Source organism: Mauremys mutica, chromosome 5 (genome assembly GCF_020497125.1).
Source record: "Mauremys mutica isolate MM-2020 ecotype Southern chromosome 5, ASM2049712v1, whole genome shotgun sequence".
Lineage (NCBI taxonomy): Eukaryota > Metazoa > Chordata > Testudines > Geoemydidae > Mauremys > Mauremys mutica.
This window is the reverse complement of record NC_059076.1, coordinates 77,171,877-77,316,055: the sequence shown is the minus strand read 5'-3', so window position 1 is coordinate 77,316,055 and position 144,179 is coordinate 77,171,877. Positions and strand designations below refer to the sequence as shown.

The 144,179-nt window shown below is 43.3% G+C and overlaps 2 long non-coding RNA genes across 3 annotated transcripts; one reads left to right on the top strand and one right to left on the bottom strand.

Annotated features, from left to right (window-relative positions):
- Window positions 1–29,563: 29,563 nt before the first annotated feature.
- Window positions 29,564–64,375, bottom strand: LOC123370790. The gene is made up of 4 exons (XR_006579550.1): window positions 64,349–64,375; window positions 43,872–43,990; window positions 39,630–39,741; window positions 29,564–29,706 (listed from the first exon to the last, which is right to left on the bottom strand). It is a non-coding gene; the product is annotated as an uncharacterized LOC123370790 (long non-coding RNA).
- On the top strand, window positions 40,529–132,735 carry LOC123370791. 2 transcript variants are annotated; one of them, XR_006579551.1, is made up of 4 exons: window positions 40,529–40,641; window positions 41,306–41,376; window positions 131,031–131,201; window positions 132,319–132,735. It is a non-coding gene; the product is annotated as an uncharacterized LOC123370791 (long non-coding RNA). The 2 variants fall into 2 exon arrangements; XR_006579552.1 differs by having other exon boundaries at window positions 40,536–40,674.
- The last annotated feature ends 11,444 nt before the right edge of the window (window positions 132,736–144,179 follow it).

Here is a 144,179-nt window from a genome sequence, read left to right as displayed (position 1 = left end):
AAATGCCTCTTGCAAGGTCAAATTTAGTAATTCCAATTTTCTTATTATAATTTCTTTCCTCTTTCTCTTTCTCAGAAATATAGTCCCCTCGGATGCTCACTTGGAAATAAGTTCATTGTCCACAGTATACTTTCTTTGGCTACACAGTAAGAGTGATTACCCATGAGACCTATTCAAACTAGGATGAACTAATACAGTGATCTGACAGAGAGCCAGTTTTTGGCCAGTGACTGTCCAGAAGTGCCTTTTTTATAAATTGCTATTTAATTTCGTACTCTGCAAATACTTTTAAAACAAAATTCAGAACCTTTAAGGAGAATCATAAGTTACTAGCAAATGAGAGTTTAATGTTAATATGAGAGTGATTGACCAGGACCTGCAGGAGCATGAAACACACATGCAGGAAGGCAGAAGGCTGCCAGTGACAATCAGCTGTCTCTTGCCCCTCATAGCTCAGCCACTGTCAACAAGGCGAGGCTAAGAAATCCATCCCCATGCATTCTGGGGAAAGGGGAGGCTCTGGAGCAATTGTTTATCCCTTGCTGGTCTAATCACATGTTCCCTCCAGTTGAGATGGGGAGCTGGAGGCATTGTGCTAATACATGTGTTAAGCTTCTGAGCATGCTCAATCTGAGTTAGTTGTTTCTAGAAGCCTGATCAGATTGAGACTTAAGTGGGTGCTCATGCAGTTAATGAAGATGGGCATGTTTCTCGCTGGCCATCATAACTCCTAAATCCTCACTAAATATTTAGAGCCTACCCCAAAACTGGAAATATTCTTCTCATCCTTCTGCTAAATAATTGTAACAGAAGTACCCGCCATGACTAGATATAGCAGATAGACTAACCTAGTAAGTGGATCAGAGAAGAGATTTGACCTCAAGCAAGCTGGACTCTCAACTGTTAAAATATATATTCTGCACATAAAACAAACAAGTTGACTGCAATTTTAAACTGATCAACAGTCAGTCTGGGGGTTGCAAGGAAAATATGATGATTTAGGTATGTCTCCAAGAGTGATACAGTAGCTAAGAACAGATATCTATAATAGAAAAAATAACATTATTTTTTTTGCAATTTCCCACAGAAACATGCTTCAGTTAAATCTTTTCTCTTATCAAGAAAGTTCATTTGTATGGCAAAACACTACATTTTAAATCAAAGACTTTGTTTTAGGTGCTCTAATAATTGTGGATGCATGCAAATTGGATGGTTATAGGCACAATTGTTCAAACGGCATACAAAATAAATCCCTATCAGATAACCATTTGGAAATTAATTGCCCATTGTACAATTTTTCACACACAAATTTAGAGGCCAATTTTGAAAATGTGTCCCTCATTTGAAGTCTAATTAAGATTAAATACATGTAATATACTCAAGGCAGCTATAACAAAATAGTTGCTTGTGATGTCCAAGAACTCCCTGGATTAGCCGTATAGCACTGTGTGTATTAATTACACTTCTAAAAGCAGAACAAAGTCAGAAAATTAATCTAGTATAAATTTCCCCATATATTCCTATTTTGGTCTCTTAGCTGGTTTGGATTTAAATGCACTAAGTCTCATGATTTCTCAGTATAACATAGATAATACAAATGTTATATTACTATGGCACTGCCTGAGGCTCTAAACCCTTTTCCTCTATGGATTTCACAGTATCTGGTATTGTAATCTATGGTTATACTGCTCATCAATTCCCAGAAAGCTGATTTTATTTTCTTCCCAATTAATTTTACACTCCAGTTAATTATACTAGTTTCCTGGTGTTCCGCAGCCAGAGAGTAGCAAACAGGGACTTTTCTTGTGTAATTGTTCTTAGAGACTTACAAACAAGTGTAAATTCTGAAATTAGAACAGTGAGCTTTGTATTTAAATGACATGTTACTTGCTGAAAGCAAAATTCTGGTTGTAATTTGTTTTTAAGTGTTTCAAATGTTAATGCTGTTGGGAGTTCAGCTTGGGGACTGAGCGAGCATCTAGGGGGTTAAGAGTACAAGTGAAGAAGTAGAACCATGTCAGGAAATGAACAGTATAAAGAGCATCCCTGTAGGAATGCATGAAGGAGAGAAAGTGGGGAGCATAAGAATATGAATATATAATTGGTGGCAATAAAAGCTGGAAAAAAACTGGAGCAAAACTTGCCTGTGGGACTTTGCCATAAGTACAACAGTGATAAGGAAAGTGGCATTCATCAGAAGAGCATAATATCAGACAAGATAATTTACAAACCTGGAATCTCAAAATTCCAGCTGCCTTGCATGAAGGGAATGCCTTTTAAAAAATACATTAAATCAATGTTAATGAATGGATTTCACTCTGTAGGGCAGAAAATCCCTGCAGATCAGGGAGAAAAAGACTGTAACTATGGAAGAGTTGCTATAGTCACAAACAGATGCAAGAACTAATGAAAAAATAGACTAAATTGACTGATTGCCTACTAGGCACCTCATCACATACAAAAAGGAGAAACTGTGCTGAGAAGGAAGATATGAGAAATAACTTTGTCAGTGAATTACTGGAAATCCAGCATGTGGCTGGCTAAACCTCGGATAGGGCAAAGGATTTGGGACTTCTCTGATAAAAGCAGACTTGAAGAGCAATGGATTAACTCCTCATCACAATATTCTTTATATGATGAAATTTCAGAAGTTTGCCTTTTCATTTCATTGTTGTCAGACAATTGCTTGTAGCTCTATTGATTTTCTTCTTCATGAAACTGTGTAGAAATGTAAGTTTTCACTAGAATTCGTGAATTTGTTCAAAAAGTACAGTTTCTGCTATTGATCCCAGACTTTTTATTTAAAGCATATGCTATAATTATACCTGAGAGCAAATTTTGTCCATTGCATGTGCAAAATTATTTTAAAGAATAATGTATATTTGAGGTAAAACATAACTATAAGCTAACTATTTTCAGTGGTTATTTATGACACCAAAAAACCTCCTTGTTTTTCATACTAGTTTTAACACTTTAGTGAAAGATTATGGAATTCTCCAATGTGATTATACTAAAAATAATATCCTTTGTATTTGGATTTAATCACAACATTTGTGATTGTACATGATATTCCTGAAAATATTTCAGAAGCATTAGTTTAAAAATAAAACTCAGGCACGGGAGGAACACAGAGAATGATTTGAATAATTTTGTCCTGAAAGCTATTACATAAAAATATGTAAGAGCAGTATGTGGTGTTTTGTGGACAGCATAAAAGTACTTTTAAATTCAGCATAATTTCAAGAGATTGCTCATTTTGAGGACTTTTATATAGCCTCTGGAACAGTGAGGAAAATTTGTGGTTTCTAAACTGAAATTTAGTAGAGGAGATTGTGACCTTTTCACACTTTCTTGATTTTTGACATTGTCTTCAATAATTTTTCTGTTAGAGCAGATGTAAAAATTAGATGGTAATTCTTATATTGGGGAACAAGAGGTAAAGAAAAAGACCAAAGATAAGAGTGTAAAGAGAAGTTATTGTTCCGTATATTTATTTTTAATAATTCTCACTTACTCCAATTTAATTTAATTTTACAACAACTTTACTCTGATATAGCAATGTATTTTCTGTGGCATTACATACATTATTACATTTTCTCTTCTGCAAATTTTCTAACTTCCTTATTGCTGTATTTTGAATAAATACTATTAGAGTCAGGAGCTGAAGTAGAAAAATAAGAGTCTTATTAGGAGTTATATTCAACTGTTGTATACAAGAAAGCTGGGTGAGAGATAATATCAGACCAGTGTTCAGATAATATCAGACCAGCTCCACATAAGAATATAAGAATGGCCATTCTGGGTCAGACCAATTGTTCATCTAGCCCAGTATCCTGTCTTCTGACAGTGGCCGTTGCCCAATGTTTCACACAGAATGAACAGAACAGGGCAATTTATTAAGTAATCGATCCTGCGCCATCCAGTCCCAACTGTTGGTAGGCAAAGATTTAGGGACATCCAGAGCATGGGGTTGTGTCCCTGTCCAACTGAGCAACCTATTCACCATGAACTTTTCTATTTCTTTTTTGGACCTAGTTATACTTTTGGCCTTCACAACACCGTCTGGCAATGAGTTCCACAGCTTTACTGTGCATTGTGTGAAGTACTCCATTGTGTTTCTTTTAAACCTGCTGCCTATTAAGTTCATTTGGTGACCCTGGTTCTTGTGTTATTTGATGGGGTAAATAACACTTCCTTATTCACTTTTTCCATACCATGCATGATTTTATAGATCTCTATCATATACCCCTTTAGTCTCTTTTCTAAGCTGAACAGACCCAGTCTTTTTAATCTCTCCTCATAGGGAAGCTATTCCATACCCTTAATAGTTTTCATTGCCCTTTTCTATACCCTTTCCAATTCTAATATATCTTTTTTTAAATAGGTCAACCAGAAGAGCACGCAGTATTCAAGGTGTGGGCATATCATGGATTTCTATAGTGGCATTATGCTATTTTCTGTCTTATCCTCTATACCTTTCCTAATGGTTCCTAACATTCTGTTAGCCTTTTTGACTGTTGCTCCCCATTGAGCAGATGTTTTCAGCGAACTATCCATAATGACTCCAAGATCTTTGTCTTGAGTGGTAACAGCTAATTTAGATCTCATCATTTTGTATGTATAGTAGTTGGGATTATGTTTTCCAATGTGCATTATTTTACACTTATCACCATTGAATTTTGTGTGCCATTTTGTTGCCCAGTCACCCAGTTTTGTGAGATCCCCGTGTACGTCTTCACAGTCTGTTTGGGACTTAACTATCTTGAGTAGTTTTGTATTGTCTGAAAACTTTGCCATCTCACTGTTTACCTCTTTTTCCAGATCATTTATGAATAGGTTGCACAGCACTGGTCCCAGTATAGATCCTTGGGGGAGCCTGCTATTTACCTCTCTCCACTGTGAAAACTTACTATTTATTTCTACACTTGGTTTCCTGTCTTTTAACCGTTTACTGATCCATGAGAGGACCTTCCCTCTTATCCCAGGACTGTCTACTTTTCATAAGAGCTTTTGGTGAGGGATCTTGTCAAAGGCTTTCTGAAAGTTCAAGTACACTGTATTGACCGGATCACCCATGTCCATATGCTTGTTAACAGCCTCATAGAATTGTCATAGAATGGTGAGGCATGATTCCCCTTTACAAAAGCTGGGTTAACTCTAAACCCAACATATTGTGTCCATCTATGTGCCTGATAATTTTGTTCTTTACTATAATTTGCTTGGTTCTGAAGTTAGGCATACAGGCCTGTAATTTCCAGGATTGCCTCTGGCGCATTTAAAAAATATCAGTATTAAATTAGCTATCCCCAGTCACCTGATACAGAGGCTGATTTAAGTCATAGGTTACATATCACAGTTAGTAGTTTTTCAATTTGAGTTCCTTCAGAACTCCTGAGTGAATACCATCTGGTCCTAGTGACTTATTACTGTTTAATTTATCAATTTGTTCCAAAACCTCCTCTAATGACACCTCAATCTGGGACAGCTCCTCAGATTTGTCACCTAAAAAGAATGGCTCAGTGATGGGAATATCCCTCATATCCTCTACAGTGAAGTCTGATGCAAATAATTCATTTAGTTTCTCTGCAAAGGCCTTGTCTTTCTTGAGTGCTCCTTTATCACCTTGATTGTCTAGTGGCCCCACTAAGTGTCCTACTTTTGATGTAATTAAAAAAATGCTATTAGTTTTTGTGTCTTTTGCTAGTTCTTTTTTGGCCTGCCTAATTATACTTTTTCACCTGACTTGCCAGACTTGTTCCTTTCTATTTTCCTCCACCCACACAGCTCTCTCAGCAGAGTGGCAACACATAACCAATGAAACACAAAATGGAAGGGTTATATCAACAGAACAAATTCCCATTGACTGACCATACCATAAAGACAGAATAATTACCTAACAACTGTTGAAAGCTTATTAAACTTTTTAGGTGTTAAAAAATACTGTGTATGTATCTTAGAGGGACAAGGTGAATGAGGTAATATCTTTTATTGGACCAACTTCTGTTGTTGAAAGATGCATGTTTTCGAGCTTCATGGTGCTCTTCTTGACTTTCTACAGATACTGAGGTTTTGGCATGAATTTATAGCCATCTTATTGCTTCCCATCCCTTTTCTGTTAAATATTCTATCTCTTCTCCTTTTATTGTGTTTGCCTGTCTCTCCCTGAATTCCTCCATCTATCAGAACTTAGTTCACATAAACTAATTTGGCTGTGTAACTTACTCACCTGACCCAATGTTTAAGCAGACAGTGAATTTATTTCTTGAAGGTCTCTGACAAGCTAAAAGCTGGGGAAACCTGCAGGTAGAAAAGGCACTCAGAGCTATAGTGTAGTGAAGCAAAGAAAGAAACCAGTGTAGAGATGTTTGAAGTGGGAAGAGGAATTTGTAAATGTCCAGAAAAAATGATTTTTCTATATAGTATGAAGATAAACTGCAAAGATAATAAGAAAACTCCATCAGCAATATGCTTTGAATGCTCCCACTCACCATGATAACTGGGCATTCAACAGCTAATGCAAAAATTTATTTTTTAAAGCAGAGGTGGCAAACCTGTGGCTCTGGAGCCACATGCGGCTCTTCAGAAGTTAATATGCGACTTCTTGTATAGGGACCGACTCCGGGACTGGAGCCAATGTGCTTACAGGTGCTCACTGCTCAGCCTCTGGCTCTGCCACAGGCCCTGCCCCCACACCACCCTTTCCCATGCCCTCCCCTGAGCCTGCCGTGCCCTCGCTCCTCCCCCCGCACAAACCTCCCGCACGTCACAAAACAGCTGATCGGGAGGTGCAGGGATGGAGGGGGAGGTGCTGACCGGTGGGGCTGCCAGTGGTTGGGAGGTGCTGGGAGCTGATGGGGGGCTGTTGACATATTACTGTGGCTCTTTGGCAATGTACATCCGTAAATTCTGGCTCCTTCTCAGGCTCAGGTTGTCCATCCCTGTTTTAAAGGAACTCTCTCACCTCACCTCTGGCATGGATTTGATTTCACCTCTCTGTTTCTCAGCTGTGCATATTTATGAAGAAATATTTTGGAGAGGTACTGCAGGAAGAATAATTTTACATCAGACCCATGAGTTTCCTTTAACTTTCAAATAGTAGATCCTGCCCATTTGAATGTTTATGAAAATATTCTGTTTCCATATTTCTTTTTCTCCATCAACTTCGTTGAATCAACTCTATAATGGAAGTTGCAACCTTAACTATGCCTTTCCACAGTACCTATATATGGTTTTCAATTTACAAGTTATAACCCCACATGCAGATTATGAATGTTTTAGAATATGCTAGTTTGAGCTAGTGTGCAGGTTGCACATGAGTTAGTCCAGTCATGAGAGAGGAAACTAATTAGACAGGCAGCAGGACAGGAGGTTTTGGAAGTCCGTTAGCTCTTTGGGAATATCTGTGCTGTTCTTCAGTACTTGCTATACATGTGACTAGTTCTAGGCAACTTGTTCTTAAGGTAACTTCAAGTAAACATCAGAAGGCCTGATCTTTGGGGAAATTATTTTAAAGAGCTGAAAAAAGCTGCAAGATAAAGTCAATTTCATAGTCAATGCCTTTAGCTTCCTTCAAAAATATGACATACACTCCCTTTTTTCCTGTTTCTTGCCTTTATGCTCTGTTAAATCACATTACATCCGAGGTGATTTTTCTGTAGTAGAAATTTGCTCTTTACACTCACTCACTATACTTATGGAGCAATAATTGTCAAAGAGGTAGTCTAGAAAGGGCCATTCACTTTAAAATGGAGTCCCTATACCAGAACCAAAAAAGCCTCCACTGTGGACAGGAGGGGAGCCTACACACTGTCTTGTATTTTATTACCTTTCACACTTTCCTTGTATTTTATTTTGGGAGGGTTGGTAAGATGGAGAGATTTCCAAGAAACTCACCCACTTCTCTTGACATTTCAATAGCAGCAGACATAGCAATAGATATATAAGAAAAAATGTATAGAAAATCTTGTAGTAAACAAACCATAGTCCACATTTATAAATAGGGTATTTCAGAGTGAAGGATCCCAAAAGTGCTTCAAAATTACAAGAGTGATGGTTAAAGTTAGGAAATAATGGGTGAGGGGCTCTGGTGATTACCTTGTTAGTGGGCTTTATTAACTTTTTGGTTGAATATATTGCTACTGGTGTACAGTATTATCTGGAAATATTTGCTAGAGTCTGTATATTTTATTATATGTACTGTTCCAAGGATGCCCAGAGCTTGGCATGTGCCTTACAATATAAAACTAAATAAACAAAGGAAAGCACAGATAGAGTTCAGCACACCTGATAGGCAGCAAGCTCTGGGGTGTGTGACAGCAACCCCACACTGGGCCAGGGCCGCCCAGAGGATTCCAGGGGCCCGGGGTCTTCGGCGGCAGGGGGCCCTTCCGTTCCGGGACCCACCGCCGAAGTGCCCCGAAAACCCGCGGCGGGGGCCCCCCGCCGCCGAATTACCGCCAAAGCGGGACCCGCCGCCAAAGTGCTGCGGGGGGGGGGTCCCCGCCGCGGGTCTTCGGGGCACTTCGGCGGCCCCGCCGAAGACCGGGCTGCGCTTCGGCGGCGGGTCCTGCTTCCCCCCGGCCCCGGCCCCAGCCTCTTACCCCCGGCTCCCTCCTCGCCCGGAGTCTCAGCGCCTCGCCGGAACAGCGGCAGCGTGTCCCCGGCGGAGTCTGAGCTCCGTCCCGCTCAGAGCCGCGTGGTGAGGGGGCGGGGCTGGGAGCTCCACGCCGAGCGGAGGGAGCCGAGCTCCCAGCCCCGCCCCCTTACCACGCGGCTCTGAGCAGGGCGGGGCTCAGGGGCTCCGCCGGAGACATCAAGCGCTGAGGCTCCAGGAGAGGGACGGAGGTGGGAGCCTCCGCTGTTCTCTTGGGGGCCCCTGCGGAGCCCGGGGCCCGGGTCAAATTGCCCCCTTTGCCCCCCCCTCTGGGCGGCCCTGCACTGGGCTGGAATAGGTTAATGTGAGCCTTTGGACTCAATCAGCCTGACCCTACTACACCTGCAATAGGTGTCAAACCTGGAGGGAGGAGTTAAAAGGCTGAACTCAGCAAGAGAAGCCTGGCCGGCATCAGGTTGCTGAGCTGTACTGCTGGCAGACAGAGCATCTCTAATGGTAGGCAGGCCTGCAACAGGGAGCCCAAGGCAATTAGGCAGTAAAGCAGGGGGAATGAGTCCCCCACCAGGATTCTCTGTGCTGCTGGAGGGAGCTGCAGGGAGCAGGAAGACTCCTATGCGGTCAGGGAATTTCCTTGCTAGGTGAGTGGAGAAAACTCTCCTGAGCAGAACCAGCTTGGTGGCAGAATGTGCTAAGAAGGTCTGCAATGAGCCTGGGAAAAAAAGCTTAATAGAGAGAGGAACTGATATATTGTGAGCCTGGGAAGAGGTTGTGTGAAAGGTCCAAGGCAGGAAGTGAGCCAGGATGGCAGCAAGGGTTTGTGTAGGCAGGTTTTCACTACATATTAAAGGGTGCCTGGACTGGAACACATTGGAGATAGAGGGCCTGGGTTTCCCTACTAAGGAAAGTGTAGTGGAAACCCCCTGACAAGGAGTAAGGACTATTGCAACCCCCTGATAACAGGGACAAGGAATAGTGAGCCCTGATTTGGTCCCAAGGCTCAATGTAAGGTTGATGGACTAGGGGTTTACCATGTGACCAGGCCAGAAGGCCAAGTTGCAAGAAGAAGCAGATCACCTCAGAGCTGGAGTGGCTGTTAGCATGGGGGCTGAGATGAGGACACCCAGTCACAAGGGGGAGCATTAAGAGTCACACTTGTATACCTACCCACATGGGTTAACTGCATAAAACTTAATGTATCCATTTTGGATGAATTAGATAATGAGTCAAATTTTGCTAGGATATGAATCTGTGTGTTTCATTAGCCACAAGTAGGCAGTGTTGTAGGAAAGTTATGTTGCAAGCAGGCAGTGATGTAGCAAAGCAAATTTTATTAAGAATGCAAAAAAGCCAGAGTCAACAAGCTGTGAGCTCTATATTTTTTTCTGGTAGCAATCTGGCCCCAGCTTGCATTCTAGAACCTCTGATGTCATACCAAACTAGATCCCTTCTCAGACCTGACCTTCTTTCTGAAGGTCCTTATCTTCCTACAGTTGTGGTTTTGGGGAATATAGATATTTCACACCAGAAACACAGCAGTATTAACTATCACATCTGCTTCACAGCGTACTACATGAATTCTGCATTGCACTGAATAATTATTAAACTTTTAATAGGATTCTGAATAACCTATGGGGAAATATTTTGACTACAAAAAGCTTGCATCTCTAGACTTCGTTGTTTCTGGCCTACAGAGAAATTCATCTTATGGCATTGCCTCAGGCCTTTTGATTTCTTTGCCTAACTTCCCCAGATTACTTACACTTATTTTTACTTCATAATTAATAGGCCTATTTTTGCTGTAGGTCAGCATCCCAACCTACTGTTTTTCCCCCTAAGCTCAGTGAATTTCTTTACTCATAACCTTTGGAGAAAGCAATTTTCCAACAGATCGTTAAATGCAAATTGAATGAAACACTGGCAGGCTTCTACCTGTAAAGCTATTTTTAAAGAAAATTCTTATTCTTCCTAACAAAAATTGTACAAAGTGTAGTTAGTTTTATTATTGTATCTATCAATATTTTCATATTTGGAGTATCTTCAATATTTCATTGCACTCACTATAAATGGTGAATAATTTTGTGCTGTGCAACTGAACCACAACTAAGAATAACAAAACCATAAGAAAACAACAAACTCTTATAATACTACTTTGACCCAAGTGGTTAGCCAAAATTCAGAGTCTTGTGGGTAGCTTCCATTGGAAGGAAAAATTGATCATGGGTCAGGGTTTTTTTTTATGCAATCCTGTTTATTTATAAAGAATGAGCATAATGTTCTGTATCCTTAAACACAGTAGGAATCAAACAACAGGAGAGAATTTCTTTGCTCACAGTTCCTGTTAGCACTCTCTAAATGGTCTCTTTTAGCTTTTTCTTAGGATCATGTTACCTCTCCTTCTCTGGCTATCTCTGGGGCTTCCTTGCTGCTTTCTCTGTCTGCTTCTGTGGTGTTTTCACACACAGACACACAATTCGCCATCCCAGTATTTTGTCATCAGACACCTGGTAAATCCCTTGCATTGCATGGTCCAGCCACTGCCCAGGCTTGCATGAAATTTAGACCTCGGTTAGTGTCCTTCCATTGTTTCAGCTATCACTAAACAAAGGCTATGTCTACACTTATGGCAGCATGTAGAGTACAGAAACTGCATGCCCACATAGAATGGGTATAAATAGCAGTGTAGACAATGAGGCACTCCTTAGGTGAATAGAGTACAGACATGCGAGAACCATAGGGTATATATCCTGCTTAGCTCCCTACATGCCCGAACAGTGCCTCCCAGATCTACTGCTATTTTAAGCAGTGTACTGTCCCAAGGCCTGCCTGCTGCTGCAGCCTTTCCTCATTGCAGTGAAAGGCTCTGGCAGCGGGGAACTGCTAGACCAGTGGTGGGCAACCTGTGGCCAGCAGGCAGCATGTGGCCCATCAGGGTAATCCGCTGGCAGGCCGCTGGACAGTTTGTTTACATTTGCACGGCCGCCTGCAGCTCCCAGTGGTCGTGGTTCTCTGTTCCCAGCCAATGGGAGCTGCGGGAAGTGGCTCAGGCTGCAGGGATGTGCTGGCTGCCACTTCCCGCAGCTCCCATTGGCCGGGAATGGTGAATTGCGGCCACTGGGAGCTGCGGGCAGCCCTGCATATGTAAACAAACTGTCTGGCAGCCCGCCAGCGGATTACCCTGGTGGGCTGCATGTCTATACTAGACATTTTCTCCATTGCCTTCCCTCTGCTGGACCATTTCATTCATGGGTAGGTATGCACAGAAGAGTGGCTGCAGCCTTTTTTTCACTACATCATGTAGCTATACCTATCCTACACACTGCCACAAATGTCAACAAGGCCAAAGAGACATTTAACTATTCCCTCATTTAGCCTGAATGAAAGTCAGCTCTTGCACTCAACAGCTTCAGTGTGGTGATGTAATTGCTCAACTGTCCACATAACTATATATATAGATTCTCTCTCTCTCTCTCTCTCTCTCATACACATGCACACAAACACAAATAAAGCATAGGGTTCTATTTGAAATGGGACTGAGAATGAAAAGGGGGTGAAAATATAAGACCCACAGTTGTCACTTGTGTTTCTATGTATCTATGGATGGCTAGATAAAAAGAAAAAGGGTGTATAGCTATATATAGATAAATATCAGTGCAAACTATGTTAGCGGTATGGTTTAAAGCTGTACTTCTATCAAGGGCTTTAGGTGACAACAAAACCAATCACTGTGTGAAACTAGGGTTTTGTGTGAGCATGTCACAAGAACCCAATTAAAAAATAACTTGAAATGTGTAGAGTTGAGTATCTTTATGTTTTGTAGTAAGTGTTTGCGGGACCAGACTCCAAGTTATGTTCTAAGGAAGTACTTTCATCCTACAGCCTCAACTATAAACTATTTTGTGCACATGGGATGCAGAATCCTGCCCTAAGCCTAGTTTGAAGTGTGCTCTATTTAAAAAACAACAACAACTTTTTGGGCTGATGTTTCTCTTGTTAATCTCAGTTCAGAGATGATTTTATTTGCAAGTTTGATAAAATTCTGATTGGTCTTTTGAGACATCTGCACATGAGTGGGACTTTCAGCCTTTACACAAGATGTACTCAGTAAAAATTCGCATTGAATTACTAAAGTTTGCAGCTCTGGACCTTTAAGTGATTATATATACTGGTCCAAATCATACAAACACCTTATGCATATGTGTAAGTATTTGCAGGATCAGGCCCTAAAATATATTTTCCAAGGCCAGTTATTAAGATTCAGTTTATTCAAATGGGTACTTTTTAAAACTTCCAGCTTGCCGTAAACCTGATGCTCAGTGAATGTCAAATAGAAATGTTTGAAAATGTATTGCTTAGAAGAGGTAAACTTACAAAAATGTCTCAAAATAGACAAAATCTCAATGTGTTTTTATCTGGAGAATTATATATTGAAATACAATTAAAAAAAAACAGCCTAGGTATCCTGGCCAGCCATCATTCCCAACCTGGGTGGGATTAATGCATAGCAACTATAGGCAAGTGCCTAAAGCCCTAGTTCCTGGTGTCACAACATGAGGCAGAATATCAGCTTTCAAAAAAAATATATATATAAACTTTTAGCCCTCATGACTGAGCAGAAAAGCTTGAAGGTGTGACCTGAATGTAAGCAATACTGAGATGTCTGCCTGAGTTTGCAGTCACTCTGAAATGCCAGCTCTGAGAATAGGAAATGCCCCATACAAATCAATGGGGTGTTAACCCTAAGATTCACTGCTTTGTGTGTGAGAGGAGGGGACTCATCCACTCAGGCAGGAAAAAGTATTAGAGAGCAGGGTTCAGTATTGTAGAGCCCCTTCATGCTACACCCTTCTGGGAGGAAGGGGTGATCCTTGCCACCACTCCTGAGCGATCAGGGCTGCATGGTGCTGCCTCTGCACCTCAGAGGGAAGGGCCACACCACTACTACTCTGCATGGGGGTGGGGCCACAAAACAGAAACGAGTCCATGATGATGGAGCCATGGGGCCCCCATAGTGCTTACCCCAACAGTCCGTGAGTATCTGCTCGGGTAGGTGCGGTGGGCCAGTTGTGATCTTTGCTCACCATACCCAAAATCTTCTGCTTTGTGTCATGGGTTCCAGACTGCCCGACTCTGGCTTTGCTCCCAACCATATTTGTATGGCTATATGATCATTTGGCTGTGTAAATTTAAAAACAAAAATCTCCTGCAAAACTGGTAGTATGGGAACCAAACGGATCTCCAGAGGAATTCCACTTGTACGTTACTTTAATTGTGTCAACTCATAATAGGGATCCAGGTGACACTGTGGATAGCTCAATGGAAGATGTTTGTTTCATGTGCAGCTGCAAAAAAGCAAACAACGTTAGGATGGAAAATAATAAAGAATATCATAATGGCATTGTGTAAATCAACAGTGTGGTCTCATCTGGAATAGCAGGTGCAGTACTGGTCACTCCATCTAAAAAGAATTTACAGAATGAGAGGAGCTTCAGAGAAAGGTGATGACAATGAGTAGGGGCATGGAAAAACCCTCATACAAAGAGAGATGTAAAAGACTGGGTGTAGGGAGGCAGTGTGGTTTCCCCCGCCTCCCCGGAGAGGAACAAGCCCCTCCGGACACCAAAGTGGGTGGACCCAGCGAGTCCCGCGTCCTCCCCCCAGAAGTCAAGGCACAGATTGGGAAGTATAAAAGCCCAACCCCAGAGCTTGCCAGAGGATCAGCCACCGGAGAGGCCAGACGCCTGCAGCCTAGTTCCCAGTTGGGAGACCCCAGCAACCGGCGGATGACCCGAAGACTGGCCCACCTGACCAATGCCTGATGCTGACCAGAGCTCGGAGGAGCTGCCAATCCTACCCCTCACCGGTTACTCTGAAGAACTCATGGTGCTGGACCCCCCAGAGGACACCGCCAGACCCAGGTACCTCCAGAGGGGGAGTTTGGAAGTAGCCCGGGGGCAGCTGACCCTAGTCTGGTTGCAGCACTGCCAGAGCCTATGTCAGTGTATTGTGGCCAGGAGCCTGCTGCTGAGTCAGTGGGCATATCTGCCACTACTAGGACCCCAGGCTGGGATGCAGTGGAGTGGGTACATCCCCCGTCACCCAACTTGTGGGTGGCAGTCTCCCCCTCTCCCAGGCCCCTCTAAGCCAAGAGCCTGGGCTTGTTGTTTACCTGCCTTTCCTCAGTCCCTGCCTGAGGGCCTAAGCCATTGACTTTCTGCTGTCCCGCCCTGACCCAGGGCCTGGGCCTGCTAATTATAACTGTTTGCTCAACCCCTGCCTGAGGACCTGAGCACTGGACTCACTACTGCCTGCTGACTATGGGCCAGGCATAAATAACTGTCTGTTTGCCTCTACTGCTGCTGAGGCAAGAGACTCCTGCAGCTAGGCTAATTCTTTGTCAACAACTGGAAGGAAGTACTGAGGTGGTGTGGTCCCCCACCGCCCTGGAGAGGGATGAGCCCTGGCCAAATGTGTCTACACTGGGATTGTGTTTAGGACAAGACTTTAGCAAGGTTGAAAGAGGCAGTGGATTTTTGTATAGATTACAAGAATACTCAGCATTATATTTGTCAGCATAACCAACATTCTGGAAGGGATATAAATCTTCATGCTTCAGGGTTTAAGCGTATCTCTAACTTTTAGGAATTAGTATGAGACCTTCCTGGGGGAGCAGATTATCCCACATCAGTTTACTGTGTGGTTTCTTGCACTTTCTTCTGAAGCATCTCACGCTGTGCACTCGTGGATACAGGATCCTAGATTAGAAGGATCATGGCTCTGATCCAGACTGGCAAATTCTGTGTTGCAGCAGGACACTAACAAATCTAGGTTAATGTGCTGGTTTTGGATTTGAAAGCACTGGGCTTTTTCTTTCTCCACATTTATAGTGAGATAGCACTGTGGCTAGAAGGATAGATAAGGGTTTCAAAAGTACACAGTTCTTTAAGATGGGGAACTGTCTAGAAAAGAATTCATTGTGATAGGTATATAGAATCCAGTTCTCCACTGCTTTGCTTCTGTGTGGTCATTTACACCTGAGGACAGTGACTTGCATTTTATATCCACTTTACATAGCTGTAAGTGATTGCACAAGGTGTAAAGTAGTGGAGTTTATGGAAGCGGGAGCTGAGGGATGATCAGAACCTATAGGTCATGTTCTGTTCATTAACTGCCAGGACTCAGCCTGTGATATCACTAAAGATTTCACACATTTTCATTTGTGAGGAAATAATGCTCAGTATTTCTGCCCTGTGATTTTTAAATTTTTTTTTTGATAGAATAATCAGTAAAGTTGTAATAAATTGTGTGCAGTTACATATGCATATTTATTCCAACACATAGGTACTTCAGTCTTGCAAATGTGACACAGGTCATATTACAGTTGTAAGCAGTTACACACCTGATTTTATGTAGGGGAACTGTAGAATGAAATATTAATGAAAGCATGAATGCCACCAATGATGGATGTAGGCCTTGCTGGAGTCTCCAATGGATACCCACAAGCAACATGTACCCTAACTTCATCAAACTTGCACTCTAACACAAAACCTTAATGTCAACAAGGAACCTTGGGTGAGTTAATTAATATTTTTTAAGATCTTTCATCTGAGGATCCTAGTTGTGGCGGAAAAACAATGTAGTAGCAATATATTTTAAATTACATTGCCGTTTTAATTTTGAAACTGCATTGAGAAAGTTTCTTATATTTATTGTCCCCTTTTAACAACCTTTCCACCCCTCTTTCTCCTATCCTGCATGGATCTATCTGCATGATGATATTTCTACAAAAGGAGAATACCATTTGAGTTACACAAATTACGTGAGAAATTAATGCATTGTCCATTTCACCTGTCCCCCAAAGTCTCTGATGTAGTATACAAGTGAAGATAGACGACTTCCAAAACACTGCAAAGATTTGTCATTAGGAAATGTGACTGGATAGCAATATTACTTTCTTTGGCGTGTTACTTGGCAGTCTAAAATTAATAATATTCTAATTATTCTTCCTAATACAATATTCTTCCCACTGAGATCAGCTGTAATAAAAATATTGGCTGAAGCCATTTTTGACAAAAAGAAGGATGGCAACGGAATAAGCCTTCATATTGAGGCGCCTGAGTACTCCTATATCTTACAGTTTTTCTTTAATTGTTCTGAGGTATAAAATCTTGGAATTATGTTTTCTGTTTTGTTTGTTTCTTCCACCTCATTATTTATGGGGAGTTTCTGGGACTAGTATGAATTTATCTTGACACTAGTCTGATTCATTGGGCTATTGGAGAAAGAGGTTGCCACAGTCGACACACTGTAACAAATTGCTGCTGCAGAAAACTGTTCAAACAGGACTGGAATGATCTCTGTGCAATAATAGACTGTAAATGAGCATGTGGGGCTGCAGTTTGCTTGCAGTGAGACAGAGCCTCAAGTCTTGACTACATCGCTCTTAGAATTCTCAGAACTTAGATGTTGATCACTTATAGCTTTCTGAGAATTACGTATTCATAAAGGTTATTAAGAAAATAGCAAAGAAAGAAAATTAGTTAGCCATATCTGCAGCAGTGTACTATTGGGTTATCCGGGAGAGGGGGCGGGCGGAAGCCCGCCCCATGCTAACGGATCCCCCCCCCAGCCTAAGGGGAGGATCCACAGGGCCACGGAAACCCACTAAATGCGGGGGACAACTAATAAAAGAACAGGGACAGGAGTGAGGTCAAAGGGTCATAAGGAGGGAGCCTGATGGGGACACCGAGCAGAGAGCCCCGGACAGCGCCCACTGCTCCTCGAAGGCGTCAAGGGAGCCAGCGGACGCCGCCCAGAGGAACTCCGCCCGGAGACGTGAGCGGACGAGGGACCGGAAACAAGCCCCACAGTCGCAGGAGTCTCCGTCGGCCAACCTCCTCTCCCTGGTCGCGTGGATGGCCTTTTTAGCCAGGGCGAGGAGGAGGTTGACCAAGAGGTCCCGCGACTTTGTGGGGCCACGGATAGGGAGTGCAAGGATAAGGAGGTGAGGGGAAAAGTGCAGCCAGAAACGTAACAGAATGTCGGTGAGGAGCCGGTATAGGGGCTGCAACCTGGCGCACTCTAGGTAAACATGCGCCAGGGTCTCCCTCACGCCGCAGAAGGGGCAGGTGTCCGGGACAGGGGTGAACCGCGCCAAGTACACGCCCGTGCTCACGGCCCCGTGAAGGAGCCGCCAGCTGATATCCCCGGCGGGCCTCGGGACCAGGGTGGAGTAGAGGCTGGCCCACCGGGGCTCCTCACCCTCCACAGGTGGCAAGAGGTCCCGCCACTTGGTGTCGGGGCGGGACACGAGGGTGAGGAAGTGAACGGTATGGAGCACGAGCGCGTAGAGATGTTTCCTTGGCGCGGTTTGGAAATGGACCGGCTGCAGATCGTGCAGCCGGCTAGCGGAGAAGGGGCGGGGGGGTCGGTCGGGTCCACGGGGCAGGGGCCCGATGAAGAGGTCCGGAGGGCTCGGGGTGGGGGGTGGGCGGGGCGTGCCCTCGCGCAGGACCCGGTCGAGGTAAACCCGAGCAGCGGGCGGCAAAGCGGCCTTCACCTCCTGTAGTACGCGCCGGGGAGTACAAGGTCTGGAGAGCCCCATCCGCCGAGCGAGCGTCAGGGGATCCAGCCAGTCTCCCCGGTCGTAGTCCAGGAGGTCTCCGACCCTGGTGGCTTCTGCCAGGACCAACCTCTGGCGCACCGCGGGGGACTCCGCCACCTGCACACGAAGCTGTGGGTTGTGTAGCAGGGGCTCCGCGAGAAGGTCTGCCCCCTCGGTGGCCGCCACAGACCTGGTCGCAGAGAACAGCTTCCAGGTCCGGAGGAGGTCCTGGTAGAAGACCGGCAGCCCGGAGAGGTCTCGCGGAAGGCCCCTCGGGTCGAGATAAAGGAGCTGCCGGTCGTATCGGAGCCCTCGGAAGCGGCGCAGGAAGGCGTGCGCCAGGGCTCTCCATGCCGGACTACCCGCACCATAAAGGAGCCTCTGCAGTGCCTGGAGGCGGAAGACGTGGACCTGAGTGCGGAGGCACTTCAGGCCCTGCCCTCCCTCCTCCAGGGGCAGGTGGAGTACCCCTGCAGGGACCCAGTGCAGTCCTGGCCAAAAGAACTCCAGCACCACCCGCCGGAGGTCGGTCAGGAACACCGGGGCCGGGACCAGGGTGTTGAGCCGGTACCAGAGCATGGACAGGACCAGTTGATTGAGCACCAGTGCCCTCCCTCGGAGGGAAAGGCACCGGAGGAGTCCCGTCCATTTCCGGAGCCGCTCCGCCACCCTGCCCTGCAAACCTTGCCAGTTCTCCGGCGGAGAGGGATGCGTGGCAGAAAGGTAAACGCCGAGATAGAGCAGCGGACCCGCGCTCCACCGGATGGCCTGAAGCGCGGGTGGGAGGGAGCTCGCCTGCCACCCGTCCCCGACCACCAGGCCAGAGCTCTTGACCCAGTTGACCCGGGCGGAGGAGGCCGCCGAGTACACGGCTTGGCAGGCCTCCACCCGCGCCAAGTCGCCCGGGTCCTGGACCACGAGGAGCACATCGTCGGCGTACGCCGACAGGACCAGCCGCAGCTCCGGCTCCCGAAGCACCAACCCCGTCAACCTCCTGCGGAGGAGACAGAGGAAGGGCTCGATCGCCAGGGCGTACAGCTGGCCCGAGAGGGGGCACCCCTGCCGCACTCCCCGCCCGAAGCTGACCGGCTCGGTCAGGGTCCAGTTGAGCCTGACCAGACACTCTGCGGAAGCGTACAGCACCTGGAGAAAACCCACAAACTGGGATCCGAAGCCTAACGCCTGCAGAGTGCCCAGGAGATACCCGTGGTCCACCCTGTCGAACGCCTTCTCCTGATCCAGGGACAGGAGGGCGAACGACAGACCATCCCTGCACCCAAGCTCCAAGAGATCCCGGACCAGATACAGGTTATCGAAGATGGTACGGCCCGGGACGGTGTAGGTCTGGTCTGGGTGGATCACGTCCTCCAGCACGGACCCCAGCCGAATCGAAATGGCCTTCGCGACAATTTTATAGTCCGTACTGAGGAGCGAGATGGGACGCCAATTCCGTAAATCGCGGAGGTCCCCCCTCTTCGGCAATAAAGCGAGCACGGCTCGCCTGCACGAGAGAGGGAGGACCCCGCTCCGCAAGGACTCGGCCCAGACGGTGACTAGGTCTGGGCCGAGGACGTCCCAGAACACGCGGTAGAACTCCACGGTCAGCCCGTCCATGCCCGGGGATTTATTGGTGGGCATGCGACGGAGGGCTTCCGAGAACTCGGCCAGAGTGAGAGGCAGCTCTAGCCGGTCCCGGTCGCCCGCGCTGACCGTCGGGAGTCCGTCCCAGAGCACTTTGCAAGCGGCAGGATCGGTCGGATCCGGGGAGAAAAGGCGCGTGTAGAAGGTCCGGGCCCTCTCGCACATCTCCGCCGGATCCGTGAGGGGGGAGCCGTCCTCCGCCAGGAGGCAGGTGACGTGCTTCTTGGCCCCCCTCCGTTTCTCCAGGGCGTAGAAGAAGCGGGAGCCGCGATCCATCTCCCGAAGGAGGCGGATGCGGGATCGAACAAAGGCGCCCCGGGCCCGATGGTCTTCGAGGACCCGGAGCTCCTCCCGCTTCTCCCGGCACGCTCCGCAAAGGGATGGATCCTCGGGGCAGGCGGCCAGACGCCTCTCCAGCTCTAAGACCTCCCGCTCCAACTGCCCTATCGCCGCATCCCTCCGTCGGCTGGCGCCCCGGGTGTAGTCACGGCAGAAGAGCCGGGCGCGCACCTTCCCCACATCCCACCACCGCCGCGCCGAGGGAAAGGCGCGCCGCTGCCCTCGCCAGGCCAGCCAGAACTCCCGGAAGGACGCCACGAAGCCCCCATCCTCCAGCAAGCTGTTGTTGAAGTGCCAATAGGCCGGCCCCGGCCTCTCCGCGCAGAGAGAGGCCGTCACGGTGACGAGGTGGTGGTCCGAAAAAGGGGCCGGCCGGATGCTGGAGGACTGGGCCCGTGAGAGATGGAACCGGGACAGATAGATGCGGTCCAACCGGGAGTGGCACGACCGATGGGCTTCCACCCGGACATAGGTGTACGTGGAGGCGTCGTCCGGGTGGTGGTCGCGCCAGACGTCCACCAGGGAGTGATGGGCGACGATCTCCCTGAGGACGTCCGCGGCGGCCGGGCTCTGCTCGGTTCCCGAGCGGTCCTGCTCCTCGAGGACGGTGTTAAAGTCCCCGCCCAGGACCAGGCACTCGCGAGGATCCAGGGAGCCGAGGAAGGCGGACGCCTGCTGATAGAACAGCAGCCGTTCCGGGGCAAATGCCGGGGCATAGATGTTGATGAGGTTGACCACAAGCCCCGCAATGCGGACCCGGAGGTGCAGCAGGCGGCCCGGCACAGCCTCGGCGACCCCCAGCACCTCTGGCCGTAGGTCGGGGGAGAACAGGGTAGCCACTCCAGCCTGATGGGTGGTGAGATGGCTGAAGTAGACCCCGTCCCCCCACTCCAGCCGCCAGTTAGCTTCGGCGGCCGGATCCGTGTGGGTCTCCTGCAGGAAAACCACGGAGTACCCCCCCTCCCGAAGGAAGGAGAGCACCTGGCTCCTGCGGAAACCCACTCTACAGCTCCGGGTGTTTAGTGTGGCAAAGGTGATGACTGCCATGAGGAGGGCTGGGGGGGATCCACGTCAGCAGGGGCGCTCACGGCCCCCATTGGGCCGCGCAGCAGACTGTGGCCCACCCCGAAGGCGAGCAGGGAGTCACGGAAGCCGCGCGCCCGGTGGTAAGCCGCGACATTCTGCTTCCCGGTCCCCTTGCCCTCCCCTATGAGGGCTCGTGTGGCCAGGAGGATCTGGTGGAAGTCCCCCCAGCGCTGGAGAGCAAGCACGACCTTGTTGCGGGAGCCCCGGACATCCTCCAAGAACTCCCGCAATTCCTCTCGCAGCGTATGGGGGGGCGGGGTCACTGGCCTCCGGGGGTCCACCGGTGGGGCCTCTGGCGCAGCCCTGTGGCCCGCTGGGATGGGTAAACAAGGGGCGGACCCGCGACGTGGCGCCCGATGGACCGGCGCCACCTGGTCCGCCCCGGACCTTGGCTCAATGGGGGGGGGGCGGAGGGAAGAGCGCAGCCCCTAGTGGGTCGGGACTGTGGAAACCAAAGGCCGCTCCCTGGGAGTCATCCTCCGGGAAAGGGAAGGAGACAGCCCCAGGGGCGGCAACAACAGTACAGGAGGTGGAGGGGGCAGGGCTGGGGTCAGGAGCAGTGTTGGGGGGAGGGACAGAGATGGGACCCTGGGCCGCAGGACCATCGGTAAGTGGCTCCTCGCGGCCAGGCACGGGGGTTTGAGGAGTAGGGAGGGGGTCCCCAGTGACACCGGGCTCGGGCTCAATGGCAGGCAGAGCAGCCTCGGCACGGGGAGATGTGGAACCCTCAGGGGGGCCCCCACCCGGGAAGGGACTCGATTGCTCCGCACCACCGAGGGACACCTCCGGTAGCCCATCTCCCTGCCATGAGGCACCGGCCGTCGCCTCAACAGGCTCGGCGGCCAGCAGCAGGGTGCCATCCGCAGCCGGGCAGGTCGAGGAGGCCAGGGGACCCGCAGAGGCGGGAGCGGACGTAGCAGGAGGGATGGTGGAGCAAGGGGAGGGGGGAGCTGGGGTGAGGTCGGCCAGGTCGAGGCCCGTTGGCAGAGGGTCGTCTTCCCCCGGGGTGACCGGGGTCAGACCCAGGGCCTCGATCTCCGCGAAGATGGAGGGGAGCTCACCTTCCACCACCCCGGGGTCCTCCCCACTCGCGCCCGAGGCGACGCTCACCTCGGGTATTGCGGGGGGCGCAGGTGGCAAGGGAACAGGAGGGGCTGCATCGGGGGCCTCCGCAGGGAGGGACTGCGGAGGAGGGATGGTGGTACCCTCCGGCGCTGCTACGTCTTCCCTAGCCGTCATCGGCAGATGGGTTGTCCCCTTGGGCATGGCGGAAGGCCCGGTGCCTGCGGCCCCCCGTCTGGTCTTACGGGGGGCTTCCGCCTCAGGTGGCACGGGCGGAGCCCGAGCCTTCCGCTTACCCCGCTTACCCTCCACCCGGGTCCAGCCCTCCATGGCATCGCCTGCGGGCTGGTCAATAAGGATTGGGTCAGGGGGCAGAGAGGACAGGTCGGGGGCTGGGAGAGGCACTGGTGGAACAACAGGAGGAAGGGATGAATCCCCCTGGGGAGAGCCCTCTCCCACGCCCGGCAGTATCCCTGCCGCACCCTCCTCCACAGGCCCCGCCAGAGTGCAGGCAGCGGAGGCGGGGCTCTCCCGCCCATCTGGGCGCCCCGGAGAACGTACCCCTGAGGCCCGAGCGGGAGCAGCGATGGACCGAGGGGGAGGAGGGGCGGCTCCGGGTACCGGGCGGTTAGGGGCACCGGCGATGGCGGGGCCGGCGCCCTGCCGGGGCTCGGGGGTCCCGAGAGCTCCTCCGAGCCGGGCCATGGGGCAGTCCCTCCGGACGTGCCCCGTCGCCCGGCAGAGGTAGCACCGGGCCTCCCCCGTGGAGTAGTGCACCCGGTACTGGGCCCCCTGATAGGGGACCAGGAAAGACCCCTCGAGCGCCTCTCCGCCACGCGCCGCCGGCGGCAGTTGAAGCTGCACCTGCCGGCGGAACGAGAGGACGTGACGGAGGGCGGGGTCTTTGCAGCCCAAGGGGAGAGGGCTCACCACGGAGATGGGCTTCCCCAAAGTAGAGAGGGCGGGCAACAGGGCGACATTGGGCAGTAAGGGAGGGACGGAGGTCAGGACCACTCGGACACCCAGGTCCTCCAGCGGTTCCAGGGGGACGAACACGCCCCCCACCGCCAGGCCCTTCTCCACCGCCTCCTGGGCGGCGGCCTCTGAGGCAAGGAAGAAGACCGCCTTGCCGTACATTTTGGAGGCCGCCACGATGGCCGTGGGCCCCACCACCCTCGCCAACGCCCGCACGTAGGTCTCCACGTGGGGCGAGGCGGGCACCAGGAGGCAACGGACGCCGTGCTTCCGGGTCAAGGTGGGGAAGGGGCCCCGGCCACTGTAGATGGTAGCGGAGGCGGCGGTCGGGGGAGATGACGTAGCGGCGGGCGGGGGGGCCGCCGCCACTTGGGCGTACGCTCTGGGGGCCGAGGGAGGGACGCCCGCAGAGCTGGTGGAGGGAACAGTGGGGAGGGGCGCCGTGGCCGGTGGCGGGGCCACAGCAGCAGCGGCAGGCTCCGCCATGGAGGGCTTAGTCTTTCTAGCGGGGCCCTTTCCCTTCTTTTTGCCCTGGCCCTTTCCGCCGGCTGGGGGGGCTCCCCCAGAGGCGGAAGGGGCCAGGGACGTGGCAGCAGCAGAGGGCACCCCGTCGGTCGCCGCTGCCGGCGCCTCAGCGGGAGCGGTGGCAGGTGGTCCGGCAGCGGCGGGTGAGGTCGAGACCGGGAGGCGTTTGGGGGGAGCAGGCGAGGGAGGGGGGACAGACGTCGTCCCGGGAATCCCACCCGCCGCCCCTCCCGCCATGCTGAACGGGGAGGGAGGGTAAACACCGGAGAAAGGGGGTGGGGGTAAGGGACAGGTCACCTACTCCTCCCTGCTAGGCTGTGGGCAGGGAGGATGGTGCCAACAATAGGGGGGGGGCAGATACGGGGACTATCGAGGACTTCGGGGGGGGGGTCAGTCACCGACAGAGGATTGAAATCCGGCTCCTCTAGCTGCACTAGGGGAGGGAGGGGAGGGGAAACAAGAGCAATGGGGGGTGCAGTGCAAGAGGGGCAACTTAAACAGGGGAGAGGCACAAGCGCACTGATGGAGCTATGGGTGCACGAAGGGAGGGGCTAATCAGGGCAAGGGGCCGCGGAGGGAGGGGAGCAACCAGGCTGGGAGTGGGGCGGAGGGACCAAGGGGCTGGCGTCAGGGCCGGGGCAGGACAAACAAAGCTGCAAAGGGAGATGGGCGGGGCAGGCAAACAAACTGAAGCTGGGTGCCGGGGGAGGGGGGGGCCACAAGGGGCGAACGGGGCAGGCAACAAGGGGCAAAGCTAGGGGGCCTGTTGCAGAGGGAAAGGGGTCAGTCCGGGGAAAGGGGGGGTGCGTGCACCCACAAGCACTTGTGCAAAGTCAATGGCTGGCTGGCTGCTGCTGGAAGCCCAAATGGTGGCAATAGGGCGTGGCAAGCCAGGCGAGCAGCTGGGTCCCAGAGGCAGGAGCAGAGGCAGATGGTAAGCAGCCTGCGGGGGTGGTGGAGGGGGCAGCGGTGGTGGTGGGGGTAGGGGGGGGACACAGATGGACCAGGGGGCAGGCTCCACACCACACCCCCTGTGTCCCCACAAACACAGTCTAAACCCCCACCACTAGAGCACAGTCAAAAAGTTACTCAGTTTTTAAGGCCCCCTCCACAGAGGTCTTCAGATTCCTGTGCACTTCCCAGCAGCCGGTGGTCTTCTCAGTCCTCCTCTAGGCTCCAGCAGCTCCCCGGGACGAACACAGCTCCAGCAGCAGCAGCCTCTCCTCCTCCAGCAGCCCTGGTGGCCAGGCAGGAAGGACCCCCCCAGGTGGTAGCTGCAGTGGTGGTGGTGGGGTCCTGGCTTCTCCCTCCAGAGGTGGGGGAGTGGGGGCTGGCCAGCAAGGCCCCCCCCACCCCTCACTCACCCACTCAGCAGCAGTTGTAGCAGCAGCAGTCCTGGGAAGAAGCACTCCAGCCAGCAGCAGCAGCCCAGGAAAGGAAGAAGGAGCTCCAGCCAGCAAGGCAGCCAGAGAAGGGGGGGCACTCCAGCCAGCAGGGCAGCCCAAGCAGGCAGAGCGCTCCCTGTAGCAGGGTGGCCCCTGCTCCTGCCCTGAGGGGCTTGAAAAGCTGCCTGCCAGGGCTTGAGAGCTGCTGCTTTAGGCTGGGCTGATTGAGGGAGTGGCTGCAGGTGAGGCCATGCCCCAAACTGAGCAACAGCTGGCCCCTATAAAAGGCCAGGGAAGCCAGAAGCACAGACAGTCTTCCTCTGCCTGAAGAGGAAGAAGGGCCTAGCTGTAGGGAGCTTGAGACCAGATACCTGAGTGAAGCAGGGCTGGGGAAAGGCTGAGGAGCTGGGGAGCTCCAGCCTAGAAAGCCCCAGGCTGCGGCCTAGCGAAGGGCCAACAGGTACTGGGGGTTGCAGAGGGCAGCCCAGGGGTAGGCCAAAGCAGCAGGTCCAAACCCCTTTGCCTGTGATGAATAGGCTGATACTGCAGTCTGTCCCAGAGTGTGGGGCTAGACAATGACTGGCAGTAGCCATATACTGAGGCAAGGTGGGGATAGAGGGTGGGGGTTCCCTGAGGAGGGGAGACCCAGAGAGAAAGGGGTTACTGCCAGGGGACAGCACCCCATGTAAAAGGGCACCGGGTCCAGGGAGGGACACGGGGGCCTGAGGACAGGTGGATCACCAGCCTGCAGAGGGTGCTCTGTGCTGGAACAGAGCTAATTCCCAGAGTCACCAGCAGGAGGCGCCGCGGGGGTGAGTCCGACCCGTTACAAGCAGATTATCAATACAAAGCCACAATTTGGGAATGTAACTAACTGTGCTCTCCACACCAAACCTGGAATACCCACACTGCAGGAACCTAGTTTTTCAGTGACATTCAAATGAACAGTCTGGTCTCACACTTTTCACCATGTACAGTAACACATTATAGATATAAGGAATGCATTTTAATCTAGATGAGGTCAGATTTGACATTATATGTTTGTGTGTCACTTGAAATGATTAGGCATGTGCATAGTGATTATGTCCTAGAACAGAGAAGGAACTGTGGAGCAGAAGTGTCTGTGAACATTATAATGTCCGAGTGGTAAAGCAGGTGACTTGCAGCTGATATTAATGTTAATATTGTTCCAACTAGTGATTTCCTTGATTACTTTGATACAAAATGTACTTGAACAACCTTAATTCTAAATTAATGATCAGTGTGTGTGTGTGTGTATGCGTATATAGATATATAAAAAAACATTTTAACAGAACACAGAATATTTGAATTTTTAGTTTGCCTGTTAGTGAATTTAAATAATAAATCCTATTGATGATACCAGAAACTTTCATTATTGATGAGATTTTACATGATAATTAATCCTCCTGTGCAGAAATGAGAGAAGATTTTGAGAGAGATCACAAGAGTCAATCCTTTGGTGCCCTTTGCTTCTAAGAATGTATTTGTCTTCAAAATTACTTAGATTTCTTAAAAATAAAGCAATAACATGGAGCTAAATTAATCCCTGGTGTAACTCCAAGTCTTTTGCAGGATTATATTAGAGATAAATTTACCCTTCAGTGTAACTTTTAAAAGGAATAGAAAGATTACTGTATTACCTAGAATATAAAATGAGATATTTTAATATGTTGTGGTTTGTCAGTATCTAAAATATGTTAATCCAAGTTTTAAATTCCATGGGATAAAACTACACAGCAGCAACAAGGGTTCTTCTTCCAGTAGTGTCCCTGTGAGTGCTCCACTCTTGGTGTGCTTGAGCCTCCTGCGCCTTTGATAGGAGACTTCTCATGGCCATGTCCATTCGTCCCGTACATGAACGTTACTCAATCTCATGCTCCATGCCATTGTTACGTAGCACTGTGTAGGTGAACCACCCTCAGTTTCTTCTCAACTGCCTCAGTCTGAGACAGAGCCTTAGCAGCTTCCCTCATTGAGTTTTACATCAACTGTGTCCCTTTAGCTCTTTTAGTAGTTAGCTTATTGTAATTGTTGTCAGTAGTTAATACTTAATAGCAGTTTGAGCTGTAGTAGTAATAAAAAAATCAAACAACTTTCCTCTCTATATATGTATATAGCTTTTAGATAGATAATTTCTCCCCTCCTGGGAGTTCTTACTTTACTGGAGGGCAAGCCCAGTTCTCCCAGTTTTAAACATTGCCTGTCATGCTGGGAAGCAATCCTTGTGAGTGACATACACTCCCGGTCCATTTGTCACCTTGGGAGATCTCACATTTCCCAAAAGTGCAGCTTCTGTCTGATATTAAAGTTTAGAGCCAGAAAAGACAGGGAGATCAAGCTCTGACTCCTCATGATTAGGGCTGTGAGTTTGTCATGGAAGTCATGGATTCTGTGACTTTGTGACGTCTGTGACTTCTGCAGCGGCCAGTGTGCCTGGTTCAGGGGCAGCTCAGGCAGCCCCTGTGCCAGGCACACCAGCCGCTGCTTGGGCAGTTTCAGGCCATGCTCTGCCACCCCACCCAAGCAGCTGGGCTGCCCTCTCCAAGTACGTGAGGGGCCCCCGGGCAGGTACCCCCAAGTTTTATTCACTGGTATTTTTAGTAAAAGTCATGGACATGTCATGGGCCATGAATTTATGTTTACTGCCCATGACCTGTCTGTGACTTTTACTAAAAATACTAAAAAGTAGCCTTACTCACTGTGCCTGGCCTCTGACCTTGGACTGGGGACCCATCCCCATACACTGGGCTCCAAGTAACTCCACTACCTCCAGTGTCTCTGAAATGCACTCCTCAAGGACATCTAAGAGGCAGACCAAGATTCCTTTCATAAGACTCCCAAAGAATATCCCTTGGGTTATCCAGGTAGGGAACCTACTTCAAAGAAGTCATGGTCTCCGATGCCTCCAGCCACTTCGGCACTCACTGGTCTCCAACCTACATGAGGTTGCAGGTTCCTCAGACACTGAGGCCACTGCTAAACCTAAAGACTGTAAAGATCCAGGCTCCAAGAGCTCATCTGACCATTAACAGAGCAAGGTGGCAAGAAATGCGTTACCTCTTCTCACCCAGTTTTGAAGGAGTTTACTTGGGGTCCAGCTGGACTCTCCTTGGTGTAGCAAGATTCACGGTGACATCAGCTCCCTCATCCATTATCACTTCAGTGTAGGCCCTGGACGTGATACTGACAACACACTGTACCACAGGAGTTTTGTTTTCCCCCAAGACTTTGTTGTGTCCAAGATGCTTGACTCACCATTGCTCAGCTCCAGTATACTCTTGGAATCAAGGACTTCTAGGTCTCTGGACAATCACCCAGTACCAATGATTTCACCTCATGTTTCTTCCAGTGCACCACTGCTACAGAGTAATTTGGAAGAGGAGGATTCTGATGATGAATCAGTCTCCCAAATATCAGTGCAAGGCTCTCTTCTCCATTCCTATAGAGGCTATTTTCCAGAAGGCTCAAAGGAGATTGGTGTCACTCATGAGAGATGACCACAAACACCATCTCACTAGTATGAAAAACCATGGTTGCCTCCACCCATACCATATGCACCACCTCCTTTGACACACTGGGACCCTTGGGTGGCATGTCACCAGCAATTCTCTAGGGCTTCGAGCACCACCAATCACAGAGATAGACAGCCTTCATCACCATTCCTTTGTAGAATACCAGAACATCAGGAAAAAACCTTTGAGGAACAAGAAACTAGGTTCTGATGAAGACATCTCTCCATCAGCCAACATCTTTTCCTCATCCCTGGATGACACAGTTATGATTGATGATGGTTTCAAGCAGTTTCAGGACCTTGGCAAGAGAATTCTAGATTTACAGATCCCTCTTGAAGCAGTCAAAGAATCGCATCATAATCTGCTAGACATCCTTCATAGAGTTTCATCTGTCTGTATTAACTTGTGTGTTAATGAGGGCCCACTGGATCTTGCAAAGATTATCTGACATACTCTGGCCACAATTCCACCTACATGCAAGCGAGCATATAAGAAATATTATGTGCCATCTAAGGATTCTGAATTTTTATTCTCTTCGCCTCCTTCTAATTCCTTGGTGGTTGATGTGGTTAACAAATGACCATGCTAAATCCACACCCTGCGACAAGGATCATAAGAGCCTTGACCTGTTTGGTAGAAAATTGTATGAATCTGCTACTGTATAATTCAGAATCACCATTTACTAGGCTTTAGTGGTGAAATACATTCATACAAATTATACCAAGCTGAACTTATTTATTGAGCATCTATAAGCAGAACATAGTCAGCAATTCCAGGCAAGTTTTGTAGAAGGCCAGCTGCTCACCAGAATATCTTTCCAGGCCTCCCTTGATGCTACTGATATTGCCACCCATTCAATTTCTACAGCGGTAGTTATGAGGAGGGCCTCCAGCTCCCAGGATTTCCAAAGGAGGCCAGCTGCCATTCAATATTTTCATCATTGATCTGGAAGTAAATATAAAATCACTGCTGATAACATTTTGCAAATGACAAACATTAGTGAAGTAATGATGGTCAGAGGACAGTCACTCACCACAATTTGGATTGCTTGATAAAATGGGCCCATTCAAATAGAATATGTTTTAATACAGTCAAATGCAAACTCTTACATCTAGGAAGAAGGAATGCAGGTCATACCTACACAGTGGAGGATTGTAGCTTGGAAAGCAGTGTCTTTGAAGAGGATTTAGGAGTCATAGTAGACAAACTCAACATGAGTTCCTAGTGCAATGCTGTGACAAAAAAGACTTAACTTCTCTTTGGATGTATAAATAGGGAAGTGGGAGCAGAAATAAGAGGGTAATTTTACCTCTCTATATGGGAATGGTGAGACCAATACTAGAATACTGTGTCCAGTTCTGCTCTCCACAGTTTTAAAGGGATGTTGAATAATTGGAGAGGGTGCAGGAAAAACAAACAAACCCAAAATTATTTAAGGGCTGGAGAAGATACCTTAGAGTGAGAGACTTGAAATAAAAAGATTGAAAAGTGACTTGATTAGTGTATAAATGCCTTCCCTGGGAGGAAATAGCAGGTACTAAAGGGCTCTTTAATTTAACAGAGTAAGCCATAACAAGACCTAGTGGCTGAAAGCTGAAACCAGACAAATTTAAATTAGAAATTAGGCACAAATATTGAAGGTGGAACAAACTACCAAGGGAAGTGGTTGATTCTCCATCTCTGAATATTTTCAGATTAAGAAGATATGCTTTAGCTAAACATATGCTATTGGGCTCAATACCGGGGTCTCTGGGTGAAATTTAATGGCTTACAATATTCAGGAGGCCAGACTAGATAATCTAATGGTGTCTCCTGGCCTTAAACTCTATGGATCGACTTCATGTTTTCCCTTATAGTCTGCATAAATATTCTCTTCCATCTATTTTCTCTCATTGTTCCAAGTTATAGATGCTTTTGTTATGCTAAATAGTTGATCTCCCCCTATGCTGTTTACTAGAGTGTGTTACAGTTTTTGATCTAAATGGTTTCTAGATAGAAACTGCCTTTTTTGACTAAATGGAAATTTTCAAGAAAAATTTCATCAAAAGTCTGTCAAAAAACCAAAATGCTGAAAACATATATTTTCAGTTTTGGGGGCAACTATTTTTTCAGTTTAAAACAGGGAAAAACAATTTATTTTTTTCAGTGAAAATCTAAAACTTTCAAATAAAAATAATTTCCTGACTAGATCTATTGTTTATATCCTTATAGACTATTGCCACATATCTTAGTTGCTGCTTATCTAAACTATACATATCCAGTGTTGCCAACTCCTGTGATTTTTATCATGAGTCTTGCCATACTATGTATTTTTTCTTAAAGTGAATAACTCAAAATCTCAACTTTCATTAAAAAGTAACTTTTCTGCTTTCTTGGTTATGGAGAAAATGTGAACTGAGTTTACCCTAAATGCCCAGAAATGGCAAAAGTCATGTTGTATTCCAAAACTATATAGGCCTTTTATGCTACCATATCCCTTTGCAAACTGATGTCCAATTTGCTGTCCATATCACTACTAAATCCCTGGTGACATTCCAAGCACGGAGAGCAGCATAAGCAAAAGCTTGGGAGTATTTCTAGAAGACTACAAAGAGAATGTGGTGGAGAGCCAGGCCAAATTTGTAAGTGGTTAGAAATAAGGTAAAAGGTGAGGCAGGGACAGAGTTGTTGTGCAGAGTCTTCAAAGGGAGGATGAACAGTTTGAATTTGACATAGAAACAGAAGTGAAGTCAGCAAAGTGACTCAAGACAGGATGTGCATTTGGAATATATAGGCCAAAATCTTGTCTGCAACATAAAGCCTGAGAAACCTCAATTCTCAGTATTAAACAATCAACCTCTGCTCCATAAAGTGAGACTTGGAGCTTGTTTTTGGCTTTTAAAAACCAAATTCTAGATATAATTTTATTAAATTTATATTTTATTGATTGCCCTCCCCCTCCAAAAAAATAAGGGAACAAAAAAAAGAGGGTGTGTGTGAAGAAATGGAAAGGGAGGGGAAAGGAGAGCAAGGTCCCAGTTTCCATCTGCTAAAATTAATCAAATATTTCTAAGTTAGATCAAATCTTTTCAGATTTGTCTGAGGTCCCCCTTCTCCGAATTGTTACATGCTTTTTAGCTGCCAGGACATCCAAGTCACTGTGCCACAATAGAAATATTTTACATTAATGTCCGCGTTAGTGTTGGAGAAGATCAAGGCAATAAGTAAGAGCTTACAGTACAGACAAAGTGCATACTTAAAAAAAATGAATAGGGCTTGCTGGATAGAGAATAAATCTAAGAGGAAGTATAGTACTAGAATACAGAGCAGACATGTTATTCCAATAGCCTGCATACAAATCACTTGCATATTATGGAGTTATATAGTTAATTACATTAGCATTTGCTAGCAGCACTCGAAGCAGTGGCAGCAACAGGGATAAATTACTTCATAATCCAACTAAGGTAAAATCTAATCAGCTATCTACATGATTGCATGTCATTGCTGAGGTTATGTTAAGGTTAGCTTTATACGTTTTCCAAAGTGTTGGTAGGCAGAATACCAGCTGAAAGGTCAGGATCAGGAATGACATAATAATGTCTTTAAATATTCACGAAAGAACCAAATCCACTACCAGTTCTCACAATGATTTTAATAGCATCCACACATTCCACATCTGTTGCTCTTGTGTTCAGAGAAATTTGGAGGCTGCTTTTTCATTGACTCATGACTGTACTTCAGAAAGGCTCCCCAGCCTTCCATCTATTTTACTGTTGATTAGAATTCTGTCAAGACATTCCTCCACCCATCAGAACTCCTCAGCTCACCACTTCAAATTTAGTATATCACTCTCATACTGGCTTGGTGTGGCTGAATAGGACTAGGCATATAAAACAAATGACCCTGCTGGGATCATTGACAGAGTAATTGCTTCAGATTATGTACTGGATAAGGAGAAACTATCCTTTGCCCTAAAACATGAACTGCATGCAATAATTCCTTGTAGTGAGCCGAGAAGAACCAAAAGGCAACAATTACTCATTAATAGCAAATGGAGGCTGATTTATGTAATACTCATTTTTTTGGCCTTACATTTGATGCTCTGTTAGCATAGACTAAATAGAATTCACACTAAAGAAGACAGAATTTCAGCTTTATTTTTTTTCAAATATCATCTTTAAATATCATCTTAGCATTTTGTTAATGTATTACCAGAAATAAAGCATATGCCTGCAATTTAAAATACGCATAGTATTTGCTAGCACTGAGTCCAGAAAAATATATGGGCTATTATCAGGCCCTTATAGACTCATAGACTTTAAGGTCAGAAGGGACAATTATGATCTTCCTGTCTGATCTCCTGCACAATGAAGGCCACAGAATCTCACCCACCCACTCCTGTAATAAACTCTTGACCTATGTCTGAGCTATTGAAATCGTCAACTTGTGGTTTAAAGTCTTCAAGGTGCAGAGAATCCTCCAGCAAGTGACCCGTGCCCCATACTATTGAGGAAGGCGAAACCCCCCCAGGGCATCTGCCAATCTGCCCTGGAGGAAAATTCCTTCCCGACCTCAAATATGGTGATCAGCTAAACCCTAAGCATGTGGGCAAGACTCACCAGCCAGACACCCAGAAAGAATTCTCTGTAGTAACTCAGATCCCACCATATCTAGTGTCCCATCACAGATCATTAGGCATATTTACCACTAATAGTCAAAGATCAATTAATTGCCAAAATTAGGCTATCCCATCATACCATCCCTTCCATAAACTTATCAAGCTTAGTCTTAAAGCCAGATATGTCTTTTGCCTCCACTGTTGCCCTTGGAAGGCTATTCCAGAACTTCACTCTTCTGATGGTTAGAAACCTTCATCTTATTTATTTATCCTTACAAAAGAGAAGATGCTAATCCACTGGTAACGTTCTCATTTTCCATGAGCAACATGAGGTGAATTCTCAGAGCAGGCAGGCTAAGGGTATGTCTGCACTTGCGGGTAAATTGGCACTGCTGCAATCGATTTGTGTACTCCACCTCCCCGAGAAGCGTAAGGGAAGTTGATGGGAGAAGCTCTCTCATCGACACAGTGCAGTGTAGCCACCACAGTAAGTGGTCCAACAATGTCAAGTTGCATAAGTTAGATTGATTTACTGCGGTAGTGTAGACCAGCCTTAAGAAAGTCAGTAGTTTCAAACTCACTTCTCCCCCTCCCCCATCCGCTTGGGTTGTGCCTACATTCAGCCTCACTGTGATACCTGGTGCCTGCTGTATTGGAATACCAAACATGAGCTGGTTATGTCACAGCGGCCAACTCCCATTGGATCTAAGAACCACCACAAAACTCACCATTTTCCAATCCCAGTGCACTTCTTTAACTTTGCTTTAATTAATAACATACTGTAAACATACATTACAAAATAAATAGTAATAATCCATACACAATTTTCCTCCTGAGGAGAGGAAGAAGTCTCATGTGACAGATTCTCATGATGCTTATTGCACTGTTGGAAGGCACTCAGATATCACAGTGATGGCCATGGTATGAGAACCTGAACAGAGCAGAATTTCATGGAACCCTGCACTTGTCTGGCCTACGTGGGATAGATGGTAAACCAGGGGTCGGCAACCTACGGCACGCATGCCAAACATGGCACGCATGCCGATTTTGAGTGGCATGCTGCTGCCTGCCGTGGTTCCGGCCCCCAGCCCCACTCAGCCCTCCCACCCACTGCTCTCCCTTGTGGGGGCAGGAAGCAGAAGCTTGGTCCTCCAGCAGCCAGGCTTCCCCCCCTCCCCTGCTTCTTCCCCCAGCGTGCTGCTTTCCTGCCCCTCCTTCTCTCTTTCCCTGCACCGATCAGCTGGTGGCCCTTGCGATGGGGAGGGGGAAAAGTGGCAGCATGCTCGCTGCTCCATAGAGGAGGCAGAGAAGAGGTAGTGATGGGGACTTGGGGAAGGGGGTGGAACAAGGCATATCCCTTCCAGCCCCCTGCCATGAGCTGCTTAGGGCATGGGAGCACCCCTACGAGCCAAGCACCCCAGCTCTCTGCCCTGACCCCTGAACCCCCCCAAATACCCAGGCTTCTGCCCTGCACCCCCACATACCCTCTGCCCTGACCCCTGAACCCCCCTACACCCAGCCTTCTGCCCTGACCCCTGAACCCCCCCACACCCAGCCTTCTGTCCTGCACCCCCACAGCCCTCTGCCCTGACCCTTGAGCCCCCCACACACCCAGCCTTCTGCCCTGAACCCCCCCACACACCCTCAGCCCTCTGCCCTGACCACCCCCCAGGTCTGGGGTCCCAGCTGCCGGCCCCTTGCCAGCCGGCGTCCTGGCCACAGGCCCCGCTCAGCCCACTGCCAGCCTAGGTGAACAGAACCCCAGGCTGGCAGCGAGCTGAGCAGGCTGGCGGCGTAAGATCAGCATTTTAATTTAATTTTAAATGAAGCTTCTTAAACATTTTGAAAAACTTGTTTACTTTACATACAACAATAGTTTAGTTATATAATATAGACTTATAGAAAGAGACCTAAAAATGTTAAAATGTATTACTGACATGCAAAACCTTAAATTAGAGTGAATAAATGAAGACTCGGCACACCACTTCTGAAAGGTTGCCGACCCCTGTGGTAAACTATTAGGAGCTGACTTCATCTTTGTGCATATTATCTGTGCTAAACAAGTAATAGCTTACAAGGTTGGTAACATTTTTAAACTGTATCAAACAAATGCATTAGATCATATCTGAAAGGATTCATTATCTTAAAACTTTGCAAAATTATACAATGCACTTGGGTGCTAGAACAACTTTTAGAGTGGGGATTTTGAAGGACATTGAACAAAACTGTAAACTCTGTATATGTTGAAAGCCAGGCATTTAGTTGCTATTAGTACTTTACTCCAGGGGGTGCTGCCGCACCCCAAAACCCATAGGTCCAGTGCTCCTGAATATATTGTAAAGAAAGCATCTCCTAACTGACACGTCCACAAATACACACGCTCCAATTGGCTTTTGAGAGAGTTATATGACTTAACCAATTAGTATGTGCTGCGACATCATACCTCAAAACAAGAGCCAGTGATCTAAGTGGACATCCGATAGTATGGTGACAATCACCACCACCTGTACAAATCCCTAGGGCCCTGATCATGCAAAGACTTGCTAATGTGCTTAACTTTAACTTTTGTGATTACAGTGCATAAAGTTAGGCACACAAGTAAGTCTTTGAAGGATCAAGACCTAAGGGTTTGTCTACATGGAGAAAAAGTCTGGGATAGCTGGTGCAGAATGGTTATTGAGCTTTTGGAAGTGGAGTAACCTAAAACCACAAAAAGCTACTCATCACATAAAATAAGAATGTCCTTATGGGGAGTTAATGTAGAATAGCTATTGAGCTTCAAATTGACACCCTAACTATTCTGCACTAGCGTTCCTCATTAATTCTTTTTGTAGGGAAGTACTTAGGTAATGAGATAGGTGCTGATTGAAAATTTTCCCTATAGAACACAGAAGTGATCAGGAGAGGGAAAAATACATCAAATTTTTCTTTGTTTTTCTTTTTTATTGAAATGTTTTGACCAGCTCTATGCAGAGGAGCTCTCATCCCTCAGGCTGGCTCTTGTATATATTGATGACATTTTTATGAATTACATGAACAAACTAAAATAGCTAATCACTACTAATAAATTAAATAGCAACGTGAAAACCTACAAATTAAATATCAGCAAGTCATCAAGACCCAGTGGCATTCATCCAAGATTTGTGAAGGAATCAAAGAATGAAGTGCCTAGGATGTCAACAAAAATATAACCCCATTAAAATCAGTTACTATACTAGAAGGCAGCAAATGTTTAACCTATTTTTTTTAAAGGTTTGCTAATGCTGGGGTTGGGGATGAGGGGTTTGGAGTGCAGGAGGAGGTTCTGAGCTGGGGCAGAGGGTTGGGGCACAGGAGGAGGTGCAGGCTCTGGAAGGGAGTATGGGTGTGGGAGGGGGCTCTGCATGCTGCCTTCACCCACAGGTGCCGTCCCCGCAGCTCCCATTGGCCATGGTTCCCGTCCAATGGGAACTATGCGGCTGGTGCTCAGGGTGGTGGCAGCCCATGGTCCCATGGCCATTCCTCCACCTAAGAGCCAAGGGGCATGTTGCTGCTTCCAGGGAGCCGCACAGAGCCAGGTAGGGAGCCTGCCAGCCCTGCACCAACCAGATTTTTAATGGCCCTTTTCAGCCAGGCATTCTGGTTGAAAACTGGACACCTGACAACCCTAAGCAATACAGAGGCACAACTGCAGTGTTGCAGCTACATAATTGCTACAGCTATGGAAGGGTTTTTTCTATCTGAAGTAAATCTATGCCCTCAAGAGGTGATAGCTAGGTTGTTGGACGAATTCTTCCATTGACCTAGCAGTGTCTATACTAGGGCTTAGGTCAGCTTAACCATGTCTGTCAAGGGTGTGACTTTTTCATGTTCCTGAGTGACTTAGTTACTTTGACCTATGTTTTAGAGCTAGGCTTATGTAGTCACAATGTGAAAGGTCAAGTAGTGTTATGGTTTCTCTACTGCCCTCACTTTTGGTCAACATAACCCAGTTGAGCCTTTCCCCTTTTAGAGTCACAGACTTTTAAAATGTTGAGCCTAAATAGGCTCAGCTGTACCCAATTAGCTTCCAGCTGGGCATACTTCCCTGAACTTCCTCTGAAATTAACCCTGAAATTTTAGGCCATGATCTGACTCAGTGAAGTTTTTTCCTAAGGGAACAACTAGAGTAGGGTGGGGTGTAGTAGGACTTTGGGGTTCCCATCCAAAGGGTGCAGAAAGACCTGAATGCCTATCAAATACATTATTTCCTGCCACTTACAGTTGTGCCCCACTTTTATCATGGGTAATTTGCATTCAGGTGCTGCTTCCCTTAGACAATATAGCTTAGAATATTGCTTCGCAATAAAGACCTGAAAGTTTTGGGACTGCATGGCTCCTGGACCAAGGTTGGACTGGTCTGAAATGTGGAGGTTTAGATATTTAGACATACTTAAGGTTACATGTTTTACTGAAGCAGCAATTTGAAGGAGACAGAACCCCTATCTTCTTCTGAACAAAACAATAAATGATATTAAGGCACATAAAGTTGCGTATTGCTATATAATCCTGGCCTCTTTTACATTAAAATTTCATTTCTCTTTCTTCATCCTATGTTAGTGATTGACAAGAGCAAGTAAATAAATTCACATTTCTCTGGCCTTCCCAAAAACTCCAAGCTATTGGACTTACTATATTAGACCTGAGACTTGGGTAAATGAAAAGGGCAGAGGAGTTTAATTTTTTTAAATTGTTTGCCACTGAACTCTGGTAAAAACCCTTAGATACCACAAATGTTCCTTACTGGCCCAGTTTTTCCACCATATGGTCTAGACAAGCAAATGAGAACCTCAAGTGACCTCGTTTACGCTCCTAAAATTCAATTTGGATTGAGCCAGGCTTAGACTGTGTAGGAACTTCTTCCCTGAGACTGTCTGTCCTCACAGCTCTTTTTAAAGTGCATTGTAAGTTTTTTGTGTTGGGCTAATTTTATCCATGATCCTTTAATTACCCAGTAGCCTTCTGTACAGATGTATGCTTGGGGGTGTGCAGCTGAGCCACTGGGCCTGGTTCATGATTTTTAAATTACTGAATTATTTTATCTACAGCCCAAAGGTGCCTTTTTGGAAATGGGGGATGGGGCTCAGTAAAGTAGGAGACTAAACGAAAGCCATTCGAGCAGAATTGTCAAGATTTGAATGTTCTTTTCTAGTGTATGCTTCATTAATGATGAGAAACATCAGAACTGACATTTAGATTGTCACAAATGGAACTGGACAGCATAGGAACAGGATATTCCTCTGCTTAGAATTGCTCAGATTGTGATGCTGTTTGCAGTGGGAAGAGAAAGGGCTACTTCTCTGCTATTCTCCACTGTGAGCAAATGGCCAGGGAGGAGAGTGGGGAGAGCCTTGGCTATGTCCTTCCTACTTGCCTGCCAGAGAAGCTGTCTGTATGGGTGTACCGGGTGGTGCAAAAAGGAGCGAAGTAACTTAGGGTATGTCTACATTGGAACAAAAGACCTGCAGCATGGCCACAGCGGGCCCAGGTCAGTTGGCTCAGGCAGCGAGGGTAAAAATTGCTCTGTAGACATTCAGGCCTGGGATCCTCCCTGCTTGCGGAGTCCCAGAGTTTGGGCTAATGTCTGGGCTAGAACACCTACACAGCAATTTTACAGTCTTGCAGCAGGAGTGCTGGAACAGTGTGTATAGTGGGGTTGCTGAAAGCCATTGAACAAAACTGTAAAACCTGTATATGATGGAAACCACTTCAAGCCATAGGGTATGGCAGCACCCCCCATTCCAGCACCTATGCTCTGCATCCTGAGCCCCACAAGCACAAGTCAGCTGACCCAGGCCAGCCCCTACAATTGCTGTGTAAAGAAACCCTTATTCCCCACTACATGAAATAATTTGAAGTACATTTCCAAGGCAAGTTGGAAATAACTAGTTCCACTTTTTCTCATTTACACCACTTTATTTTGGTCATTAATTAATTACCACAATAACTCCCCTAAAGCAGCTACACTCAGTCTGCCTGCCTTGCAACTGGAAATGCTAACAAACTTCTCTCAGGTACCAAAAAAAGGAGTATGTACTGAAGAAGACTGAGAAAGTCTTGCATCTGCAATATTCCGAATTTCAGGTGACCCAAAGAACCTTGGACAGGCACCTGAATCTTGACCTTCCACCACATTCATTCGGCCATTAGTAAAATATGCCAAGACAAAGTGTTCTTGGACAATGGTAGAGGAAGTGGTGTTGCTGCTGCTATTGCAAGTACCCCAGAGCAGTTATAGTAAAATACCAAATACCTGAATATCATTGGTTGCTTTTTCTCCAGATTAGTGTCAGTTTCTGCTTTTCCTCCTAATGACTGAAATATTTCCAGCAGCTGTAGTCTGCCCTTCCCCTCTTATACCTTTACTAGAATAAAAATGAGAAAGGACCAACATCAATGAATGGGACCTGTTCAAAGTGTTAATCTGTGGATCATGGATCAACATGGTAACTATTTGATTGTGTGGTCAAGCCTTTAGTGTGACATTTGCTGGAAAACTAGGTTATAATAATCTGAGAAGGAAGAGCTCCAGCACCTGCTTGAAAATGTGATTTTCTTGAAATTAGCATCTTCACAGCCAAGCTCTTTCCACACAGTCAGTCACATCTGTGTCATTACTGTGCATTAAAAACACAACAGTCCCCCCTCCGCATATATTGAGCCTTATGACTACATCAAAGACATTGATGGGTAATGTGGAATTGTAGTAATGTAGGTAGACAATATTATGAATCCATGGTGTGACAATTTGTTGAATCTATGCACATCTTATGAAATTGTGTTTTGGTGGGGGAGGGAAGAGCTCTTTCCATGCATCTGTCAGACTGCAGCCTCATGTTGAATATAGTGTTTGTTTGCCTTGTCTGTTGTCCTTTTACCTCCATGTTGGACTGGAATTCCAAGGGGTAGCAGCATAGGGCTAATGATAAAGTGTTGTTAACTTACCTGCTCTCCCACTAATGAAACCACGCTATACAATAGGCTGGCTCCTACTTAGAAGTAGTAGTCTGTTCATCTGGGCTGGTAACTAAACAACAGATCACCTGGTAGATGATTTTGATCACCTGATGAGGCTGACCAGGTGGTCACCTGATAAAGGAGGCTGAAGGTTATAAAAGAGCCATCTCTCAGCAGCCATTTTAGAGAGAAGGGAAGAAAAACAATTCCATGTTTTGGCTAAGAAGCCATGTGCAGGAGGGCAAGAGGAGAGGAAGTATCCTGGATTTCTCAGATGACTCTGATCTAAGCCTGAGAACTCAAGAGTGGTGAAAAAACTCAGGCAGGGAAAATGTGTATAGGTGTGTTTATTATTTTGTGTAGATCTGTGTATCACAAGCTAAGTTAAGAGCAAAGGGGATTAGAATCCTGTATTGGCTGTCTGTGTGTTTGTTGGTTTTCATTGTCTTGTGCCACTGAAGAGGTAAAATCGTTGGTGGGATTTTGGAGAACGTGCAAAAGCTGCTGGGGAGGCTTGGGGATGGCCATACTAGTTTCAGGCTCTAGGCAATTGGACCATGTGGGGTCCTTGCTGCTGGGAGGTGCCTCAGACCTGAGGGCTCCACCTGAAAGGCATGCCTAAAAACCCAAAGCTAGGGCACTGCATAAACTGCCCAGCCTCAGCAAGGTGAGAGCACGTTGGAATCAGCATTTGGATTCTGTGGTGTTCAACAATCACTCCATGCTTGAAAGAGTTTTGCTCTATTCTGTGTCCATTTCTAGCTGTCTGGGCATAATAAGAAGAGCTTCTCAGTGCCTTATCCAGACTCTCCATCTGGGAAGCTCAGACTTTAAAGGCAGTGTCCCCAATACCACATCTTCCCTTCCAAGCCAAAGCTTAATAACAAAAACACCTAAAAAGCTAACGTTAATATGCCACCCAATTACAAAAACTTATAACCAATCTAACTAAACTTACTATGTTTTTTTTAGTCTCTGCAGTGCATTGTGACTTGGAACTGTGTGCTCCCTTGGAACATCAAATCTATTGCTGCGAGGAGATGGTAAGTCCACTGGTTTTGGTTGTTCCAGATCCTGGGGCTTCATTGTCTGAAACCTCAAACAGAATAGCAGACTTAGTGCCCTTTATCTTCTTCCCTTCTGGGATCTGGAGACGGTGTTGCCTATTTTTTTGGACTGTGTCTCTGCGGTGACTACCTCATATGATAGGGGCTGCTACTTGTGACTCCACTGCTGTTTGCGACCATGGTTTCACATTCCATAGAGCCACACAGCATCATTTTCATGAAATGGTATAAGCTCTTGTGATCCCAAATCATACTGAGTCTTTTGTTTTACCATATCTGTTTCTTTAAATATCTGCAAGTTCTCAGTGACTAACAAATGAGGCGTTCTTGTTTTCTGGTGTGATTATTTCTCTTGTGATATGAATTAGAGGCAGAAATGAGTAACTCTAGCTGTAGCTTTAGTTTGTTCAGGCTCTCTGAACTATACCGGAAAGGGCTGCCCTGAGTATTATGTACTAGGAATAAATGTAAATGTGTTTAATAAATCCAATTACATCTTATCAATGTAAGGGGCACAGTAACACCATTAAAGCAGCAAATCAGCTGTTGGTAACAGAATGCATTCGTTAGTACGGCTTCATTATTTATGGGTTGGTTTTTAAAAAAACAAACAAACAACAATTACTGCTCTTTTATGACACCAAAAATTTTTGTATGAAAATCATTTTTTTGCTTACAATTTCTATGCAATCTAAAAGTAATCAGTTAAAAGAGTTTTTATGGAAAATTTTCCACTGGCTCTATATGTAATCTTTTCACTATGAAAAATGCCCCTATGATTTGAGAAAATAGGGGGAAAAAAATTAAATACAGTTTCTCTTTTGTGTTTCAAATTGCTGGAGCATGGGCGGGGTCTGAGCTAATTTTTTCATTCTCCTCCCGCCCCACTCCCCTGACATACCCCTTAAACTCCTGGTACCTCTTCTATATGTACCCACCTCCCCATCAGATGGAGCTTTGAGGATAGGATGTCTCAGAAACTTGGCTATTGCATTTACTATTTTTATTCAAGATAAGTAGCAGCTATGTACATATCAGCTGTGATTGGAAGCCTATTCAAGTTAATGTGAATCTTTTCATTAACGTGGAGTGGGTTTTGCATCAGGCCTGTTGTGAGTTAAATGAGGTAAGAACTAGATAAGAACATACCCAGTCTTTTCAGAATACACATCTCTATTAGGAATGAACTGTTGTATTAATTTAGATGGAATAAATGGGTCCAGAGTCAAAGGTGTTAACATGATCCTGAAACTGTCCAATATTAAACAGTTTTAAACAAGGTTTGTTATAGAGACCTCAACCTATGTATCATGGCAAAAACATTAAATCTTTTAACATTTTATTAAAAGATACAGAAAAGAAAAGGCAAAACAGCTAAAGCATTTGAAATGTGAAGTATTAAATGAAATAAAAACCTTAACTTTCCTTGTTCCCTTTCCCTTTAGCTGGAGAGAGCTTTTAAGAGAAAACAGCCCCTATTGACAATCTTTTAGCTGATATTAAAGATGGTTAACTGTCCTTTTGGGAAAAAGATAAAAAGTTAGTTGAACTGGGCTGGAACTGTTGTTTCTGTTGTTAAAGTGTGATCCCATTTCTGTCAAGACAAAATAAAACGAGATGGGAATAAAAACCCCACAGATAGAAATTTCAGCCTCTCTGGTGTTGACTCACTTGCAGTCTCACTAATGGAAAAAACACAGGCACAACACGTGTCTTGTATTTATTAACCACTCTGAGATATGGCAAACTTGTACCAGTATTTAGCTATTAAGGGCATTGCTATTTCCTGCCTCTCTGGTAACAGGCTTACAGCAGTGTGCAAAATACATAGTCTTGGCTGGCTAAGCCAAACTCCTATTAGACAGAAAGAAAAAAGAGAAATGGGAATGAAGACGTGTGTGTGTGTGTGTGTGTGTGTGTGTGTGTGTGTGTGTGGGGGGGTGGGTGGTGGTTGGGACACTTTCAGATTAGAGCAATAACAGCTCAGCAGTATTACAGTGGATCCCAGGAGACCATTGGAATGGCACCTAGGATGGCAAAGTTTGCTTCTTCCTTTTCTTTTAGTCAGTAATTGTTGTGTTCAAGTCCTCTGCCAATTTTTCTCAGTTTCCTTTCTTTTAAGGACCCCAAAAGTGAGTGATGGGTGGAATAGTTCATCTCATTATTTTGTTCACCAGTTTTGGTCCATTAATTTCTAGTTCCACACATGTCTCTTGTTTACCAGGCATAATTTTAACACAGTCCTTGACTTACATCAGTAGGCTTGTTTGGACTAATTCAATTTTTTGTCTCCCTTTTGCACCTTTTCCCATCAGTGTTTGTTGTCATAGGTGGTTATAACATTTCATAAACTTCTATCCACTTACCCACAGTTAGTGAGGTAGGCTTGCCCAGCTCCAAATAGCACTACAGAATTCATCATAGAATGTTCAAAGTCTGCTATGACCATTTCAAGCTGGGACAATACCAACCGGTTGACAATGTAGGATTCAGTTCCATGTTGTTGTAAACTTTCATTGAAGTGCTAGCACAAAATATTTTCAGTGTAAAGCTCCACCATAATCCTGATCAGAACATCCCCTCCTCACATCTGTAAAGTAAAAAGAAAATGGATTTTGTATGATGTTGTAGTGCCATTTCCCCTTTTTTTAAAAGACACACTAGAAAATCTCCTGAGAGTTAATGTTTATTATGAAAGGATGAATCCCATCCAAGATCATGACTCTACGTCTGGAAAACAGGTTCCAGGAGCAACATATTGAATCAATGGCATTGCAGAGAAAGGACTATGATAATAGCACATCTGTCATTCACTGAGCATTTAATAGCAGGACTGACTCAGGAGCCATAAGAGTATATTGATCACCATAAAATGCCATCGGCTTTAATTATGCTGAAGGTTCAATGGCTGTATTTATATTCCCATCAGCTGAGATTGAAAGTCTGAGGGGATGTCTCCTAACAATTGACATTTCCCTCAATATTTTGTCTACTGAAGTTTTCTCTTTTTCATTCTTGCTACTAGTCCTGGGCAAATAACTGATTTGTCACCTTGCTGTAAGTTCCACAAAAATCAGAACAAAAAATTCAGTTTGGGTCAACCTGAAAATGACTTTTTTCTGAATCAAAAAGTTTGGGAAAAATTATTTTAGATTAAACAATATTTTCTTCAATCTAAAATGAAATGTCAGAATGCCCAGCAAGTAAACATTTGACAAATCATATGGAAAAATCATTTGTTTTTGCATATTTTCTTCAGCTGTGGTAATTTACATATGTATAACGTGGCATTTGATCCGCTAAATAAAGCGATAAATGCTTTCTTTCTCCTCTGATTTACACTTACAAATAGAAGATATGAATTCAAGAATCAGTGATTAGCAAGTAGAGCTGGGTGAAGATTTTTGGATGAACAGTTTATTCCCCCAAAATAGGTTTGGGTTGGGCTTTGTCTCCTTTCTTTAGTAGATAAGGACTACCAATGTTGGATCAAGCTTTGACATGCTTTAGGTTTCTTGAAGAAAGACAGGAATGAAGAATACATGGATGTTGAACCTTGCTGGTCTTGGAGAAGACCAAAATTTTACTACAGCATTATGTGCCAACTGTAGCCAAAATGAGTGTCAGTATAAAGGAAACAGTTTCATATTACTGAGATTAAAAACCATCACTGCAACATTTTTATATATATAAAAGTGTGGAATCATAATGAGAAGCACAAGTGTTTTCTTTAGTGCCAAATTTATTGCCAAAAATCAATTTCATGATAAAGTAAATGATGCAGAAGGACCAGAACTCCAGATCTGAACCCAGATATCTGGACTTGGGTAAATTCCATTCCAGACCCAAACTCTGTATCTGAGGCTTATCTTTGCAGTAAATTGAAACTGGAACCCAGATCTGAACCCCTTGAATGTGGTGACTTGGAGTTCGGTCCCATTATTTATATTATTTACTAGAGAAGGCAAAAATATCCTAGGGGCCCACCAGCAATAAATATTGGCACAATCTTTGTTCTGAAAGCTCACAAGCCATCAAACCATGGGTAGGTGCTGGGATTGAAGGGTCATAATAAAAATATAGTCAGGAGCAGCCCTATACGTTTGTAGGCCAGGATGGAAAATGTTTGGTGTTCTGCCCCCACTCCCCCAAACAGCTGACCCCCCCCCCACGAAAGAGAGACCAGCCCAATGGGAAGCAGAGCACACAAAAAATGCCAAGTGGCAAAGCTGTTTGACTCCTCCTGGAAGTTGGCAGCACCCTCCTCGCCCACCACTAGAACTAGCCCTGAAGATAGTGTGGGTACTCATGAGTAAAACTATTGTTCATTTTGATGACTGCATTTTTAAAAATACTTTAATCATCCTCACTTGTAGTAAACTTGGTGGCAAGCATTAGCTTTGAGGGAGCATATGAACAAGATGTGGGAGATAACTAAAGTTTTGTCTATACTACACACCACTGGCAGCAGCATGTAGCATAGGTGTAGCTAAATACTGCAGTGAAAAGCACACCATGTCCACACTGCTGCAGGTGTCAGTAAAAGGCACTGGCAGACTGGGAGCTCTTGCTGAGCCTTTCCCGTCAAAACAGGAAAGGCTCCAGCTACAGGGAATGGATGAAGCCTTTTTCCACTGCTGGAGTTTTTCTGTGGCACGGAGTGGTTCCAGAAGTGAGAAGGCAGCAGGAACCACATTGCTAAAAATAATAGTGTAGGCAGGGCTTGGGGTGGGGGGGTCACTTAAGGTACATATTCAAGTATGTACCTATACCCTTCAGGTGTGTCGTTACTCACCTAAGCCATAGCTCACCAGCCATCTATACTACTATTTATACCTGGGGAGGGCGGGGGGGCTACACAGTTATATATGCTACACACCACTAAAAGAATCATGCAGTGTAGATGCACCCTTATTGAACTAATTTGAGGATGGTGTTTCAGTAGTGAGGGAAAGCGTGGCAAAAGGAGCAGAGATCCCTCTGGGAGGAAATGAAGGCTATATTGAGGTTAGCATTGCTGGCAGAGCATAGCAGTTGGGTGTAACATGACAGAGGACATTGTGAAGGCCAAGACTATAACAGGGTTCAAAAAAGAACTAGACAAATTCATGGAGGATAGGTCCATCAATGGCTATTAGCCAGGATAGGAAGGATTGGATCCCTAGCCTCTGTTTGCCAGAAGCTGGGAATGGATCACTTGATTACCTATTCTGTTCATTCCCTCTGAGGCACCTACCATTGGCCACTTTTGGAAGACAGGATACTGGGCTAGATGGACCTTTGGTGTGACCCTGTATGGCTGTTCTTATGAAAGGCTACCAAGTCAAGAGATGCAAGTAGCTTTGCATGGCATAGGGCCTTGAAGGCAAAGACAAGAAGTCTGAACTTGATATACAGCGCAATAGGGATCCAATGAGTGACTCAGAGGGGAAAGCGTCGAGGCTTTCTGGTGTTCTGCATATGAACATAGTCAAAGCAATAGGTGATAAAAATGATTTTGGCAGTACCATAAAAGGAGGCTAGTATCAACAATACTTGCAAGGAAGCAGTTGCAGTTGTGGCAGCAGATTAGATATGGACTAGCTATTTGGCTATAAAGTGCACTAAGAAAGGGGAAAACTTTATGGGTGATGAGTATAAAGTGGCAGGATTTTGCCAACGTCTTGGTGAGGAAAGCATTGAAGATCACCGTCTAGATTAAGAGTCTGTTAAAAATTAGGTGCTTTAAATCACATTGGTGATATAAATCATAATGGAGACCAGAGTAAGAGGAGTCAACCACTGTGCTGCTTAATGTAGTAATATATTGTCTTAATCAGTATGTGTGCTGTATCACAACTAATTTTTCACTCTGAATTATGGTTCACTGCTTGTAGGTATTTAGATACAGAATAGTGTTAAGCTGCACTATGATACATGCTGATGTTTTATTCCTTCATGCTTTTCACACACATTACCAGTAAATTGTAAATACTTTTCAAAAAATTGCAGTGAAAGAACCACACAGTACGGTTACAATTATCTTTCTTCTGCAGGACTCTGAGAAACTTCATTGTGCTAATGTTTATTGTCCACTTCCTGCATGTAAGAGTAGACCATGTCCCATAGATAATCCCATTGACTGCAGTGGGGCTATTTTGGGGAATAACTGTTTAGCACTATGAGTAAAGGGTTCACTGTCTAGCCCAATGAGACTACTTGTGAAGTTCAGTACTAAGCATGAATAAGAATGGCAGAATCTGACACATACACAGAGAGAGAGAGAGAGCTCACATGCAAGGTAAGGCTGTAAAGAAGCATATCAATTCTTCAAAAAACCTTGAGATTTGGAAATCACATTTAATATCAAAAAGGAAAAATATTTTCACAAATTCAGGTGTAATTGGAAATAGCAGCCTTGTTCACCCTGGACCAGTGTCAGGGCTTTGCTGACTAGCTGTAGATTTCCTTCCAGAGGAGTTTGCAAGCACTTTGCATTGCTCTTTCTCAGATAGTTCCCAGCAGCAGACTGTCTCCACAATCTATGCAGGTGAACGCAAATGCAGATCCTGGAGTCAGGGTTAACTGAAGTATGTTTTCCTCATAAATACATAATTAGTATGACTACATAAATGCCTGTGGTTTAAAAAAATCATTGTAATACATCAAAGAAATAAGTATTTATCTAAGCATTCTGTTTTTAGAGCACCTAAACCTGAGCTAAAATCATCACAGTGGTTTCTTTGATCCTCTTTTACAGTTTCCTCCCTTTTGTTAAGAGAATTCAGTGGTGTAGAATGGTTGTGGGAATTAAGGTTTTTAAAAAAAAAAAATGCAAGGAAAATATTAAATTAAGTAAGCCTGAAGAGTAAAGCACAAAAAATCTGTTTACAACACAAAATGCTACCAAAGTATTCAGATGAAAACCCCTTACAGATTTATTAATCCTCATTTACTACAGTCTGGGTTCTTATGCCAGAAAAAGCACAGGGAGAGAAGTGTGACTGGACTGTTTATATCATCTCAGAATTTGCAGAGGGAATAGGAAAGTGTTGTACTTCAGGTACAATAGTTAGCTGCTTGTGACAGATGTGACTTCCTGGCTTTTCACCAGGACAAAATTGTTTCTAGCTGAAATGATCAACCACACAGAACTTAATCCATCTTGAGAGTCGGCTCTGACAGTCAGCTAGAAACTATAGGATTATACATTGGGGAAAAATCTCAAGTAGAAGAAACCAACAAGGCAAGACATGTGCCAACGGGAACGTCCTTGCAAAATACTAGCTACATATTGGACCACAGTAACTTTTTGTTCATCTGGCAAGTAACATTTTGGTATCAGTCATCATGATTAAGGACAAGCACGTAGATTTTGTACCTAGTTTGGTATTTTTGTGACAATTTTGCAAGATTATAGAATCAAGTGTGGGACGCTTTTTAAGTGAAGGAGAGGAGAAAATGAATTGAAGGGCTCAGCAGTGGGGAAGGAATTTGTCAGCTGGGTGGCAGTCTTCAGTCATATCAGTCTATCCTCATTGCTGGAACTCCAGAGCCTGCTTGGGGCTCTCATTTTCATTTTGATTCCCGTAACCTGTGCCAGAGTGGGGAGCAGCCAGAGTGAAAATGGGGACCACAAGCTACCACTGGATGCCAAGAATGAGGAAAAAATAGCTGTGATTGAAAACTGCATATGGCACTAGTCACATAGTAACATGTCTACAAGGAGGAGCTTTTCCTTGGTTCTCTGATCATCCAGTGTCCTCTATAATTTCTCCTGTTCACTGAAGTATGGTACAAATGCCCAATGATGACTCAAAAAAGTTTGGCTTTCTTGACTATTCAGCATGATAATTTTTATTCACATGTTACATTCTACTTATATAAAGTGCTTCTTCATCAGGAGATTAAGTTAATCATGACATCTCCAGGGAATCCATCTAAGCCTAATTATATAAATGCCTGACAAACAAATTATCGCCTTTTAAATTTGGATGCTAGCGGGTTATTTAATGGTACTTAGGTTTTCAGCATGTCAGTCTTAGGGCTTGGCTACACTTACATGTTAGAGCGCATTAAAGCAGCCCACTGTGGTCTAACTCACGATGCGTCCACATTGGCAAGGCACGTAGAGAACCTGTGTTGGCACTCACCAGCTGTAACAATTCCTATAAATAATGGTTTGGTAATTACCGATCAGGGAAAGCATTGTTTTTTCCAGGCCTTAATATTATGACAGGATACCTTAAATTTTAAGCACAAAGTTCAGAAACATTAATCTTGTCACTGACAGAGCACCTGCATGAAAACAGTGCATCTAGACACTATGGCTTCATCCACAATATACAGTGTACACAGTCTTCCAGCATGGGTAAGAGATAAAACCACGTAGAGAGCTCCTGGTACTCCACCTCGGCAAGTGGAATAACGTTTGCACCCCCATTGGAGCACCGCAGCGCCAGTGTGGATGCCCTGGTCTGTTGTTGCGCTCTGATTGGCCTCCAGAAAAGTGTCCCACAATGCCTGTTCTAGCCACTATGGTCATCACTTTGAACTCTACTGCCCTGCTCTCAGGTGACCAACCACCAGACCTGCCCTTTAAATTCTCTGGGAATTTTGAAAATCCCCTTCCTGTTTGCTCAGCCAGGTGTGGAGTGCTCTCTGTGAATCTTTCCATGCCTCCACACGCCAGGCGATCCCCAGTGCTGGACCTCATCAGTGTTTGCGGGAGGAAGCTGTCTAGTCCCAGCTGCGCTCCAGCCATAGGAATTACAATACCTTCGGGCAGATATCAAGGGACATGATGGAAAGGGGCCATGATTGGGATGCACTGCAGTACAGGGTTAATGTATGAATTGCTTCACTGTTCTGAGTTCCTGTGTTACTATGGAGTACCCTTTCCCAAATGCACACCAAGTATTTGAGAAACTGTATGGGCAAAAAATACATAAATGAAACAACCCAATAGCCATGCTTATTTGGGCATATGATGAGCAATGCTATTTTCCTTGGAAGTGAGTGATAGTCAAATAAAAAGATTTTTTTTCCCATTCCCTTGCTTTTGATAATGGCTAAATGTCCATTAACTGTTTGTTTTCTATTTTCATACAAATGGGGAGTTACCCATGTGTCTCCATAGAAGACTAATGTCATTGTCATATCAGAGATTTTTTAAAGAATTGTAATAGAATAATATTTCAAGACAGAAAAGATATGGTTATAACAAACTACCCGTTTCATGCCCCAAAAAGTAAAAGGTGTCTATATAAATCAGTTTTATTCTAGAGAGTACTCCATTAAGATAAACTACTATTAAAGATACTGCTGTTTGAGATTTTCCTTATGGTGCAGCATGTTTATTACCTTTTACTCTAACTTAATGCCTATATTTTTAAAATACACAGGAGACTAATATTCATGTCAAGTTTAAACTGTATTCTGCCAGTTTATTAATGCCTGTTAATCTTTATACAGTGAAGTATAGTGCACAAGCACAAGGTTTCTGAGCCTCCCTTGCTGACTGAAAAGTTACGACTAATTTTGTCCAAAGTTTTATTTGGAAGATGTAGGTTTCACCTTCTCTGTAGTTATTCAAAAATTTATATGCTTCCACAATGTTGCAGAATTTCTACTACCTTGCTTTTTTAATGTTATTCCTCAGTGTTCAGGAAAGATACTGTAGGAAGTGAGCCGAAGGGAAATCTTAATACTTATATACAAGAGGAAACTAAAGGTGTCTAAAAACATTTAAAGAAATAGGAAAAGGATGAGTGGGTTCTCTTTCCACAATAATTTTGTAGTGACTCAAGAGTAGGGTGAGTTACAGCATATGGGGCATTCTGCCTTTAGTTTGAATCCCATCCAGATTGATAGTGACTGAAACATATAATGGTCTTTGAGTGGTCTAAACAAAATGATTTGGACTCTGTCCAGGTCTTCCTATTGGGAGGAAAAATACAACCCTAGTTGGCACCTCTGATAGGCTCAATAAAACCCAAGGATTGTGAATAGAAAGGTTTCCAAGGCTCTTAATGGGATTTCTTTCAGAAAGCAGAAATGGAACAGCACAGCAGATTTAATTTTATGTACTAATGCAGGGGTCAGCAACCTTTCAGAAGTGGTGTGCTAAGTCTTCATTTATTCACTTTAATTTAAGATTTCACGTGCCAATAATATGTTAACCTTTTTAGAAGATTTCTTTCTATAAGTCTATAATATATAACTAAACTGTTGTTGTATGTAAAATAAATAAGGTTTCAGAATGTTTAAGAAGCTTCATTTAAAATTAAATTAAAATGCAGAGCCCCTTGGACCGGTGGCCAGGACCCGGACAGTGTGAGTGCCTCTGAAATTCAGCTCGTGTGCCACCTTCGGCATCCTTGCCATAGGTTGCCTACCCATGTACTAATGCAAACTGGAAATGTTCTAAAACAAGAAGTGGTGTTTGGTTTGACAAAAAGTCAGTTATTCACAGAGAGCAGACACTTTCCCCAAAAAATATGTAGTCAAAACCCCAATTTTCCATTAAAACACTTTCAGTGGGCATCTTTCAAAAAGCCCTAGTTACATTCCTACTGATATTTATTCAAATGATTGACTGCACAATTTAGTAGTCCAACAACTCTGGCCTACCTAGCTCCAAAGGAAGTATCATCAGCTAAATGAAGCATTGCCTACTTGCTATTATTATTGGAGAGATTTTCATGTACTCTCTGGTCCCTTTATCAGGTAAAAGGGGTGGAGTGGTGTAAAGGGGATCTAAAAACCCTGGTTTCAGCCAGGGGGCAAATCTCTGGTGCATGAACTGAGAAAGATGGCCACAGGCTGACTTCTGAGTACTCCTCTCAAGCCCTAGCAGGCATGTTGGGGGCTTGCCCATAGCTTATGCCTGATAGTGCCTTATGCTGCTGGTGGGTAAGTAGTATAAATTAGAGCATAGGTTAGAACTAATTTATTTAGGCTGTCAGGAACAGTATCCCTGATGATGCCACAGCACAACTGGTTGCTGAGCTCTGTGCCTTTATCCTCAGACACAACTATTTCAAATTTGATGACAATATATATCTCCAGATCAGTGGCACCGCTATGGGCACCCGCATGGCCCCACAATATGCCAATATTTTTATGGCTGACCTGGAACAACGCTTCCTCAGCTCCCGTCCACTCACGCCCCTTCTCTACCTACGCTACATTAATGACATCTTCATCATCTGGACCCATGGGAAGGAGACTCTGGAAAAATTCCACCATGATTTCAACAGCTTCCACCCCACCATCAACCTCAGCCTGGACCAATCTACACGGGAGGTCCACTTCCTAGACACTACGGTGCAAATAAGTGGTGGTCACATTAACACCACCCTATACCGAAAACCTACCGACCGCTATGCCTACCTTCATGCCTCCAGCTTCCATCCCGGGCACACCACAAGATCCATTGTCTACAGCCAAGCACTGAGGTACAACCGCATCTGCTCTAACCCCACAGACAGAGACCAACACCTACAAAATCTCCACCAAGCATTCTCAAAACTACAGTACCCGCCCGAGGAAATAAGGAGACAGATCAACAGAGCCAGACGTGTACCCAGAAGCCTCCTACTGCAAGACAAACCCAAGAAAGAAACCAACAGGACTCCACTGGCCATCACATACAGTCCCCAGCTAAAACCCCTCCAGCGCATCATCAGGGATCTACAACCCATCCTGGACAATGATCCCACACTTTCACAGGCCTTGGGTGGCAGGCCAGTCCTCGCCCACAGACAACCTGCCAACCTGAAGCATATTCTCACCAGTAACTGCACACCGCACCATAGTAACTCTAGCTCAGGAACCAATCCATGCAACAAACCTCGATGCCAACTCTGCCCACATATCTACACCAGCGACACCATCACAGGACCTAACCAGATCAGCCACACCATCACCGGTTCATTCACCTGCACGTCCACCAATGTAATATATACCATCATATGCCAGCAATGCCCCTCTGCTATGTACATCGGCCAAACTGGACAGTCTCTAAGGAAAAGGATAAATGGACACAATCAGATATTAGGAATGGCAATATACAAAAACCTGTAGGAGAACACTTCAACCTCCCTGGCCACACAATAGCAGATCTTAAGGTGGCCATCCTGCAGCAAAAAAACTTCAGGACCAGACTTCAAAGAGAAACTGCTGAGCTCCAGTTCATCTGCAAATTTGACACCATCAGCTCAGGATTAAACAAAGACTGTGAATGGCTTGCCAACTACAGAACCAGTTTCTCCTCTCTTGGTTTTCACTCAACTGCTAGAACAGGGCCTCATCCTCCCTGACTGAACTAACCTCGTTATCTCTAGCTTGCTTCTTGCTTGCATATATAAACCTGCCCCTGGAAATTTCCACCACTTGCATCTGAAGAAGTGGGTATTCACCCACGAAAGCTCATGCTGCAAAACGTCTGTTAGTCTATAAGGTGCCACAGGATTCTTTGCTGCATTATGATGACAGGATACCTTAAATTTTAAACACAAAGTTCAGAAACATTAATCTTGTCACTGACAGAGCACCTGCATGAAAACAGTGTATCTAGATATTATGGCTTCATCCACAATATACAATGTACACAGTGGTGAAAACAGTCTTCCAGCATGGGCAGTAGAAAAACCATGTGCATACAGTATAATATTTTTGGGAATCTCATCTTCATGGCTTTCTAGACATCACATACATAATGTTTTGGTATATTTGGGACTAGTGCATTTGATCTCCATAATTATTGGAAAAAAATAAGGAACAAAATTCAGATATTTATATTTCTACAGCTACACCAAGCAAAACCCCAAGAGCCAATCAGACTACGAAATCATTTCAATCTGTACATTTTATGAGAATATAGAAAAAGCACTTTGACTGAAAACTGCTTTGGGATCTATGGATGAATGATGCTATATGAATAAATTTGTGGTTCCATTCTATGCATCTGAAGAAGTGAGCTGTAGGTCACGAAAGCTCATGCTGAAATAAATGTTAGTCTCTAAGGTGCCACTAGTACTCCTGTTCTTTTTGCGGATACAGACTAACACGGCTGCTACTCTGAAAATAATAATTTTACAACTTATGATCTGGAGCTGCACAAAATTTAATGAGGCTGAGAGTACACAGTGTGTAGAGTTAAATCTGGGTAAGTGCAGGACTAGGGCCTTAAATTACAAGTTTTTGGGGGCAGAGGTTCTGTTTATCGTGTGTGTGTGTCAGGGCCACCCAGAGGATTCAGGGGGCCTGGGGTAAAGCAATTTTGGGGGCCCCTTCCATAAAAAAAATGCAATACTATATTCTCGTGGGGGCCCGGTGCAAATTGCCCCACTTGCTCCGCCCATGGGCGGCCCTGGGAAAAATAAACCTTCTGCATCTCAGCACAAACCTAGTTTTGAGAAAACTTCTTTACAAGATATCACTGGTTCTCAGCATCAGCTAGTGCTAAAAGGCACTAAAGCTCATTAAAAGGGTTGGACATATTTTCCATCAAAACTTTTTTTGGATCTAAACCTAGGGGTTTTTAAAAAGCAAAAAAAAATAATAATAATAATCATGGACAATGTCTGCTTTCCTTCAAAATTTTGTTGTATTTAAATTGGAAAGATGAAATTAGTCTGCCAAAACCTGAATATGGTTTGGGGTTTCAGAAATGTGTGGCCAAATATTTGCTGCTTGCTGTGTTTGATTGTTTAAAGAAACAAAAATTCTGCTTAAAAAAAAATCCAAAACTTTTGAACCACCTCAGCTTGTGACCAAATGCCTGAGCCCATCCAGTCAGAGATTTTTCCAGGTTTCTGATACTCTGCTGGCTTCCTTGACTCATATCTGTCTCCATAACTTTGGGTTCATTTAGGTTAGAACATAAGAACAGCCATACTGGGTCAAACCAGAGGTCCATCCAGCCCAGTATCCTGTCTACCGACAATGGCCAATGCCAAGTGCCTCAGAGGGAGTGAACCTAACAGGTAATGATCAAGTGATCTCTCCCCTGTCATCCATCTCCACCCTCTGACAAACAGAGGCTAGGGACACCATTCCTTACCCATCCTGGCTAATAGCCATTAATGGACTTAACCTCCATGCATTTATCTGTTTCCTAGAGACTGGCTCCATGGGGTCCGTCACACGGTTACTGTGGGTTTGTCTTTAGTATAGGCTATGTACCTACTCCACGAACTGAGCATTTGAGCTGGTTCCAGAATCTGGGATAAGCCTATGTTGTGAAAACTGAAATGCTCAAAATAGCACATGCATGTGAATGGACACAGGGTGCTAAAATTAAATTAACCCAGGGGTTCTCAAACTGGGGGTCGGGACCCCTCAGGGGGTCACGAGGTTATTACTGGGGGTCGCAAGCTGTCAGCCTCCACCTCAACCCTGCTTTGCCTCCAGCATTTATTATAATGTTAAATATATAAAAAAAGTGTTTTTAATTTATAAGGGGGAGTCACACTCAGAGGTTTGCTATGTGAAAGGGGTCACCAGTACAAAAGTTTGAGAACCACTGAATTAACCCCTCTGAAGCCTCAGGGAATGCAGGGGAAGGTGAGGGGGGCTCTCCCTTGGTAAGATTGGGAAGGATATTTTAAATGAAGCTACCCTCACCTGACATGAATCTCCCTATGGCACTGAAATAAATATAGACTATAAATTTGCATTTGAGAAGTGAAAGGAATGGTAGCCCTAATGGAAAAGCTAACAGCTTGGCTCTTCTGCAAGCCTCAAACTGCTGAATGACCTTTCATAGAATCTCAGGGTTGGAAGGGACAGGTCCTGGGGCAAATTGCTCCATTTGCCCCCCACTATGGGCGGCCCTGGTGTGTGTAGTGCCTATCACAAATCTCTGTAATTTAAATGTTAAGCAGAAGCCACGCAGACCTCTTGATGATGTTACTAAGTTGAAACTCAGGTCAGTTTTGTCAAAAGGGTTTAAAATGAAAGACTGAACTTTTTAACCACATGTGGTTTGACTTCTGGTATGGCATGGAACCTATGAGAATGTCTTAATGCAAGACCAGGTGAAATTTAGCACACTCCTTTAAAAGATTCTCCAAGAGATCCAAGAAACTGGCAACAATGACCAGGGTTGTCAATCTACTATGTTTTTTTTTGAGCAGTAAGTTTTCTTGAATAGAAAAATATGATTAAAGCTCTCTAAAATAGAATTGCAATGTCACCAGTGCAGAAGGTAAGGTTGGTTTGAAACAAAGCACATTTGCCCATTCAGTGAACAAACACTCATCTTTTCTGTCACTTCAGAAATATGGACCTCTTAACGGGAAATTAAATTTGATTCTTGATTCTTTAGTTGAAACAATATAATGTGCAGAAAATGGGTTATATCCTTTAACAGAACAATGTTGTCCACTTTAAAGACTCATTCACTTCAGATTATTCTACTGTGCTAGGTAAAAGGTTGAAATGAATAACTTCATGATAAAATGAAATTAATGTAATTGCTCTGACTTTTTCAAAGTAGAATGTCATTTCTTTTAAAAAATGATTTGGCTTTTAAAGTTTGTTTTCCTTCTTTTGACTTTTGAGCACTGTGCTGAATATTAATAATGTCAGACTGAATGCTACACAAAATGATTACAAGGCTGAAGTTTATATTAATAAAAAATATTTTGTGCTCTATGCCAAAGAGAGGTAAGACTTCTTTGACTGATATTTTTCTTATTGAAAATCCTTTACTTCTCACGCTGTCCTTGCCCACCCCCACAAAATCAAGTATTAATCATTCAAAATTGATTTCAAATGACCTTATCATTAAATTGAATAAATATCTTTGCTCCTGTGTTCTTACATCTTGACACAATCTCATCTTAAGGTGGCAACTGCAATTAATACAAGTCAATACATTATTACTATGTGTTTAATTGGTGTTCTACAAATTTAAGCTGGCTTGAATAACTGAAAGTGCTTTCCTGAAACACACAATCAGATTTTATCCTATTTTGGTAAGGATAAGAAAATAATATTCAGAAATCTTATCTTTCCTTGGTATGTCAACACTGAGGCATTGAAAGGACTTTTTATGGGGACAGGGGTGGAAATAAGTACATACATTCCGCCAAATAGATCATAGTGGGCACTTCAAGCAAATTTAACAAGTAGAGTAAATATGGTTTCATATCATGAATGTTGTATGAGACTGTGGGGCCTTACATCTTTACTCATAAATGTTTAAATGCTTGCAATTTTCCACTCCAGTAATTTAAAAAGAAAAATATTTTACCTTTATGGAAATTTGTTTGAATGCACAAATTCATTCATTGTCTGAATGGAGAAATGTTGTCTGAGACAAGAAATAGTAGGGTTTACTATGGAAAATTCTTCCTGTTCTTACACAATATGCTCCTACTTTAAACACTTTTGAAAATACTACCCTTTGTCCAAATTGGCCAGAAAACATTATGGTACTGATCCTGAAAATGCTTTAACTTTAAGCATGTGAATAATCACATCAATATCATGTGTTTTCAAGATCTTGGCTTTCATTGGCAAGCTATTTTAAATGGGACAGAACTGGCATTCTCCAAAAAGTTTCATTCCACTTCTACATCAAAGTATTGATCCTGCAAACAGTTTGCAATGAGACTGCATAAAGTTAATCATGTGCTTAATTTTTTACAAGATTGCTGCCCAAGGTGCTGGGGGAGGGAGGGTGTACAAATGGTGAAGCGTGGATGTACCAAGCAAAAGTCTCACTAAGCTTATCTTGCAGAGCTCAATCAGATAAAAAGTAGCTGATAGGAGATGGTAAATTAAAATATCATCCACTCGACCACTTTAGCTATACTCACACCATAGCAGACAATATCAAAGTGGCCAATAGCATATACAGGAACCACCTAATGTAAAATGGAACTCTGAACTTGTCTGTGGGCACAATATAGAAATGATATGAATCAGACCTATATTTTGACAAATAGATGTTACATATCTTTTCCTTTTCTTGATAATATCTAATACAAGTATAATACATATTAGTATAAATTTTACATCATTTCATTTGTTTATGGGAAATAGATTATACTACAAAATGTTTCAAAAGAAATTATTACATGCCTCTGATATCTAATACATGTAAGCCTCTTGATGCCATAGTTTCAAGTGGCTCTGAATGTAATATAGAATCTTGTTTGCAGTATAAGAAATTTTGTTTTACAGTAAATCCATTCTAGAACCCCCATTTTGCAGATACTATACAGTCATTTTTTTCTGTGCAGATTAAAGCCTCAGGTCAAGCTTGTTACCAATGAAGTCAGAATTGAATAGCAAAGAGTCCAGTAAGAGGAAATTACTGCCATGGAACAGGTTGTCCAAAAAAATCCACTGGTTTTATTGATGGCTTAAGACATATTGCTAAAAACTGTGTAGCTCCTTTTGCATGAGAAACAGAAAGCTAAATCATTAGTGCTGCACTTGTACTATCTCTTGAGTGTACATGTAATGATCTAAAATGTGAATTTCTTCAGCTTTTCATCATGATGACACAAACAATGGCTTGCTTTCTCTCAGAAGACCAGCATTTGTGTGAAACACATGGAAAATGGTTAGTTTACAGCATAATTAAAATAAAAAGTGAAAGGTGTAGAAAAGAGGGCTGTACATACACTGCAACAGAATTGAATAAACTTGGCCTCAGGTTAAGGATTGAGAGCTGTACTTGGATGTCTAAAATACAAAATAACCAGGTCTTTTTATACATGAAACTGGGTTTGGCTAGGAGGTTCAGAAGCACAGTCTAACAGGTGCATGCTGTTCTAAACTCTACCAGAAAATCTTTTAAGATTTTTCCCTTGGTGAATAAGGACATTGCAAATCTTGAAGAAAGTATGCTTGCTTCCCTGTGGAGAAGTCTGAAGTTTAATTGCAGGCCTGTAGATCCAATTTCTTAAAATAAGAAATTGGGGAAGGGATCAATAGTGAAAATGCACATTTTCTGTAACCAGAACATCCACCAGATAGCATGAAGTTGGCACTAGCAAAAGGAGACGTATTTTTCCCCTAAACATCTCCAACAATGGGATTTACACTCTGCAAGTCTCTCATAGTCATAGATAAGAAAAGCTGCCTAAGTTTGTGTCCTTTAGAACAATGAAATATAATACAATACAGGTCCAGTGCTAAATCAAAGGTGAGCTTTGTTTTTGAATGGATGATGAAAAGGTGTGTCCTAGACTTAGCTGCTGCTTGCTTTAAATATTTTAATTTGGGGGTGTTCAGAATAAATGTGGATCATGTTTTGCTGGAATAAAATTGAAAAACCAATGGAATGTACTGTAGGTAGCAGAGTAGCAAGGTTACAACTTGTTAATGGAACACAACACCTCTCTCTCCCTCCCCCCATAGCTGTGTTGTCACAAGCTGGCATTTTACCAAAACATTTTCTAAGCACACACACTGTTTATGCAGGAGATCAGTTGTCAGAGAAATACTAACTTAAGGAATCTTTATTTTAATTTCTACTTTTCCCTTGCAATATTGCAAACTGAGAAATGTGGTGATTTTTTTTGAAAGCCCCAACTCTTGTCATTCTGGATATTTATCATCTGAAATCTTTTTCTGCAAGACATGAAATTCCTTAGTAAGTGTTTTTAAGAAAGTTGTCCAAATACTCTTGTAAAAAAATCAGTCTTTGCAAAGCATTGGGATTTTGTGTGTCACATCAAGTTCAAAATGTCCAAGGTTTAATGACCTAGCAGAATAAACTGTTCATGCTGCCAAATATGCACTTAGGACAATCAACCTCATATACCTGTGGTTGCATGCAGACATAGACCCCAAGAAAGCAGCAATCAGCCATTCTGTCAGTGATAGGTAAATGCCTGAATAGAGTACCAGTGCAACTACTTTTACTTTGAATAAGCTGAAAATTTGTGTAAAAAAAAAAATGCAGAAAAGATTATATGACAAGACAACAAAACCACTAGTTAATGGATAATGTTCTCTATATTTTTCTGGGGGTGATGTAATAAGGCCTTAGATTACTTATCTATGAGAAAGTTGTGCCGATTTTAGTTAAATTGGTGTATCCCAGGGGTAGGCAACCTATGGCACATGTGTCGAAGGCAGCACAGTAGCTGATTTTCAGTGGCACTCACACTGCCTGGGTCCTGGGCACTGGTCTGGGGGGGCTCTGCATTTTAATGTAATTTAATTTTAAATGAAGTTTCTTAAACATTTTAAAAACCTTATTTACTTTACATAAAACAATAGTTTAGTTATATATTTTAGACATAGAAAGAGACCTTCTAAAAAGGTTAAAATGTATTACTGGCACGCAAAACCTCAAATTAGAGTGAATAAATGAAGACTCGGCACACCACTTCTGAAAGGTTGTCGACTCCTGGTATAAAGAAAACAGTTTCATATTACTGAGATTAAAAACCATCACTGCAACATTTATATATATATATAAAAAAGTGTGGAATCATAATGAGGAGCACACATTATTTCTGTAGTGCCGACTCCTGGTGTATCCCCTTTTACAGACATATTTTGTTTATGAAGTTAGCTTAAACTATTTAAACTAAGTTCTTTCCCATTGTTTCCTTAGGTAAATCACTCCCTCAACTGATAATGTTATTGGTTGTATAACTCACAGACAGTGTAATTTGATTCCCCCCCGCCCCAACATTTAGCATACATATCTCCTTGACAAAACTGGCCTGCAAGGAGGCTCCAAAGAAGCTCTTCCTGCAAAATATGGAGGGCAGTTCCTTCTTTCATCAAAACAGGATGTATGTGATGGGTGGGGAGGGGCAGCTCTTCCTCTACTAAAAGAATATTCACTCTTATGGCAGCTTAGGATGGAGCAGGGCCGCCCAGAGGATTCAGGGGGCCTGGGACAAAGCCCGGGAGCTGCGGTGCTTGTACTCATCCGGCGGCAGTCTGGGTCTTTGGCGGCATTTCGGCGGCGGGGGGGGGGGGGGCTTTCAGTGCTGCCGAAGACCCGGAGTAACTGAAGGGCCCCCCACCGCTGAAATGCCGCTGAAGACCCGGAACGACTGAAGGGCCCCCCGCCGCCAAAATGCCAGACAAAGACCCAGCCTGCCGCCGGGCCAGGGCTCGCGGGACCCCTACAGGGCTGGGGCAAATTGCCCCACTTGCCTCCCCCGCCTCGGTGGCCATGGGATGGAGACACAGCGTGCTTTATCTAGCTATTTAACACTGGCTGATCAGAGTTACCTGCCTTGACAGGAATGGTGTGCATTCAATCAGTGTGGTCATCCTAACCTTCCTGTCTAGTCTGGATACCTAGTGATGCCCCTTAAGCTTGAAACTCCATTTCTGAACTGATCAATAAGGTCATTCCCCACTTTCTTCAAATCTCTCTTCAGGACTTACCCTTGCTGCGATGTTTATAAAATGGCTAGTTTAAAAGCCCAGCATAAGAATAGTTGGCACATTATTTTTGATATGCTTTGATTTTGCAAGTGTATATAGGAGCTGTGCATGTTTGATAGTAACTTTCCTTGTGCCCTTCATGCTAATCTCACTGGGGCTAGGATCATGGTTTCATATATGTATGTACAGCACCTACAACAATGGGCCCACAATCCTGAATTGGGCTTCTGACTGCTATTGTAATGCAAATATAAAAGCTACATGCTGCCATCTAAGAATCAATTAATTCTTCATAAACTGTTGAATGTTGCAAAAGGGATTCAGTAACAGCCTGATCTTTTAGTATTACTGGGGTAAACATCAGCCTAAGGAAAGTTATTGCACAGGCCGTAGTAAAAGTACTTCCAAAAATGTTAGACACACCCAAGCAATAACATGTTCTTATCAAGATACTGTAACTTGTCTGCCAGTTTTGCATTGTTGAGGTACAGTGAAATTTCACTCCACCTGTATCATGCAGTAAAAAATTATTCACAAATATGCAACTTTCCTAATAATGCTGTTTATAAGATTGAAGATAAAGATAAAGGCATCACTACTGAACAAAGACAGCTGTGATTAAAATAACAAAATAACATTAACAAGAGTTTGCACAAAGTAAATGAATGTGCAGCATGCACTTGCAATGATAGCCACATCTGTTCAAAGGGTGAACTGCTACCAGCTTTAAATACTAATGCATTGCACTTAATTGTGTAAAAGATTTCAAGGCACTTCAAAAAAGTGTAAGAAATTTAAATTGAGTCTAGATTTATTTGCACCCATAAAATTCCACCTGCAAATTATAGGCCCCCTTTCTTCTGAAGAAAGACACACATTTTATCACCTGGAATTAGCAGAAAAGACAGTTCTTATTCTTTAGCAGAAGCTTTCAGAGAGTCCACCTCTTTTCATTAGCTGGTTGTCCTGTACTTAAATACTTGTCAGTGAATCTGACAATCTAATTGAAGGCACATATTAATCCTATATTGACTACTACTGCAGTCAATCAACCAATAGAATTGATAGAATAGCAGCTCATCAGAATCTTCATTGGTAATTGCCAAATACTGACCTACCTTAGAATTTTCTTTAGCACTGATCATGCTCCTAATGAAGTCAATGACAAAATAATTAATTTCTATAGGTGCAGAATTGGGCCTTTTAAATAAAAATGGGAGTTTGCAGCACACTGAAAATTTAACTCTACTAGATATATTTAACTATTCCTTTACAACTTACTTTATCATAATAGCAGGAATATTTAATTAGCACTTTAAGTTGAGCACAGTTTCAAGGAAAAGGGATAGATAATAAAACAGAATAATAATGCCACTATATAAATCCATGGTACTCCCACACCTTGAATACTGTAGTAGTGCTGGTTGCCTTATCTAAAAAGAAAGCTGAAATTGGAAAAAGTGCAGAGAAGGGCAGCAAAAATGATTATAGGTATGGAAGAGCTTCCATATGAAAAGAAATTAAAGAGACAGATTGGTCATCTTAGAAAAGAAAGAACTAAGGGAGGGAATATAATAGAAGTCTATAAAATCATGAATGGTATGGCAAAAGTGAGTAGGGAAGTGTTATTTACCCTTTCATACAACACAAGAGCTAAGGAGAATCCTATTAAATTAATAGGCAGCAGATTTAAAAACAATGTACTACATACAACACAGTCAACCTGTGGAACTCATTGTAGCGGGATATTATGAAAGCCAAACATATGATTGGTTTAAAAAAGGATTAGATAAATTCATGGAGGATGGGTTCATCAATGGCTATTAGCCAAAAGGGTCAGGGACATAAACCTATGTACCAGGTGTCCCTAAGCTTCCAACTGCCAGAAGCTAAGACTGAATGACAGGAGATGGCTCACTAGAAATTGCCCTGTTCTGTTCGTTCCCTCTGATGTATATGGCATTGGCCACTGTCAGACACAGGATACTAGACTAGATGGACGAGATGATCCAGTATGGCCATTCTTATGTTCTGGGGACAAGTTGCTACAATAAAGTAATATTTCTTCCCTTTAGTGGGCCTTAGATACCCTATTCTCTAAAAACATATAATGCCAATGAATGTGGTATGAAGTGCCAAAGTAATCACAATAGCTGGTGTAAGTATGCTTACTGAGGAAAATACAATCTAGTTTTACCTTTGCAGCTGACCTAGATAATTGATAATGAAGGGCTTCATCATAAACAGATTACAGCATCCCTGAAGCATTAAATTTATTTCAGAACTATCTTCCAGGATCCACAGAGAGGTAATTTGTGATTATAAAAAGTTAACTCTGCTGTTTACTTATTAATGAATACTGAAAAAAAATATTATGGTGTATTTCATATGATTGGATATTTTAAAAGTCAATGGCATGAGCTGTGGGGCATTCTTGCTGAGTTTGAAAGGTAAATTAAGAGTCATATTTGCACAGTATTATATCTGTGTTGGTTTCAAAGGTCAAACAACAATGATATAAAAAAATGTAAAGTAGAGAATATTGTTAGACTTTATTAGACTTCTGTATCCATGGGCTACTTCCTACCTTATCTTCTCTTGCTGTTTTTCCTCACTGCAACCACTTTCTGCTCTCAGCTGATGGGCTTTATACAGGTCCCTCCTGTTCCTCTCCAGCTGATCCTCATCTCTAATTAGTCCTTGCTCACTGGGTGCTCCTCCAGGTGCAACCTAGGCAGTTAATAGGTCCCCCTAGCCACCTTAACTCCTCCAGGCCTTGTGTGGGACAGACACCCCATTGTGTGTGTGCGCGTATGAGAGAGAGAGATCATTATTGCTCTCTCTATTAGTACTATCATATAAGTGCATGCTAAGGTGCTACAATTTAACTCATGTACTACTAGATGAAACAGTATAGCCAAAATTCTTAAAAAAGAATAATTTGATTTAGACATTAAAAGATTTTCAATTATGGCACCAGAGCTGAAAAGTGAGCAGAAGTTAATATTACCAAATGTTATTCCTTGCACATATCTGCTTCTTCATTCATTTAAAAATGTTAAAGAAAGGCGGAAGATGCTACTGGGCCCAGTTAAAATTAACTATATTTAATATAGTTTGTGACATTAAGGGATCATACTATTAAGCATTCAGAATACAGAAAATGTAACAGTTAAAATTGCACATAAAACTTATTTTTGTCTTCTTGTGGCCTATGTATTAAAATGTATTAAAATATACTTTTCAATTATACTATCACTTATTGCTCAAATAATTCAATATAACGTTTACAAATTTATTGCAAACCTTATTCACACATCAGTCTTTTATAGAAAAATGCATTGTTACAATAGTACAATGTATTTTTATAGGTTTAGACACTTTATGTAACATCTCTACTCTCTAAGCCACATACTATACATTTTATTTTTCACTAAACAGCAGGGCATTCCTTTAGATGGAATTTAGGGTTGGGGACAATTAATTACAAAGCTAATTTAGTGGGCCATGATCCTGAAAACCCTTAAAGAGGTGCTTAGTTTTAAGCATGTGCGTAGCCTCAATGAAATTAATGGAACTACTCATGTGCCTAAAGACAAGGGTTTGCAGGACCAGGGCCTTATTGTGTAGTGTTGCACAAATGTGTACTTTCCCTGTAAATTACTTTCCTGGACTCTCTGGCACACAGTGCAGTACACAGTAGTATTGAGATTGAAGGGGAAAACGTATGTAATTTTCACAGAGCTATAGTCGTATTTTCCCTTATGTATCTCACTCAAGACAGTTCCTCCAGCAGCACAATGCCCTTTGTTTCCACTCTGAGGCACTGCAACAGTGATGACTCAGAGAACATTGATACCTGCTGATGATTCACCAGCTTTGGTGGTGTTTAGAGATCTTCCTCTACAGTTATTTGATACAGCCAGGGCCGGCTTTAGGCCGATTCCCCCGATTCCCTGGAATCGGGCCCCGCACCTAAGAGGGCATCACGCCAGGGCCCTGCACCTTAGGTGCCTTTTTAATTTTTTTTTTTACTCACCCAGCAGCAGTCTGCTCCAGGGGTCTTCGGCGGCATTTAGGCGGCGGGGGATCCACTCCAGGGGGTCTTCAGTGGCATTTCGGCGGTGGGGGCGGTCCTTCAGTGCCACGGAAGACCCGGAGCGGACTCCCCACCGCCGAAGAGCCGCCGAAGCCCTGGACCACCACCAGGTATTCAAATCGGGCCCCGCAGTTCATAAAGCTGGCCCTGGATACAGCCTGGTCCTTGTTTTTTACATGAAATTTGACAATAATGTAGCATTTTGTTCATATTGCAGGAAAACACCAGAATAGCTTTCCCAGTCAATAGGTTTGGAACCTGTGACATTAGGCCTCTAGAGAGGATCCCACTTCTTTGGTTCCAAAATTGTTCTCAGGTGATCCTTGAAACTATTAAGGCTTTTTGAGTCAATTCATCAACAAGTCATTTTATGTTCTCCCCCCAGTTGAACTCTCCTGCATCTCACTGAAATCCCCGAAACGAACTGAAGCTTTGTTTTTCTGTTCAAATAAAATTTAAAGACTATTCCAGAACTGTCAGGCTACAAGGCCATAAAATGACTTATCTCCACTGGAAATCAATTTGATCAAATGAAGCCTTTATGCCATTTGACAGTTTTGTACAGTAGTTACTATTCCCTCATAATAGTCTTGTTGCTAATTTCACCCTCTCGAGTGCCAAACAGTAGTGGTCCCTTGTCCACAGAGCAGCTCACAATTCAGTATAAGGGGATGGATGCAGGCTGTGATTCTGTCAAACTTACATGTTAAATAAAAAGATGAGCCAAATCAACTACAGGCATAAGTTTCACTGGGGCCAGTACCCACAACTCCCAATGAATTCAACAGAAGCATCCATCTTTTCTGAAAACCAGACCTTGTGGTACCACCATCTGAGGCGGGTGGCTGGGAGATGTCTGTTAGAAAAATGAGTGATAGATGAATATTTTTCCAGGAGAGATTGAGAAATGTAGCAAGTGGGCTGTCCTGTGCTTTATTATTCATAGATGACAAGTATGTAACAGTTATTACATTTTTTTCTTACAAGGGAAGTTTCAGATTAACAGCTGTAAACATTTATAAAATCCACTCACCTGACCCAAAAGCTATTTAAATCAATGGGAGTCCCTCTAGTGAATACAGCAGGCTTTGGCTCCAGCCACTTATGCAAACCAGCCTGTCATAAAGAGTAAAGGTATGACAATACCAATTAACTAAATGTAGGCAGTGGTTTTTCTTCTGGCATTGGTGTGATAAGGTGGATAGGAGAATGTTGGATTGTTTTATGGACATTTGGTGAGCTTGAATTTTTGTTTGTAATTGTTTTAATGATGATTTTGTTAATGAACGTGATCGAACACAGCCTCTGACATTTAACATATTCAGCAGTACTCTGTGGCCATCCTCTTCTATCAACAAAGCAGTGCTCTAATACAGTTTAAAGGAAGAATTAATGGGAATGAAAATAATTCTAACCAAGTAATTAACATTTAGAGCTGTTCAAACTGTAACATTTTCTGGGTCACACAGTGACCAGCATTCTCTAGGGGCTATCAGATTTCTTGCTAATGGACCAGAGTACAAAGTTAATTAATCACTTATAGAATTAAGCCAACTCTGGGACTAATGATGGCATTTCCATATAAATAAATAAATAAACGAATAAATACATTGCCATTAAGCAAACAAATGCAGCATTTTAGAACTTGTTTTACTTCACCCAACCAGAATTGCATTCTTCCCAAAGATGACAAACCTCACTTTCTAATTCTTCAAGCCAAATCTTAACATCTTGATTGACAGGCCAGATTGTGTCTTGCAAAAAAACAAACAAACCAAAGAAACCCCTGACCAAACAAAAAAAACACACCCTGTCAGGATGGAGAACTTTGTGAAGATCACTAACACGATGCCCTTCCCCACACTCTACCGAACAGAACAAGTTCAGACTTCAAATTCAGTGGATCTCTCAGTACTGCTAAAGACAGAGGTGTCTGCATTGAAATCATGCTGGTAACATCTCCAACCTATGGCTGTCCCTGGAATCACACATTTAGGGGGTTCTTATACCATAGAACTCCAGTGGAAGAGAAACCTTGCAAAGCAAAACCAATGAGTTTTGAATAGTTCCAAGTACATATAAAAGCCATGATTCTTGTCTCAGTTACACCAGTTTATATCAGGAGTAAGTCTACAGAAGTCAATGGAGAAAAACCAGTGTAAAACTAACGGGAGTGAAAAGATAATCAGGCTCATTGGTTCATTCATAGTTAGAAAAATATAGCTCAGCTTGGGTCACCAATTTTCAAAGTTTAGATCTACAATAACAGTTATCTCTGGGATGAGATTTAGGTTGAGAAATTATATACCAAGATTTTGTTTTAAATACAGGAAAACATTGAATAAAGGCTTTGGAGAACACTCGTTGCTATTTCAGGTAAAAAAACCTGACTTTTAAAACATTAAGTAATTGAGAGTCAGTCTAACATGGGACTGTTCTGATTTTATTAAAAAAAACACAAATTAATTATTTGGTCTTAAAGAGTGACTCTATTACTATTATTTGTTGTATTGAGGTATTACCTCGTGCACAAATTGAGGGCTGAGGTGCCACTGTGCTAGGCACTGTACAAATACAGTCTTTGCTGCAAAAACGTCATCTAGAGCTAAAAATCTGGAGAGGATTTAAACTTGAACCTACCTGATTGTGCTCAGAAATCAGGCACACATCTGAAGCCAATCATTAATACCCCAAATTCACTGTGTCCTGAATTTTATACCCACAGATAATTGTTGGTGCAAAACTAGATGTTGGATTGACAGCCTGTTAATATATTAATTTTATACAAGACTGATTAATTAGGGCCAATTTTTGTTCGGTTACACCAGTGGAAATCCAGACTGACTTCAGGGGACTTTCTTCAGATTTATATCAGTGTAAATGAGAGCAGAAATCAACAGAATTTTTTATTGTCCAACCAGAATGGTAAATTTTCCGGAATAATGTGTGATCTGTTTTATCAGTTCTCTCAGCCTGTGTTGGGATATCTCTGTCCTCTCTCTGAACCAAAACCTGACATTCTTGTGAGATTATTACTTATAGAAAATTGGGGGATCTGGTTATTCCGCAAAGAACCACTTGTTGAGCACATCCTGAAGATGGCACAGGCAGATTTCCCTCTTTCACCATAGAGGGGGGAGTTGAAGGGAGTAAGATCACAATGGAGGCAGGGCCATAGGGATATCTGTTGTTCTTACCCTCAAACCATATGGAACTACAGTAACTCCTCACTTAAAGTCATCCTGGGTAACGTTGTTTCGTTGTTACATTGCTGATCAATTAGGGAACATGCTCATTTAAAGTTGTGCAATGCTCCCTTCTAACATCATTTGGCAGCTGCCTGCTTTGTCCACTGCTTGCAGGAAGAGCAGCCTGTTGCAGCTAGCTGGTGGAGGCTTGGAACCAGGGTGGACCGGCAGCCCCACTATCAGCTCCCTGCTCCCCTAAGTTCTCTGTGCAGCAGCTGCCCAGTTGCTTGCAATTCAGCTGTCCCTCCCCACACTGCCATGTGCTGCTCCTGCCCTCTGCCTCGGAGCTACTCCGCGAGACTCCTGCTTGCTGTGCGGGGGGAAGAGGAGGAATAGGGGGGCTGTCAGGGTGTCCCCTTCCCCCCTGATCCTGCACCCCGCTTACCCCATCTTCCATAGAGCAGGGGACATACACGACAGGGCTCAGGATGGAGGGAGCTTCCTGGCAGCAGCTGCGGTCTCAGCAAGCTGATCTAATTAACAAGGCAGTGTACTTAAGAGTAGGGTCAGCGTATTTAAATGGGAAATGCACATCTCTCTCTCTCACACACATGGTGGGTGTCTCTGTCTGCAATGCTGTCTCCCCTCCCTCCATTCCTGCTGCCTTGTAGAGTGTGAGAGTTAACCCTTGAGGGCTCAGCCAATTGCTAGTTCATCATTTAGCAGTAAGGCATTTCCTGGGAAATATCCCACCCTCTGACTCCTCCACCTCAACCAAGCTTCACAGTCATAATCACTGTGTACCAGTATTAATTTTTTTATTTAAAAAACTTATACTGCGTGTGTGTGTGTGTATGTGTATATATATATAAAAATATAGTCTTTTTTGTCTGGTGAAAAAAATTTCCCTTGAACCTAACCCCCTCATTTACATTAATTCATATGGGGAAATTGGATTTGCTTAATATCGTTTCACTTAAAGTCACATTTTTCAGGAACATAACTACAACATTAAGTGAGGAGTTACTGTAATTAGGTAAATTATTAATACAGGTTATGTCCACCTGCTGTGCACCCAGGGGCAGGGAAAGAGGAAGCACAACTGCTGGACCTGTTTATAAAGTGGAGATATGAACTTCACTGCTCACAAGGGTCCTGCATGTGTTGATTCTGTTGTGGATCATCAGTGGTTTCAGTAGCCGAGTTGGTGCCTTCACAAGGCCCGCTTATTATGCTCCCCAAGCCTGCCTTCTCCAACCACCTCAGGTTCAGGGAGGAAGCCAGAGCAATGGGTAGGCTTCTTTGTGGATTTGAGGCAGGAGCTTCCCTGCCTCTGGGAATCCTGGCTCCATCCACCTTTCAGTGGATCACGGGAGACAGAACAGTTTTGAAGGGAATCGGTGGGTCACCACAGTCTGTTCATTAACCTGGAGGGAGAACCTCCAGTCCCCCCTTAGTGAATATGGATTAATGGAGGCGAGTGAGCGGAGAACAGAGATGCCCCCATCCAGGAAATACCACCCAATAACACTCTCAGTAGAAACTGGAAACCTTACTTAAAAGACTCCCCAAAAATTGACAGAAAGTATTAAATAATTTGGTTTTGATTTTTTTCCAAAATAAGTATATAAGCTGTAAAGGTCTCATCACAGGAAATAAAAATAAAAAAAATCACAACCTGACCTACGGACCCACTAATGCATCTCCTTAGTAATCCATTTTCCTGGCAGACAATTTTAAGAAACATGGCATGATTTTTCCTCAATAACTGTAGAAAGTTGAATGTGCCTAATTAAAAAGTCTTAAGCATTACTGAGAAATTTGACTCTAGACTTGCAGGAGAACAATATGGAGAAATCAACCTGAAGAGGCAAAATTTCCTGTTTGGAAAGTAAAAACTCATGCAGGTGAAACTGTGTGGCAAGACACTGCAGGGAATTAAAATGAGCTGGTCCTCAGTGATTTTAATTCTATCTTGCATATATAAATTTAAAACCTAGTCACAGTCCAGAGGAAATAGTGTCCCAGGGAAAAATACTCCATTTTTGTTAGCACTTCCAACATTTAACACTGAATAGAAATGCACAGTGCTGTTAACCATGAGAATTAAGGATTAAGTCACTCAAAGAAGATAGTGTATCTGGAAGAAAATAAGCCTGAGATACTAATGACTAATTCTCTTTGGTCAAATCAAAGATTCTTACCGTATATATTTGAAAGTAACTTGGGAATCAATCACAACATGATTATAGAAGAGCAAAATTCTCAAATTATTATTTAATAAGATGTTCTAGGTTTGTATTCTCCCTGATGAGTATTGTGTTGGTTAAAGTTTGAGTTAGAGTCTGCAGAGAGTTTAATCTCTCTTCCTGTATTTCACATTTCTTACTAAAAGCATCAACAAAGTCTGCCTGTTTTCAAACAAAATACCACTTTATTAAGTGAGGTTTATAAATTGCCTAATTTCCTTAAAGGAGTATGAGCCATGCACTGCACTACATGAAATCCTCTTTTTCCACCAATAAATCTGCAGACTCAATTACATTCAAAACTACATTAAAAGAATCACAATAATTGTGCAACCTTAATTCAGCCTGCTTGTGCATCTGCATTATGATAATCTTTAGTCACACAATGTTTTTTCCACAGGGCCATACTGCGTATCAGGCACCTTTGCAACATTGGCAGCTGGTGCCCAAAATAAGGGGTAGATCTGGGGCTCACAATTAGATAACGGCAACCAGCAAATGATTTGTGGGATGGGGAAGTCAGAAATAATTTCTGATCTCCCAAATAAAATCAGACAACTAAATAGTGTGGGGTCTTTCTCCTCCCTCAACAAATACGTTCTCCTCTCCCAAATTAGCTCTTTGGCTAACTTCCACCGTAGTTCACCTGCTCTTCCTGAAACTGATCTAGCAGCTCTCCTCTGCTCCCTGTCTTCTTCCCCTCACCAGGTCATAGGTCCTTTTGGCTTCCCCTCATATGGTCACAGGGCTCAACATGCAACAAATGTTTGGGGACAGTCTTTAGACATATGTTAATTCCCTCAAATTAACTGGTAATAAATGAACTTCAGTAAAAACTCTAGTGTAGACAATCCCCATGGCCTTGTCTTCACAAGGAAAAAAAGTGCATTTTAAATATGTTTTGAGCAAACCTGTAAAAATTAGCTCATGTTCAAGTCCTACTAAAGATGAGGCTGCTGTAGTTTTAACCCATGTTAGCTGTTTGAGGTAAACGCTAGGGGAGAACAACATGCAATCATAGTTTGAGTATCTGCACTATCTATCATGAGCGGTGTCTCATTTTCAGAGCTCACATGGTCAAAGGTTATTTTATGAGTAGAGTTTGGGAGAGTTGCATCACCTTTGCCCCCAAGTCCCCTGTCCCATCTGACAATTGTTTAGAAGGTAAGAAAATGACCTTTGCTTAAAAAACCCACTAGTTTTAATAGCCTTTTCAACCAGTCTTTCAAATCATGTGAAAAATTAAACAGATCTGTTGACACAGGAGGGAACAAAGTCTCTCTCAGTACTGAAGTCCCTCTGGAGAAGGTACGGAGTTCTGTAGGAGATACACGAGCTACATCAGAAAGATAACTAGCTGGGAGTTCAAACTAACCTTGATGCCTCTGGCTGCCATTGTCTAAGTTCCTGTGGTGGGATGGAAATGTTCTCCCTTCAGCTGAAAGAGGAGGGAGAGAATGAAAAGAATGTCTGAGCTGTAGAATGCGCCCCAAATTCTGCATTACATGCAGGTCTTGTATGGTGTGCAATAAATAAGGCCTGGGAGCCACACTTTCAAGTCTACTCAGTTTCTATCTGTGCTATGTGAAACATGAGGATAAAAAGTAATATTGAACAGATGCCTCATTTACTGACCACCCTCCATCCTGTGCACTGACAGAGGCAGGGTATTGTGGAGGAAAACTGTTATCAAGATTATTTGGGACCCTCCTGTATCTCTGACATACTTCATCACAGGAGATGACACAATAAGGCTATGACGTCAGTAGCTTACGTCCAGTTGCTGCTTGGCAGTCCTATAACATTCTCATCTCCAAGAGCAGCATAAGCATATAAAGCTGTTGAAATTTCATTCAAGAACTGGATCGGGGTCATCAGACAAAGTTATGGAAAAAGGAAAGGGACCCAGATGAACAGCAGAGAAAGAAGCATCATGGGAGAAGAAAAAAGGTAATTGCCACAGAGAATCATGTAGGGGAAAGAGGAACCACAAGGGATTGCATGCAGAAGGAACCATGAGAAATTGTGAACTGGAGGATATAGGAGGACCCTGAGGGATTGGGTGCCAGAGCATGAAGATGAGGGACACTGAGGGATCATGCGCCAGAGCTGGAGGAAGAGGAACTTGGATGAATAGCATGAGAAAGGAGGAGGAAGACAAGACACCAACAGATCGCATGCCAGATCAAGAGGAGTAGGGATCATGATGGATCACATGCTTGTGGAGGATGCAGAGGATGGACTGTGTGGGATCATGCACCAGAAGGAGAGGGATTCACACACGAAAGGAGGAGGGTCTGCAAGGGATCATGTGCCAGAAGAGAGAGGACCATGAGGAATCATGTGCCTGAGGAGGATGTACTGAGCAGGACTGCAAGAGATTGTACACTGGAGAAGGAGGAGGGAACATGAGGGATCGTACATCAGGACAGGAGCAGGGGCGGCTCCAGACCCCAGCACGCCAAGCGCGTGCTTTGGGTGGCATGCCGCGGGGGGCACTCTGCCGGTCACCGGGAGGGCAGCAGGCGGCTCTGGTGGACCTCCCGCAGGCATGCCTGCGGAGGGTCCGGTGGAGCCGCAGGACCAGCGGACCCTCCGCAGGCACGCCTGCGGGAGGTCCACCAGAGCCGCGGGACTGGCGACCGGCAGAGCACCCCCCGTGGCATGCCGCACTGCTTGGGGCGGCGAAATGTCTAGAGCCACCCCTGGACAGGAGGACAAGGAATGACTGTGTAGGATCATGTGCCGCAGGAGGAGGACAGATCATGTACCATAGAGGGAGGACAGATTGCACATCAGGAGGAGGGTCAGCAAAGGACTGTGTTCTAGTGGAGGAAGGACAAATTTCCAGTGCTCTAAGGATGGGGCAGGGAGAGGGAATGGGGTGCTAGTGAAAATTGGATCCTATAATGGGAAGTGTTGGGGAAACTTATAATGGGAGGTGTCAATAACAGCTCTGCTTTTAGTATATGGAATTAAGAACAGCTGAGATACTAAATGCCACATGTGCCTCAACCTGTGATCAGTCATAGGATCTTAGGGAGTCCTCTCTGGCCAAGAGAGGCTAAAGGATCTCTGAAGAGGAGGAGCATATTGATGGTTGTTCCTCTGTTTTAAAACATTAGCATCTCATGCTTTGGCTTGAAGCAAATTGAAGACTCCGTGGATGAGATTTTTTTTAAAGGAATTCTATTACGATTTAAGTAGAACACTGAGGTTTGGCACTCTTCTAGCCAATCAAATTGGAGGACATACAAGAGGCAGTTTTCAATTGAGACACAAGTAATACATCTCCTGGGTTAGCCACAGATGGTTCCTTTTTGGGGAGGAGGGAGGCATGGCATCACTGTGGTTGTGTGCAGCATTTGCACACTGTCACTTGGTTGTTCACTCTTACATCTGGCTGTGAGTGAGCAGACAGAATACAAGATAATCTAATACGTTTAGTTTAATTGCCATTTCATTTGCTTCATGTGAAGATAAATATATTGACTGGGGAAAGTATTTGATTGCCACTAAGCAAATCTATAGATGTAATGAAATGATATAAGATAATCACGCAGGAATTGGGGACACTCAGGTTTTCTTTTAGTCCTAGAGTCCTCTGAGGTACAATTAGTTCATAAAAACTTTATCCTTTATTACTTAATTAATTCAACCACTCCACTCTTATTGACCTGAGGGACTGGTACTTAAGCCTTCCCGGAAGGACACAATGAATTTGCATGGGGAAGATAACCAAACCCTGTTAGTGGATTATTGGTTTTTACACTTATTGTTAGTAATAGCCTTTTAAAAGAATTTGAAATTAGAAGCAAATATATTTTAAATAGTTTAATTATGTAACTTTTAGTGTATAGAATTTTAGTGGTTTTAATTATTTTTATTAAGGCTTCTAAATATGTTTGACATAATATTATAATAGCTATAGTTTTTAACTACTAATACATTAATACCTAAAGAAATTCCATTTCATCAGGAGAAAATACCGAGACTAAGTTAGCAAGGCTTGAGAATTAACTAGTATGATGCAATACTTTTCTGTATATTTCATACTTGTTTAACTTGAACAAATAGGCTTGGATATGGAGTTATTAAAAACATGTTTCCATTGAGAACTTTGCTATTGACTTCCATTGGAGCTGGATCAGGCTCTAGTCTATGAACATATGGTAACTGTTTTATTAACTCAAGATTAAAGGCAAGATTCTGCACTGTAAAGTGGAGAGGCCACACTGTGGCTGAATTCCCTCCCAACTTCCTGGAAGGAATTCAGGTGGTGTCACTCAAAAATCCTTTTGGGGGCTTCCAGATACCTGATGTTTAGGAAGTACAGGATCAAGGCCCTGTTCTCAGCACAACCCTTTTCAGACAGGTAACAGGGGTGGAGATGGAGCAGATATTGAGGAATGCACTGTCATTCTACACAGCTTCTTCAAGAGAGCTGTCGGGTGGGAGAAAAGTTCCTTTTGCCCTAATCTTTCTGCCCCCATGCAGCGTCTTCCCAGAATATGGTCCTAAAAGCATATTTTCAGAACAAAGTACCTGCACCATTTGTTTACGGTCTTCAGTAGTTGGTTCAGCATAAAGTGACATTTCACAAACCTTTTAAGTGGATATTTGGTTTAACCCAATTGTATTAGATTACTGCACAGACCTCCCAGAGTATTTAACTGTAGTAAGTGCATGTGACAGGTCACACATACATATTAATATATGTATATTATTAATGTACTTTAATAGGAGCTTGAAAGGTGTCCACAAAGTGAACGGGAATATTGCCTGAATAAGAATTGTGTAGTGGGGCCCTGCATATAATCATAACTTCACCTCAGTGGGCACTTACAAAGCACTCTATCCCACTTAAGGGTGGTGTGGAGAGATCATTGCTGCGGGTGGGGACCTCTTTGGAGGCAGGAGGCCATAATGATACAGTCCTGTGGCATGGCTGAGTTCTACCCAGATGCTTAGGTGCCTGCACAAAGGTGCTCTAGTCAGCTTTTTTTGGTGGAAGTGAGGGTGAATTTTATCCAACGTATTCAAGCAGTATCTACTACCATTATTTCTCATGAAAATAAATCTTGGTAAGTGGTTACAATATCTGTTGGAGCTAGAGTAAAATTAATTGACCTTTGAAGTTAAAATTAGTTGAAGGAACAAGTGTCTTAAGCAAACTATCATTTTGAAATATAGCACACGTTTTTTTGATATGAAAATGGCTAGTCCTGTCACTTTCTTTCCATTATGCATGTTGTTCCCTCCCAAAGAAGTGTATTGGAATGTCTACCAAGTATCCTTTCACCAATTTCTGTATCTTTAGGAAACAAAATGCATCTATTAAATAATACAGTTCCAAATATTGTACACTGTGTCTAATTCTGTAATTTTCCCACATGGAGACCAGTTGGTGGGTTTTGAATTAGTCAATGGCTATGAAACATATTGGGAACTATGCTATTGGCCAGATCCGGCCATCCTTACTCATGATGAGTAATGCCTTACTTCACCAGTAATCCCATTGATTTAAATGGGGTACTCATGGAGTAAGGCAATAGGCACCATGAGTAGGCATGGCAGAATCCAGCCTAAAGTAAGGACTTCACTTAAAATAAATTAGGTGGCATGTAAGTAATTTAAAATCTTTTAAAATTCTCCATTAGCTGATTTCAAACATAAGTAGGGGAAGTGACAACTCTTGCTCATATGTGGTAGGCCACTCTCCCCCTTTTTACTTTAGCTACATGCATATATTAGGGCCTCTTTTAAAAAGCCTCGCTCCAGCCACCCTAATATCTTGTGCTTTCTGAGCTCTTTCCTAAAGTGCAGGGACTTCTCAAAAATTCTGCTGCTATAGGTCCTCCTACAGGAATGTGCACTACAAGCCTGGTGCATTAGAGCAGCTACTCTGTCTAGGATTTTATATTGCACTCAAACACATGGTATCTGAATGTCCTGCCTGTATATTTCATATGGAAGATTGATTGCCATTCTAAGTGGGTGACAGTGACGAGGTGTAGCCTCCCTCAGAGATAGATCAGGAGGGATGGCCATGCATGCCTACAACATGAAAGCACATTTTTTCTAACTTTGATTTCATTTTTCTGAATGAGGCCGTACCCCAGTGCTGTCAGTTGGTGTGCATGTATGTGCTCTCTGTGTGCTGTCCCAGCTCTGCACACTAACACATGTACGCCCATTACAATAGACCAGTCAGTCAGCGACGGGACTCTCCACTGCCCCCGAGGCTGGACAAAGGGTTAAGACAAGGTACTTCAACATTTATAGATTGAGACAAACAACTTACGTACCACCTAATGTGTTTCAGTCATGACATCTGCTTGTTACCTCCCCTTGTACCTTGCTCCAGCTCTCTTAGGCAAAACATCCCTATTTATCACTCCTTTCAAACCCTCTTATCTGGTGTTATGTCAGGATGTACCTGGGCTAATCTTCTGGAATGTGTACACACATACCCAGTAACAGTTGCATCTTATGAGTGCCTGTGTTTTAGCAACACTAACAGTACCTTTGCCAAAGTCATATGTTGGACAGTGAACTTGCAAGCATCTGCTCTAATACACGGCCTTCAGGGCTCACATCAGTCCTTGTGCTCCAGGCTCTCTCTCTCTACTATACCCAAGTCCTCCAGTGATATAGCAACCACTGACAAACACAGCAATTGAACAAGAAATGTAGGAAATATCCACTCAAAAAGAAGCTGCCAGCCAGACGTGCTTTGGGAGGGGGAGGTGGAAAGAAAGAATCTGAAGTGTAATATTGCATGCAGTTTATATGCTGCTGTACAACCAGATTTAAGGTTGCCATAGTTACTGGACTGCTGTTACAGCAGCTGCTATGATTCACTAGATTTATATTGTCACAACTACATTGGGATATGGCAGGCAGGATTTTCTAAGCTACTGTGCCCAGTAACAGCATTTTTTTAGTACAACAAACAAAAGCAGTTCTATGTTAACTCATAGTCTTAGTAGCCAAGCAGTCCTATTTCCATAGTACAGGCAAAGACAGATTAATCTGTTTTGTTGCCCTCAGCAGAGACTAAAACTATTACCCTTGGCTTTGTGTAAAGCAGGCAGCTAGCAGTTCTCCCCTCCCATCTACCCACTCACTTGATTCTGTTGCTGCTTCTGGTTCTGGCATGAAATTAAACTTAAACTGGAGAAATAGCAAAGTGATCAGAGACCTTTGGAACCTAACCAATTCCACAACTGAGTCAAATCATTTTGAAAATATAAATATTTCCCTCCACCCCTCATTTACTTTTATTGCACGGCTAGAGCCTGTAGAAGCCGTGAGATACATACAGTTAATCATAGGAGAATTCATTCATTCATTCATGAGACTCACATTCTTACATTTCATGACTTCACTATGTACATAAAGCCAAGTCCCCTGGTATAAAGAGCAAACTACACAGTCTAATTCACTTTGAGCACTGATGTTTGGGTTTTCCCCACTGACCGTGGCTTGCATCACGCATCTTACTCTTGGTCAATGATTTCACTGAGTATCCTGTCCTTATGCTATCGATTGCTCATGTGAAGCGGGGGAGGGGGAGGAGGGGTTGTCTCAGACAGCCATAGCCCTTCTAAGCAGGAACCAAACCACCTCTTCAGCAGGTCAGCATTGTCTTTCTGCTCCACTGATCCATTGCTTATGAAGTGTTCCTTTTAAGCAGTTACCAGAGATCTTTCCAGACTCATTTGTCATCTTGTTCTACAGGTTTTAGGGAAAGTTACAATAAAAGTCCAACCTCGCAAATGGATTTCATAAGGAATTGTGCAAGCGTCAGCTATGAGTGGCTGCCATAGAAGAGCAGGTTATATAAGCAACACATGCTGAATGCTGACTTTTGCCCTTGAGATTTCAGATAATGTTTATATTTCCCAACAGTGAGTAATGGTTCTGCAGTGCTGCTTGAATCTGTATTTTTTTTGCAGTCTTTGGCCCCACTATATACAGTATACAGTGTGCAAGCACAGAGTCACAGATGGGTATCAAGTTTGGTGATTTGTAGAGTGCTCATAATTTTTGACGTGACCCGTTTGTTACTTTTTGAATGTTTATTCAATTTACCTTGTTCTAGTAATCAGAACTGGAAATCAAAAGAATAGGTTTATTATTCACATTTCATTGTATGCTATGCCATGATTCTAGCCAGGTCAGAAATGCCAAGAATTGTAGTTCTTTTGCCTCTGGCACTGGCTGAAACCGTGCAGTGCAGAGAACATTTAAAAAAAAAAAAAACAGAAAAGCAAACAAAACAACCACAAAAAATCTTTTCCAAACTAGTTCAAACCACCCATGGTCAGGTTTCTCTCTTATTTTATCCCAACTCTTCTGCACATTCTAATCATAATATCAACAATTTTCTAAGAGCAGATTTTACTCCAAAGGGGCTAAATCCTCTCAAGAACATAAGAATGGCAATAATGGGTGTCATGGGGTCTACTCACCACTAGGGGCACCTCCTCCTAGCTGCTCTAGGGATTAGGTCCTTCCAGATCTGGGGATGCCATCTGCCACTCACTACCATCCCTGCTGCCACTCTCCTCTCCGTGACTCCAGATGCTCTTTCTTCATGACTTAGCCCTCTAGCCAGGTCACTATATGTGTTTTCCAGTTCTGGGGTATCAAAGTCTTTCTTTACTAGCAATCTCTGGCAGTATTAACATTCACTGCTCCATAGTGCCATTTCCTCAGCAAGTGGCAAGGTAACTTTGGCCCATCCTCTACTCTGGGTTCCAACTCAGGATCCTTCTAATCATCAGCCAAAGATTGTTTCCTCCTGGACCTTACCGCCTATCCATGAGCTCTTTCCTTGTCTTCTGGCTCTCCCACTCGTTGGGTTTGCCAGCCTCAGAACTCCCTAGGGAGTAACTGTGGGCTATTTGTCTCCGTAGCCCCAAACACTGCTTTCCTACAGCCCCCTCTGCTATGAGCTTCCTACCTCTATAAATCCAGCCCAGATCGTTCCCCCTCAGCTGGGCTCCCTCATTCAGTCAGGGGATACCCTAAACCACCTGATTCCCCTCAGAGATGGCCTATCAGATTACTTGGCCCCCTTCTTAGCCTACATTAACCCTTTCAGGATTAGTGTGGGATGAAAACACCCCATCACATTGGGTCAGACCAATGGTCCATCTAGCCCAGTATCCTGTCTTCTCTCAATAACAGATACTTCAAAGGGAATGAACATTTTACCCTCTGTTGTCCAGTCCCAGTATCTGGCAGTCAGCTTTAGGAACACCCAGAGAATGTGGTTGCATCCCTGACCATCTTGGATAATAGCCACTGATGGACCTGTCCTCCATATCCTATCCTCTTCATTGGGTAATAAGCTCTTCATAAATGCCTTTCCCAGGAGGGTTAGAAATATATTTGTACATGCTAATTAAACCTCATATAGTAAGAATATAATAGTTATGTAAACAAATTGCACTAATAGAATTGCAACTTTGAACTCAATGAGAGTCATCCTGCTAATTGAAGTAACACTTTTCAATTTCCCTTTGCAATTGGCATGGCTAAAGTAATTTCCTGTTGTGCTTTATGCTGAATGTTTTACAGCTCAATTAAACTCTCTCCCAGAAAAATGAACAGCTGAGACATAAATCCAGTTGCCAAAGTGGTCTCAAATCATAATAATTTCAATAGGAAAGGTAAAACAAAAACCATTTTTTTCATGCCATTTCACTATGGCATGTCCACTAAGGTAAGTAACTGCACTCTTGGGAAACATTGTCAATATTACAGTATTATTGTTTGTTTGCTATTTTGCAAACCTTGTTTTTAACATAAACAATAGCAAGAGTAAAAAGTGAGGCTGGTGTATATACATTTGATCCTCTTAACTCCTCATAGTAACCCCTTTAAATTGTGTTTATACTGAAAAGTTACTATGAAAATGGCACCTGAGGGCTCCATGTTTTTTGTTTCTGTATGGTTCTCATATCATATTTGCTTAGTTTATGAGTAAAATGATAGCTTTCCTAACTACCAACCCTGAAAACTCAGCCTGGGATCTGAAAGTCAACATACATTTGTTTCTGGCTCCCACGTTACCACAAGTAACATTTTTTTGCAACTGGAACTTAGTTAAAAATTCCTGGTCAAAACCTTTGTTAAGGTGACACCTAGGTTAAGAGTTCATACTGTATCAACAACAAAAATCTAAAGTTCCTTACAAGAAAGCTATACTGAGTAGTAGTAACAGCCATTAAAAAGCTAAAAAAATTAGTTTCAGCTTAAAGAAACCAAATCATTAGACAGTATGGACATTCACAGCTAATCCAAATTACCTTAAATTTTCTTCTAGTCCCCATCTTCTTTGTGAGTGAACTATCAAAAACATACCTAGGAGAGCATTAGTTACATTCATACTAAAGCTGATGCTTTTCTCACTACTCTAAGCTTTGCTCTTGTCTCATAACAGTTATAATTTCATGATCTGGGCTTAGAACATTTGTATGTGGGAGACAAACTACCTCAATGTCTAATTACATGTGGATAACTAGCTGGCCTTTGGAATCTTAGTCCTTGATCCTGAAAGTCACTGAGCTTCTCCAGTATTTCACAAGACTGGGCTATTAGGCTTCTATCCTGCAAAAAGCTTTTTATGGAGCTGCCATCTTGAGGGCTGCAGGAAGGGTGCATATCCCCTAAGAATCACAGGGAGGGGGCCTCAAGAAGCACAGGGAATGAAATTCCTGTCCGGAGGCAAGTTATAAAAATTTCAGAGGGATCATGGGGGTGTGCAGCACATCTTGAGCCTTCCCTTTGCTCCCTTCTGGTGGATCTCCTGAGATTCAAGTGAGGAAACCTACTTCCCCAGTTGTCTGGAGATGCACAGAAGCAGGGCTCCATCAGGGTAACTTAAGTCTCTCAAAGAATAATTGTGGCCGTTGGCAGCACCTCCAACTCCCATGGTCATTAGGAGACTCTTTAGTTCTGACATAGCCCCCATGCCTTGCAAGCTTTCATGGTTGGAGGGTCCAATACTCATCCACCAGTGAACCTTAAGATAATCTTCATGGCCCAACTAAAATACACCACTTCTTTCCTCCTGCAGACCATAGAAAATGTATTTATTATCCACAGTAGGCTAAAACTGGGTCATTGGTCACTTAACAAGTCTCAACAGGAACATCAGTCTCCTAGTCAGGATCTGCTAAGTGTAGAAAAGCTTCCAGTGAATGGGGTGATTATAAGGAACTCCAATGAGACTGTTGGTTTTGTGGACAGTGGGGGTCCTACGGAGTCTAGTGCAGGGTTTCTCAAACAGGGGGCCCGCCAGGGGCTTTCCCTACACAAGCGGCGATCCCTGTTTGAGAAACTCTGGCATAGTGAGGCTTGCATGGGGTAAAGGCAATAAGCATCCAAAGGCTTGCAGTGTAATATACATGTTGGGTGACCAGTGAGCCTCTTAAGGTCTGCAGGAGGGGTCGAATGCGCCATTTTCCCCCTGACCCCCATATTTCCCTTCTTCAGTGATCCCCATTTTGCTTCCTCTTCCCCACTGCAACCCCTCTTTGCCCCAGCTATGGTGGCATCTCCCAAGAACACTCGCTGCTACCATGCCAAACTCTATGTTCTTCCCAGTCCAGCTACACCACACCTCCTAACACCCACAACAAGTGAGTTCCACAAGACAGAGGGGTTAAGAGCCTACCAAGTGACTTCAGGGATTAGGACCACAGAAATCCTTCTCTTCACCCATCCCCATAGAATAGATGAACTTAATAAATATAACTGTGATTGTGTCCCCACTATACTCTTAATTCTCAAGCTAGTATCTGGCAAAAAAATTCTAGACAAAAATTGCATTACTGGTGATCACTTTTTAGACGTTTTCAATATAATAATGGTTTATGTGCTTAACTTCAGTTTTGGTGGGAAAATCTCCTTCTCCACTGAGAAGTCTCTCTAGCTATGAGTTGATACTAAGAAGTCTCCCTGTTTGGAAAAGGGCTACAGATTTACAGTTTTTAATGAAAGTTTATGCCTCCATCAACTTTTGGCACTGTGGTGAACACCTCTGTTTCTATGTAGTCATAATTCAGGGATCCCTTTGATAAGCCACTTTAGACCTGTAGAAAAATTTGAGTTTGACCCTTGACTTAGAGTATGTCTACACTGCAATTAGACACCTGCAGTTAGCCTGTGCCAGCTGGCTTGGGTTTGTGGGGCTCAGGCTAAGGGGCTGTTTAATTATGGTATAAACATTTGGGCTCAGGCTGCAGCCTGTGCTCTGGGACCCTCCGACCTTGCAGGATGTCTACGCTGCAATTAAACAGCCCCTTAGGCCAAGCACAACGAGCATGGGGCTGTGATGGATTTTTAATTTCAGTATATACATACTCTTAATGCCAACATTCCTTTGTGTAAGGCTTTTAGAAATGGAACCAAAATCAGGCTCAAAATGGAAACTCACTTGCACCCTTAACAAGGTAGATTCTGATGGTGATGCATAAGTGAGAAAAGAACATGGATCCCTCACCGTACCTGGTTGGGCTCTGAACTGATGGGTGTAAAAAATTGTGAAAGCTTATTTTTAAGTAATCAGATATGACTCAGACTATATACAGAGATCATAACTATTGCATGAGAGGGTGTTATTTTTACATGGCCATAAACCACACATTAGATAGTTCAAGAAGCTATGACAATACAGGATTGATTGCTTCATTACAAAATTTAAGATGAAAATATCCAGAAGCATTTCTAGTCAAATTCTTCTCTCATTGCCTTTGTAGTATAGGGAAGCATCAAAATCTTATATTGAATATTAATGTGTGCATCTAAAGTATTAAATAAAACAAATTACCTGCTTTATTCAATAAAAATCTTATATTGAATATTAAGGTGTGCATCTAAAGTATTAAATAAAACAAATTACCTGCTTTATTCAATAAAAATCTTTAGCCAGGAGTATTTTATAAAACATGGAATTCACTAATAACACAATAGCGCTAAATATAACAATTTTCAAAAGGGATAGATTCACCAAGGAACTTCGGTGTGAGGATGCTGACACTCAGCGCCTGCTTGCTGGATTGGATGCTGCCAGTGAGTTAGGTGGAGGAATGTCTATCTTCTCCCTGTCTGTGCATCGCTTAGGTATCCAGACACTTGAAGTGAGGCTGCAGTGCACATGAGCAAACACAGAAACATAGACACAGAGGGACCTTTTACAGTGAAAATGTAGGCCCTGAGCAAGTTTAGGAGCCTATCGGGTTCAGCAGCAGCTGATCTGGGGTTTTGTGAATCCTAGGGGGCTGATTATGGAATTTAAGTGCCAAAAGTGGCAGTTAGTTGCTTAAGTCCTTTTTGTGAGTCTAGCCCTTAGTCTTCTGGAAATACACAGGAAAGTTCTCAAGAATCTCCAATGATAAACAGGGTCCTCCAGTCATCCTTTGGCTCAATGGTATGGTGGTTTTCACAGGTGTCATACAGCTATTGAAGGGAGTTTACCAGATACAACCCTCCTTTGCTGAGCAGGTCTCCCATATAGCGACCACAGATAGGAAGAGAGATGGTTACACAGTAGAAGGAAATGTGATGTGTAGCAACCAATCTGCTCTGCACAACTCCCTGATCCCAGTATCTCTTTTGTGGCACAAGGGCTGTTCTTCTTTCCATGTTGTGCAGGTGGATGGAACATATGATTCACACTGTTTCATACGGCTGTATTTAGTCTGGTTGAAGTGTTACTTTTTTATTTCAAATATGGTCTTTTTTTCTAAGCAAAAAAAATATTTTTTTTAATTTTCCATTTCTGGGATGAAACCAGAAAATGAAAAATTGAGTGTGTCTTCAGTTGTTAGTTTCCTGCTCCCCCTTTTTCACTGGCAAAGTAGAAAAAGGGGGACTAAAGAAAAAAAAGAGGTAAAAAGGGGAAAAGTGTGTGTGTGGGGGGGAAATGTAAAAATGAAGACTTTAAACAAAAATTTTCAAATAAAATTTGGAGGGCTGTAAAACGGTTTCTTTTCAGAACCTATAGAAGGGCATAATGGAAATTTTCATGATTTCTCCCCAATCCACTTCCTTTTTTTGACCAGCTCTAGTCATATCACTAACTAAAAATGTTGTTGTGGAATAAAATTTCATATTGCAGGAATAGTGTGACTTTTCATAAGCTGAAAATATTGTTCAGGCATATATTTCAAAAAGGATAATTATAACTTCACTGGTTTAGATATTATTGTACTTTTATAATAGATATTGTAACATTTTAGAAGAAGCATTGTGAAATGAAAATGCATGCATGCCATATAATGCAGTCTTGATCAGCATGTATCTTAATGTTCCTCAAAAAATGAGGATTTAAAAGTCAAAATGAAATACCTAAAATTAAATATAGTTTGAGCTTTAAAGGAATTGACTGTGATTTTCAAAAATGGGTTCCTGGAGTGGGATCTTATGGCTATAGTTAGGCATTTAAATAAATAGCCTTATTTTCAAAAGTTCTGGACACTGGACAGTTCCTATTGACTACTGTGAGCTGTCAGGGGCTCAGCACTTTTGAAAGTCAGGCCACTTAATTAGTAGCCTAAATAAGAATTTAGGAACTGAAGTTTATGCAAACATTTTTGAAAATCTTGGCTGTCAACTGAAGGATTTCCAAGTAGCTACAAAATCTTTACATTTTTTAATAACTTTAAGCCAGCATGAATATCACAATAGCTCCATGCCACAGACTGACATAAAGGCTCTTTTTAGAGATGTTATTGTGTCAGACTTTCTTGTGGTAGGTCCTTCTAAAAATATACATTAAACTGATAAAAGTATATTTAAAGAACATTAATATTATGACCAACAGACAAAAGTAAAAAGGTATCATTTTTTTTAAACTGGGATTTGCAACATTAGGGCCAGTCTGTTAAATGTATTTAGGTGTCTAACAATGAATATAGGCATCTAGTGGGATCTTCAAAAGCACTTAGGTGTTTTACTCCCACTGATTTCAACGGAAGACAACTTCCTTAGGCTCCTTTGTAAATCATAGCCTTACTTCTCAAACTGAGCCTCCTCTTCCAAGGAAGTGAGAAGTGCAGATTTGCCCATGCAAAGGTATCCGGTAAGTGCTTACATGCTACAGTGATGGGCACTACAGAAAGTTGTTAACTAAACAGATAGACAGATTTCCTTACAGGGATTTATGAAAAGATTTCCAGACTTGCAAATAATAAACATGCTGGTAAAAGAAATGATTAGGCTAGCTGACTCAAACATAATCCATTATGTACTATTCTGAGAGCTACTGTTATAGCCTAAGGTGAAACATACCTGTAGACATTCTTTTTACGTGGTTTAGAAAAACTGCCTCTAGCAAGGCATAAAGAAAACAATGGACCAAATTCATCCCTGTTCCAACTCCATTGATGTCAATAGAGTTTGTATAGGAATGAATTTGGCTCAATGTCACAAGTAATTTTAAATTGTTTTGCCTTGCTTTATTCTATTAGTAATTAAATGTCATACTTATTCCTAGTTGCTCTTTGTACTGTGAGGAATATACTTGTTGTAAAATGAGCAGGGATTATTTGCAAATACATATTTCTGAGAATATCGTGGAAATGCATGCTTACAGAAGCACATTTGTGGGAAATTGTAGCTCCAAGTGGACTGGATTATGATCTACAGGGTGAAAGAAGGAATATTCTCTATCCATCTCAGATGTCAGGGTGATTGAAGTTCCCCATGAGAACCAGGGCCTGTGATCTGAAAACTTCTGTTAGTTGTCCGAAGAAAGCCTCATCTACCTCATCCTCCTGGTCTGGTATTCTATAGCAGACGCCCACCACGACATCACCCTTGTTGCTCTCACCTCTAAACTTAACCCAAAGAATCTCAACAAGCTTTTCTCCAGTTTCATACTGGAGCTCTGAGCAATCATACTACTCTCTTACATACAGTGCAACTCCTCCATCTTTTCTTCCCTGCCTGGCCTTGCGGAACAGTTTATACCCATCCATGACAGTGCTCCAGTCATCTGAGTTACCCCACCAAGTCTTTGATATTCCAATCACATCATAGTTTCTTGACTGTGCCAGGACTTCAAATTCTTCCTGCTTGTTTCCCAAGCTTTTTGCATTCATGTACAGGCACCTAAGATAACTAGCCGATTGCCCTACTTTCTCAGTATGAATCAGGAGGCCTCCCATGTTGAACCCTCCTCCTTGTGTTTCCTCCCAGTATCCCACTTCCCTCAGGGCTTAGGTCTCCATCCCCCAGCGAACCTAGTTTAAAGCCCTCCTCACTAGGTTAGAAAGCCTGCCTGAGAAGATGCGTTTCCCTCTCTTTGTTAGGTAGATCCCATCTCTTCGTAGCAATCCTCCTTCCCAGAATAACATCCCATGGTTGAAGAATCTAAAGCCCTCTCTCCGACACCACCCGCACAACCATGCATTTACTTCCACAATGCAATGGTCCTTACCTTGGCCTTTTCCTTCAACAGCGAGGATGGATGAGAACATGACTTGTGCCTTTTGTATTCTTGGATGGAGATTATCTGGACCCCCCCGATTTAGTCCCATTAAGCTGTTTGAGTTTGACTTCCACCTGAGAAATTGTAATTTCTACTTCCATATTGTCATTGTCATACAGTGCCACTACCTCTAAGCTCTTCAGTAGCCAAACGGAGGCAAAGTATTTATTTAGATGTTGGGCCATGCCTAAATAATCTTTAATGTCTACCTCATCCTCAGTGGTTAGTTGTCCAACTTCTTGTTTCCTTGTTTTCTTATTTATATGGCTATAGAACCTTTTAAGATTGATTTTAATTTACTTTGCAGTCCAGCTCTTCTTGGCTTTTGGCAGTTCTCACTTTATCCCTACACTTTCTGATCTCCAAGAACTAGTTGCTGAACCAACAAGAGGGGATGCCATTTTAGATTTGGTTTTGGTGAGTAGTGAAGACCTCATAGAAGAAATGGTTGTAGGGGACAACTTTGATTCAAGTGATCATGAGCTAATTCAGTTCAAACTAAATGGAAGGATAAACAAAAATAGATCTGTGACTAGGGTTTTTTATTTCAAAAGGGCTAACTTTAGAAAATTAAGGAAATTAGTTAGGGAAGTGGATTGGACTGAAGAACTTGTGGATCTAAAGGTGGAGGAGGTCTGGAATTACTTCAAGTCAAAGTTGCAGAAACTATCAGAAGCCTGCATCCCAAGAAAGGGGAAAAATTCATAGGCAGGAGTTGTAGACCAAGCTGGATAAGAAAGCATCTCAGAGAATCATAGAATGTCAGGGTTAGAAGGGACTTCAGGAGGTCATCTAGTCCAACCCCCAGACAGATTTTTTCCCCAGATCCCTAAATGACTCCCTCAAGGATTAAACTTACAACCCTGGGTTTAGCAGGCTAATGCTTAAACCACTGAGCTATCCCTCCCCCAGTGTTTAAGAAAGAGCAGAAAGCCTACAAGGAGTGGAAGATGGAAGGGATCAGCAAGGAAAGCTACCTTATTGAGGTCAGAACAAGTAGGGATAAAGTGAGAAAGGCAAAAAGCTATGTAGAGTTGGACCTTGCAAAGGGAATTAAAACCAATAGTAAAAGGTTCTATAGCCATATAAATAAGAAAACAAAGAAAGAAGTGGGACTGCTAATCACTGAGGATGGAGTGGAGGTTAAGGATAATTTAGGCGTGGCCCAATATCTAAACAAATACGTTGCCTCAGTCTTTAATGAGACTAATGAGGAGCTTAGGGATAATGGCAGGATGGCAAATGGGAATGAGGATATGGAGGTAGATTATTACCACATCCGAGGTTAAAGCCAAACTCGAATAGCTTAATGGGACTAAATCCAAGGGCCCAGATAATCTTCATCCAAGAATATTAAAGGAACTGGCACATGAAATTGCAAGCCCATTAGCAAGAATTTATAATGAATCTGTAAACTCAGGGGTTGTACTGTATGGCTGGAGAATTGCTAACATAGTTCCTATTTTTAAGAAAGGAAAAAAAGGTGATCCGGGTAAGTACAGGCCTGTTATTTTGACATCTGTAGTATGCAAGGTCTTAGAAAATTTTTTGAAGGAGAAAGTAGTTAAGGATATTGAGGTCAATGGTAATTGGGACAAAATACAACATGGTTTTACAAAAGGTAGATCATGCCAAACCAACTTGAACTCCTTCTTTGAGAAGGTAACAGATTTTTTAGACAAAGGAAATGTAATGGATCTAATTTACCTTGATTTCAGTAAGGCATTTGATACAGTTCCACATGGGGAATTATTAGTTAAATTGGAAAAGATGGGGATCAATATGAAAACTGAAAGGTGGATAAGAAACTGGTTAAAGGAGACACTACAATGGGTCATACTGAAAGGTGAACTGCCAGGGTGGAGGCAGGTTACTAGTGGAGTTTTCCTCAGGGATTGGTTTTGGGACCAAACTTATTTAATTGTTTTATTACTGACCTTGGCACAAAAAGTGGGTGTGTGCTAATAAAGTTTGTGGATGACATGAAGCTGGGCGGTATCGCCAATACAGAGAAGGACCGGGATATCCTACAGGAAGATCTGGATAAGCTTGTAATCTGGAGTAATAGTAATAAGATGAAATTTAATAGTGAAAAGTGCAAGGTCATGCATTTAGGGATTAAGAACAAGAATTTTTGTTATAGCTGGGGATGCATCAGTTGGAAGTAACAGAGGAGAAGAAGGACCTCAGAGTATTGGTTGATCACAGGATGACTATGAGCTGCCAATGTTGTATGGCTGTGAAAAAAGCTAATGCGGTCTTGGGATGCATCAGGCGAGGTATTTCCAGTAAAGATAAGGAGGTGTTAGTACTGTTATACAAGGCACTGGTGAGACCTCATCTGGAATACTGTGTGCAGTTCTGGTCTCCCATGTTTAAGAAGGATGAATTCAAACTGGAACAGGTTCAGAGAAGGCTACCAGGATGATCTGAGGAATGGAAAACCTGTCTTATGAAAGGAGACTCAAAGAGCTTGGCTTGTTTAACTGAAAGAAGGCTGAGGGGAGATATGATTGCTCTCTATAAATATATCAGAGGGATACATACCAGGGAAGGAGAGGAATTATTTAAGCTCAGTACCAATGTGGACACAAGAACAAATGGATATAAACTGGCCATCAGGAAGTTTAGACTTGAAATTAGATGAAGGTTTCTAACCATCAGAGGAGTGAAGTTCTGGAACAGCCTTCCAAGGGGAATAGTGGGGGCAAAAGACATATCTGGCTTCAAGACTAGTTTCTAGTTTAAAGATTTTTAAATCAGTTGTGCCAGCCTCCATCCCAGAAGTCTTTTTCCCTCAGTACTCAGGTGAAGTCCATCCCATGAGAATGTCTTCTGTCCATGAATGAGTGCCTCCTAGTGGTCAAAGATCCCAAAGGCCTCCTTATAGCACCACTGCCTGAGCCCTCTGTTGATCATCAAAATCTTGTCTTGCCCTCATTTGCCTCTTCTAGGGATAGGTAGAAGCCCACTGAAGATCACCTGGGCCTCCATTTCCTTAAGCGTCTAGTTGCATCATTTGTTCCCACATGAAGGGCAATCAGTGGATTCTTTCCTGCTTCCATTAGGATTCTCTTCAGCCTCAGTCCACATCCCCTATCTTAGCTTCTGGCAGACAGCACACCTTTCTGTTCTCCAGATCAGCTCTGGTGACAGGCCTGTCTGTTTTTCTTAGTAGGGAGTCCCCAATCACATAGACCTGCCTTTTCCTGGTGATGGTGATTCTCTGGCCTTCCTCCTGTTCTTTCTAGCTGCAAGTCCTTTTGTCTTTTATTCTCCCTAAACAGCCAAAACTGGTTTACAACTCACCCTACTATACATGTTTAATATAAAAATGGTCTCAAGGCTAGATCATCTTGTTCTACAGTTACCACCCTTTGTCTACCAAAAGAAAAGAAAATGGACAGTGCCATCTTTCTAAATCCATCCCTCTGATGTTTCAGCTCTCCACCTACATCACAAGAACTATACATGCTGTCAGTGTCTTTGCATTGACATAGGTTCTCAGATACCAGAATGATGGATGGGCTACAAGAAACTGAACAGAATAGATTGCAGTCACATTTCTATTTCATTACATGCTACTAAGGAAAGCATCAATTGGTATAACTGGCAGAAGAAAAGTATATCTTAAAAGACATTTTAAAAGACCCAAAATATATGGTGGGTTATTATTGCACTGTGAATGACCCCATTTTGGGCGATTCCAAAATGATACAGCATCTGCCAAGAGTGAAGGGTAGCTGTTTATGAATGCCAATGTTAGGGCTGAAATATGTTGTTGTTTGAGGACAGATGGGAGTTATTCAGACAAGTGGTGCTGAGTTCCTCTCTTTCTCATAAGGTTTCATTCAGTCTAAACCACTTATGATTTTTTAGATAGAAGTTGAAGGACACTTTTTGCAGAGGGATAAGTTTTTCTCTTAATATGGAGTGCATTTTCTCCATTAGCAGCAGACAATAATGCTATTCTTTCTATTTAAATGACCACTTTAGGCATGATTAATTGCTGTTATGCACCATCTAAGGATTTTCTAAAGGACGATACTACTGACATTTATGCACAGTGACACAGACAGATTTATGGGCAGGCCCTGTGCTGTTCTATTCAACAAGACTGACTCATAAATAAAATCCAGCTAAAAGCAGATCAAGAGTTTAGAAAATTAAATCTATTTAAAATGGTACTGTGATAGACCCAGGCCAGTTGGGAACAGCAGACTAGTAGAAGGGAGATATACTGGCCACTGGAGAAGCAGTTTTCTGTTCCCTGAGTGACCAGAGCAGGGGCTGCTCCAGGCTAATGAGAACACCTGACTCCAATTAACCTGCTAAGAGTCAGGTGAGGCTGTTAAGCACCTGACTCTAATTAAGGCCCCTCTGATGCTATAAAAGGGCTCACTCCAGTCAGGCCAAAAGGAGCAAGGGAGCCAGAGGAGAGGAAGTGTGTGCATGCATGCCAGGAACTGGGAGCAAGAGGTGTGCAAGAAGCTGAAAGTGAGTAGACATACTGCTGGAGGACTGAGACGTACAAGCATTATCAGACACCGGAGAAAGGTCTGATGGTGAGGACAAAGAAGGTGTTAGGAGAAGGCCATGGGGAAGTAGCCCAGGGAGTTGTAGCTGTCGTGCAACTGTACCAGAAGGCACCCTAGACAGCTGCAATCCACAGGGCCCTGGGCTGAAACCCGGAGTAGAGGGTGAGCCCGGGTTCTCCCCAAACCTCCCAACTCCTGATCAAACACAGGAGGAATTGACCTGGACTGTGGCTTCTACCAGAGGAGAAGGTCTCTGGGCTGTTTCCCAACCCACAGGGTGAATCTTTGAGGTGAGCAAATCCGCCAATAAGCACAGGACCCACCAAGGTAGAGGAGGAACTTTATCACAGTACTTAGAATTATGAAGCCAATTCCCAGGAAGGCACTGAAAAGGCTCAGCATTTTAAATGCCTGCAAAACACCCAATGCCCATGCATATGCCAGAGTTGCCCATCTGCAAAAAGTATAGTCATGTTCTGACTGCTAAATATTTTAACCCAAATTCAGATCTTAGAGTTGCTTTTTTCAAATAAACAAAAAAAACCAGAGCATGGTTAAAATCTGTTTGGAAAAGCTGTGGGGACTAAATACATTTATAATCTAATCTTTACATTACTAGAGACAAATAATTAAATGGATACCGTTTTACACAACTTACATATAATGTTTTCCCTACCCCATTATCAATGGCTTTCCAGGTTCTTTTGCTGGTTCTCAAAAGAAAGAAGCTTAGCTGTGTGAGTAAGGCTGGGTACAGGCTGATACTCTTGAATAAAAATAGCCATCTTCTTTTGAGTTCTATACAAAACACAAACAAAAATGAAAATCACTTCTCATCAAATGGAGAATGTCAAAAATCAGTAGGGGAGAGAATATTTTCTAGCCCCTTATAAAAATCAAATGAAGAAAAATGGAGTAACCTGTCAGAACATGTTTGGAGAAGGATGAAACACAAGTCACAAAGATGCAACCACAGTCTTTTTGCAGGTACTTAGAAGTGACACAATAAAAGCAGATGTTGATTTTTATATCTAAAAGAGCTTAATGTAAACTATCACACTAGAAAGTCATTTTATCTGGAGGCTTTAATGAACTAAAATTCTTTGGGCTCAAGCCTACTCCCATGATCCACAATTTCTCATTGGCAAACAAATAATTTTAGCACAGTGTTATACTGCACTTTAAGTACAGAAGGATCATGGAATTGCTATGGTGTTGGCATACGTCTAATTAAAATCATAACAGTTCTGATTTTGTGTTGTGCTGTACTAATGAAAGGATAGTAACCCCTTTATAGTAAAAGTGCAATTATAAATAGCTGATGGTAGTTACCAACTGATTAACTGATTTACCATTTATTAAAACATCTATAATTACAGATTGTTATAGTGTTCAACAGGTAAATATGTAGCGTATTGCTATGTTTTATAACCATCTATAACATGTTTTATGGATGTGCATAACAGTGGGTGAGTGCTATCCTTGAGAAGTGCCAGAAGACAAGTACTGGAAGTGCCAGAAGACAGCATTCTGGCTCCTAAAAAAAGTACCAGAAAGGCATGCTGGAGTATTGCGGTGGAAATCAAGCACCGCTTATAACCATTTATCACACATACTACTCACATCTTTATAACATCCATTAATCATTAACCCTTAATAAGCCATTTACAAATATACTCAATGTAGAATAAGCAGAGGAAATAGTTCCTTCATGGAATAGTTGGAATATGGTGGAATTCAATATAGCATATAGTACATCTTTCTGAATTATTCATACACAGAGCAAACAGATACTATTCTGTCAGAATGACCTTTATTTTAGATATAGAGAACAAGAAAAGTAAATGCTCCAAGACAGAGCACAGAAGTACCTGTCTCACTTCTGACAGCACTAAACTGAATTAAAAATAGTTGCCTCTCTCTACAATCGTGAGAATCCTTAGAGATTTAAAAGAGCAGTGTGGAGAAAACAAAGGTATAACAGTTACACAGCTAAATATATCCTCTTGGATGTTGCCTAATTAAAGATATGTGTGGTATGAGACCCTCTCCTCTTGCTCTGGAGTACCCTTTATCCCAACAGATCTACAATACGAATTTTTAATTTTCTCAGGAGAAGGTAAGCAAATAGGCTTTATTCATGGGGAAACAATATGTAAGTTCTAGGCACTGTTGGTTCACCCTTGTCATCTGGGAAATGTTAGGAAAAAATCATTTAGTCTGGAGCATTACAGCTGGATAAATGTGCTCAGCTGATGGAGCTTTTGAAATCCAGAAACAGCAAAAAACAATACTACTCATTGATTATTATTGATTTGTATTGCGATAATACCTAGGATCTCCAATCACAACCTATGATCCCATTGTACTAGGCACTATTCAGACACAGAACAAAAAAGACAATCCTATCATCATCCAAATCAAAAGAATAATGATGCCTAAATATTTCAGTTAAATGTGATCATATTTAAGAACTTCTAAAGTAATTTCATAAATGCATTTGTATCTGCCTATAACACTGAAATGTTTCTTTCTTTCCTATTTATCTGGGATTATTTTAATTTTAACTATATATTTATACAAAATGGCAGTGTATGACAATAGTTGGAGATGTGAAGAATTCTAGTCTATATTACAATAAAATTAAAGAGAAAATCAAAATACTTTTAGAAGCTATTGTTAAATTTCAAAAATAAATGTGACACATTTGTAAGTACAAAAAAAATCATGCAAGACACTGAAGTAAAAATTCACCATAATCTATTCCCTTTATTTTCTGTAGTTTTCATAGATATTTGTTTGATCCTGCAAACACACATGAATGTGAGTTGTATAGTCCCACTGAACACAGTGGAACTACTAGCACGAGTGAGTTATTTAATACAATTTTCACTGGGATTTTGTATGTGTTTCAGTGATGAGGTCCCTGCTGCCCACTACTAGGAATTTGTTCACAGCTGTAATCTGTAAACTAATCACCAAGGGCAAAACCCAGCCAACCAACCAGAATGAGGCTTTGAACAAATCAGAAATTAAAGATGGAAAAGATATTTTAAGATCTTATTATTCTTACTAGAACGGTGGGTTTGTTACATCATATTCTTGAGTAGTTTGGCCAATCTAATTTTAAATGCTGCAGTATTTAGAGGTAGTTAAATTTCTCACCTTGATTAGTCTATCTCTAGTGTTTGGCTTGATGCCAAACTTAACGTTGTTAGGTCTCTCTCTCATTTTTTATTTTAAACATAGAAACATTTTAGAAGTTATAGGGATCAATGTAGCAGCTGGCAACTGTTATGGTTTTAAAATTATGAACATAATTTATTTGGTGACCTGCCTGTGATGGAAGCAAAACACCATCAGCAGGGCTCCTACTGGAAGGCAAAAATGTTGGAACTTTCACCAACAGCAGCATGTAGCATCACACACACTGGGATTTTTAACTGTAGACCAAAGCACCCTAATCTGATGACATGGAAAGTATTTGAAAACAGTTAGTTACATTTTAAAATTATGAACTTGTTTGGAATTTATTTGTAATTTTCAGTAAAAAAAACATCCGTGTAGTGTTGTGATTGTATCTAGTTATGTTGCAAATGTGATGTAACCATGGTAACAGTATTTTGTTCAAAACCCCTGTACAGTAGGTAAATAAAGGAAACTTACTCAAATCAGCTGCTGAAGAATAGACATTCATTTCTGAACAAAAAAAGAAAATGTACAAAAAGACAAACACCTGATCAAAAAGAGTACTGTAGTTTACAAATTTTAAATTATTAAAATATAAACCATAGATGCTTATATGAGGAACACCGTTACCCATTCAAAATAAATAATGAATAGCTTCCTCATTTACTGCACACCTGTCCAAATTGCACCCCGAATGAAGCAGAAGTTATACACAAAAAATATCATAATGTAATCAAAGATTGTATCACAATGTATATGTATGGAGGATAGAGTTAAGGAAACCTTAACTTTAGCATTTCCAGACCTTTTAGTATTTCATTGTACAAATCTGGCAATCTAACGTCACTTTGTATGAAATATCTTCTGTTGTATTATTTTCTCTGTATAGCCCTGATTCAGCAAGTTTCCTAGCATACGTCTAACTAATCATGAGTAGTCCCCTTGACCTCCACAAGATTACTCATGGGCCTAATGCAAAGCCCATTTAATCTAATGGAATCTTTCAACTCCCTTCAGCTGGCTTTGGATGAGGCCATTAAATACCGTACTTTACTATTTCTGTAAAATTGCCAGTACTATTTTCTTTTGATTAAGACTACCTGAACTGGAAACAGTCTGCTGCAGCAGTTACTGATGGGACAGATGAGACAGAGAGAACAACTTCTGACATGAAGAGATGCAGAGTCAGAAATAGATAATAGATTGAGTACAAGGACTCAGATGTAGATTGCTTTGGTCTTCTCCATTTTGTTCTATTACATCTGAAAAGGGCTATTCTGGCCCTGAGAAGAGTCATATCTTCTAAAAGGTATAAGCAGGGCTTATATTCTACTGGTACATGGGGGTATGGTGTAACAGCATCTCTTTCACACCAACTTCTTGTTCTCTAGAAAATAAGCTTTCGTTAAAATGGTAACTCCCTAGTAGTTACAGTTGCTGAGAGAGCCTTGAAAACAAGAACTGAATGTAACTATTATAGTAATGCCTGCTGGAATTTGCAGAATCTTAAACAATAGTTCTGAAAGGTCTGAGAAGACCCATTTATTTCAGTGGAGGCTAATTCAGATACTCTATGCTAATACTTCAAATGACAAAATTATTAACAGTTTCATTGCCCTTGAAAGTACAGCTGAAAGGAGAGGGAAGATCAAATTATAAAGATCTGCACAATCTACTGTGAACAAAAGCTCATTTTGACATGAATGATGGGATTTAGGAAAGTACTGTCACTTTTTTATCATCCCCAATCAAGAAGGAGCCAAGCACCAGGAATCTAGGAAAGCTGAGTGCGGAATTTGAGCCCTTCCGCACCAAGGAGGAGCTAAGTTCAAGAAGCCCCGTAGGGCATGCAAGCCTCATTAGGTGAAACCAAGCACAAGGAACCCAGCACAGCCTGAGAGTGTATTTGGATTCTATTGAATTGGAGCTGAGACTGTGGAGGCTAGAAAGCGTGTGTGATCCTATTTTGAAACATCTGCAGAAACTATGGAAAGTGGCATCTCATATGGGCAGTGTGACCCAATAATCTCTTACTGCCAACTTGCAAAGGGGTTACAGGAATATTCTGATTCTGGTGAGTACATTCTAGCTCGCCAAAGAATGTCATGTAAGGTGTCTAATGAAAGCCAGTGCCACACTGGTCCTTAATAACATTGTGAAATGTGTGTACAGGTATTAGTAAAGAATTTGGTAGTTATACATAAAATGTTTTTTAAAGTCTGTATCAAGGCAGAGGTAAACGGGCTTTTCTCCAGACAGGATGTAAGAAATGTCTCTCTGGCAGAATGTAAATTAAACATTGTAAGCTAACATGATAGAATCTCATTTACCTACAAAGTCAAATGTTAATGAAGAGATGTGAAGTCAACAGGAAGTGGCACACAGAAAAAACAATCCAGCTGTGGTTATCCTGCCTGAGTATGACAAATTTGGGAGGTATATCTAGCAGCAAAGAAGTCCTAATTGTTCATCTATGATGTAAATGGACAGCATGTTTGAAAATGCTGAAAACAATTTTGGATGAGATAAACTTCAAACAGGAGTTTAGCCTGACAGTTAAGTTTAGTCTCTAGAAAGTGTGTTATGATTTTGTTTGATATGTTTGTTTCCAGTTATCAAAGATTCAAGTGACCGTGAATATAAGAATACAATTATTCTTGTTTTCACTGTAAATATAGCTCAGTGCTGTAGTTTTAAGCAAAGTGCTGTCCCTGAGTTGAATCTTACGCTGTCCCTTTGGGGACAGCAGACCTGGTATTTCTGTGAGTAGCCAGTTTCAGGGGCTGGATGTCACTGGGCAACACTTCAGTGGGACTCAGGGACTGGGGTGCAGCTATTGTCAACCTGCACGGCAAAGATAGAGCTAGTATAGCCCAGAGGAGAGTGCTTGAGATAGCTGAGAGTCTGATGGTGCTAGGGAGTTGACACCCAGCTAAGCACATGTAAGACTCCCTCACACTGGTGGTGGGGGTAACAAGGTGACTCTCAGCTCCAGGTACACGGAGAACCATTAGAGACAGAACTTGTATTTTTGGATAGAAGTAGGAAAAATACCACTACTCCCTCTTCCCCCAAATACACATACCTGTCTAACTTCTGGGTACATAGAATGGTTTCAAAAGCCTCAAGTTTTGTGTACCACTCCATTTATTTCTGTGATATAGCCATCCCTGTTTCAAATGATGGGCATTTCCAGGAACTGAGCAAATAATTTCCAATGAGCGGTTCATTTAATAAATGTCACCTTTGTTTCATTTGCAGAGTGAAGGCAGAGATTGTAAACTTTTCAAATGCCTTCCCTGTTCAAAGATATTCACTAATTTCTTCAAGTACTTCTTGCCCTTTAAATCGTTGGAATTATGATTATCAAAAGTAAATGTATAATTTGCATTTAACGGTGTAACTTGCGTTAGCCACCCAGACAACTTAGGTTACAAATATTACAGTCAGGTACGCAATTTGCAGTGTGTGTGTTTTAAATTTAAATTGGTATTCAAGGATTTTTCCCACTGTTATTCACTCAGCTCTAAGTGTTTTCTTAATCCTGTCAATGAGTCAATTGAAGAGAAATCTTTTGTGTCCAGTACAGTTCTTCCTGTGAATTGAGGTCTTATGCGGTGACAGACAGAAGTTAACCTACACCAGGGCCCTCTCGTGAGTCCCAATCCTGGAAAGACATCATGAGAGAGTCTCTCTGTTGGACTCATGAGGCTCTTAGGAAGGGCTACAGAACACCAATGAGATAAGTTTTCAGGCTCCAATAGACAATCAAGACTATGGCACGTGTATTAGTGCTGCCAAGTCACAGAAAACAATTAGCAGGTAAATAAATTAGTTTTATTTGTTCTACTTTGGATTAAAATGGTACGTCTACACTACGGGACTATTCCGAATTTGCATAAACCGGTTTTGTAAAACAGATTTTATAAAATCGAGTGCGCGCGGCCACACTAAACACATTAAATCGGTGGTGTGCGTCCATGGTCCGAGGCTAGCGTCGATTTCTGGAGCGTTGCACTGTGGGTAGCTATCCCGTAGCTATCCCATAGTTCCCGCAGCCTCCCCCGCCCCTTGGCATTTCCGGGTTGAGATCCCAGTGCCTGATGGGGCAAAAATCATTGTCGCGGGTGGTTCTGGGTACAGCCTCACCCCTCCCTCCCTGAGCAGCAGACAACCGTTTCGCGCCTTTTTTGCTTGGTGAACTGTGCAGACGCCATAGCACAGCAAGCATGGACCCTGCTCAGCTCAATACCGCAATTGTGAATGTTTTAAACACCTCGCGCACTCTCGTGCAGTCTATGGTGAACCAGGACCTTCAATCCGAGGCGAGGAGGAGGCGGATACGGCAGCACGGCGATGACAGTGATGAGGACGTAGACACAGAATTCTCTCAAACCGCGGGCCCCTGCGCTTTGGAGATCCTGATGGTAATGGGGCAGATTCTATCCATTGAACGCCGATTTTGGGCCCGGGAAACAAGCACTGACTGGTGGGACCGCATTGTGTTGCAGGTGTGGGACGATTCCCAGTAGCTGCGAAACTTTCGCATGCGTAAGGGCACTTTCATGGAACTTTGTGACTTGCTTGCCCCTGCCCTGAAATGCCATAATACCAAGATGAGAGCAGCCCTCACAGTAGAGAAGCGAGTGGCGATAGCCCTGTGGAAGCTTGCAACGCCAGACAGCTACCGGTCAGTCGGGAATCAATTTGGAGTTGGAAAATCTACTGTGGGGGCTGCTGTGATGCAAGTAGCCAAAGCAATCACTAAGCTGCTGCTACGAAAGGTTGTGACTCTGGGAAACGTGCAGGCCATAGTGGATGGCTTTGCTGCACTGGGATTCCCTAACTGTGGGGGGGCGATAGATGGAACCCATATCCCTATCTTGGCACCGCAGCGCCAGGGCACCCAGTACGAAAACCGGAAGGGGTACTTTTCAATGGTGCTGCAAGCACTGGTGGATCACAAGGGACATTTCACAAACATCCACGTGGGATGGCCAGGGAGGGTTCATGACGCTCGCGTATTCAGAAGCACTATTCTGTTTAAACGGCTGCAGCAAGGGAATTACTTCCCAGACCAGAAAATAACAGTTGGGGATGTTGAAATGCCTGTCGTTATCCTGGGGGACCCAGCCTACCCCTTGATGCCATGGCTCATGAAGCCATACACAGGCAGCCTGGACAGTGGTCAGGATCTGTTCAATTACAGGCTGAGCAAGTGCAGAATGGTGGTGGAATGTGCATTTGGCCGTTTAAAGGCGCGCTGGCGCACATTACTGACTCGCTCAGACCTCAGCCAAACCAATGTCCCCTATGTTAGTACTGCTTGCTGTATTCTCCACAATCTCTGTGAGAGTAAGGGGGAGACCTTTATGGCGGGGTGGGAGGCTGAGGCAAATCACCTGGCCGCTGATTACGCGCAGCCAGACACCAGGGAGATTAGAAGAGCACACCAGGAAGCGGTGCGCATCAGAGAAGCTTTGAAAACGAGCTTCATCAATGGCCAGGGTACAGTGTGACTGCTGTGTTTGTTGATGAACACCCAACCCCCTTGATTGACTCATTCCCTGTAAGCAACTCCCCCTCCCCCTTCGAGTACAGCTTACTTATGCAAATAAAGTCACTCATTTAAAAAGCATGAATTCTTTATTGATTCATTATAAAAAGAGGGAGAGAAGTAAGGGTGTGGTTTGGGAGGAGGATAGGAGGGATGGAGAAGGCCATTAAAAAAAATTCACAGTAACAACATCCTTCTGGTTGGGCTGTCCACGGGGGTGGAGTGGGCGGGTGCACGGAGCCTCCCCCCACGCGTTCTTACACGTCTGGGTGAGGAGGATGTGGAACATGGTGAGGGTTGAGGGTGGTTATACAGGGGCTGCAGCGGCACTCTGTGATCCTGCTGCCGTTCCTGAAGCTCCACAAGACGCCGGAGCATGTCAGCTTGATCACGCAGCAGCCCCAGAGTTGCATCCCGCCACCGCTGATCTTCCTGCCGCCACCGCTGATTTTCCTGCCGGTCTTCCTGCCGCCACCTCTCATCTCGGTTGTCCCTCCTGTCCTCACGTTCATCCCTCCTGTCCTCACGTTCACTGGCCTCTTTCCTGTAATTTGATACCACGTCCTTCCACTCATTCAGATGAGCTCTTTCATTGCGTGTAACTTCCATAATATCCGAGAACATCTCATCTCGCGTCTTCTTTTTCCTCTGCCTTATCTGTGCTAGCCTTTGGGATGGAGGAGGGATGGTTGAAAAATTTGCAGCTGCATGAGGGAGCTAAATATTTAGAAAGATACATTTTACAGAACAATGGTTATACTCTTTCACAGTGAACAGCACTATTCACCTAGCACATGTGATTTCCCTACAAGGTCGCATTTTTCATCTTAATAGTGAGTGCTTGCAGCTCTGGAGTTACAGATCTCACAGACACAGGTCCAGGCATCAGAATTCAGCTTGCATGCGGCCATGGTAAGCCACTGTCTTTCAGCTTCTGTAGTGATTTACTCCCTCCCCCCCAACGCATGGCTAATACCACGCTAGCTCCCTGCTAATCAACAACCTTCCCACCCCCCCACCCGCTGCGTGGCTGGTAGCTTGGGGAAGATCGCCGGTGACCAAACACAGAAAAGATCATCGGCATTTCACTCCTCCCCTCCCCCCGCTTCGCTACGTGCAGGAAAGGTTTTTTTTTAAGCTGATGCAGTCCACGAACCCAGTAGAAAAATGGCCACCCCCCTTACTTAAATTCCTGATTTTTAACCAGGTTATCCTGAACGATATCACTTTGCTGAGGATAACACAGCAAGATAAAGAACGGATGCTTCTTGAATGCCAGCAGTCACCGGGACCATACGCTGCTATGCTTTGCCACGCAATGATACCTGATTACTTGCTACACGCATGGCGTGGTAAAGTGTCCTACCATGGTGGGCGGAACAAGGCTGCCTTGCCCAGAAACCTTCTGCAAAGGCTTCTGGAGTACCTACAGGAGCTCTTCATCGAGATGTCCCTGGAGGATTTCCTCTCAATCCCCGGACATGTTAACAAACTTTTCTAAGTAACTATACTGTCTGCGAATGCATCCCAAGTCCTCAGGGCAAATCAATCATTAAAAAAGGCTTGCTTAAAAAACAATGTTTGCTATTTGCAAAGGTACACTCACCAGAGCTCCCTTCCATGGCGTCATTGTCTGGGATAGTGGCTTGTGAGGGCTGGGAGGACGGTAATTCCGTCAGGGTGATAAAAAGCTCCTGGCTGCTGGGGCTCACGGAGTGCTGTGTGCTCTCTGCTAGGTCTTCCTCCTCTTCTTCATCTTCCCCGTCTGCATAATCCTCAGCCATGGCAGAGATTACAACCCCCACCTTGGAATCCACGATCAGGGGTCGGGTACTTGTGGCGCAGCCCCCTAAAATTGCATGCAGCTCAGCACTGAAGCGGCATGTTTTTCTACCTGCCCCAGACCTTCCGTTTGCTTCTTTGGTTTTCTGGTAGGCTTGTCTGAGCTCCTTAACTTTCACTCTGCACTGCACTGAGTCCCTGCTGTGGCCTTTATCCGTCATAGCCTTAGAAATTCTTTCAAATACTTTTTCATTTCATCTTTTGGAATGCAGTTCTGTTAGCACTGAATCCTCTCCCCAGATAGCGATCAGATCCAGTATCTCCCGTGCAGTCCATGCTGGGGCTCTTTTACGATTCTCAGGAGACTGCATTGTTAACTGTGCTGATGAGCTGTGTGTGGTCACCTGTGCTGATGAGCTCTCCACGCTGGGGAAGCAGGAAATGAATTTCAAAACTTCGCGGGGCTTTTCCTGTCTACCTGGCCAGTGCATCCGAGTTCAGAATGCTGTCCAGAGCGGTCACTGGTGCACTGTGGGATACCGCCCGGAGGCCAATACCGTCGATCAGCGGCCACACTAACCCTAATCCGATATGGTAATACCGATACTAGTGTTACTCCTCTCGTTAGGGAGGAGTACAGAAACCGGTTTAAAGAGCCATTAAAATCGATATAAGGTGCCTCCTAGTGTGGACGGTTGTGGCGTTAAATCGGTTTTACGCTCCTAAAACCGATTTAAACGCCTAGTGTAGACCAGGCTTTAGTAGCACAGTCTCTTCTGGCCTTAATATCTAGGAATCTGAAGGTAGAAGGTGCTGCAGTTGTTATTTTTAAGTCTAGGAGACTTTTGTGGCTAACAATGGCTGACCTGTCAATTTCTTGCCTCATGTTAGCATAGATCTGGACCTTGATTACTCCCTTTTATCAGCCCATTTTACAAAATCATATATATTGCATGGATAGTGTCACTGCATTAAAAATGGTAATGTTTCTCTTAGGGTTTGGCAAACAATTTCCCTGTCATCATTCCCATATGTTGGAAGTCTATCACAAAGTATTCCAAGGAAGAGATAAGCTTTTAGAATAGGGTACAGTCTTCATGGCTGCAGAGAGGTAACTTTTTGCTAAACAGATCCCTAGTTCTAAAAGCCAGGTTTCTTCTTTCCCACATAGATCATCATTTAGAAAATTACTTTTGTCTGAAAGTTTCCATTAGCATAACTAGACTTTAGAGTTAAAAAAAAATTGCTAATGTTCCTACTCTGTTGTGTATGTAAAAGAAATAAGCAAAACACAGTCATTATGGTAGCACCCAGGGACAGACTGAGAATGGCATTCCCAGTGTGCTAGGTACTGTATAAATACAGAGTATTCATAATCATAGAATTGTAAAAATGTACGGCTGGAAGGGACCTTGGAAGGTCATATAGGCCATTCCCCAGACACTGAGGCACGAATAAGTAAACATAAACAATCCCTGACTGGTGTTCATCTAACCTGTTCTTAAAAACCTCCAATGATAGGGATTCCACAAGCTCCTTTGGTAATCTCTTCCAGTATTTAACTATCCTTACAGTTAGAAAATGTTTCCTAATATCTAATTTAATCTCCTTTGCTGCAGATTAAGCCAATTACTTCTTGTTCTACCTTCCCTGGACATAGACAACAATTGATCACTGTCCTCTTTATAATAGCCTTTAGCATATTTGAATGCAGTTATCAGGTCCTCCCTCAATCTTTTTTTCCTTGGGAATAAACATGTCCAGCTTTTTTTAAGCTTTCCTCATAGGTCAGGTTTTCTATACCTTTTATCATTTTTGTTGCTCTTCCCTAAAAACTCTTTAGTATGTCAACATCTTTCTTGAAGGGCGGTGTCCAAAACTGGACCATTGTGCATTTGATTTTTTTTTCTTCCTAAGTGAAGTATTTTGCACTTGTGTTTATTGAATTTCATCTTGTTGATTTCAAAGAAATTCCCCAGTTTATCAAGGACATTTTGAATTCTAATCACGTCCTCCAAAGTGCTTGCAAGCCCTCCCACCTCAGTGTCATCTGCAAATTTTATAAGCATACTCTCCACTCCATTAGCCAAGTCATTAATAAAAATACTGAATAGTAAGGGATCTAAGACTGAACCCTGTGGGACCCTATGAGATGCACCCTCCCAGTTTGAGAGCAAACTGCTAACATATTATTACCATTAATATTATTTGTATTGACACAGTGACTAGGAGCCCTAGTAATGGACACCACTGTGCTAAGTTCTGTACAGACTCCAGAACAAAGAAAGTCTCTGCCCTAAACAGTTTACAATTTAAACAGATGAGACAGACACAGGGTAGGGGAAAGGCCTATAACAAGCAAAGAGAACAGAATGATAGTTTGAAAATGTCATATAAGTGCCATGATACTTTTTAAAAAAAATAGTTGAATGGGATTTTGTTGGGAGAAGGTTCTGTAGTTAGAGAGACAAAGGAGAAGGAGAGGGACCCTGATGTAAGGCGGGGGAAGAGTGAAGGAGAAGGAAAGGGGAGAGGGGAACGGAAGTGAGATGGGGAGAGGTTGTACGTTTACCTTTTCTTCATGCTACATTAAAATTCATTATAGACACAATGCAAAACACTAAAAGTGGTACATTCCTCATCCCCTGCCACTCCCTTGTACTTTGTCTAAAATAGGAAAATATTCATTGCTTTGTCCTTTCTGTCACCAAAGTCTCATGTTAGTAACATTCTATAGCTGTGTGTGATCTCTCAGGAAATCCAACTGATCATCAATTCAAGATTACAAAAAGCTGCTTGTTTTCAGCAATTATTCCATCACTATTTCTTTTGTAAGGTGTGTGTGTATATATCTGGTGCATATACCTGTTAGCTGTCTGCTTAAGCTGCCTCTGGGTAGCTCAGCACATTTTATCTGGCAGTGATTTCTTGAAGAACCACAAAATCATTTCATACCTTGTCTACTGCATGATATCATCCTCTCTCTCATCTCAAAATAGAACGATCAAATATACCCTCTGTGATCTATGCTATATGATATGTCACACTTTTTCTTTGCTCCCAGTTTTAGATTGTTAAATGACTCTAGCACCAAATCCTTACTGAGGGGGAAAAAAATCCCTTTTTGACACTTTTTGAACTCCATTTTTCTAGCTTGTCCAATGTGAAGTTTAAATAATATGACCGTCCTTAAGAACCTTTGTTCATTATCAAAAGCATATAACACTTACCTGAATTCTCCGCACTTTCAATGGGGAAACTATATTCTTCATTTTCTGGCCTAAACTACTGTGTAGCATTTAGTAATGAGCAAACTATGTGTAGCAAAACATTTATTCCATGAACTTAGCCCCTTTTTATGAATGTGAATTAGCTGTGAACAATCATCAGTTTTTACAAGTATGTAATTCTAATTTATCCGATAATTTGCGCACATGTATCAGACTATAGGTTGCTCACACACTATTAGTTGTGACTACTGATTCGATTAGTCTCTGTTTGTAATTTTTTCAATTGTTTGCCTAAATTACATAGTATTGTTTCTGTCCCCTGACTGGCTGACTCCCAAGTTGACAAAGATTTCAGGATAGCCACACGATCACTTCTGCAAACAAACATTCACATGAGTATCCATGTGCAAATATTTACACAAATATTGTTTCTTCCCAGAAATATTTTTGCAAACAATTTTCATGGAAAGCAAATGTGTTTTATATCTGAAGGCATATCTGAATATTGAAGTATTCACCTAGCTCTAGTAGAACTTTGTTAATTTTCACGAGTTCAATCAACACAAGACATTTCTCCTCCCCATGTATTTTTAATAGTATAAATATATCAAATTGCAAATTATCCATACACAGAATCACCAGAAAAGCTCAGCTTTGAAAGGCATTTCTATGTGAACAGAACTGTAGTTTGATAGGTAATTTAGTCCTTTTATTAAAACCAATTATGAATTCTGAATATTTAGAAAGATATATTTGGCTATGGTGTACAGTACATTTCTAGAATTTAGGGAAGGTGATGATTCATAGTCAACTTTATTCATAATTACTTAATTGTAAGTTAAAGAACCATCTTGCTCTATTCAAAACAAATATGGTATTAGTCTTTCCATCAGACAGCAAGTAATCTTTTAGAGCAACAATTAAATATAAACACTCTTTCAGGAATTAATGGGAAAAAGGAAAAACCTGTGATGTAATCTAGTTTTTAAGATGAAAACTATATATATATAAAATCACACATATACACTCTGTATCTGTATTTGAAATGATGTCGTGCCACATAGAATTTTCCTTTGTGAAATCAAGCACTTTACTAAGTTAGGTCTTGATCTGATCATAAATATCAGATATTAAATATCAATTAATTTGCCACTGTTGCTCCTTATTATATTTTAGCAATAGGTCAGGGGTTCTCAAACTGAGGGTCGGGACCCCTCAGGGGGTCACGAGGTTATTACATGGGAGGTCGTGAGCTGTCAACCTCCACCCTAAACCCCACTTTGTCTCCAGCTTTATAATTTTATAAATATATAAAAAAGTGTTTTTAATTTATAAGAGGAGGTCGCACTCAGAGGCTTGCTATGTGAAAGGGGTCACCAGTACAGAAGTTTGAGAACCACTGCAATAGATGGACATTAATACTCACATTATCCATGTAGCCACAAACCTGCTGCACTTTGATTTAATTGCTTGGGTTATAGTCTGCAGGAAGTGGTATCTCTAGCTATAACACCACACTATTTGCTCTTCAGTTAGCACTCCAGTACATATTCTGGAAGAGGATATTCTAAGAACAGCTTAAAGCAGATGGAGTGAGATTTTATGAATAAAGTTGTTGTGAGCTGGTATCCAAATATCTGAAACACAAGTGGTCTTCATGCCTTTGTGTAAGTACCTGTGGCCAGGGGCGGCTCTAGGCATTTTGCCGCCCCAAGCACGGCAGGCAGGCTGCCTTTGGCGGCTTGCCTACAGAGGGTCTGCTGATCCTGCGGCTTTGGCACCTGTGGGAGGTCGGTCAAAGCCGCGGGACCAGCGGACCCTCTGCAGGCATACCTGCGGGAGGTCCCCGAAGCCGCGGGACCAGCGGACCCTCCCAAGGCAAGCCGCCGAAGGCAGCATGCCTGCCACCCTCACGGCGACTGGCAGAGTGCCCCCCGCGGCTTGCCACCCCAAGCACGCGCTTGGCATGCTGGGGCCTGGAGCCGCCCCTGCCTGTGGCATCTTTCCTTTCTGGTTTTATCACACATTAAATATATTCCCCCTGTAGTGGTTTGGCTGTTTAGATTTTTGATGTCCATTCTTGTCCTTAGAGAGCACTGACATTTTAAAGACTGCCAGCCAAATGAATGCTTAGAAGGATATGTATTGGGGGGGAGGACGGACGGGGGGACTTCTGTTTCTGAAAATCTGCATCCACACAGATTAAATTCAAGATCAAGTTAATGGGGCCATGTTTCTATGTTTAAGGTTAATAAATCATTCATTAGCATCTTAGAAGCTCTAATAAGATATGTGCATGTGCATAAAAGGGACATGTATTACTGAATTAATTTATCTTGGAAATATTTCTCTGTCATTATTGGAAACCTTGCAAACATATTCTTATTGAAGTTTGATGTTAATATGTCCCAAGCGAAGTGTGGCTAATTTTCTTATAATCTCTAATCCTGTTTATCTGCTATCTCTCTATGAACTTTTATCAATAGCTGCATCTGAACTGGTAAAAATCAGATCCATAAATTCTCCATTGCAGGAAGATGTAATATCATGTTATCTAACTCTACTCTATGTAGAATTATTCAACAATACTGGCAAAAAGTACCTGATCACTGGCTACCCTGGTGTTTTCAGGCTGTTCCTGCCAGTACTGAATGAGGTCTAGTTTTTCCTAGAATAGACAAGGCCTCTTCAGTCCAAAACCACAAAGAAACCTGTTGAGTGTTGTGATGCCTAACTTTTAGGCACCTAAGAAACCAATGAAATGACACTGGGATCCACAAAATCTGAATTAGTCACCGAGGCTCCATATACAAATAATGGGGAGAGACAGGCACCTAAGAATGGAGTCCACAAAAGCTAGCACACTAGGCGGGGAGCTGCCCAACCTAGCCAATAGGAGACACTGATGAGAGGTGTCTCTCTCAAGCCCCATTCCTCTCACAGAGTTGAGTGCTGAGTCTGGGCTGGATAGGGAGGAGCCTATCTCTGCTTGCAATCCACAGTAGAGAACACCTCAACGAGAGTCGGAAGCCTGAGGCCTGGTCTACACTAGGCGTTTAAACCGGTTTTAGGAGCATAAAACTGATTTAACGCCACACCCGTCCACACTAGGAGGCACCTTATATCGATTTTAATGGCTCTTTAAACCGGTTTCTGTACTCCTCCCTAACGAGAGGAGTAGCGCTAATATCGGGATTAACATATTGGAATAGGGTTAGTGTGGCCGCAAATCGATGGTATTGGCCTCCGGGCGGTATCCCACAGTGCACCACTGTGACCGCTCTGGACAGCATTCTGAACTCTGATGCACTGGCCAGGTAGACAGGAAAAGCCCCGCGAACTTTTGAAATTCATTTCCTGCTTCCCCAGCATGGAGAGCTCATCAGCACAGGTGACCACGCACAGCTCATCTGCACAGGTAACAATGCAGTCTCCTGAAAATCGAAAAAGAGCCCCAGCATGGACTGCACGGGAGGTACTGGATCTGATCGCTATATGGGGAGAGGATTCAGTGCTAACAGAACTGCGTTCCAAAAGACGAAATGAAAAAGTATTTGAAAGAATTTCTAAGGCTATGACGGATAAAGGCCACAGCAGGGACTCAGTGCAGTGCAGAGTGAAAGTTAAGGAGCTCAGACAAGCCTACCAGAAAACCAAAGAAGCAAACGGAAGGTCTGGGGCAGGTCGAAAAACATGCCGCTTCTATGCTGAGCTGCATGCAATTTTAGGGGGCTGCGCCACAAGTACCCGACCCCTGACCGTGGATTCCGAGGTGGGGGTTGTAATCTCTGCCATGTCTGAGGATTATGCAGACGGGGAAGATGAAGATGAAGAAGAGGAGGAAGACCTAGCAGAGAGCACACAGCACTCCGTGAGCGCCAGGAGCTTTTTATCACCCTGACGGAATTACCGTCCTCCCAGCCCTCACAAGCCACTATCCCAGACAATGACGCCATGGAAGGGAGCTCTGGTGAGTGTACCTTTGCAAATAGCAAACATTGTTTTTTAAGCAAGCCTTTTTTAATGATTGATTTGCCCTGAGGACTTGGGATGCATTCGCAGACAGTATCGTTACTTAGAAAAGTTTGTTAACATGTCCGGGGATCGAGAGGAAATCCTCCAGGGACATCTCGATGAAGCGCTCCTGTAGGTACTCCAGAAGCCTTTGCAGAAGGTTTCTGGGCAAGGCAGCCTTGTTCCGCCCACCATGGTAGGACACTTTACCATGCCATGCATGTAGCAAGTAATCAGGTATCATTGCATGGCAAAGCATAGCAGCGTATGGTCCCGGTGATTGCTGGCATTCAAGAAGCATCCGTTCTTTATCTTGCTGTGTTATCCTCAGCAAAGTGATATCGTTCAGGATAACCTGGTTAAAAATCAGGAATTTAAGTAAGGGGGATGGCCATTTTCCTACTGGGTTCGTGGACTTCAGCAGCTTAAAAAAAATCCTTTCCTGCACGTAGCCAAGCGGGGGGAGGGGAGGAGTGAAATGCTGATGATCTTTTTTGTGTTTGGTCAGCGGGGATCTTCCCCAAGCTACCAGCCACGCAGTGGGTGGGGGGGTGGGAAGGGTGTTGATTAGCAGGGAGCTAGCGTGGTATTAGCCATGCGTTGGGGGGAGGGGTAAATCACTACAGAAGCCGAAAGACAGTGGCTTACCATGGCCGCATGCAAGCTGAATTCTGATGCCCGGACCTGTGTCTGTGAGATCTGTAACTCCAGAGCTGCAGGCACTCAGTATTAAGATGAAAAATGCGACCTTGTAGGGAAATCACATGTGCTATGTAAGGTGAATAGTGCTGTTCACTGTGAAAGAGTATAACCATTGTTCTGTAAAATGTATCTTTTTAAATATTTCTCTCCCTCATGCAGCTGCAGATTTTTCAAGCGTCCCTCCTCCATCCCAAAGGCTAGCACAGATAAGGCGGAGGAAAAAGAAGACGCGAGATGAAATGTTCTCAGATATTATGGAAGTTACACGCAATGAAAGAGCTCATCTGAATGAGTGGAAGGACGTGGTATCAAATTACAGGAAAGATGCCAGTGAACGTGGGGACAGGAGGGACACCCGAAATGAGAGGTGGCGGCAGGAAGACCGGCAGGAAAATCAGCGGTGGTGGCAGGAAGATCAGCGGTGGCGGGATGCAACTCTGGGGCTGCTGCGTGATCAAACTGACATGCTCCGGCGTCTGGTGGAACTTCAGGAACGGCAGCAGGATCACAGAGTGCCGCTGCAGCCCCTGTATAACCACCCTCAACCCTCACCATGTTCCACATCCTCCTCACCCAGACGTGTAAGAACGCGTGGGGGGAGGCTCCGTGCACCCGCCCACTCCACCCCCGTGGACAGCCCAACCAGAAGGCTGTCGTTACTGTGAAATTTTTTTAATGGCCTTCTCCATCCCTCCTATCCTCCTCCCAAACCACACCCTTACTTCTCTCCCTCTTTTTATAATGAATCAATAAAGAATTCATGCTTTTTAAATGAGTGACTTTATTTGCATAAGTAAGCTGTACTCGAAGGGGGAGGGGGAGTTGCTTACAGGGACTGAGTCAATCAAGGGGGTTGGGTGTTCATCAACAAACACAGCTGTCACACTGTACCCTGGCCATTGATGAAGCTCGTTTTCAAAGCTTCTCTGATGCGCACCGCTTCCTGGTGTGCTCTTCTAATCTCCCTGGTGTCTGGCTGCGCGTAATCAGCGGCCAGGTGATTTGCCTCAGCCTCCCACCCCGCCATAAAGGTCTCCCCCTTACTCTCACAGAGATTGTGGAGAATACAGCAAGCAGTACTAACATAGGGGACATTGGTTTGGCTGAGGTCTGAGCGAGTCAGTAATGTGCGCCAGCGCGCCTTTAAACGGCCAAATGCACATTCCACCACCATTCTGCACTTGCTCAGCCTGTAATTGAACAGATCCTGACCACTGTCCAGGCTGCCTGTGTATGGCTTCATGAGCCATGGCATCAAGGGGTAGGCTGGGTCCCCCAGGATAACGACAGGCATTTCAACATCCCCAACTGTTATTTTCTGGTCTGGGAAGTAATTCCCTTGCTGCAGCCGTTTAAACAGAGTAGTGCATCTGAATACGCGAGCGTCATGAACCCTCCCTGGCCATCCCACGTGGATGTTTGTGAAACGTCCCTTGTGATCCACCAGTGCTTGCAGCACCATTGAAAAGTACCCCTTCCGGTTTTCGTACTGGGTGCCCTGGCGCTGCGGTGCCAAGATAGGGATATGGGTTCCATCTATCGCCCCCCCACAGTTAGGGAATCCCAGTGCAGCAAAGCCATCCACTATGGCCTGCACGTTTCCCAGAGTCACAACCTTTCGTAGCAGCAGCTTAGTGATTGCTTTGGCTACTTGCATCACAGCAGCCCCCACAGTAGATTTTCCAACTCCAAATTGATTCCCGACTGACCGGTAGCTGTCTGGCGTTGCAAGCTTCCACAGGGCTATAGCCACTCGCTTCTCACTGTGAGGGCTGCTCTCATCTTGGTATTATGGCATTTCAGGGCAGGGGCAAGCAAGTCACAAAGTTCCATGAAAGTGCCCTTACGCATGCGAAAGTTTCGCAGTCACTGGGAATCGTCCCACACCTGCAACACAATGCGGTCCCACCAGTTAGTGCTTGTTTCCCGGGCCCAAAATCGGCGTTCAATGGATAGAATCTGCCCCATTACCATCAGGATCTCCAAAGCGCAGGGGCCCGCGGTTTGAGAGAATTCTGTGTCTACGTCCTCATCACTGTCATCGCCGCGCTGCCGTATCCGCCTCCTCCTCGCCTCAGATTGAAGGTCCTGGTTCACCATAGACTGCACGAGAGTGCGCGAGGTGTTTAAAACATTCACGATTGCGGTATTGAGCTGAGCAGGGTCCATGCTTGCTGTGCTATGGCGTCTGCACAGTTCACCAAGCAAAAAAGGCGCGAAACGGTTGTCTGCCGCTGTCAGGGAGGGAGGGGTGAGGCTGTACCCAGAACCACCCGCAACAATGATTTTTGCCCCATCAGGCACTGGGATCTCAACCCGGAAATTCCAATGGGCGGGGGAGGCTGCGGGAACTATGGGATAGCTACGGGATAGCTACCCACAGTGCAACGCTCCAGAAATCGACGCTAGCCTCGGTACATGGACGCACACCACCAATTTAATGTGCTTAGTGTGGCCGCATGCAATCGATTTTATACAATCTGTTTTGCTAAACCGGTTTATGTAAATTCGGAATAATCCTGTAGTGTAGACGTACCGTTAGGCATCTACGTTATTTCTTGTGGGGTGGAATGAAGTATGTGGTTAGAGCACTACCTGGTATGGGGGAGACAAAGGTTCAATTCCCCCCTCTGTCTGTGGATAAATAAAGGAGATTGAGTCAGAGTGAGAATGACTCCATAGCCTGTTGCTCAGTACTCTCCCCTCTGTACTATTCAATAATCCTGACTAAGGTATTTATCAATTTATAAAACCCAAACTGTCCTCTGATATTACAGATGACATTCATTTTGAATTGAATGGCACCCTGAGCTGTATAGGATTTTGATCTGTGTACTTTAGTAAATTGAATGTATTCTTCTGTCCCCATCTCTTGCTTTCCACAGTGCTGTTAAACAGGAAGCTCCTTTTCTCTTTTCACTTAACTTGCATACATGGTATATCATTTCATTAACATGCATTTGTACATAAAGTCATTAGAGTACATGGTGCTTTACAGCCATTCATGAAGGCAGTTAATGCATTTGTTGCCACTCTTCTATGCATTTCTGATCCTGTCACAAGTTGGGAAAGAAATTCAAACTATTGACATAGGACTGCAATTGTATTGCTTTTGACAGACCTAATCCTCACCCTCTTTCAAAGCAGAATCAGTTTTCTGATCACATGCTTATTATGAGCTATTCTCACTTGTAGTGTTATTTATTCCAGATGGCAACTTTACGCAGAGGATCCTAGGAGATATATTTCTTAGCATGTGCTTCTTTTGCTAGTGTACATCTTTGCTAGTGTACTGTGCTGTTGGGCTTTCGCTATGTGTTAACCTCCCCCCTCTCTCACTCTAACTTGTACAACATGCAGAATAGAGCTTAATATACCTGGAGAGGTTAAAAAAAAACCCTGCTGCAGTAGACTACCATGGCAGACTTCATTCTCGTTGTACACAGTGACCAAAATGGTCAACTGGATTTTCCTGTTTGATTCAGAATATTTATCTGTATTTTCTTCCATCCACTTATTTGCTGCTTTGTTTCTTCTCTTGGTTTCTGTATCTGATCATTTTCTCAGAGCCAGAGACAATATTACAATGTATAGGCTGTAACTAGACATTTCCCGCCCCCCTTCCAAGCCCCCAAATCCCTTTAATTTATCTGAGGCACTCTGTAAACATGCATGCTTTTACAGAGGACTCCAGGGATGCTCAAATTCTTAAAATCAGAGTTGATAAAATGGATAGAATGTACAATAAGCTGGAAGGACAGTAGTATAATTATGAATTAGCTTATTTAAAGAAAAGAACAGGAGTACTCGTGGCACCTTAGAGACTAACAAATTTATTTCAGCATGAGCTACAGCTCACTTCTTCGGATGCATAGAATGGAACACACAGACAGGCGATATTTATACATACAGAGAACATGAAAAGGTGGAAGTATGCATACCAACAGGAAGAGTCTAATCAATTGATATGAGCTATCATCATTTGTTAGTCTCTAAGGTGCCACAAGTACTCCTGTTCTTTTTGCGGATACAGACTAACACGGCTGCTACTCTGAAACCTTATTTAAAGAGGAGATTGTGAAATTAATATTATTCAATTAATTCAAATACATTTTATTAAAGAGTAATATATTAATGTAATCAAAATCTAATTGCTAATATTATACAACTAAGATATGCAGGGGCGGCTCTAGGTATTTTGCCACCCCAAGCACGGCAGGCAGGCTGCCTTCGGGACCAGCGGACCCTCCGCAGGCATGCCGCCGAAGACAACCTGCCTGCCACCCTCGCGACTACCGGCAGAGCGCCCTCCGTGGCTTGCCACCACAGGCATGCGCTTGGCGTGCTGGTGCCTGGAGCCGCCCCTGAAGATATGACATTCAAGGCACTATTTGTTTCTTAGCTACCTTAGGGGGGGGAAAAAGCTTCACAAAACTTGTCATTTACTTTCTAGCGTTGGGCAACATTTCTTAAAACCATTAACTGCTTCTCAATCTGCTAGTCATTGCTACAAGCTTCTCTTAGTCTTCATTATTTGTAATGTTTCCAAGACCCTACACTGTCTCTCAGGACTGCTGCTAAAACCTCATTGTTAATCCTATCTTTATAACCTAGATAGGTCCATCATGCAGGATGTGATCATTGGTCCAATTAGTTAAATATACTACCCTCAGTATTGGCTATTGCCAAATGCTACAGAAGAAGGTGCAAGAAACTGCATAAATAATTATGTATCCAGACCTATCTGTCTGTAGGATCTAGCTACTTTTTCACACTTCTACCTTTTTATGTAATCTAGCACTGAAATTAAGGCCATTAAGTTTAAAAAAAAAAGCCAGCTTTTGTCAACAAAACAATGGAGGTGGACACATTGCAGTGCTCCTCCCACTAATTTAACTGTCCTGCTACGCAGACATAATAAAACCACCTGGACAAGAGGCATGGAGCTTTTTGCGAAATTGGGGATAGTTTAGCTCTTTAGGGTGTCCCCACCACATATACACATTCAACTTGGCTAGGAGCTTCAAAGAAAGAAATTAGGCCATACTTTGTAATAGGAGTTTAATAAATTTCCTTATTATCATCTTTATTTTTTATACAAAGCTTTTCAATGCTATGAAGTAATGAGATTTATTGTATTTTCTATTTAGTCTCTCATATGATTTTTAGCTTTGAAAACCGTGTGAATAAATGGTACAATTATATTTCTCTTTGATTATGAGTAGTCATACTTACTCATAGGGGAGTAGTGGGGCCAAAAACTTAACTGGCTTCAAGACTGACCTTGATAAGTTTATGGAGGGATGGTCTGATGTGATCGCCTACCATGGTATGTAGCTGATCTCCAACTGCTAGTAGTAAATATCCCCAGTGGGCCAGTGATAAGACACTAGAAGGGGAGGGCTCTGAGTTACTACAGAGAAATCTTTCCTGGTGTCTGGCTGTTGGGTCTTGCCCACAGGCTCATGGTTTAACTGATCACCATATTTAGGGTCAGGAAGGAATTTTCCCTGGGTCAGATTGGCAGAGACCCTGGGGCTTTTTCACCTTCCTCTGCAGCTTGAGGCACAGGCCACTTGCAGGTTTAAACTAGTGTAAATGGTAGATTCTCTGTAACCTGAAGTCTGTAAATCATGATTTGATGACTTCAGTAACTCAGGCAGAGGTTGTGTGTCTATTACAGGAGTGGGTGGTTGAGGTTCTGTGGCCTGTAATGTGCAGGACATCAGACTAGATGATCACAGTGGTCCCTTCTGGCCTTAAAGTCTATACCATATTTAACTACTCACAGCATCTGAGGCATATTAACTGAATTCAGACTAGCCCATTATGGAGATGTTTTGTTCGTGTCAATGGGTATGTTATTTCAAACCTAACAACGGAGATACCACCACATTGAAAAATTGACCGTATCATAGAGGTTCAGGTTGTCACATGTGGATGAGTGCTGAAAGGAAGTCTCAAGGAGAGCTCTGTATTAGATAAGGAATTCTATTTAGTTTAAAAAATTCACTCCTTTGGCAGTGACAACCTCTCCCCCTGCAAAACCCTGTATAGTCACCATTTTAGTTGGATACAAATATCCCAAATATTTGACCACTCAATGAGGAGTGCTGCTTAAAAACGAATAGCACAGTATGGGCTGCTCTGTGAGCTTCTTTCTCTGGTTCTGCAGCACTAAATAACTAACAAATGGTATGAAATGCCATATCCAGGGCTATTCACAAGAAACAAAATGAAGATCAAGCAAAACCAAAACAAAGTCTTGCTCCTGTTTGTTAAATTTAAGCTAAACAAACAAATTCCAAATGCCAAATTGAAAGCAATAAACTTGATAGGGGAAAAGTTTCAGTATGTTACAATGAAGGCATAATAAGTGAGAGACTTAAATCCTGCTTCAGTGATGTAGGGTTTAACATATTTCAGCCTTGGCAAAGCCTTCTGGAAGACAATGGCAACCTAAGATGACCAATGCACTCAGCTGATCATTCAGACTGTCTCATATCGCATGGTTAATGTTAGGGTCACAGAGATGCTCTTCACTCCTGTTACTGAGCCAGTTTCAGAAGTCTTTTGAGCTCCCTCTGGAGTCCATGGAAAAATCCACATTGCTCAAACACAAATTTAAAGGGACATCAATTGAATCTAACTCAGTTTTTAAAATTGAGTTATAAGCAGTTTTACTACATTTATTCCAAAACTCCTTGCCAAGTGCTGGGATTTTACAATCACACTTACCTCGTTTTTAAAGTGTTTTCCTCTCTCCTGTTAGTGTGACTCACAAAACACAAGAGGAAACTGACTAACTCATTATATGATTGCAGTGTTGGTGTCGCCATGTTGGTCCCAAGGTATGAGACACACAAGGTGGATGAGGTCATATCTTTTATTTGAACATCTTCTGTTGGTGAAAAAGACAAACTTTCAAGCTCCACAGAGCTCTTCTTCAGCTCTGACAAATGTGATCAGACTCTGATCTAGTAAAAAAAAAAAAATTACCTCACTCACCTTGTCAAACTCATTATACACAGGAAACCAAACAGCCTTGCAAAATGTGTCTAAATTTACCAACCTATGCACAAACTCCATCTCCCAGAGAAGGACAGCCAGTCCATGCAGCTCACTGAGCCTGGTCCCAGTACTTTCTTCTCCCTTCCACCTCTTAAAGGGCTGGGAGTGATTTTATGTACTGAGAGTCAGCCATGAAAGAGTTGCTCATGCACACTTTACAGCATCTCCTCTGGTTCCCAGCACTGCCTGCACCCAGGGAAGGCTGTGGGCTGAAGAAACTCCCAGGCTATAGAAGACCTTTAATGGCTGCCATAAAAAAACTCAAAAAAACTTACTGAAAAATAAATACTATCCAATAACATTCCCACCAGAGAACACTACCCCCACATTGCCAGTGACACACAGCCGAAGGCAGCTCAGTGGTAAGCTATTACTAACAACAACTTATTAGAGCTCACAGTGCTAATATTGCACATGCAATAATACCAGCCCCAAAATCATGAACAATGGGAAATTAAAAATTAATCCCACAGGAACACTGGCATCAAAAGAGTGGTCAGAGGTAAGATTGTCAGAGCAATGACTGTGGTTGAATAGGGCCGGTTTACTAGGGGAATGGATGGTGTGCATTTTTTGAGAGTGTCAGTTGTGCTTGCATGAGAAAGTGATGATGTAGGTATATGGCTTTATTCTGCTATTCCCGGTTTAAATATGGCATGATTTTCCATTAGCAACGGCTTCTTACATTGTTGTTTTATACTTGTATACAGGCCCACGGACTGCAACTGCAGGCCCCAGGGCAGAATAGTCAATGTGCCCCCATGCACGCACAATCTGCCACTGCGAAGACACGGTCTGCCTGACATTTGGGCAGTGGTGCATCTGCGCTGGCTGGTGCTCAGCGAGCTGCTGGCTGCACTACTAGGTGCACTCTTCCGGCATGGCCAGGGATTCCACATGCCTGCCTGGCAGGGTTGCCAACTGTCTAACTGGGCAAGCCCAAAGACTCTTACCCTGTCCCTTCCCTGAGGCGACGCCCCGTCCTGCCCCTTCTCCAGGGCCCCGTCCCCTGCTCACTTCATCCCCCCTCCCTCTGTCGCTCGCTCTCCCCCACCCTGACTCACTCTCACCAGACTGGGGCAGGGGGTTGGGATGCAGGAGAGGGAGCAGGGGTGTAGGCTCTGGGAGGGAGGGGGTGCCGGCTCTGGGACGGAGTTTGGGTGCAGATGCGGGCTTTAGCTTGAGCAGGGGGTTGTGGTGCAGGAGGGAGCCAGGGGGTCAATGCTTATCTTGGGTGGCTCCTGAAAGCGACCAGCACACCCTTCTGGCAATGGCTCCTAGGCAGGGGACCCAAGGGGGTCTGTGTGTCGCTGCCCGCAGGCACCACCCCCCACAGCTCCCATTGGCCGCAGTTCCCGGCCAATGGGAGCTGTGGAGTTGGTGCTCAGGACAGGGCAGTGCCCAGAGACCCCTGCCCTGTCCTTCCCAGGGGCCGTAGGGCCATTCTGGCTGCTTCTGGGAGCAGCACAGAGTGAGGGCGGGCAGGAAGACTGCCTTAGCTCCACTGTGCTGCTGGCAGTGGCAGCCTTGGGCCCCCAGGCCCTTTTAAATCACCCGGGCCACTGGGCAATTGCCCCCCCCCATCAGCGGGCCTGCTTGTATATACACCTCTGCCCTGATATAACGCCAACCGATATAACGCAAATTCGGATATAACGTGGTAAAGCAGCGCTCCGGGGGGGCAGGGCTGCGCGCTCCAGGGGATCAAATCAAGTTCGATATAACGCGGTTTCACCTTTAATGCAGTAAGATATTTTGGCTCCCGAGGACAGCGTTATATTGAGGTAGAGATGCATTTATCATCTACAAAAGATATATACTTACAAAGCTATACACCCTACACACTTAAAGCACATCTAACTACAGATTAAGAGAGAATCTGACAGGCTGTAAAAGACAAGTTCATTTTTCAAAAGTTAACTGTGTTAAACACAGAATATCACAGTATATTTTCCCACCAACATCTTGCAATACTTCAAGAGAGAAATTAAACAGAAGACTCAGACACACAATTCTCCACAATATCCCACTTGAGAGTACAGTTACTTCACAGAGGACCAGACATTCTGACCAAGATAATAATATCAGCATATCACCATAGGGTAACAGAAAAGAAACATGAAGGAAAGGGAAAAAAAACACTGAATGGCCAACTTAACTAAGTATATTGAAGTTTCCTTTGAAATATTTTACCAAGTGAAGACCTACAGTAGCCCTCATGGCTACTGTATTATGGCACTACTCTATCAGTCCACGGGAAAGTTTTTGGTTGTGTTTTGTTAGTCCCAGCAGCTGCTATCTTAAGGAGCAAGAGAAGCCACAACAAGCTAGCCACAACTCCTGGCAGTTCCATGACAGAGAAGATCTTCAGAGTGTGAGAGCTTAATCTAACAACAAAAGATGGGGTAAGAAGAGGGAAAATATGAGCATTCAATGAGCTCAAAATCAAAATGTTGAGACCAAAATTAATCAAGAAACCAAGGGACATGAAGAGAAAAGCTTTAATTGCCTTGCACCAATGCTAGGAGCCTGGGTAACACACACAAAGTATTTGAATTGCTCATTTATTAGCATTATTTCAATCTGGTTGCTATTACTGAAATGTAGTGGGATAATTCATGTATTTGGAATGTTTAACCAATGGTTATAACTTATTTAGGAAGGATAATAGGAAAAAATCCATTTTATTATCCTATCTTAATATTTTTGCTATTTAACATTTTTATTAATGACCTGGAAAAAAACAAAATCATCGTTGACAAAGTTTGCAGATGACACACAAGATTGAGGCACTCGTAAATAACAGAGAGGATAGGTCATACTGAATGGATTGCTTGGTAAGGTAAGCTCAAATAAACAGTAGGGTTTTAATATGTCTAAATGTGAATGTGTACATTTAAGAACAAAGAACGTAGGCCATACTTACATGATGGGGAACTGTATTCTGGGATGCAGTGAAAGAGATTTGAGGGTCATGGTGGATAATCAGCTGAACATGAGCTTTCAGTGCAATGCTGTGGAAAAAAAGGTTATGCAATCCTTGGCTGCCTAAACAGGGACATTTTAAATAGGAGTTAAGAGGTTATTACACTTCTGTATTTGGCAGTGGTGTGACTGCTCCTGGAATATAATGTCCAGTCAAGTCTGGTGTCCACAATTCAAGAAGGATTTTGATTAAATTGGAGAGAGTTCAGAGAAGTACCAAGAAAATTGTTAAAGGATTAGAAAACATGCCTTATAGTGATAGACTGAGCTCCTTGAGTCCATTTAGTTTAACAATAAGAATGTTAAGGGTGACTTTATTAAAGTCTATAGGTACCTACACAGAGAAATATTATTTAATAACCAGCTCTTTAATCTACCAGAAAAAGATATAATATAATCTGATGGCTGAAAGTTGAATCCAGACAAATTCAGACTAGAAATAAGGTGTAAATTTTTGAACAGTGAGTATAATTAGCTATTGGAACAACTTGCCAGTGGTCATGGTGCATTCTCTGTCACTGACCGTCTTGAAATCAAGATTGGACTTTTTCTAAAAGACATGTTCTAGGAATTATTTTGGGGAAATTCAGTGGCCTGTGTGATACAGGTCAAATTAGATGATCTCAATGGTTCCTTCTGACCTTGTAATCTATAACTCTCTGTGATTCTATGAATATATTAATTAAAATATCTGAGCTCAGAACCGGTGAAGCATAAGCATTCTCTCCATTAAAATAAATCGGTGCTGACTTATGTAGCTCATTCCAAATGGGATAGAGGATTTGAAACTGATGTTACATCTTAGTGCAGTTCTCAGATAAGATTCTACTTTTCTTTATCATATAAGGTTTGACAGTAAACTGCCAAAAAAGAGTGACCACACTGTACCTTAAGCAGGAGGCACATTGTCCGTGCTTGCCGGAGGAAGGTAGCAGTGATTTATGGGTAGGTAGAAGGAGGAGGTCAGAAGCTGCTGCAAAAAGGTGGGTGGGGATTAGTGTGGCAATGCTGACATCCCCTAGAACAGGGGTAGGCAACCTATGGCACGGGTGCTGAAGGCAGCACATGAGCTGATTTTCAGTGGCACTCACGCTGCCCAGGTCCTGGCCACCAGTCCGGGGGGCTCTGCATTTTAATTTAAATTTAAATGAAGCTTCTTAAACATTTTAAAAACCTTATTTACTTTACATACAACAATAGTTTAGTTATATATTATAGACTTATAGAAAGAGACCTTCTAAAAAGGTTAAAATGTATGACTGGCACGCGAAACCTTAAATTAGAGTGAATAAATGAAGACTTGGCACACCACTTCTAAAAGGTTGCCGACCCCTGCCCTAGAAACATAGGTGCAGAAGGCTTTAAAAGGGGCACGCCTGGGTGTTAGAAGCCCTTTCTTCATGCAGCAGGCAAAGCAGCTCCCATCATTCCTCCTCCTGAGGTGTTGAATACCAGGTTTGGTTAGGACTTGCTGTGGGCATTTTGCTAGTCAATCCTTTCTAGGGAAGCTGGGAAGGAATATTTCCCTCACCACCACATTGGCTTAGGAAGTGGAATGGGATTTTTTTCACCTTCCCCACAGCAGGTTTCAGAGAGGACTTATTAGTGTGTGGAGGAAAGGGGTTAGTCTATAGGTCGCAACTTATTTTGTAAGTGTGGGGGCAGATGTCCAGTGCAGGTACTCCATAGGGAAGGGATACAGTGACTGTGTAAATGGCTTGGTAAAGGACTTAAAAGGAGATGGTGGTTAAAGGAAAAGAAAGGGAGTGAGAGTTGGGGCTCCTATGATTAGTACGACAGGGAGTGCCCTTTCTTATAGCACACCTTAATCCTCCTACAAGTGGGGGTGGATGCTAAGGTCCCAGCCATGGGTTGGCTGGAGGACCTGGATGGAAAATTAAGGGGACTGGAGGAAGCACTCGCACAGTTTTTGAATGAACATGGAGTTGCATGCACTGTACACTTTTATCTGCTGGGTAGTCCTAGACATCTAATCATAAAGTTGCAGCCTGATAAAATCAGTATCAGGTGTCTCCTGTCCTTCTTTCAGTATAGCCAGACAACTAGCAATCTGTCGCCCACACAAGGGTTACTAGCCTTTGTCTTTTCTTTTCAATTTTTGTTTTATATCAGAAAAAATAATCTAAAATGACATACTGTCACCAACAGAGAAGTCTTAAGGAACCCATGTGTAGGATGACATAAGCAGCATACTGTGGGAACACAATCATTACATGAGATTAATGTTTTAAAAGAAAGATATTGTTGCAAAGAAAAGGGAGCTTTGTCGATCTAACAAAAAATTTGATGGATTTTCATGAACGTTACATAAATTCATGAAAATTCAATATAAACATCGTGTCTCCTATTTTTTTTTTACTACTGATGATATATAGCATATTGTTTGTGACAATTCAGTTGACTAATTGATACACACTTCGGGTGGGAAAATTATGGTCTATGCCCTCCACCATTTCCAGCATCAAACGTCAATAATTATACTTTATAATAATTTTTGCCAAGGCAATTTTGACATGCCTTATCTTGTAAGTCATAAATAATTACTCAGCTAGCAACAGCAGTTACTTGTTCAGATAATAGTGCAGGCACATGAAAGCCTAAGCATTTATCATGACTATCCTAAAGAATTCCCAGAAAACTGCAAAAAGCAACATTAAAAGGATGATATAGAATTATTAGCAAATAAGAGCTAAACTGCTTATTAAGTGGAAATATGTTAAAGAGCACAACCTTTTGTAATAGCTTCATAAGACTTTTTAAAATTGCATATGTGATTGCTAGGTAAAATATGATTGGCTAAGCAACTTAGAGTCAGTGTTTAAAGCCAGAAGGGTTCACCTAGTCTGACCTCCTCTATATAACATGTGCCACCAACACTATCCATCCCCCACACGCTATACCAAACAATGAAATTAGATGAAGTAGTACAGCCCTCAGGAGAGTAAATTATGCACCAAAGACAGAGAATAGGAGGGACCAGGTCCACCCTTGCCCAAGGCTCCTGCAAAGGCAGGGAAATGATCAAGTGAGATATACTCAGATCAGCCACATGCTGCAGAGCAAGATGAAAATCCCCCCAATCTGAGCTGAGGAAAATTTCTTCTCGACCCTATACATGATGATGAGTTAGACCCAGAGCATGTGAGCAAGAACGAGCCAAACACCTGAAAGAGAAAATTATTGGTGCCACCTCAGAGCCCTGATTATAGATTGTAATGGAAACCACAAGAAAGGATAAGTAGATAAAAACATTATAAAAAGGAAAACAACAATAAAAAAGGCAGATTGCAGAATATAACATACATTAAAGCAGGTCAAAACTGTTGTGACCTTTTCTATGCTGGAAATTTGGAGTGTATTATGGCATAATGAAAATGTAACTGCCTACATACGAACATAAGAATGGTCCTACTGGGTCAGACCAAAGGTCCATCTAGCCCAGTATCCTGTCTCCCAAAAGTGGTCAGTGCCAGGTGCCCCGAGGGTGTGAACAGAACAGGTAATCATCAAGTGATCCATCCCCTGTTCTCATTCTCAGCTTCTAGCAAACAGAGGCTAGGGACACCATTCCTGCCCATCCTGACTAATAGCCATTGGTGGACTTATCTTCCATGAATTTATCTAGTTCTTTTTTGAACCCTGTTATGGTCTTGGCCTTCACAACATCCTCTGGCAGGGAGTTCCACAGGTTGACTGTGCATTGTGTGAAGAAATACTTCCTTTTATTTGTTTTAAACCTGCTGCCTATTAATTTCATTTGGTGACCCCTAGTTCCTGTGTTAGGAGAAGGCGTAAACAACACTTCATTATCTACTTTCTCTACACCAGTCATGATTTTATAGACCTCAATCATATCTGCCCTTGGCCATCTCTTTTCCAAGCTGAAAAGCCCCAGTCTTACTAATCTCTTCTCATATGGAAGCTGTTCCATACCACTAATAATTTTTGTTACCCTTTTCTGAACCTTTTCCAATTCCAGTACATCTTTTTTGCGATGCGGCGACCACATCTGCACACAGTATTCAAGATGTGGGCATACCATGGATTTATATAGAGGCAACATGATATTTTCTGTCCTATTAGCTATCCCTTTCTTAATTATTCCCAGCATTCTGTTTGCTTTTTGACTGCCACTGCACATTGAGTGGATGCTTTCAGAGAACTATCCACAATGGCTCCATGATCTCTTTCTTGAGTGGTAACAGCTAATTTAGAACCATCGTTTTATATGTATAGTTGGGATTATGCTTTCCAATGTGCATTACTTTGGATTTATCAACATTAAATGTCATCTTCCATTTTGTTGCTCAGTCACCCAGTTTTGAGAGATCCTTTTGTACCTCTTCACAGTCTGCCTGGGTCTTAACTAGTAATTTTGCATCATCTGCAAATTTTCCATCACACTGTTTACCCCTTTTTCCAGATCATATATGAATATGTTGAATAGGACTGGTTCCAGAACAGACCCCTGGGGGACACCACTATTTACTTCTCTCCATTCTGAAAATTGTCCATGTATACCTACCCTTTGTTGCCTATCTTTTAACCAGTTACCAATTCATGACAGCACCTTTCCTCTTATCCCAAGGTAGCTTACTTTGCGTAAGAGCCTTTGGTGAGGGCCTTGTCAAAGGCTTTCTGAAAATCTAAGTACACTATAGCCACTAGATCCGATTGATTGACAAGCTTGTTGACCCCCCTCAGAGAATTCTAGTAGATTGGTGAGGCATGATTTCCCTTTACTAAAACCATGTTGACTCTTTCTCAACAAATTGTGTTCATCTATATATCTGACAATATTGTTCTTTATTATAGTTTCAACCAGTTTGCCCGGTGCTGAAGTCAGGCTTACAGGCCTGTAATTGCCAGGATCACCTCTGGAGCCCTTTTTAAAAATTGGCATCACATTAGCTATCCTCCAGTCATCTGGTACAGAAGCTGATTTGAATGATAGGTTACAGACTACAGTTAGTAGTTCTGCAGTTTCACAGTTGAGTTCCTTCACATCTCTTGGGTGAATACCATTTGGTCCTGGTGACGTACTGCTGTTTAATTTATCAGTTTGTTCCAAAACCTTCTCTAATGCTACCTCAATCTGGGACAATTCCTCAGATCTGTCATCTAAAAAGAATGGCTTATGTTTGGGAATATCCCTAACATCCTTAAATGTGAAGACCGATGCAAAGAATCATTTCGTTTCTCCACAATGGCCTTATCGTCCTTGAGTGCTCCTTTAGCACCTTGATCGTCCAGTGGCCCCACTCGTTGTTTAGCAGGCTTTCTCCTTCTGATATACTTTAAAAAAATTGCTATTGCTTTTTAAGTCTTTGGCTAACTGTTCCTCGGATTCTTTTTTGCCCTTCCTAATTGTAGTTTGCAGCTAATTGCCTAGACAATTAGCTGCAAGGTAGATATGTTATGGTGATTGGACTAACTGAAAAAATTGTAATATAGGTTTGAAACAGTGCTTGGCTACCCAGGACTGAGCGTTACATTGCCCTGCCACCAGTGAGAGGTAGATTTGCTTCTGCTCATCTGAGCTAGCATATTTAAATATATTAGTAGGTAGCATGCGTAGCAGTGACAGTGGTACTGGCAAGCCACTCTGAGTACATACCCATGGGATTCAAGAAGGGGTGCTGGAACAATTTTTATAATGGGGGTGCTGAGAGCCATTGAACCAAACTCTAAAGCCTTTATATAATGGGAATGACTTCAAGCCAGGGGTGTGGCATTACTCCCCAAATCCTAAGTTCCAGCAACTATGGGGTCAGGCAGGTTTGTACTTGGGGTGGCTATCCTGTGCTGTGTCTGCCTGTGCTGCTTCAGCTACACTACTATTTTTATTGTGTGAATTCACATGAGGGCTACTGTGAATATGTGCACGTGAGCTGGGAATCCCACTCATAGCTCAAAGTGTAGACATAGCCAAAGAGTCAAACATTAACATCCTTGAAATAGAAGAAACAACTGTCATTGGCAGAGTATATTGCAGAGAGATTATACATTAATCTTTCTTTGGCAATAGAACAACTCTAGTGTAGTGTTTGGGAGGTAATGAGGAAATATTTTTTTGCCCCTGAAACAGGAGAAACTGATGGAACACACACACGTATGTTTGTTCCTAATGTGTTCATCAGGAAACACCCTGTCGTCCATACTGATAAGGAGGAAAAGGAAAAAAAGAAACAAAGATCTTTTCAATATGATGGCTTTGATCCATCCAGCAAAGCATTAAAAATGTGCATAACCTTAAGCATGACTGGTCCTATTACTCCATGGGGACTAGTCATATGCTTAAAAGTTAAGCACACAAAGTTAAGTGCTTTTTTGCATCAGGACCATGATTATGGATTCCATGACTTTCAGAGCTCTCTCTGACATTTTCAGCTTCAGCCAGGTTCCCTGCAGCTTTCAGCCAGTCCGGGCAGCAGGTGCTGGAGTCCCCCACCTCTCACAGTGGAGTTCTGGCTCTCATCCCCCTGCTTGGGGCTCAGGTTTCAGTCATCCCCCTGCCAACACCCCACCCCCATTGTGACTTTCACTAAAAATAGACAGGTTGTGGCTTTCATGAAGTCTTGTTCATTGCCTGTGACCTGTCCATGACTTTTACTAAAAATAACTATGACAAAATCTTAACCTCAACCATAATGAATGAGATAAGCAAGAATGATGCCATAGTTGTCCCAAAGCCTCAGTGACTGTAGTATACACTTGTAGATGTGAACAAATTATCCCATGATTCTACAATCTGATACTTACAAGATTTCCAGGAGTGACTGGTATCTCAGTTTTGGGGTGCCCAATTTAAGACATGTTATAGAGGCATTATTTACAGAAAAGGATGAACAAAGCAGCTTTAATGGCACTGATGGGTGATCTCCTTTTGCCATGGAATGGGAGGTGAGGAAGACATTTATTCTTATCCTCCTAGATCTCTCTGCAACACATGACGTTGTCGACCATGAGATACTGCTGTCTCACTTGAGAAAATGGTGGAGGTTCAGGGGAATGCAATAAAATGTTTGAAGTCCCTCTTGGAGGCACATACCCAGAATAGTGACAGGAGAGTGCACCTATGTCACTAGACCCCTCACTGTGGAGTCCCACAAAGATCAATTATCTGTCCAGTCCTATTCAACACCGATGTGATAGCAGTGTGTGATCTGGTAAAACACCATAGACTTAGGTGCCAGCTCTAAGATGATGACACACAGCTCTACCTATCTTTCATCACATATGACCACACTACTACCATCAACATATCCCAATGTTTGGAAAGATCAGCTTATGGTTGAAGAACAGCTGACTGAAGCTGAACCAGACAGAGATTATACTAGTAGGCAAAAAAGAGTTTGCAGCTAAGTAGTCTCCTTTGGTTGAAGGCACACACCCACAATTGGTCAGTTCAATCCATAGTTTAGGGTGCAAGGCTGCGGAAGGGAGTTTGGGGCAATGGGGGGAGACAGTGGCCAGGGGGATAAAAATACAAGTTTGTCCAGGGTTCCATTTTCCTTAAGGCCAGCCCTCTTTCTGGATTCCTCACTGATGCTAAGCTCTCACATAGTAGTATCCACATTCTACCATTTCCACCTGGCTAGGAGACTTCCGGCTAGGAGACTCTGTCCCATCTTGGCAGATGATGACCTGGCCTCAGTTATACATGCCTTTATCAGGGCCGCCCAGAGGATTCCGGGGGCCCAGGGTCTTCGGCGGCGGGGGGCCCTTCCGTTCCGGGACCGCCGCCGAAGTGCCCCAAGACCCGCGGCGGGGGCCCTCCCGCTGCCGAATTACCACCGAAGCGGGACCCGCCGCTGAAGTGCAGCCCGGTCTTCGGCGGTAATTCGGCGGGGGGGGGGGGTCCCCGCCGCGGGTCTTCGGGGCACTTCGGCGGCGGGTCCCGGAACGGAAGGGGCCCCCTTCCGGGGGGCTGCGCTTCGGCGGCGGGTCCCGCTTCCCCCCCGCCCCGGCCCCAGCCCCAGCCTCTTACCCCCGGCTCCCTCCTCACCCGGAGTCTCAGCGCCTCGCCCAACAGCCGCAGCGTGTGGCCGGCGGGGCCTGAGCTCCGTCCCGCTCAGAGCCGCGTGGTGAGGGGGCGGGGCTGGGAGCTCCACGCCGAGCGGAGGGAGCTGAGCTCAGCCTGGAGCTCCTAGCCCCGCCCCCTGACCACGCGGCTCTGAGCGGGGCGGGGCTCAGGGGCCCCAGCGGAGACTCGGCGCTTGATGTGCTGAGGCTCCAGGAGAGGGGCTAGTGGAGTTCTGGCTCCGCTGTTCTCTTGGGGGCCCCTGCAGAGCCCGGGGCCCATTGCCCCCTTTGCCCCCCCCTCTGGGCGGCCCTGCCTTTGTTGCCTCTTATGTGGGCTACAGCAGTGCAATATACCTGGGCATGAAGCCATCAGGCCTTAAGAGACTCCAACTAGTACAGAATGCTGCAGCATATCTTCCCATAACATGGGCCATCACAAGCTCATCATACCTGTTCTACCCTTTCTATACCTGGTTCCTATAGAATATTGAGTCAAGTTCAAAATCTCAGTCCTTAACTTCAAGATGGTCAATGGGCTGGACCCAGGATATCTAAAGGATTGCCTAAAACTCTGGGATGAAGACTGTGGTCAATAACGCTGCTCTTCAGGTGCAATTATACTTTCTACCATAAGAATAAAACTCGGCTGTGCAGGAGACAGAGCTTCCTCAAGGATCAGTCAAAGACTACGGAACAAAATCCCAGAGGAACCAAGGATCATCACGAACTTCACCACTTTCTGCTCCAAGATGCATTTCTTCAACCTTGCCTTTTCAAATATAAACAGAGAGCAGTGTATACATTTAACTCTTCCCTCTCCCTCTTCCCCCAAACGCTCTACACTGCACTTCTGGGAAGAGGATGAGAGAAACAACAAACTTCTCATGACATTATTTTGTCACTACCGGAAGGCACTCAGCTACTACAGTGTTGGTGGCAGTACAAGAACCTCACTACACCCCGTCTTGGAAAATGTGCCCCCCCCCCCCCCCCCCGTATTCAGATGACTCAAGTGGGACACCCAAAATCAGTCACTTCTGAGAATCTTGGCTATGATGATTACATTACATTGCTCCAGGGGGCTCACAATTCAAAGATGGACAAACAGAGGTTAGGGAAAGGGAGAACAGGCAGTTTATATACAGGTCTATTCAATAGTAAAAGCAAACTAGTTTTGCTTTGTCCTGTACTGTTACAACATTAAGATTTTTTTTTGGCTGTATTTACAGCACTGTTGATTTTTTGTTTGTTTAATTCAGTCATGGCTAGACATTATGTTTCGTTGTTGAGAGAACAAAAAGTGACATTAGTAATACTAGCTAAAGACATATATAATGGCTGACAGGTTTTGTGCAAGCTTCCCCATGTTGATTTGCCAACATTGCTTAATCTTTGCATGTATTTATCCAATGCTTTTGAATTCCTCAAAAGATGGGAGTCATCTAACATATGGTCTACTATGTGGGTATGCTCAAACTTTTTAACTCATAAGTGATGGAAAGAGAGCTTGCCACAGAGAGCCTGGAAATAGGTCCCAAACCATGAGATTAGAGAACAGAATGTGAAGAGCAGAGATTAGTTGAAACCAGAACTTCAGATCTGAGCCCACTGAACTGAGGGAAAAGTTCAGAAAGGACTTTGTAGCTCTGGTCCACCAATAGTAAAGAATCAGTCTCAGGGGATACAAATAAAGGGAAGCATAAGAAGCTCTGCTAAAGCCCCTCCCCTATCTCTCCCTCACTTGGGGGATGGGGTTGGCCTTCTACTTGGCTGATGAGATGAGGAGGCACCAGACAGGATAATTTGATATGAGAAAGGCCAAGGAGCTGGTGCTTGTTTCTAGAATTCCCAGCCTCTCTGTTAGTAGATGGAAACTGCAGCACCAACTGAGAGGAAGAGTGCACTAGCTGGGAGCCCCCTACCCATCTTCTCTCCTCAAAATTAAGGTCTGGCTCCCCATTCTCCCTCGCTCATTGGAGAAGGAAGAGACATGCTGCTGGGGCATGGGGGAAAGGAGGAAATAGAAGGAAAATACAAAATATATGAAATATACTGGCAGATAGATTTTACATAATCTCTTTTTGAAACATCTTATTTCATTTTTTTCAGGATTGAGCCTCCATGAGTCTCTCATTTGTGTATGTTTTACATGTGACATCACTTTTTTGTCAAGACCTGCATTAATTGTCATCAAACTGGCAAGCTGACCCTTCTCTTCTGAAATACACCTCTACTCCGATATAACGTGACCCGATATAACGCGGGTTCGCATATAACACGGTAAAGCTCTGACACACTGCTCTGATAAGGGGCAGAGGGTCTGGGGGGCAGGAGCTGTGGGAGGGCACTTTTGGGGACCCTGCAGTCCCAGAGTGGCCTGAGGGATTAGTGAGGAGCTAGGAGTAGCCCGCTCTGCTTCCCTCGCCCCGGTCCCAGCCGTGTCACTCGGGGGAGGGAGCTTGGGGGAAGGGATCCCCCCGGCACTCACCAGCAGCAGTGGAAGCAGAGCAGCCCGGCCCCAGCATGCTCCACTCCACTAGCTCCCAGCCGCAGCGCCCCGCTTCCCACCACAGGTGAGTAGTGGGATGTGTCCTTTCCCCAATCTACCCGCACTCACCAGCAGCGGGAAGTGGAGCACTGGGGCTGGGAGCTGGCAGAGTGGAGCAGGCTGGGGCCGCCTCACTCCGCTTCCCACCGCTGGTGAGTGCGGGGAGGTGGGAGCATCTTTTCAACCTCCCCACACTCACCGACGGCGGGAAGCGGAGCGCCACGGCTGGGAGCTGGCAGAGTGGAGCGGACTGGGGCCAGGCTTCTCTGCTTCCCGCCACTGCCGGTGAGTGCCTTTTGGGGCGATGGGGGGGGGGGCTGTGGATAGGGGTCAGAGCAGTCATGGGACGGGGCATTGGGTAGGGGGTGATTAGGGAGGGGGGGTCTCTGGAGGAGGCGGTCAGGGAACAAGGAACGGGGTGGAGGAAAGCAAGTTTGATATAACGTGGTCTCACCTATAACGCGGTGAGATTTTTTTGTCTCCTAAGGACCACATTATATTGGGGTAGAGGTGTACTTTCAATGCTACATGTGCTGTACATTGGAAAGGAACTCCAGTAACAGTGTACGCTGGGATAAATGAGATACAAAACATTGTAAAGGTTCATTGGGCTAACTGTTTCTGTTATTTAGAAGGCAAATGATTTGTGCTGTTTTAATAGAATGCAGCCCAAAGTAAAAAAAATGGAAAACACTGGGACTTACAAAGTGGTGAGGTTTGCTCTTGAATTTAGGAGGGTGGACCTATGTTAGATGGTGTAAGCAAACAGAAGCTATCTTTTGGGTAATAAATACAACCAGGTGGAAAGAAAATCCTGTATATAATGCCTGCATTCTCTCACGTACACAGGTGATATCTTCCCTGTTTCAAAGTTGGCTTCACTGTTTCTAAAAGACTCCACAGAGGTGCACCAGAAAACTCCATAGTCCATGTCTCTCTCTACTCCATTTCCTGCTGCATGTTTGGCTAGAACTGGCTTCCTCTCATTCCCTTCAGTCTTAGCCCCATTTGTGAAGAGGTCTTATATCCAGCTGCTCTTGACATCTGGAAAAGCCTCTCTCTTTCTGTTTTCCTATTGAGCTCTGCCTATACTTGCATATCTCAGTAGGAAGTAGAGAGGATCTTTTCTGCTTTGCTTACACTAGGACAGGGTTTAACACTAAAAATACCAGTGAGCATGAGCAATTAACACTGTAAATGTATAATTTAGTTCTAGAGTATTTTGGGAAATTGTATGAAAAATATTATCCAAAATAAAGTTTGCTAGGGAACAGTTTGGATGATTGTCCAAGGTGATTCTTTGATTCATCTCTTGATTGATGATCTCTGGATGATCTGATTCTAGTACACCTCAGCCTTCTTCCTCTCCATAAACACATCAGCATGGCCCCTTGGTTCTCCCTCTGCAAACACGAGGTATTGCACCCTCAGTATAATTTCTTCCTTTAAGAATCAGAAGAACTCAGTGTGCTTAACAGCTTCGCTTTCAAACTTCATTATGTTCTAGTACAATGTGTGAGCCTCTCCCCACCACCATGCCCCCTATGACAGAGCCTGTGGAGGGGGAAATGAGTGAGACAACCATAGGAGCCTGCTAATCTGGCTCTGTCAGTTGGGACTCCTTTGCATCCAGGAAATCCTTCTCCTTTGCACCATCCAAGTGGGACAAACATTCTGTGGGGAGAGTACCTGGCTCTGAATCCTTTAAGAAAGTAGCAGTTTATGTTTCTGTGAGAGTCAAGTCTATCGAACATATTCTCAGTTGCTCCTTAATCTATAAAAGTTTTTAAAACCCTAATTCTACTTGGTTGCTTTATTAACCCATACTACTGAAGAAACATATATACTGCTTATGCTGGCAACAGTTTATTCTACAATATCAATGCTAATGACTGTTACATCAGGATGGATATGTTGCAAATGAGCATTTCCTGAGTAACTTTGACTTTTAAGCATATACACCAAACATGTACAGAGTTGTAACCCTGTAACATGGAGGAAAGGGTTTGTGGTAAGCCAAAACTCAAGGACCAGATTTTCAAAGAGCCATGGAGACAGATGCACAATAGTTCTTATGCAGAAATATAATACTAGAAAGGAATGTTGATATGGATTGTTAAGTAAAAAAAGCATGCACACTGAGGCAAGCACAAACATTGGTTTAAAAGGGATGCACATGAGTTATTATACACCACCTTTGTGTGTGACGATTTTGAGATCTGCCTCGGTTAAAACAAAAACAAACTGTGCATGTACTCTGCACACTCATGCTTGCAGCAGCATCTCTCCAGCCCATCAAACACTGCAAAAGGATTAGGGAAAGAAGTCAAGTTTCACTACACTATAAAACTGACTGCTGGGATACCGGCTCGTCCCATGGGAGAAAAAACTATTTCCATCAAGTGACCAAATAGATGTAGATATATAGTTGATCGGAATTAAAATGACTAAAATAATACTTTTAGTTAGTAAAGTTTGGAGATGAGACTCCAAATACACACATGGAGCTGTTTCTTTGATTGACAAGGTGTCACTTACACATGGTCATTTTTCTGGACAATAGCCACTGTTTAAGAACATGCAGATAAAAGCGCAGCACTCATCTTAAACATACCCAGAAAAGTTTGAACAACTGAGCACCTGTTTGTGCTCTCATTTTGCAACTGTGTACAATTCCAGAACTTAGCCTGAAGCTTAGTGTTTATACACACACACACAGAATGCATAGTTCCAATCATCACAAATACAGTAAGTAGCGATTATTGCATAACATGAAAGTGCCTAAACAATAGAGTGTTTTAAAAGTGGTCCATCCAGTCATGATCAAAAAACAATGTGGAGGTACACCTGTTAAACTGTAGGAGGACTGTATCTAATCCAGAACTGGATGCCTCCAGGTTTGCCCAATCATTATTATATCTGTTTATTACATATCACTGCCCTTGTTGATGTTTCTTCAAGGTGACAAGGTTCAGTGTTACTTCAGGTCATTATAGATTGGATTTTTGCAAAACAGTCTCAACCAAGCCAAAAACTTTTGACGTGTTCATCCCTAATGAAAATCAAAGCTGAACTAATCTGCTATGGACTGACTAAATGTAGCAGAAGTATAAAGTTTGGAGCCAGATATAATTTGTCAGACCTTTATCAACCAATCCCACTTGTAATCCTAGTCTTACATTATTTTTATTGCACAAAATAATATTTTAGTTGAAATTACAGCAATGTTAATAGTGTGGTGAACACAATAGCAGGAAATAGAAGGAAATTAAATATTGGGCTTTATAAATTGATGAGTGTGATTAAAAAACCTTCAAGCGTGAGGGAAATTGACAGCTATTTTAAAACATGCATTAAAGTCACATGTATTCCAAAGAATCTCTTTATAAACATCAACTTAAACAAATAGCCTTCCTAGTTTAAAAATGAGACTGTCACGGTATAGAAGATATTGATCCTGTTCTCATTTTCCAGCAACTAATCTGAATGTGTAATCCTTTAACATAGGCAGTAAGAATAAAGAAGGTGCCTGCTGTAACCTTGCGGAAAAGAAATCCACGTATGAATGCCAACAAGATGCTAAAAAGCCTTTTAGTTAGTATTACACATTCAATAGTTCATTGTATTTCTATATTTGTGTTATGTGTCTCGATGTAGACTACTTTTACCAAAAGGGTGTATGTGTGTGTATATTATATAATATATATGAATGAAGGAGATTGTGATGCAGGATTTATTTGAATTAATTATAATATAGCTTAATAGATTATAAATTCTCAAGTCAAACTGTCCCAGGTCATTTGTAAGTACCTTGTTTATATAATCTTCAGATTCTGTATATCTTTTTTCATAAGAAATGTCAGTCCAAAATTTTCAAGATTGAGTCTCAATGCCGGAAGTTAGTCCGCTAAATGAAACTGGCATACACACAGAAATTCAGATAAAAACAAACTCTTTGCTGAAAGGTTTGCAACATAAAACTACATTATTTTTCAGAATTCAAACAACACCACATAAGAACACAAACACAGAGACAAAACAAGCAGGCTGGTCCCTCACCCAACCTTGCTGTAGGCAGGCCGTCTGCCGACTACTGCAGTGCTAGGCCAAGATTGCACACTTACCTACAGATCCTCCTAGACTTCAAGAAGGAACAGGAAAATCCTCTGAAATTTAATGTGACAACCTAAAATTTTAACAGAGTTTTTAATACAACAGAGACCTGCCTTTGAATCACTAGAAGTTAGAACCAGAGATGTTTATGTGAAACACTTCAGATTCTCTGTATGGGCATTTAAAATGTCTGACTAGCTCTATTGTAGAGTTGGTGGTGGGACAGCTAGCTTGAAGGCCTGTGTGGTGGAACCCAGTTGGACTCTGTCTTTTGAAAGGTGCTCTATGGAGTTGTAACCTACTGACTCCTGGGTATACCCCATCTTACTGTGAGCCAACAGAGGAAGGGTACTGTGGCAATGACAGTATGTTCTTTTCTGGGTTCTAAAATTTTAAATACCAAAGGTCTCTGCACACAGGCAGAGGTATCAGTCTTAACATAGGAGACACACACAGTGCACCCTCTTGCGGAGACTTTGCTTTTGATCTTTGTCTTTCTTAATCCAAAATAAAAATCATCCAGATAAAGCCATCATGTTTTCAGTATGTATGGAGAATGACCTAGAGCTGTGATGGGAATGAAACTATGACATCAATTTCTTCAAGGAACTGCTTCTTTCAGCTAATGGCACTCTCACCTTCAGATCTGACTGGAAGCTGAAAAGAAAAGGAATCTTTTCTTTATAGATGTATTTTAACCATTTTAATTGGTGGCCTAACATCTACTAATACGACTACAAAATGAATTTAAGCATCTTCCCCCTATTAATGGCCGGGAGGGACTGAATCAGGTTTTTCTGGCTACCTATACTTGTCCCATTTAGCAGCTAATGCTGCCATTAAACACTACTCATTGAACTTGATCTCCAGTTATTTAATTCAGGATGATGTACAACTGTAATTTAGCCATTATCAGAATAATATGTATTACAGGCATCCCAGACCTCAGGGATATTATTTTTGGTTGTGAGATGCAGGTTGGACTTGCACAGATTTTCAGTCTGTGCCCTATTACATATAATTCCTTACAATGAGCACACACTGCTCAGTCATCAATCCCTTTTATGAGCTCAAATATAATATTGTCAGGAAAGTATAGTTCCTAATTTGAGTATATCATAGCTTCAGCTTATGGTTACATAAATGATATGTTCATACTGATGCATATGTTTGCCTCAGTCCTGGGAAAAATCAAGATAGCTTTTGATGCCTTGGTTCAGAACATCTCTTTTTATAGTATGTTTAGTAAATCTCTTGTTTAGTATAATAGTATATTTTCCTTTTAATTTATTCTACCTGAAGCTATGACTATTTCTGAAGTTTAGCATAAGAGACCTCAGCCTGTTTTAGTACTATGGCAAACACCATTAGAAATCTTTCTAACCTGTTATTAAAGATATAAAGGAAAAACAGTAAAGGCATTTGAAATGTAAGGCTTTCATTTTACCAACATTTCTTGTTCCCTTTAGATGAAGACCATTTTTAGAAGGAAAAAACACTTGCTTGGCAGTCTTAGAGGATATTGAAGATGGGTATAACCATCCTTTTGGGTAAAAGAGAAGGTGTTAGTTGAAATGGGCTGGAGCTGTTGTTGCTGCTGCTGTTAAACTCCAATTCCATTTTATCACAGCTGGATAGGGGTGGTGATATCATCTGGATCCCCCTTGGACTAGTCTGGTCATGACATGTCAGGATCAGGATGACAAAGACTCAGGGTCCCAAGGGGTGGCAGCCATGCTGGTGAAACTTGCTTCAGTAGCCTTTGTCTGTTTTTCCTTATTTTTCCCCAAAGTCTCTTTTTTTAAGGACCCAAAGAGGTCCCCTCATTATTTTGTCCACCAATTAAGCCTAAAATCAGACATCAATTTTGTTATTAATGTCTGGTTACACATATTCTGTTCCCCCCCCCCCCGGAGCATAATTTCAATATAGTCCTTGAATCATATTGAAGTGGCCTTTTTTGTCTGAACTAATTTAGTCTGTCTGGTTTTCTTGCAACCTTTTATATCGTTCATTATTGAAAATGACTTACTGTCTATCGACAATTGACAGAAAGTTTTGTAACATCATATGAACTTTCATATACTTTTTACAATTCAGCTCACAAATAGAGGAAATTTATAGGCCCAGTTATCACAACAGTTCTGGAGGAGTAATGCAAAACAGATTTAGTGCATTGGAGGATTGGGAGCAATGATCGGTTCACAAACAAAAAGCTAAAATTACACACACACCTTGGCCTGCACTACAGCTCATTTATGCTTTTACCCACACCTGCAGAGGTTAATTAAGTAAAGAAATATTCTATTTCAAAAGTCAAATAAAGGAATATTTTGCCAACAGATGAGAGAGAGAGAGAGCTTGAGTGTGTCACGTGGCACACCACTCACCCCTGGACTGGCACTCCTTCCTGGTTCTCTGGGGACTAGCTCAAGGCTGACACCCTTCCTGTCGGCAGTTTGCACACCATCACTCTGTCTCTACTGTCCACTCACAGCCCCAGGAACCACAGTGGCCTCTTTGTGGCTCGGCCCACCAGCCGTGTCACTGCCCATGTTCCCCCCTCAATAGTCCTACTCAGTTTTCCTGCTCACTGTCTCTGTGCCACTCACTCAGTGAGGAAAACCTGGGCCCACCCTAGTCACCAGATTCTAGCACAGGTTCCCTTAGCTCAGCAATCTGGGCCTTCTCTCTCTGGCCTCACTGCTCTATCCCTGGGCTGTTTCCTACTACTGATTCCCCTTTTCTTACTAGGCCTACTAGTTTTCAAAAGCCTTCTCCCTCTTCCCAGAGAAGGGCTATAGTCTCCATTCATGCTTCCCTCTCTTCTGGGAGTATCTGTCTTTCCCCAGCAGCCTCTTCTGCTTTCAGTTCCTGGGCTTTATAGGCCTTGCCTATTCCTGCCCAGCTGAGCCTCCTTAATCAGCTGCCTAATGGGTTAATTGGCCCATCTGTCCTGCATTAAATATTGCAGGGTGAGTGTGGGGTAGTCACCCAAGCAGAGTGTGTAATCCATAGTTTTTAGGAATACAAGAATTGCTGTATTACAGCAAAAGAGGTGTTCCATATAGTTCAGAGTCCTGTCTCTGATGAAGTCTAGTACAAGGTGCTGGAAGGTGTAAGAAACTCTGTAGTAGATTGCTGTCAATTAACCAACTTTTGGGGGAAATTTCAGCCAGATGGTCTGTATAGGATACCTGCTCTCAAAGAGCATTCCAAAGAAAGCCATTTTCTCCAGATATGAAGAGTAAATGAAATGATATAATTATATAGGACATATGGAGACAAAGGAGTTAATTTTTGCAAAATTCACTTCTGACATGGAAGTAAAAAAAAACAAAAACAAATTACTATATAGTAATAACCTTTGCTTATTTCACCTTCTTGCAAAGACTGCCTATAGGAATTATTATTGATTTCACCAAAATTGAATGAGATCCTTTACAATTTTTATAAAGCCATATTTATTGCATAGGTTTCAAAAAGCAAAGCAATACTAGAGTTCATTTATCACTCAATGTAGCCCTCACTTTGTTTTTGTAATATTTCTACTCTGAGAAATCTTTTTTTTCATAGTATGATATTCCTCAAGCTATCTAGCTAAAAGAATTTTTATTTTTTTAAATAAAAAGTACTTTTTTTCCCCAGCTATTTAATTACCAACTCATAAATAAGAAATTTACCTTATTCAGAACTGGATCTATGTGCAAAATAAATGCCGTTGTTTAAAGAGCTTTCGCTCCAGGAGATAAGTATATATATATACATTAGCTGATTAGTCTTTCTTTCTGTTAAAACTAAAAAAAGGGAAGCCTCAAGCCAGCAAAAAAGACATTTAAATATATGCTGAAAGTTAAATATCGCATTGACTGTTGAACTTAATGGAAGGGCCCCACTGAATCAAGTCCTTTCACTGCAGTCAGCCTACACAGATGCTTAAAGTTAAATCATAACCTGGGTTATGCTTTCTGGGTCAGGGCCCAAGCCTGTATTGTTTTCTTGGAGTCTCTGATCACAATGACCCAACCTTTAAGTGTAAAGATTTAGGGTCAGGTGATAGAAGTCAGCATAGTTCCTTGTAGCTCTTCAGTTCAAATGTTCCCCTCATTTGTGAGGCTCCATGAGTGTGGTATTCTATGGAGAAATGAAGGCAAAAAAAAAAAAAAAAAAAGAACAGTAGAACCAGGGAAGATACGATCTCCTGAACAGAGCTGGTTAGGAATTTTTTGACAAGACATTTTTTTGTTGGAAAATGCCAGTTTGTTGAAAACAAAGCTTTCTGCAGGAATGTCTCAGTTTTCACTAAACTTTTGTTGGCAAAGGTTCAGGATGGACTTTTGGACAAAGGGGCCAAAGAGAGAGAGAGAGAGGGTATGTCTACACTACGGGATTATTCCGATTTTACATAAACCGTTTTTTAAAAACAGATTGTATAAAGTCGAGTGCACGCAGCCACACTAAGCACATTATTTTGGCAGTGTGCGTCCATGTACCGAGGCTAGCGTCAATTTCCGGAGCATTGCACTGTGGGTAGCTATCCCGTAGCTATCCCATAGTTCCCGCAGTCTCCCCCACCCATTAGAATTCTGGGTTGAGATCCCAATGCAAAAACAGTGTCGTGGGTGATTCTGGGTAAATGTCGTCACTCAATCCTTCTTCCGTGAAAGCAACAGCAGACAATCGTTTCACGCCCTTTTTCCCTGGATTGCCCTGGCAGACGCCATAGCATGGCAGCCATGCAGCCTGTTTAGCCTTTTGTCACTGTCAACGTATGTGTACTGGATGCTGCTGACAGACGCGGTACTGCAGTGCTACACAGCAGCATTCATTTGCCTTTGCGAGGTTAAAGAAATGGTTACCCGCTATAGCACCGTCTGCAATTGGAAATTGGCGATGACAGTTATCAGTCCTTTTGTACCATCTGCTGCTGTCATGGGTGCTCCTGGCTGGCTTCGCTGAGGTCGGCCGGGGGCGCATGGACAAAAATGGGAATGACTCCCCAGGTCATTCCCTTCTTTATGTTTTGTCTAAAAATAGAGTCAGTCCTGCCTAGAATATGGGGCAAGTGTACTAGAGAACGAGAGAGCACAGCTGCTCCGGGTCAGAGCCCCAGAGATCCCACAGAAATGATGATGCCATTCTAGGGGGTGCTATGATAGTCCAGGCAGTACAGAGATCCCGCTGCTATGATAGTCCAGGCAGTACAGAATCTTCATTAGACATGAAAGGGGGGGGGCTGATGGAACTCAGCCCCCAGTTGCTATGATGAGGACGGTTTTCAATCCTTTTGCACTGTCTGCTGGGAATGACCAGGAGTCATTCCCATTGTTGCCCAGGCACCCCCGGCCGACCTCACCGAGGCCAGCCAGGAGCACTCATGGGATGATGAGGACGGTTTTCCACCATTTTGTACCGTCTGCCATCAGAAAGGGGAGGGGATGCTGCTGTTCAGCGCCGCAGCACCGCGTCTACCAGCAGCATGCAGTAGACATACGGTGACATTGAAAAAAGGCGAGAAACGATTTTTTCCCCCTTTTCTTTCATGGAGGGGTAAATTGACGAGATATACCCTGAACCACCCGGGACAATGTTTTTGACCTTTCAGGCATTGGGAGCTCAGCCAAGAATACAAATGCTTTTCGGAGACTGCGGGATAGCTGGAGTCCTCAGTCCCCCCTCCCTCCCTCCATGAGCGTCCATTTGATTCTTTGGCTTTCCATTATGCTTGTCACGCAGCACTGTGTTGAGTCCCTGCTGTGTCCTCTGTCTGGAGATTTTTTCAAATGCTTTGGCATTTCGTCTTCTGGAACGGAGCTCTGATAGAACAGATTTGTCTCCCCATAAAGCGATCAGATCCAGTATCTCCCGTACAGTCCGTGCTGATCAGCGCTCCATGCTGGGCAAACAGGAAATGAAATTCAAAAGTTCATGGGGCTTTTCCTGTCTACCTGGCCAGTGCATCCGACTCCAGATTGCTGTCCAGAGTGGTCACAATGGTGCACTGTGGGATAGCTCCTGGAGGTCAATACCGTCGAATTGCGGCCATACTAACCCTATTCCGAAATGGCAATACCGATTTGAGCGCTACTCCCCTCGTCGGGGAGGAGTACAGATATCGATATTAAGAGCCCTTTATATCGATATAAAGGGCTTCGTTGTGTGGACGGGTGCAGGGTTAATTCGGTTTAACGCTGCTAAATTCAGTATAAACCCATAGTGTAGACCAGGCCAGAGTGTCAGTTCAGTGGTTAAAGTACTTATCTGGGATGTGACAAACCCAGCTTCAAGACCCTGCTCTGTCTGAATCAAAGAATAAGATAAATATCTTAACAATGAAGATATTGGCTATTGTGGAGCAGGTCTCTCTCAATCTCTCTTGTTGGAGCCGTTCTATTTGGTATAAATAATTAAATATACATTAGGGCAGAGAGGAATGACTCTATAGCTTGGTTGTTTGGGTACTCACCTGGGATGGAGGAGACCCAGATTTGACACTCTGTGCTGAATCAGTCAGAGCTGGGCTTCAGAGTGTATCTCGCACATCCCAGGTGAGTATCCTATGGTGGGGGACAGCTGTCTCATTTTTGTGAAAAAATTCATAAGATCTCCAGGTTGGCCAAATAAGAAATATTATGAAATCTTAAATTTTCACAGGATGGGAAAACAGGTTCCCGCTCAGCTCAATCCCTGAAAGCTTGGTAGGTTTTGAGACAGAAATCCAGATGGGAATGCTGAAATGAACAACACTAATTAACTCCCCCCACAATAGCATTGTTCCCTCTCAGAGAAGAATGCACAGTCAAAGGGCAGGGGAACCAAAAGCAACATCTTAATCCCTGCCTTTGACCCCATAACATAATATATTCAGATTAATTCTTACATTTTCCTACTGACACATGAAAGGAACAGCTCTTGAGCATAATGTGCAAGTTTTTTGCAAGTTTGTACCTCAATCCTTCAGAAAAAATATCGTTGTTATTCTCCATTTCATAACAATGAGTCACTTCTTTCTGCTTTTCAAAGCCTTCATTTTCAGCTTTCTAGCTCTCTCAACAATGAGTTCTCTAGTGTATTTCAGAAGGCTATTAAACACAGCTCCTGCTTTCTTAAAGTGCTATATTACAGTTGGGGGTATTGGTATCTTGATAGTCTTGCATCATTAGACATGCCTAATGGATTTTTTCCTACCAAAATAATTGCTATGTGTAAAACTTTCCAGCAAAAAACACTGTGAGCAGAGTTATGAAAAGGGAATGTTTTATTTTGTTAAGGGGTTGCAATTAAATTATGTGAAATAAAGTTTGTCTTGAGATTTAACAGAAAAACAGCTATAAAATATTTTAATGTCACAAATAGGCAACTCAAGATATGTTTGGATAGCCGCTAAAACGTTCAACTCTCTTTAACTGCACGTGTAATTCTCACAGCTCAAGCTATGCATGTATAAAAACATACATATTCAGCTGTTCTGTGTATGTAACTCACATGTTTGCACTGCAGAATTTGGTGGTGTAAATAAGGGAAGCAACAGTGAGGAGCATACAAAGTTTCTTATCTTTGGTTGGAGACTCTGTACCTATAGGTTTTCCAGAGCCAGATGGGATGACTTTGCTGGATGGACCTGCCAGGAACTGGGTATGGGAGGTACTAGGCATACTCATTAGTTGTTCAAAACTATTTGTATCTGCAGCCTGGCATGACACATCCAGGGCCACTCACTGAGAGTAGAACCAGTAGGGTCTTCTGTAAGGATTGGTTTCAGGAACTTCATCATTTTTTGCTGGATTATAGACTATAGGCTCTCTCACCCCAGTGGGAAGAAGACGACGACTACAATTTGCTGCAGGCTGTTGTTGTAAAGAGTCAAGTGGAGTTTGAAGGTGACTGTGGAACTTGTTTCTCAGCTTTAAGGAGCTGGCATGCCCTACAGAGAGTTTGAACACCATTCCACAGAGACTAAGAAGAGACCCAAAGAAGAGCCATAGGAGAGTGTATGTGAGCATGTATTTAACCCATGCCTATTGGGTGTGGTGCTCTGTCCCCCTTCTAGACTTAGACCATCTAGAGATGAATGAGTCTGCCACAGCCTTAGCTAAGAGCCGCGTGACTTTTAGCTCATGCACTAACATATGAAGAATCTTATACACACATATATTAGAAAGAATGCATCAGTTTTCGGACCTGATCCAATAACGTTTACTTGAACAAAGTTGCTCAAAGTTTTGTTTGAGTAGGAACTATATCACCGACCCCTGTTTTCAGACTATAGGAGCTTGTGCCTAGTGAATCTGTCATAACTGAAGATACATTGGAGCCATAATCTCAGAGCTTTGGAGTTGAATTTGGAGATATAGCAGGAAGAAATTCAAGACAAAACAATTAGCGCTGAGAAATTAGCACAGTACTGAGAAATTGTTCCCCTTACTACACAAAACAACATAGCAAAAACAGTGACCTAGCAGAGGAAAACTTTCTTCCAGTATTTCATCAGCAGATCATAAGGAATACTGTGCAATTTATAACAGCGTCAGAACAAATTGAATAAGGCACATATGAACATTTTCTGAGACACATCTTCCAAAATGGAACTATTTGTT